The sequence below is a fragment of the Pelmatolapia mariae genome, linkage group LG22 (genome assembly GCF_036321145.2).
Source record: "Pelmatolapia mariae isolate MD_Pm_ZW linkage group LG22, Pm_UMD_F_2, whole genome shotgun sequence".
NCBI lineage: Eukaryota > Metazoa > Chordata > Actinopteri > Cichliformes > Cichlidae > Pelmatolapia > Pelmatolapia mariae.
This window is the reverse complement of record NC_086245.2, coordinates 9,470,896-9,599,450: the sequence shown is the minus strand read 5'-3', so window position 1 is coordinate 9,599,450 and position 128,555 is coordinate 9,470,896. Positions and strand designations below refer to the sequence as shown.

The window sequence follows — 128,555 nt, the reverse complement described above, 5'->3', positions numbered from 1 at the left end:
CACCTTTTTGTGACTTTTATACAAAGTCACAAAAAGTGCCTAATTACCTGAAACACAGCTCACAGTTGTTTTAGATCTTTGCCCACACATTCTTTGCTCAAGGTTACAATCACCTACCGATCGTGATGGAGGTTAAATGAGTTCAAATATGCCCTCTTACTGCTCTGACTCCTTAACATTGTAAACCTGTTTCCCATAATGTTTGGTACAGAGATGAATGGTAAATAAAAGCAGAATGCAATGATTTTCAAAACATGTAAAAGTAAGCTTCCTAGCTCAGGCAACATTGCTGGCAGCTAACACTGAGGGAGCAACAGCTACATTCTTGCTAAAAACAAAAATCTAACCTACATCCCTGAGAGGGTCTATAATAGAGGGTTAATTTGAGGATGGGTACCTAGTAGAGATGAAGTATATCAGGATTAGGTTAAGCCAAGATATGGAGGACCTACCCCAACTCAATTTTGACCCAGTCCTACTAAAAATAAAAACAAATATAGAAAAATGGAGCAAATTAAAAATCTCATTGTGGTGCAAAATAAATATTGTAAAAATGATTATAGCTCCCCAATTCAACTACGTAGTAATCATGTTACCAGTTGTGATACTGCCCATTTTCTTCAAACAGAATGAAAACTTAATTAAGCAGTTTCTGTGGGATGGGAAAAGGGCAAGAATCAAGCTAAGTAAATTATATGGCCCTAGAGAGAAGGGCGGCTTAAGTTTACCCGATCCAAGACTATATTCAATCTCATTTGAGGTGGCAAAATTGGTTAATTACTGGGGAAAAAATCAAGCTGGACAGGAACGGCTGAGTATAGAGTCTGAGATTTATACCCATTTTGACCCTAAATGTATGCTGTCTCAAAGCCGCACTTCAACGAACGCAATTTTGCTTCACTCTAGCCAGGTATGGCTTAATATAGAATTCTTAAAATATCACCTCATGTGCAGTTTTACTCATCTCTTTGGAACAATCCAGCTATTTGTATAAGAAAAAAAATGGTGTTTTGGAAATTGTGGCAGTCTTGTGGCATAAATGTTATTAGTGACTTATTTAAAGATGGGGAATTTATGTCCTATATAGATCTTGTCCAAACATACAAATTGGAAGGGAAGGAAAATCTTTGGAGATATTTGCAAATTAGACACTGTGTGACGTCGAAGTTCAGAAGAGGACATGGAAATCTTGTTCTAAATTTTATAAATATGCCTTGGGAGCGCCACACAGCATAATGCTTTTATAGGTTGGTAAATGATAATAGAAGTGGGGAGTGTTCGAATATTAAAACTTTGTGGCAGAAAGATTTAAATGCACCAATTCCAAACAAAAAATGGATGGGAATCCCAGAAAATGGGATTTATGTTAAGGAGGCGGGGAGCAAATGCATACAATATAAAATTCTGCATAGATATTATCATACTCCAACAAGATTACACAGCATGAAGCTTATGCCTAACAATCTCTGTTGGAAATGCAAAATTGAGGTGTGGACTTTCCTACATTGTTTTTGGGAATGTTCCCTTAAAGCTCCTTTTTGGAAGGAAGTCGTCACACTTTTAAAAGGTTGTTCAGGATCAGAAGTGCCCTTAACTCCTGAATTGTGTTTGTTAGGAGACTGTTCTCATATTCCAAGAATTCATAATAATATTTTTACGGTTGTTATGGTTGGACTGGTAACTGCATCGAGGATTATCCTTAGGCACTGGAAGACTACAGAACGTCCTGAGCTGAAAGACAGGATCAGAGCAATGGCAGAGACTGCTTCCTATGAGTCCATGCTGAATAAACTTAAAAATGATACAAAAGACAAAGATAAAATTTGGGACTACTTTTGGAGCTATCTGAAGCACACAGGAAATCACGACCGTAATACCATAATCTGAAGGATTATTAACTGTGACTACCGGCCCATATGCTACTTTACTGTCATTTTTAGTTGCCCGTTTCTGTGTTTCTTCTTTCAGAACCTACTGTAAGTTAGTTTCTCTTTCCTTTCTTAGACTTTTAAGGAGAGGGATGCACACCAGCAGTTTTCTTGGTTTCTCCCCCCCCCCCCCCTTCTTATACAGGTTTAAGTATATGTTTTCAAAAAACTTGCAAAATCAATAAAACTTAATAATTAAAACTTAAAAATATGAGGATGAGAGAACCATGTTACATTTCCTCAGATTCACAGGTTATTCTGATAAGCTAAGGCGATGCACATTGTGACCTCTGGGTTCAGAATGTGTTTCACTTTTGTTGTCAGTAAAACCTGCCATGCAAGCTTATGTAAAACAATAACACTAGAAAACACAGAGAACAGTACAAAGACCACATATTAAATGTTAATACTGATAGGTCTTATTGTTTTCTATATGGACAATAACTCGGGTATAATTTTTTTTTTTTTTTTAAAGACTGGAAACGTTGACGCAGATAGATAAAGACACAGGCATATCCAAGATGCCAGCATCTACAGTCACAGTGTTTGAATCACACAGTGACTGCTGACTCCTGTTTCTCAGACTTATTGGTGCTCTTGGTGACAATGGTATCCTAGATGCTTATTAAAGTCTAATAGCTGGCTCAACAGGTTTGATCCCAGTGACGTCGCTGCTGATGGTGTAACTGTATCGCCATGTGAGGCAGACAATGGAAACAGGAATTATAAACTGCTCCTGGACATTTTTGTAGTTGATGTGACACATCAAACACACCTCTACGCCCTCACTCCTCAAGGACAATGAGGCAAACGTAGAAAGAGTGGACACACAAAGTCCTTTTTTAATAGAGCTGGTTGGTTGGGTTTAAATCAGTTTTGACTTATTTATAGCACTGATGACTCTGCCATCATTGATCAGCGTTTCCTTCAGAGTATTGCCAGCTGCTGTTGAGCAGCCAGGAAATGGACTGAGGTCTGCACTTGTAGCAGACAAACATCTTTATCTTAACATTAAAGCTGAGAGCAGCTATTTAGCTGACAGAGAGTCCGATTAGAGGACGCAGACAGATAAAGGGGAGAAAAAACTGCAAGAACGAAGCAAATGACTGGCAACAGAGCAATCCGTATGAAGGCTGTGATCCTAAAGTTGCAGTTGCACACACTTGAAAATTTGAAAACCAGAAAAGCCATCAGTGTGTTAAAAACTAAAGTGTTTATTTCACCATTTACTGCTACCAACATAAACATTTAATTTAAATAAATCAAAAGCAAGTTTACTTCCTGTCAACATCTGTGACACCTAATGTTGAAGAAGGCAAGGTAATGCTCAGATTCACTAATCTGAGTTATCACCATGCACCTCATTAAAAAAATGCAAGTGCAAAAACTTCAGAGTGCAGTTTTATTCAACACAGTTGTGAAATAATAACAACATGATAAAACAGTTAATTTACACCTTATAAAGTTACTTTCACGCTGGTACCAGATACTGCTGGTAAATACAAGGTGAAGGCCTTTTTAATGGTAAGTAAACATGTGACAAACTGTAAAAAAACAAACAACAAAAAAAACCAACCAACAACCCAAAACAGATGACACACCTTATCCAAATAACAATAATAATGATAATAATAATAATACTACAGTGCATCTGGAAAGTTATTCCTATACAAGTAAACCATTAATGCCGGTCAGTTTGACGTAGGCATTGTGAAATAAAGTGTTTCTAACTTAGATCATATATGTTTAGACAGCTTTGAATTTTAGGCACAGCAGCTTACCGACTTCAGAAATCTTCCATCAGGTGATAAATTACTACAAGAGCTGGTTATTGTGATTTTCTGAGTTAAATTTCTGTTAGTCTGTGATACTCTGAATGTGCAACAGATTGTAAACATGTAAATCCTGGTAGAAAAATACTTCTTAACTATGTTTTTTGTCGTTATTATTATTAGGATCCTATTAAAGCTGGTTGTAAGAAGTTTTCAGTGGTTCTCTTGAACGCCACTACCTAAAGAAAACGCTGTGCGGGTTTAAAGTGCAGAACGACAAAGCTTCCTCCACTTTGTGCTTGTAATTCCTCCTCATTTGTTTCCGTTTTTCACTTTTCTGTCAGATCTTTCTCTCTCTATTTTTTTTCTTTATTTAGAAGTCCCAAGAATATTGGATCAGTCATCCCGATAAGTTGGCACTCTTAACATCTTTAATTAAATCTCTTCCACAAGATCATGCGGTGGGTTTTCTTGCTCAAAAACCTCCCTTATTCGTGCTATGCAGACTTCTGCAGCCACATCCGTCTCCTTGGAGAGCTGGGGCAGGCTGAGGAAGCCATGTGGGAGGTCCTTCGCCACTGTCAGACTCACAGGTTGGCCCATGTCTCGAAGCTTCTTGGCAAACATCACAGAGTCGTCCAGCAGGGCATCGAGAGCAGAGGCCTGCGTGGGCAAAAGAGTCAATTCAAATTCTGCTGTGAGTAATAGACTGCAGTTCAACTCACACTGGACTTTATATGAGGAGAAATCAAGTAAGCTAAATGTTAAAAGTGCCTTTTGTATCTAGTACATTTTCTAGAACATCTGTCCCATTGAGTCACTGTGTGACTCAGCTACCAATGATCTGTGAGTGCTACATATTGTCTCAAATGACAATCTCGAAGCACCTGTGATTAGACCTCTGCCTGTGGTCAAATTTTCTCCTCATTCCTCTCACAAAACTTTTCTTTTACCCTTTCTAAATGCATCTAAATGTGTTTCATGTGCCTCCCTGTTCTGTAGCCTTTTGAGACAGCCACAGCAATAAAGTTGCTTTAGAAACACTCTCTTGTTATGTCTTTCTACTGGAGTCATAATCAATGTTTTTCTATTCCATCTATTTTTTTCTGTTCAGGCGAACAGTCATCCCAACTGTCATAGGGCAGAGACAGGGTACACAATAGACAGTCTGTCAAAAGACTAACACAATAGCCCTTTTAGAGTGGTACCTACTCAATTCGGCTCAACTCAGTTTTTAGGGTTTTCCATTAAGTGATAGTACTTGGTAACAGGTACTTTTTAAGTACCTGCTCAACCGGGATTCCAAATGAGCAAAGTTGATCTGAAAAGGTGACGTCAATGGACTGCATGCCACTGATTGTCCAATCAATGGCATCACTCAATGAGTCATGAGAGCAACTCCTTCACAAAAAAACAAAACCAGCATTTCGAAGACCAGAAAAAAATGAACATTGTGGTTCATACGTCAGACAAAATGCCATACGCCGAGCAGTAGGTATACCATCGCCTCGATGTCCTCCATTGTCACTTGTTTGTGTCAGACACAGATGACATCACAGGACTTTTGACCGCTTTCCCATAATGCCCCGATGCACATTTATGCGGTGCTTAGTTGTAATGGAAAACAACTAAAACAGAGAGTCAAGTTGAGCCAAGGCGAGCAGAGAAGGCACTAGTGGAAAAGAGGCAACAGACACGCTCATCGACCTAACCCCATGCATGAGGCAACAGTTCTAAGCATTGCACCTTTCATGAGGAATGAATGATTTGGGGAACAGTAACAGTATTGACTTTTTATCCTGCCAGTCAAGAAGGTCACGGCTAGTAAGCAGTGACTGAACTTCAAAATAAAAGTGTGGGGATTGTTGTTATCCACTGGTTAGAGTGATAATTAAATAAAGAAAAAAATTAGTTTCAAATATACTTTGGGCAGCCCTTAGTATACATGGGCATATATATGTATACACCCATGTATACTGGATGTCTATGAGTGTGAAGCCCATGGGCAAAACTGATCAACTAAAGAAAAAGACAGAGGTGTCTATTGTGTGACAACAAATCGAGTTTTATGGCTAGAAATTCCAAAAGTTGCCCAAACCCTAATCTAAACATGAACTCTTTCCATCTCCTTTCTTACCACTATGTGCACAGGTGGCAGGCCTTTCAGCATGCTGTTGGGAGCCAGCAGGGGTGACACGAATGGATTCTTTATAACTGGACAGGATGTTGGGTCAACCATAGCAAGAGACTCAGAGCGCAGAGGCTCAAAGCCTTGTGGGTAACAAAGCTGAGCTCCAGAGTTGGGTACGGAAGCTTGGTTGGACATCTTGTGGGTTTCAGTCTGTCTCTGTGAAGACGAGCGGGAGAGCGAGCGACCTGAAGTCCGCCTTGGGTCCAGAAAGGACTGGATCCAGTTAGAGGCTCCCTGAGTGAGATCACTGAGCAGCATGGCCGTGTCTCTACTCAGAGTGCTCAGAGTGCTGCTCCCCATTGCAGGCTGCACCGTCTGGTAGTCTATACCTGAGAGGATACCAACGTTTGATCAGCAGAGGAAACAACAACCGTGAAGAAAAACAAACAAACAACAAAAAACCCACACACGAGTCTGGCACACACTTGTGAATTATTAGAGAATATCCACTGAACTACAAATCAGTAGATATGCCCAATACCTAAGAGTTTTACAAGTACTTTGTAAGGTACTTTAAAAAGAGGGTGTTCTATTGCTTATACATGAGAAGAATGACTTGTCACATATGAACAGAGGCTGGGGTCTTTCTGTATCCAGCTCAGTCCCACAGTCCAAAAACATGCTATTAGTGATTCTAAAGTTGGCCATGGATGAGAGGTAGATAAAGGGTTTGACCGTGTAACCATACAGAGCACTGTATGGTTATAAGAGGCTTGTATTTCAAAGTCTTTTCAGTGGTTAGTAAGTTGTACTTGAGAAAAACAACTGAAAAAACAGCTTCAGAAGTACTTGGGATTAAATCCATTGAACATCTATTGAATAACTCTTGGATTATCTTTGACAGAGACCTTCTGCTTCAGTCTCAAATATAACTGATGATCGTGAACAGTTGTATCACAACTACTACCCAACTACAACTTTGAGACTTTATTCCAGTAAGTCTTCTCATTTTCACCTTGATTTAAATCTAGATGTACTATAGTCTGTATACCAATAGACTCTTGGGGGATTACAACACTCATTAGTCTCTTTTTGACCCTGAAACACTTCTTGGGTACGGCCGGGTGCAAGAAGACAAACGCAACAAGTGCCATCGTTAAAAAACAACAACTCAGCAACCTAAAAGAAACCAGATGAAGAACAGCAAAACAAATGGAAGACATGTGAAATATGAGCATTAATGGATTGGTGAGGCTGTGCTGGCTTTATTTCTTTACTTATTACGCCAGTAATGAAGTCAGAGAACGAGAGGCAGTGGTGGAGTGAGCCAAAAAATAAACAAAGAGAGGGAGCGGTGTCAGTAAAAACAAAGCGGTGAATCATAAAAATAATGTGTTATTTTCAGACTGTTTTACAGCAGTTACATTCCAGAGCGCTAATAAACACACCCAGATCTCTGCTGCTCGTAACTGACGAGCAGGCTTCATCACGTCTGCTGCGGCTCCTTTGTGTGAGTTTGTGTGTATCAACCGTCACATTGACATCCAGCTCTGAAATGCACTGAGACAGCCGGGATGTAATCTGCTCTATACATTTTTAATAATAGATTCTGTGATTCGCCTCTACGCCAGCTGACTAATTTGACTATATAAGCCTTAAAATTTTAGCCAAAATGATCTTTTTAAAGTTAATTATCTGGAAATTATCAGAAAACAGATCAAACTTCCAGAGTACCAGTGCTGGTTTTTGTTACTCTGCATCACAGACATTAAATTGGTGCAGGGTTGCTAGTATATCCCATGATATTGATGCTTATAGAAAAAAACTGTGCTTTTGGCTTTAGATTGTGACACTTGAATTAACTGTAAAATTGTTTGGTTCCAGTTTTTAACAGAGCTTAAGATTGTTTATTAAGTAGGTATATCCTGAATCTATGCCGGCTACAACTTACATGAGGCTGTAACTTGTAAGTTCCCCAAAACCCCCCCAAATAATACAGAAAAACAGCGAAAACCCCAACAATCACATGACCCCCTATGAGCAAGCGCTTTGGCAACACTGGAAAGGAAAAACTCCCTTTTAACAGGAAGAAACTTCCGGCAGAATGAGGCTCAGGGAGGGGCGGCCATTGTTGAAATTATGTCATTATTTCCCGGTTTAAAAATGGCTGTGGTATGACAGCAAAAGCGGAACCACAGACAAACTGATCTTGTTTTTGTTTCTGTATATACTACAGGTCCACTCAGACAAAGCATGAAACACTTATATTATTAGAATAAAGGTGATAAATACATGTGTCTTTGTTTATTGTTTTTGGTAATCTAACTAAATATGAGTGAAAACTATACATGGTTGTGAACAACAGGTCACATGACTGAAACCTTCCAGTTTTTGCTTTGGCAGTGATACGTGGCTGACAACAGGAACACATCTAGGCGGTGCGATGAACATTAAATCGAAGGTAGGCACAGATTTTGTTTTTAGTACATGCTTAATTAGAAGTTTGACGGGGCAGACAAAACGTAAGTTTTTCCTCCCGCATTTGACGGTTTATACGTAAATCCTCTTGATATTCCGTGTTCGTGTCAGGTGGCGCCTGGATGTACTTGTGTTAAATGATCTGTAAAACAACACACCTGATCACCGTGCAGGCACACACGCCCTGCACACACACATACCTGCATAAGCATTAATGCACTTTGTGAGTACACCTAGAGGCAGCAGCGGGTCAATGAGAGTGAGCAGGCGGGAGGGTGAGGCATCGGTGGTGAGCAAAGTGGCGGGGTAGGCAGCCATAATGCCGTCAGGGATTCGGATGCCGGTGGATATGGCCTTCATGGACACGGTGATGCAGAGGTTCCCTCCAGCGCTGTCGCCTGCCAGACAAACGCGCTCTGCAGTGGAGCCTGACAATAAAAACAAAAATAATTCCCACAATAATTCTTTGGGACCATGGCTGCAGATTCAGATGTGCTGTTGTGATGTTTTTAAACTGTAAAAATACTTCCTGCCATGATCTTGTCAATCTAGTGCTCAATCTACTACTTGCAGTAAATGCAGTCATTTATGTGTGGTGTACTGTTGTGTACTTTTTTTTTTTTACTTAAGCTATCTCAGACTATTTATCATCTGTTTTTAAATTAATCTCTCATGGGAAAAAAAATAGAGAAGAGAAAAGTTTCAAAAATTCTCAGAAAAACTTATAAGAAAGACGAAATTTGAAAAAATAGGTTATTATGGACTGGTTTTACTGGTTTGCCCCACTTTAAATCAAATTAGGCAACATGTGGTCCATGAATTACAATGAGTTTAGCTTTACAGTAATATAACACACACTGACCCAGCAGATGACAGTTATTCAGTGCCCAGCAGTAGGCGTAAAAACATTCCTCTAGAGCTCTGGGAAAGGGTGCTTCAGGTGACAGAGAGTAGTCGACGGAGAGGACCGGGACATTCAGCTCCTTCGACCAGCTGCGAAGATAGTTCTGCAACACGAGTGGGTTAAAAGGCATGCAATTAATTTATTTTCACAGGAATGCAAGATCTAGTGCTACCTGTTACTATTATTATTCATTGGAATTTGAGTAGAATTAATCAGAACAGCTATGACAGATAAAAAAGGCTGTCTTCTGTAGTGTACCTCGTGAGATTTCGAAGTCTGGGCCACAAAGCCCCCTCCATGGAAGTGGATGAGCAGCCAGGGGGAGCGAGGCTGTTTCTGTACCCAGGGCAGATGGGTGGAGATGGGGGGAGGCTTAGTACGGGACAAAACTAGAAGCTCTTCACTGTCCTGTAAAGTGAAAGGATGAGGAATGAGATCATAAAATAAAGGAAACAAAGCAATCAAGTCTTTTAACAGAAGTCACCTTTCAGCACGTGTACAACCACATTTTTGCAGCTCTCTAATGAAAACCTTGAATATTTCCCCTGTGCTCATTTTTCATTGCCCATCCATAAGCAAATTTTAGTGGTTACTAAAATAGCTCCACTAGTTTTATCCAATCTCAAAAACACATAATACAAAAAATACAAAATGTATTTACTGCGCTTATTCTGTAAAAAGTCTGATCCTCACCATATTGGTCAGTCGTGTCAACAACTGTATTTACATATTATAGTCTTTTAAAAGCCTTCTCTACATAAAATGTCTTTTTTCTTCTTCTTCTACTCTACGAGTTGTTGACCTTCACCTGTCCTTCTCGGAGTTCATAGGAGATCAGACGCATGTGGACTGGCCCGGGGCCCCAGTGAGCTATTGGAGGTGACACAGTGACAGACAGCCTGGGGTCGGAGGCCAGAGGAAGGCGTAGAGTGACTGGAGGCACGGTCATGGTGAAGTTTACTTGCACTTGTTTGGAGGCTATTCTGTTGAAGCCCTGAAAAGAGTAAGAAATGGAAGAAAGTTCAAATGCTGAAGATAACTTTAGGTAAAAGACAAGCAAAAGAAGGAGTCTGTGATACTGCCTACTGATAATAGGCCGGACTCTGTGAGGTTCCAGAAGGACTTCCAGAACTGCATGTCCAGATTCTGGGTAATGCGCTCAAACTCAGCGCCCCGGAGCTCTGGATCAATAACATACTTCCCTGATGTGAGGAGAGACAAGGCTGCTGTTCCTAAAGGAGGACAGATACTTATTTTAAAGATGGTTAAAGGTAAAAATGCCCATTCAGAAGAAAGAAATGTAACTTTTGACAACATCCTAAACAAAACCCCTCACCTAAGCCAGACTGTTGTTTACCATAGGTTTCTCCATATGAAACCATACTTATGACAACAGTCTGCAGGAACGGGCGAATGGAAGGGGAGTACTGTGAAACAAAATAAGAAGGGCATTTAATAAATACATTCAAAAGACAGGCATCTTACTTATTTTTACAAGTATTAATTACCACCACAAAACATAAGAGACTTGTGTGAACGACCTAGGGATCGGTTCACCCTGCCTGGGACAGGGTTACCACGGGCTCACCCTGGAACCAGGCCCAGGAGCATCTGGTGGCCGGGCCTTAGTCCATGGGGCCCAGTGTAAACTTGCCTAATCTGCATATAGTAAGTGTAATGAGCCTATATTACAGTACTTAATGATAGTCTGTGAAGTCTTTGCTTTTATTTCTAAATAATAAAAATAAATGTAATTTAGCTGCCAGAAATTAAATCGCAGTTAAAATCCTTGTCATGTTTTTATTAGGGGAAAGGTCTAAACCTACTGCACGGCTGCAGGTGGCAGAATTGACAAATCAAACCAACAAAAAAAATAAAAAAATAATAAAACAATAAAGCTGATTAAAAATATGTCTCCACTGTTGGCTGACCTGAAAGCCCAGACAGCGGCCGTAGAAACACGCTTTGTGCATGGAGGAGTACTCTTGCACAAAGCTGCGGCTCAGGTCCTCGTCCTGCAGGGAGTACAGCTGGCCGCAGTCGTTGTCGTTGATCAGCTGCTGGGCGAGATGGAGAAGGGCTCGGAGCTGGCAAAGGGCGCTGCAGTACGCCTCCATCTCAGACGTGTTGTGGTCAACCCTGAAGAAGGGGTTGCTGTAATTGGAGGCAATGTAACGGGCCTTGTGGATGATGTGCAAAAGGCAAGCCTCCAAGACCTGAAAGAAACAACAGGATGAGAGGTTGGAAGGCAATAATACATGAAATGCACATGTTTATTATGGCTTTTCATGAAATATAGTTAATTTTAAAAAAGGCTCTCATGCAGCCCAATCACACACTGAGATGATGGGCTTTTTATATTTGTAGTGATTATTATAACATTTATGATGTGCTCCAAAACCTATGAAAATTTAAGATTGAACCAAGATTAAAACAATCTTGGTTCAATCTTGGTACCTACTATATAAATTTAAGGAAGAACTACATTTCACAGTAGTGTAACCACCAAACCTTAAACCACACAGGAAGTCAACCATTTTTAAACCATTAAAGAATTTTGTGGTTGTTTTCCAATTTGCAGAGTTTGTACTTTAATTCACTGCAGAGAATTAATCAGACTGATATCATATTTTGTCATAGTTTGTTTGTTAATTATTAATTTGTTTTATTCCTATGCACAATGTCCAATATTTCTCATGCTTTAGGAGTGTCTGTATAACTCAAGGTATCAACAGATTTTTTTAAATTTAAGGTTTACACATAAAAAAGATATCTTGAACTGAATTCATATTTAATTTAACTGATATTTTTATATTGTCGCTGAATTTCTATAAACTTAAAAAAAACAAAAAAACTCAAATGAAAAACCTAAATGGAAAAATATGTTAACTGAGCAAAAACAATAGGGTCCAACCCTCCCATGATCCTGAACTGGATAAGCAGAAGAAAATGGATAAACAGATGAATAAAAATGAGTGAATCGGTACTTGAATCATCTGAAACCCACACTTCTAATATTTGCAGAAATACAAATATTAAAATGTTGTTGTTGTTAAAATGCAATAACCTACAATCTAATAAACCGATTTTTTTCTAATAATTTAAACCAAAGATCTGAAAAACCAAACACACTGTTAGTCACATAACACACACGGTCCAGCCAGCGTCATACCTTGACCAGCGTGCGGTAGCCATTCCCGGGTGTTTGTGCATCAAAGTCATAATGGTGATAGACAGCGGTGAAGCAGGTTACTACAGGCTCCAGGGCTCGACCATGTTCCTGAATCTGTTTCACACAAGTGACCAGACGCTCAACAGCAGTGCCGTGTGGCAAACGAGAAGGCCCGCAAAAAACAGAGATGTTGTCTTGGCATACTTTCTCCAAGGTCGCAAACACAACCTTGTGGTCCATTTCTGGGGCTGTGAAGGAAAGAGAGGGAAAGAAGAAGAGACCACCGAGTGAAACTTGTCATTCATTTGAAGCTCTCTGTGTTGATACAGCAAACCTCTGATGTGCGCTTTATACATCTAAATAAAAGACTTAGGGGAAACCCATAGATCGCAATGATCTCATTGCCAGTGATTACACTGTATTATCTGTTCAAGGGTTGAAGTTCAACTGACCTCATGAGAGCAGCTGACTGTGATGCAATAAAGAGCAATAAAGATAACATCAGTATTTGTTTTTGTAACTTTTTTTTTTCTTTTCAGAGACATTGTAAGGAGAAAACGTGGCAGTCACAAAATAATAAACAAATCTGTGGAAGACTTCTGTAATGGCAAAGATGGCGCATCTCCAAATGAAAATAAAATGAAACACGCCCTTTATTATAATATAACTGGGAACGTATCCAGTAGTGTACTGGCCATTGGGTCTGTGCTGCATCATACTGTCAGCAATTAATCTTGCAAAAAATGTTTAAGTAATATAACAATGTCACGTTGCAACATCTTTGCTATAACAACACCATTTACCTTCCCTAACAACGACACATTGCGTGATGTCTTACATCTGATGATTTAGCTGTGGGTCGGGGAACTCCAGGGCTCAAGGTCCGGTGTCCTGCAGGTTTTAAATGTGTCCTTGATCCAATACAGCCGATTTAAATGGCTAAATTACGTTCACAACATGTCATGTCATGTCACTCTAGAATCAGCAGACTCTGATCAATTAAAGGGAAGTCAAAGTAGATGTTTCTTTACACAAAAATAATTCTTCCCGGTCTCTTCCCACAGTGAGGAATAGTTTTTTAATTCAACACTGGTGTCTAATTGGCACCCTATATTGAATTAAAACTGGAAAAAGTTGAATTAATGCATTCCTAAATATCACACACACACAACACAGGAGAGGACATTCACCCACTAAAGATCATATTGCATATTAGGGGTGGGGGAAAAAATCGATACTGTGTAGTATCGTGATATTTTGTTTGCTAGTAATGTATCGATACAGGGACAGCAGAAATTGATATTTTGTTACAAAAAAAGGTTTTGTGGACTGGAACATGCTCTGACTTCAGAGCATGTTGATCAGCTCCTTTTTCTGAACAAGAATCCTGACATTCCTTCACTGTCCAAATGTGTTTAACTTTTTTATGGCAGCAATAAACATGACAGTTTACTTATTTTAATTTAAGACATGTTTTATTTTAATTAAGTTTAAAACTTTTTTATTTAATGTAAAATTATATTTTGTTTTAATTTACGTTCAAATTCTTCAGTGAAGGGGCTGCATAGTTTTCACAAATTGCATAGTTCAGAATAGCTATAATTGTACCAGATGGTTGCATTCAGTTAAGTTGGACTAGACTGTAATACAAACCGTTCAGATTGTCAACAATAAAACTGACTGAAATGAGAGAAAGACTGAGTGTGAGACTTTGTTATTAGATAAAATGAATATTGATAAAGTTTACCTTTATGTACAGAATCTGAATATCGCAAAATATTTTAAAAAATTGCAATAATATCGTATCGTGCGATAAGTATTGTGATAATATCGTATCGTGGGATGTATGGTGATTCCCACCTCTATTGCATATGATGATTAATAAAAAGAGCAGTCAGTTTAACATGCATCGTCATGCTACATTAAAAGCCATTGTGGAAATGGTCATGGAGACAATGGACCAGTGTGTGTGGTGTGGCTTTACTAAAAAAAGAAAAGTAAAATCTTTCATGTCAGCAGCAGCTGTCAGAGCACAGAGCCTGCAGCGAAGAGTGAAATCGGGACACCGTGCCAAATGTGGAGATGCTCATAAACACTGAAAGCTTTGTCGCAGTTTTGACACATGGTCGATTGTGTTTTTCTATTTCTGGGCAGCACTCCGTGCCTTAGAGAGATGACCTTTAGGCTTCTCACAATATTTTAATGCTATAAGGGCTGCAGTGTGATGCACATCTGCCTGCAAAGCCCACTAAACAGCGGTTAGAAACAAGCTCGCACAGATGACAAGGGCTGCAGCTATAGATTATAGTAATCTACTATTCTATCGCTAATTGAGCAATAATAAATATTCAACAGAGTAAAATGAACTGCTTATTTTTGACATTGCAATGTTTTTATTAGTTTCACTGCATACCACATTTGTCAAAAAAGCCTTACTGCTGTATTTGCGTGCCATATCAAAAACATATTTCTTAAGAAAATATTTTCTTAAATGCAAAATTAAATAATTAAATAATCTGAAGTATGGTGATATTAGATAAAAATAGGTATACATACTTACATTAACAGATGGAAAAATAAGAGTTCTGACATTATTATATCTTCAGGATGAAGTAGATTTGGTGTGTGTTGTCTGTGTGTTTACGTGTGGTAGTGAATAAGTGAGTTTGTAAGCCTATAAATGAGCATGTGCAATGAAGAAAAGCGAGTATATCAGCATTCTCAGAACTGAGGCTTGACCTGTGGTTTGATGTAAAATTTCATGGTGCAGAAAATGGAAGTTCTGATGGTGTAGATGCTGATAATGTTAATAATTGATGTTAATAATAATTCAGTGCCCAGCCTAACAGTGCCAGGTCAGTGGCCCATGCAAAACTTTACTGGTTTGCATTTATTTTTAGATGTTTAAGTAGTTAGTTAACTACTGTGTGTGACTAGCCAAATAGTTGACTAACCGTTGCTACTGTCACTAGTTGGTACCAGATGTAATAGTCATTTAATCTAATTGTTTTATACATTAATTGATACACGATGCCAGTAAATAGTTGTGTCCTAATGTTATGCAACCATCTACTACCAGATGCATATGATGAGAAACGACATTAAATCTGTTAACCTCGGCCTGATTTGTTGTTAACGCTATTATTGCTAGTTCTTTTAAAGGTGAAAAAATTAGATTGCAGATAAACGTATCATGTATGCAGAGGAGTCTAGTCATACATCGAAAGGAGTCAGCTGAGGCCTTCTGGGTAAGGTGTTCCGACCGATGTATGCAGCGGTTGGCCTGGGAACACCTCGACGTTTCTCTTGATAAGCTGGAGGAGGTGGGTGGGGAGAGAGAATTCTCAGCTTCCCTGCTTAGGTTGCTGTCCCCATGACCCAACTTCAGATAAGCAGAAGAAAATGGATGGATGACTTATCGTTTTGTTATTTTAGATTTGAACTTTCATTGAAGCGGTTGCCATAAATTTTCAAACAGCGTGCATAAAACACGGCACAAAATCACCCTTTTTAGTCACGGTTTATTCATTTTTCAGGTTTTAATTTATCATGTTTTTAACAACCCATTAACATTTTTGCAGTAACATGTTTTTATATCATATTTAACATCAATTTAGTGTTTTTCTTCTTCACTGTCTGGACTACAATGTGCAATGTTTATAAAGCACCATGCAAGGTGCTGCACAGTAAAGCAACATGATTCGTTATTGAAGAATGGGATTAAAGGTTTAAATTGTCTCTGTTTAAAAGGCTTTGGACATAAAACAGTTCCCAAATTTGGCTTTATATCTGAGTGTAATTTTTAGTTTTAGCCTAGTTGGTTAGTCTAATTTACTTTCCTTGTTTAGTCGACAAGGAACTTAGTAGCCAGGAATATCCCTAGTTGTAAAACAATTTAATTTATATTTTACTTAGATTTTATAATAAATATGCAAAATAATGTTATCAAAGAGTTGAAATAATGTCACCCTCTTAGATTCCCCCCTGCTTGTTGTACCTACTGTTGTGACAGAAAACAGGACTGCTTTCAACAGCTTTCAGCAAATTGCCCAGTTCAAACATGGTATGATTGGGTTAGGAGTTCATCTGAACTTCTCCAGCTTTAGCTTTGGCTTCACACTCAACTATGACACCATCACTGTCACTACTGCTGTTGTGTTATCAGTCTTTTTGTTTAAAAACTGGGGCCTGGGTGGATTTAATGTTGTAATACTCTGCATTCACAGTGGGGGCTCTTAGATACACTTCTACTACAGGTTTATTTTTAGCCACAAGTGTGGAAGAAACACTTGCCTTTGAATGGTGACAACTAAGTGTTACAGAGTTGTGGATTAAAGAAAGCACCAAAGCAAACAGATTGTGTTGAGGGGTTTTTTGTGTAATCAAGTTACTTGCTGATTCGCTGCAGGCCTACAGATAACAAAAACTCTGTTCACTTCCCTTTTCTGAGATTGTTCCCAATGTAAAGGTCAAAGTGCAATTTCAAAGAATCATTCAGCTCCACTGTTTCTTAGAAACACCAGTGGTAACTAGGACCCCAACCACAAATAAACATCAGTTCTTGGGAACATCATCAGAAAAGTTTATTCCTTACGGCTATACTTTGAAGATCTGTGTAAGTTCATGGAAAAGCCTACAAAAAGAGATCACTTGCACTTCTTTGCATTTTCTTTTTTTCTCCTGTTGAGCTTTTCAGAAGTCTGATCAGATGATTAATTTTATTTTGTGCTTTTAGACACTATTTAGCTGCAGCTCTTGATATTATTTGGCAACCAATGCCTTTCATATGCTGCAGATCCTTTTTCCCCTTCCTTCACAAACTTGAATGAAACTGCTTTCCTGTTAGCCTACTTATCCTCAGCACAGGGCCATCTATCTATGTTTGTCTGCGGAAAAACAACAAAAACTACCTCACAAAAGGGTAGTGCTTGTGGCTCACCATCCATGGCTCCTCACATATGAAACTGCGCAACTACTTTATCTTTTACACATACATATATTTTAATACTTGCTACTGATTTATGTTGTCTAAAGGTAGGATTATTACTGCTCATTACTAAATGATGAATGTTTACATTTTAACAACTGGAGTTTAAAATGTAAACGAATATCACCGGACAACGCAATCAACACTTAGACCGAAACAACACCCTAAATTATAATTTCACTCTGCCGCTGGTCAGATGTGAAACGTGACTCACTGTTCCACCTGCAATGGTCCGGTTTTGTGATAATATTACAGTGATTCCGTGTTTCAGTTTCGAAGTTACATAACCAAAACTAAACTAAATGAGCCATTCGTGGCAGCTTGGTGACATCTGTTTAACGATGAGTCCACGCCTCTTTCGACGTGAGCAAACTTGCTTCCCTGCTAAATCTCTTTATTCATCAAAGTGAAAAGCCTGGCTTGTCACATGGCAACCCCTTTCAAACTAAACAGCTAACAGTAGCAAACACCTGTCAGCAACAGCGGTAGCAGGCTGCTCTGTCCGCTATCAGTTTCCTTCCCGGACATTGGTTTCACATTTACAGTCTGTATCATTCCGCGTTTTAAACAGCAAATCTGATATCTTAAACGCTGAAAACGCGCCCACTGTCGAAGCTAACAACGAGCAATAGTTTGCTACCGGTGACAACTTCGCCCATAACGCGAAGTTTCGGGACTGTAAGCTCTTCCTCCTCCAACACTGCCAAATGCCACCGTTTACAAACAGATACAACCACCTAAAACGTCGCTAACGTTTCTTTAGCTGGATAACACTGTGGAGATGAGCCTAACACGACAGATGTTATGTTATGTGGGCGGTTATGTGACTTCGTTGTGTAGTAAATGCCTTCACTCACCTTCCCGCATCTTCTTCCTTGATCTTCTGACGATCTCTGTGAGCGCGCCCGCAGAATGCTGGGTAACGTCATGTGAGAAAAGCGCGTTCACGCGTCTACCATGACACCAGTTAGCATTATTATTAATCCACAGGTGGGATAAAAACAAGGATTATCAATACTGAGCTGCATATTTTGATGCCATGACAGCCATTCTATTATGTAATCTGATTTAAATCAAAGTTCTGATGACTAGGACATTTATTCACTATATATTAGTGGCAAGACAGTCAGGACAAGCAAGGCAATTGGTGTCTTCCTTGACAAATTACAAAGTAAAGCAATCTCTGTTCTTTCATCTTAGAGGCCTCTACTACTACTACCAAGGTAACTTCAGGATTAACTCTGGGTTGTCTTTACTACAGAGGTGGCTCACTTCTTATCGGGGTCCCAAAAAGTTGATTCTGTTCATTGGGACATATCGTTTTTGTAATAGAGTGAATTGTTGCCCCCCAGTATTCTAACCAAGAATTTCACAACTAGCGACCAGAATTTTTAAATTTTCAGTGTTAAAGAGGGTGTTGAAGGACTGTTAAAACATAAGAAAAAACACGGCTGCAATGGAGCAGACTTTAGCAGTAGCATCGATTAGCTAACATGGCAATGCATGTGGGTCGTGTTGTCGAATATAATGAATCGAAGGAAGATTTTGAGTCATATTTGGAGCAGTTGGAGAAACTGATGTGGGCAAATGATGTTTCTGATGAGAAGAAAGTGTGCACATAAAGGACAGAACAGACAAGAGGGTAATAACAAAATAAAGAGCTGGAAGGGACCTAAAAAGACACAGGAGCAAAGAAACCATGCTATCAATGTGGTGGAAACATTCAGGACATGAGTGCCTTCCCTGTGTTCCACGTTTAGTTTAGTGGAACAAAGGGAAGGCACAGTGACAGAAAACTGAAGACTAGAAACTATAAATATAACATAAGCAGAAAACAACTAAGAACCATGAATAGTACGGAATCACACAGTATGATTAAAACAAGAAATATACAAACACTGGGTTACGATTTTGTTTTTCTGTATTTAGCCAATTCATTGTGGAGACTCCAGGTTGTGCTGTTGCCATTATAATTGTAAATTTTGCTTAAGTAGTAGAAAGTAATCATATTGCTTCGAAGGAGGAATTTAAAGCTGAATCCAGAAGTTGTTTTTTATGATTGTTTATCTACTAATAGTAATTTTGTTTGCAAACATTCAGAATCTCTGAAAACTGCTAATAGTCAAATTTAAGAAGAACGTTTTTGTCATAATAATAATTACAAAACAAAAGAATCAAACAGTCAAACAATCAAAAAACGATTCAGAGACAGGTTGCTTATGTACTACAGTTAAAACATTCACTCCATGGGAGTCTCTAGTGGCCATCAGATTAGTTGCAGCTATCAGGACATCTATAGTGTACAGAATATTTAACAATAATATATATTTCGCAGGAGGCAATGTCATATTTGAGACACTGGAGGGAATAAAAGGCTGTAATGCAATTGCAAGAAAAAGCCTGTAATGTCCAATAATGCAGTTGTACAACTAGTTGATTAAAGTCAAGTAACTACCCAATTTTGTCAAGGTTAGCTCAACTTAGAAAAAGGTTAGCTCAACAATAGAAAAACATAACTAATTATATTTTAAGAACATTTTAAATGATTCGTCTTGGGTAAAGAAATATATATATATATATATATATATATATATATATATATATATAAATCTTAATGTTGAATAAATACTGAATGAAGAATTTGAAAACACCCCACAGATTTATAAAGCCATTTAAATAAAGAATTCTGTGCTTAAATAATGAATTGTACAATAAAATATACATTTGTAAATTCATTTACAAATTCATTTTTTAATTTGTTTATTAATTCAAACATGACTAAAGTATTTTTTATTTAATATTTAAATTTAAAATAAAAACACTATTTTTTAACCAATATTTCAAAATGAATTATTAATCTATTAATAGATACTTCAAATTGAAAATGAATTTCACAAAAAAGACTTAAACTCTCAATCAAAACCTTATTTTAAACATTTTTTAATTCCAAAATAAAAAAAACAGATCTTCAAAATCGTTTTTTAAAACACAATTTAAAAAGAGAAATAAGTATATGGATTCAAAATTCAGAGATTTATTTCTGACATTTAAAATGGTGATTCCACAACTCATTTGAAAATCCACTTCCCTTTCCTGTTAGTTCACAGATTAGCATTTATATTAGCATATTGAGTAGCTCTGGGATTAAACAGGATTATCTCCTGGATTAGCTGCCTGGATTTTTCTACACTGCTGTTTGTGCTCATAACTTTGCGTTGCTAATAAGTGTAAGCACGCACAAAAGCTGAAATTGATTCAGTTTAGTACTTTTCTCTGTACGCTCTGCTTATAATGGCCCTGAATGCTGTGATATATTGAGCAAATGATGTAGAAATAATTTTAACAGAGGTCATAAAGTAATTAAGTCACTGCTGTAATTTTATTTGTTTATATTTTGTTTTTGTGTAAAGGTTTGTTTGATGACAACTTGGACTCCTCTGTGAGATGAGGACACACCCACATCTGTTCCATACCACAGTCATGGAGGATGTTATAGCTCATAGTCTGCTTTGTGGCATCAGACACACACACACAGGAAAACCATCAACTGGACTTCATGCAGGAGAGACTGCCTCAGTGATGATTGTCTCTGCGTCCTCTACTTTACCTCGTAATCATTATCTCCTTTAACACACAATATAAAGTCACACCAAAAGCATTGTGTAACTTTACTAAGAATGACGTCTGTAACTTGTACACATTTGTACTTTTACTTGTTTTATGAGCTCAGTCCACAGGCACACAGTTGGAGGTTCAGCTCTCTGTTTCACTGCAGGGTCCCGTTATTCTTCACATATCCGTGTCGGGCAGAGTGTCAATCCGGAGGCTGAATGGCCCTTGTGCAAGCATACACACTTCTTAGCAGTGCATGCGTATGTCCAACCAATCAGGGAGCTCCTTACACTGTTGCATAGCTAATATGTATTGCTTTGGGATTTCAGAAATCAGATGGCTAATCCAATAATTAATCTGTCAACTAATCCAGGACCTAACCCAGTAGTTAATCTGTTAGCTAAACCACTTTTGAATGAGTTGTGGAATCGCCATTTAAAATGTCAGAAATATATTTGTTGAAAATCTTTGATTTTTTAATCCATTTACTTATTTCTCTTTTTAAAATTGTGTTTTTAAAACAATTTTGAAAATCTGTTTTTTAATTTTGGAATTCCAAAATAATTTTTGAAATGAGGTTTTGATTGAGAGTTTAATTCTTTTTTTGTGAACCTTATTTTTGATTTAAAGTATTTATTAATAGATGAATAATTCATTTTAAAATATTGATTTAAAAACAGTGTTTTTATTTTAAATTAAATTATTAAATAATATTGAATTACTTTAGTAGTGTTTGAATAAATAAAATGAAAAATGAATTTGTAAAGGAATTTACAAATGAATATTTTATTGTACAATTCATTATTAAGCACAGAATTCTTTATTTTGATGCGTGTGGCTCCTCCATATAGGGGCGGTCACCTGTTGTTCAGCACTTATAAGTATCCGATTCAGGGACATAGGTAAGGTCATCACCGTCACAGTGTGTTTATTCAACATTCGGTGCTACTTCCCTGAACTGTCAAACAGGTCACACTCTGCGTCTACTGATATTCATGCAGGTGCTCTTATTTAACATCCTCTCCTCTGCAGTTTCATACCATAAACAGATTTTATAAGACATAAACATGTAATGACTTTGCTTAAACAGATACTTTCAGTAGTGGGAAAAATACAGGTATATTTGATGTCTTCTAAGTTTGAGCTTGTAAATGATCACCTTGACAGGAATGAGGAAAATTCCTTTGAGTTTTTATTTGCTTTGACTCTAGCCATTAATTCTTCCGCTCTACCACTTAGCATTTTCTCCTGCAGACTTTTGCATCACTCTTAAATTATGTTAACATTTTTATCATGTTAACAAAATTGTCAACATGATTTAACACAACCTGTATCTTTGTTACTCTTAATTTAGCAAAGCAGTATACTGTTGAAAAGACTTCTGGTGTGCAGGATAAAATGCGGTGAACCATATTAAACCAAAACACAAGCCACTGTCCAATCTCAGTGTCCTACTGTTCAAAGTAGACCCGCCTAAGAAGTGAACATAACTTTCTATTTAACCTTTGGAGTGGATATAAAATCCAACATTTTATCATGTAAAATTATGACTCAGGGTTGCAAGTGTCCTGGAGCCTATCCAAACTGTCATAGGGTAAGAGGCAGGGTACACCCAGGCAAGGTCACCAGCCTGTTAAAGGGATCAAAGTATAACAAGTATCTTATATATGTGGTAGTCACGACAACTCGGAAAAGTTGTAATCGACAATTTTGAGCTTCAGCTTATGACAGTTGGTCTTGATATTTAGATTAGACCACTACTGTTACTATTTCCAGCACACTTGCTTGATAAATAGTCAATTGGCTACTGAAACTCTAAAATAGATCAAGAGGATTAAAAATCTGTCATAATTACACTAAAATTAACAACAACAACAGTAATGATAATGATACATTTATTTGTATTAGATAGAGCTACATGAATGGTATCTGATACTATCTCTTGGGTTATAATATCTATTGTCTGCAAACTGCAGTGAAACAGATAAAAAAAAAAAAAATCTTTATACCAGAATTTAAAATCGCTCATGCTGGAATGCTTAAACAGTATTTATAGTGTATATTATTATTTTTGATTTATGAAATACTCTGTGCTACCTTGTTCCTCCTGAAAAGACTGTTTCTTAATGGCTTATGGTCGGTTGCAGGATAAAGGACTGTGAAAATGATTCAAACCAGGTTTGCTACAGCTACAGCAGAGTACTATCCACAAAACAAAAACACTATAGTGAACACAACTTTACTTTTTGTCACGATCCGCAAGGCAGAGCATGAGGAGATCACTGGTGAAAGATGTGGACTCAAGAGCAGACACTGACAACCGACTTACTGAGCGTGAACTTTATTCACAGTGGGAGGCAAAATACAAACACAAGCAGAGAATGGCAGAAACTCAAACTAAGAAAAACCTAAACTGACAAAACTAACAAGAAGCATGCAATCTGAGGCAAGGAACTAGAAAAACTTGAAACGCAGATGAAACCTCGGGGATGACAAATAGACGAACCAGCAACAAATAGAGGAAGACACAGGGCTAAAATACACAGGCAGGACAATGAAAGGCTGGGCAATGAGTGGGAAAACAGCTGGGACAAATGAGACATAACAAGACAAAGGAAGCTAAGCAGAATACACTGACATAGGACAAGGACAGCCAAAGTAAAACAGGAAGCACGAGACATTAGCAAAGACGCAGACTTGATACAGAGATGTGGAAACCATGACAGACTCTGTAACATGAAGCACAGACAAAAGTAACTAGATGAGGAACACAGGGAAGACGTAAAGACAGAAAATTAAGACTAAGCATACAACACATGGAGAACAGAATTAAACCTTCACCAAGAACACAGCGAAGTCACAGAAACAGAACAGAAACCTAGAAACCAGGAACTATAAATATAAACAGAAAACCATAATTCAAAGAGTATAACTTAAACCAAAAACACAAACAATGGGTCACCAGACCCAGTGCCGTGACACTTTTAGAGTGCATCTGAAACGACCATAACATTTTATTATGTAACATTACGACTCAGCATGTTTGAAAGTTTTTAGTTTTCATGTTATGCTTAGACTGTTATGAAATACCATACATTTAGGATTTATCTTTTGGGTTGTGATATGTGATTTTCCATATGCTTCCAGACTAAAAGGAAAATAAAGATGTGGGACACACCTGTGGAGGTGATAAAAGAGATAATTATGAGTCTGGGCTTGCGGTGTGTAAATCTGACATTTGAAGAGTAATACACATTTGAGAGCTTAAAAAATTAAATTGGCAGAAATTTGGGAAATATTTTGAGCACTAGTAGTATGGGCCAGCGCGTGACATATACAAATACAGGTCAACACAGGGGTATCCAACTCCAGGCCTCGAGGGCCGGTGTCCTGCAGGTTTTAGATGTGTCCTTGATCCAACACAGCTGATTTAAATGCCTAAATTACCTCCTCAACTTGTCTTGAAGTTCTTCAGAGGCCTGATAATAATTTGATTCAGGTGTGCTGACCCACGGTGATATCTAAAACCTGCAGGACACCGGCCCTTGAAGCCTGGAGTTGGACGCCCCTGGGCCAACACAGGGACAGATAAAACAGATTTCCAGTAAACAGAAAACCATCCCATCCATCTATTGTCTTCGACGTATGCAACGCTTACAGTGGATGCTGGAAGCCAGCTCTCATGAGCGCACAGAAGGTTACACCCTTTGACAGGTTGCCAAGCTATCATGAGGCTCAAAGTATAACTACCATCTTATAGTTCCTGAGAATTATGTAAGAATCAACGTTATAACTGAGAGTGTCAGCTTCTTAGAGTTGGCAATGATATTTACTTCCGAGCACCACTAATCTAAAATTTGTGGTTTTAGGAAATCATTTAAAGCTTTTAGTAGCTTTTAGAAGAATTGTTAGATAATGAAAACTGCTCTCCATGTTCAAATTCATGTTGATTTCTGTTACTCATGAATTCAGATCAGATATTATCATTTTTAGGTCTTTAATTTTTGTGTCAACCTGTTGCTACCATTTTGTTTTTCAAGCAAAAGTTAAAGGCTAAAGCATCACAGAAACCATGTGATAACCAGTAACCTTGGATAAATGTCTCAAACCTATCTTGAGTTAGTCTAACAACTAAGGCAGCTAGTTTACCCATAAACTGTAAGTTGTTGGGCAAACACCTCGGACTTCCATGAAGTTCATGCCGGCCTCAGTAAAGAGAACATAAAACTGACTCAGTATGTTTTTTGTATGTTTTTTGAGGGGTGGGTTAAAGAGAATTAAAATATAGAAATAATTATGCTTTCCTTCAGCTCTTATGTAAAATAATATTAATGGATTATTTTTAATAGGCTGTGTTTTTGGTCCCTGACCTTTCTGGATTTGCTTATGTTCAAACCTTAAGCAATTTTAAAGAAGAACATCATTTTTTTTAGGCATTTTGCCTTTATTTGATTGGAGAGTGAACTTTTTAGAATTGGAGTGTGGGGAGAGAATATAATCCACATGCAGCAAGAGGCCCTGGGTTGAAATCAAGCCCAGATCAATCCATTGAGCCTTGTGGCATATGGCCATCTGCTCAACTATCCGCTCAACTAAAGAGACCTGAACATTACCATGAACATCACCATGGGCATGAATTTCGTGGTAATTTCAGGCTTTAAATTAGTTTTGTGGACTTTTATTTTTCCAGGATTAAATGACTTTGCAGCACATACAACTTTAATGACTTTGTTTGAATATATTTTGGATTTTCTCTAATCCACCAAGGCTCAAAAGTATGCATACACCGCCAGTAATTTATTTGTTAAATGCCCCTTAGCAAGTTGCATCTCGACCAGATACGTTGGTAGCCATCAACGCGTTTCTGGCAATATTTTGGCTGAAAAACTCTACTTTCAGTTGACTTTAGTGGACTTTAGTGCCGAGTAGAGCTTTCTTAACACCATGCTTGCTCATCAGCCAGGGATTCTGATGGAGAACCTGCCAGAGCCTCTTCAGGTTTCAGCTCGAAAAAGTACTTATCTTGCCAATATCACTCAAAAAACCTCACTGAATTTCTCAGTCTGTTTATCTTTGACATACCTAGCACACCCCTGGTACAGAGCCTAAAAATCCATAATGCAGGTATTGACCAGTCTTGGAATACAATAACTGACTAAAGTTCATTCTGTCACCAGTTCTATCTGTCACTGACCTGTCCTCGGTATCCAGGAAATATGATTTGGAGGAGGTGTTTCTAATGAATGTGGCTTTTGCTCTCCCAGCACACCGATTGTATGAATGGGCTGTAGACATTTACACTTTAATTATTGCAGGAAGCTATGGAAATGTACATCATGGGTTCCCTGGCAGTGGGCATCATCAAGGGTGAGAATCTCAAACCATGCATCCACATTTCAATCAAATCTCTGTTAAAAACAAGTATCTGTTGCCTCTGTTGTCTTCCGCATTTGAACTCCTGCAGGGTGCCACCATTTTTTCAAAGTTGTATCTCAGTAACGCTTACCACAGGGTGTGGATAAAAGATACCTTCAAGTATTTTGTGATCCCTTTTATGCATACCAGTGCTCCAGCTGTGCTCCAAGCCATGGGTAACAATGTGCTGACTTCACCTTTGTCTGCTTGGATAATATTTTCATCCTCTCCAAGACCAAGATTTCCATGCATCAAAATCACATCCTGCAGGTACTGGAATGCTTATTGGAAAACGAACTGCATGTCAAAGGACAAGGATTTATATTGCATGTTGATTTTGTGGCACTTTGGGGATTTATTGCTAAGGACAGGTAAAATGACACCCAGCTTAGGTTCAAATGGTGGAGTAGACAGTTTTGGCAATGATGAGAAATCTCCAGCATTTCTTGGGGTTTGTCAACCTTTACCGTCATGTAATTAAAGATGTATGTGAATGTACTGCATCTGCCTATTCTGTCCAAAACAAGTCCTCCAGTTTACTGTTCATGGGACCGCTTAGACCTCTATCTGTTCCTGGATGGCCATGCTCCCACATTTCCCTGAACCTCATCATTGTCAATAATTGACCAGTTTTCCAAAGATGCTCACTTTGTGGCTCTGCAAAAACTGCCCACAACTATAGAAAGTGCTCAGCTTCTAACTCGCCATGTATTTTTGCTTCATCCTACTGGAAACCATTTAGAATCAAGGGCCTCTGTTAGAGTTAGAGGTATCCCTGGTACAACAGCCACTTCTATTCCCATCCAAGAAGATTTGGTGTGCAGCTCCTTCTGAGCAACATCACCTCTCCCACTGTTGTCAGCTTTTGATGGCAGCCCGTGCAGCTCTATTGACGACACAAGAACGAAACAAGCTTCTGGCTTACCTACGCCATGGCACCCATCTACTCTGCAGGTTTGATTATCTTCCAAAAATATCCAGTTATGAAATGTATTTCAGAAACTATTTTAGAATTGCCCTAAGACCTGTCAGGCCTGAGGCAAATGAGAATCAATCTCCCAGTTAAAACTTGTTTAGCCCAGTGCAAAGTTGCATAACCTTTCTGTGACTTACTTGCAGTCACGGTTTTTGATATGGGCCACATGAGCCGTTGCCCAGGGCGGCATCGTGGTGGGAGTCACATCATGGGCATTGGCAAAAAAAAAGTTGCTTGCACCCATGCTTCCCTGACATCATGTTAGCGCATTTTGGGGATTGCATAGGCACCAATTGTTTTCTATTGCCCATTTGCGGGGAGTAAGGGCGCCCTCCATTTACAAGGTACGCCGGCTGCCTGCTGCACAGGGAGGAGAAGGGTGGGACGGTGGAGGATTCTCTGGCTGGCTGAATATGCACTTTCTGCTGTGCATTAAATCATTTCACTGTGTGTCAACCCATTTCAACATATCAGTCATTAAATTAAAGGGGAAATGAGAGGCTTTAATGATCAAATCTGTATTAAATAATTGTTGTTTACATGTGAAGAGATCCTTTTTCAAAGGCTATTTCACTGGATCATCTTTTCTAAAGAATGTAACAGGTTAAAATGATTGTCAGCAGTGACTGAGTCTGCCATCCCTCCTCCCAGACAAGAAGGTTTCTATGAATGTCCACGCAATCAGTCTCACTGTGCTTAGCACTGGATTAAGTTGCTGCTACCATAAACTGAGCAGGCGCGTCAACAAAAAAAACAGACATTTATAGCAATTTTTCCTTTTCACACAGTTAGCTGGTAGATGGCAGGCATCTGACTGTGGGGTAACCTGCTGTATATGTTTTGTTGCCACATCAACATGTGGCCATGCAATGAAAATATTCCTTACCCATATGAGTAAAGGGGCTCTGTAGCTTCATGATTAGTGTGTGTTTGTTCCGGTTTTTCTTACTTCACTTTGATTTGTGCACGGCTGCAGGGGAGGCTGACACAGCGGAGCTCCATCAGTTCATCACGCCTCCACTGCATAAGACGTGCCGGGACCTGAGGTTGTGTTGTTGTGTGTGTGTGTGTGTGTGTTGGGGGGGCGGTGGGCAGAGGGAGTGTTCGCCCAGGGCACCAAACAGGCTAGGACTGCCCCTGCTTGCTTGTAACCAAACCTGTTGAACATTTTATCTCAACTCCCAAGGTGGAGTCCATCCTAGTGTTGACACTTGACAAGAATTCTCCTCAGATCTTCCCGTTCCTTTGACTTTGCCATTGTTCTGAGTATTGGTCAGTCCAATGTCTGTTGTTAAACAAATCCTTTTTACGGTGCCAAAGAGAAACTACTGGTTATAGTCAATCATTATCACTAACATGAAGTTATGGGCTTCAGCCTTGTCAAGTTAAAAGACACTGTAAAACTTTTAACATCACTTGTTTGTTTTATATCACTGGAAGGGCTGCTAATGTACAAAAGATTTAATATTTTAAATAAATACCATGCAATTTGTCCATGTCCCTCTTGGGAAAATACAGTTACAAAAAAACAAAGAAAGGCGTTAACCCCTTCTTCTTCTTTTTTTTTATTTTTTACATTTGTGCTGAAAACGTTTCTAGAAAATTCCTAATTGATTCCTGATCCTGGATATTTGACCAAAGTGACAGAATTAAAGACGTATTCAGATGTTAACGCCAATGAAAATAGGAGCTGATATGGGTGATTTATTGGTTGAAAGGCAAGCCTTTATTAAGAAGTCGGAAAAAGAATCGCCACATCTAAACCACGGTTCATTTATAAACCTCTGTCACCTAAACATGCCTGTATAGTGGCAATGAAGGCTCAACACTACTTTTGTTAAGTATAGGAGAGGGGGGGGGGGTGATGGGAGCACAGGTGATGAGTCAAATCACCTCTCGGCCCTTTTATCACTTGTGTCACAGACACACACACACACACACACACACACACACACACACACGCACGCACGCACGCATAGTTAAAAACAAACAATTCTACAGGAAAGATCTGCTCTGCTTGTGTTCTTTCTGTTAGCCAGGAAAGTCCCCTTTAAATACTGCAATCAAAGATGATGTGATAGAAACTGTATGTAAAGTTAATTCTAGCACAACATATGCCACAAAAGCTTTCATAAAACTTAATGCCAGCTGCTTAGGACACCAGTGCATTGGTTTTGATAAACTTGATCTCTTTTGATCTGTTGGAGAAATGGCATTAAAGTACCTATTATGCTATATATTATGCTTCCCGTTTATTGCACTATAGAGTGCATCACGGTCGCTTTTGTCATTCTCAATATTTTGATGTTAAAGGTCACAAAGCAATGCTTGTTTGTTTTGGAAAATTAATGACTTCACGAATAACTTCATAAGGGGCAGCTCTGTGAAGAAAAAACTAGGAAGATTTACAAGCAATAATGTAAAGAGAAAACAGGTTATTAACATTTATAAATGATTTGAGTTCAGTTTGACAAATTTGATTATTTTGACAATCTAAAAACTCCCCCTGTGTACAAATGTCTAAAAACATTTATTCACTCACTTACAGAAACTTAAAGGCATGTGCACAAATCTCCTGAAATGACAAATTTCACGTTGTCTGCTTCATGTAAATTGACATTCTGTGTTTCTGGGCTTCCTCTGTACTCCTGCATTGTTGTTGTAGACTAATGTCTTTACATTTGACTACAGATGTAATCCAGCTAATGCAGAATAGCACTTAGATGTAAATCTTACTTTTCTCTGATAACAGTAGGCTTCGTTTAGTCTTTGATTCATGGCTAATTCAAAAAATTTTGAACATTCTGAGTTCATCACAAAGCTAACACCTTTCAGCTAACATCAGCTTGAAGAAAACCTGGAGACAAAGGCTCTTAATGGTCCTGATCCTGGTACAAAAATCACATGAAATCAAAAAGATGGCATCATGGTAATGACATACAATATATTTACAGGTGTTTTCTTATCTTATACGTGTAATAAAAACAGTCAAAGCAAGCTAATTCTGAATGGCTGGTAGGTTTAGATTTAGTCAGCTTTAGGATGTGTATTTAGTTTATTCAACAAGCATACAGTAATAAAATCATCTGTCTGCTGTTTTAAATCCTGCTTCTATTTTGACCAGCATTTTTTTTTTATTTTTGTGTTTTTTTTTTATGAACTTGGACTAAACCATGCCAAATCTGACTGTTCCTCATGTTCTTGACAGCATGACCTCCCCCTCCCCCTCCAAGTGCAAACAGTTTAAAATAGTTCAGTAACTTTATTACCTAATAACACTTTATGAAACTATTGCTTTATAATTACAAATTGTGCTGGCTCAAAGTGGAAACAACATTTTTATGGAGGCTCAGTGGTTTGTGCCACTGTAAACCATTAACTGTCCTCCCAGTCTCCCTTCATGGTTCAGACTATCAGTCTCTGCAAACCTGCACAGATATCTATCTTATCAAAAGAATATCTGTGTTTGCTTCCTCTGCGTGCCAACTACTGTTGAATTTTATTTTGCATGAAGTTTCATCACTTTTCTTCTTTTTTCACTGGCTTTATGCTTTTCACATCACAGGAAGAGTGAATGTGTTTCGTACATAAGCTCTTCAACACACAGCTGGATATTTTCAATTGTGAATTTGTATGTAGTAGAGAAATGGTTTTCAGCTCTGTCACAGGACATTGCTCAAAAAGAAGGGTTTAATTGTTCAGTAGTGAAGCTTAATCCATATTCCCCACTATTCTCTGTTATATTTTCTTAGAATAAGTAACAGGGACCAACCAAAGTCTTATGTAAGATTTAAGATAGATATATCAATTAAATCTTCAGCTATTGTCGGCAATACAGAATTTTTATGCTGCATTTTCTAGAAGGCAGTTTAAAGTGTTTACAAGAAACATTAAAAGATATGATTAAGGCAGGTCTTTAGCCCATGGATGACCACATGCTAAATGGCACTATGGCATGTGCCTTCCTGCTTTCCTGTCCAGTGTTTGTTATTGTGCGCAATAAGACAGGTCTTCTCTTTTCCTTCACAGCTTGTCTGCATAGTTGTAATAGTAAAGACACTGTTCAAACACATTCTGAATATCAAAGCTAGCGTTTCTGAACTGTGTTGTTTTAACCTCTTCGTACTGGTTTCCACTATGTTTTACAGTAGATTTATTTCTGTACTGGACATTGCATCAGCCTAATAAGGGGTGTATTTTCAGTTCACTTGTTTGTATTTGGGTCCTCAGCACTCCTACACTCTACATACAGCTCATGACACTTCTTTTAAAAATGATATTTTTATGTTGTGTTTGATTTGCTGCCCTTGTGAGCAGCTTTGCAGGGTGAATTTTAAAAATTGCTCATTGTTGTGATATTTTTAATATATTGTTGCCCTTTTTAATGTTAAACCAAAAAGTTTTTGGTTCAGTCTAAACACAGATTGCCATCATCTAACCTGATGTTAGCTGAGAGCCAAAAGCTTCAGGCTTCAGGAAACACTGTCACAAATATTTTTTAGACATTTGTAGAGAAAGGACGCTTTTTGAAGCAAAAATGATTTGCGAAGCTCAACTTAAAAATGGGTTCAAATTGCTTATTGCTCTGTATTTGTGTGAATTGCAAAAAACATTTGTGAGTCCTCAAAAGTTACACAAATCATTGTACACATTTTTAAATTTTCGCTTATGCTTGTATATCATAATATATGTGTTTGTAACATAGTTTCTCTCCAATCAGCGCAGGACCTTGTCTCCAGTAAAACACTTGAATCCAACTTTAAGTGACATTAAACTGGATCAGTATATACAACAGCTTAGTTATATCTGTAATGTATGGATATATATATTACATTGGATCAAAATTTTCATTGTTTTTTATTTTTTAAAAACATGAATCTTCTCAACTTACGACATAATAAAATCAAAGTACACATACACCTGCTTCAAAAAAGAGCTTCATAAGTATGTAGGAGTTCCTTCCAAAATATTTCCATCAACTCCATCTGAGAAGTAAAAATTTTATGAAAACTTGCTAATACAGACATTCATAGAACTCAAATATACCACTGAGTAACGTGACTAAACTTGCTGGTCTGGGTACAAAAGTGGGTGGAGAAAGACCAGCATCATAATGGGCTGAGCTTCACCTGCTGTAAAAGCTGTATCCTTGACAGAGAGGAGAGCAGAAAGTGGATACCATGCTCTGGTCAGATGAGGATATGGATACATATGTGAAGAGAGTGACAGAGATCTGAGTGAGAAGAAGAAGGCGCAGAAAAAGGAAATGAGACTTTGAGCTGCAGTCTGAGGCTGACTCGAGCATTTTCATCAACAGTCTAGATAGCAGTTTGATAAAAGTTTTAAGATATTTTATCCAACAATGGCAACTCTTTGGCGATTTACACTTTTTCTCTGCATGCTGCTGATGGTATGTGGAGGTTTGAGCCTGGCTAGTGAAGAAGCAGAAACCCGAAACACACAAACAGAAACTGGGACGGCCTCAAGCTCTAACACAACTGGAGAAGGTGGTCATGGAGCGGCGTCCATCACTACACTGCCTATTGTGACCTGGAAGTGGCATCACATCAGCGTACAGTACCTGGTGGCCCTTTGGGTTCTGGTTTGCTGGCTCTGCAAACTCAGTAAGTCATAAAAAGTCCAATTCATGGAAGTGCTCTCCTTTTCTGACATCTATTAAAAATAATCCTCTGCACCCAAGATATTTTTTTTTTAAATAATTTTGAAGTAGCAATAATTTGTCTCTAGTTTAGGGTTACGCACAACATGTATTTTTGTCACTGGTGCAATTATTATTATTATTTTTATTATTTCTCAGGTAAGAGCTCTTAAATGTATAAAAACGTGTGTGCTTATACACTTTAGTGATATTTAAATAGAGCCAAACATATGTCGTCTCAGGGCACTTTGCAATCTGAGATTAACCCTACAACTAGAATTTTAAAAAATCATGCAACTCTGTTTAATTAAAACCCCATCATCTTATATTTCACGACTTTTCCTGAGCTTACTCATCATATAGTGAATTTTTGGATGTGTGACGGACGATATGGACGATTGGACAATATTTGAACCTCATAGAAATCAATGTGAAACATCGGCAACCCGGCATGCCGCGTTGCTTAGCAACACTTATTGTTTAAGCCGACTTTTACTTGATGGCCGTTATAACACGAGCCAAGTCTGCGGAGAGTCTATTTACAAATATAAGTAAAGATATTGGCCGTTAAAAACACATAAAAACATAGGAAATCACCTTTTTTTTTTTTTTTTTTGGCAGACGATCCCTTTTTGGCAGGATACCTGATCAGACAGAAGTCGTGGAGAATCTGCCAAAAAGTGAGCGTCTGCAAAAAAGTGATTTGCAGAGTTTTCGTGTGTAATGTCCTTATGTATATTGTTTAAATAGAGTTTGGTGAACAGGCTTTACAAAGGGGTTATATATAACATGCCCTTTTTTCATCTTTATGACCCCGTGTTATTGCACCTACATTATAACCAATCCAATTATATTTGCCACTTAAAATATCTTTATAGTACTATTGTTATATTTTTAGCAGCTCCTGTAAGCCTCTTGGCCAGATTACCCTTTAAAAAGAAATGTTCAACGTCAATGAGACTTTTTAACTGGATAAATAAAGGCGATGTTAAACTCACTTTTCAAAAAAAAAAAAACTGATTATAACTTTTTCCTTGTGACTGGAATGTTGTTTGGGGCTCCAGATGACTTGACATCATAAGTTTTCGTGTCCCAGGATACGGGGGACATTTGTTTAACATATTATAGGCCAACAAGTTATTTATAGGAGTTTATAAATGGGTAGGCACTTTTTGGCATATACAACTGTTGCACTTTGTCTTCCAAAAAGTGATTTCCAACGTGTGTATTTTTTTTTTTATATATGTAATACCTTTACTTATAAATAGACTAAATAAATAGAGAAAACAGACTTTAGTGAATAGGATTTACAAAGGGGTTATTTATAAACTAAAGAAATGACTTATTTTGCAAGTATTTTAACCACTGGGTTATTTTACCTACAATATAACTAATCCAGTCCTTTTTAGCCAGTTGAAATATCTTTACATAACTATTGTTATACTTCTTGCAATTTCTGCTGCCCTCTTGGCCAGGTCTCTCTCTCTTTTTTAAAAGTAACGTCATTGTCAATTTAACTAGATAAAAGAAGGATATTTAAAAATCACTTTGCCAAAAAATTGTGGCTTCTACCTTGTGACAGGAATGTTGTTTGTAGTTCGAGGATGAGGGATAGTTAGTGGGGGTAGATTAATTGATCAATCTAAATTACCCATAGGTGTGAATGCGGGAGTGAATGTGGTGTACCCTGCCTCTCACCCTTTGACAGCTGGCATAGGCTCCAGCACCCCCCACAACCCTGAAAAGGGTAAGCAGAAGCGAATGCATGGATGGATGGATGGACATGAGGGATACATTTGACATATGTTTCACATATCATAGGCCAACAATTCATTAAAAGTAATTTAAATATGGAAAATCACTTTTTGGCAAATACAAGAAATCACTTTTCGGCACAACACCGTCCTTGCAGTGCGTCCAGAGTGTAGAGAACTATTTCAATCAAATAAAGAGTGAAATTCAGAGCATAGCAGCCAAATCAGACTGGCTTTTTGATCCTGAGGTACAGAGCTGAGGATGTGAAGCTGCAGACTAAGGCAGAGCAGTGTGGATGGTCGAGGAGAGGTTGCAGTACTGGTGATCAGAAGCAGACGTGGACGAGATCATCTTAAAAATAGTTTGTCCAGCTGTCCACATATCCATCCAGCCCTTCTGACTCTCTGACAGCTGGCACAGCTTCCAGCCTGATGAATATGTTGGCTGAGGGCGAGGAGCTTTCTCTAGCCCAACCAACTACTTCATCCAGGAGGAAATGTTGATCTCATCATCCCCGTTCCAACATCGGCCATCCAGGTCCACACTACTGAATACTGATGGATATGTGGACAGCTGGACAAAGCCTCATCACTGCAGCAGCCTCCTCTGCCTGAAGCTCTGCTGATGAGGGTGGGTTAACGAAAACTTTTGGCCAGCTCGTCAATGCCACTGCAGCTAGCCTCCCATAGAAGGACCCTTGATTCTCTGCCGTAGAAATGGTGACCTCAGACTCCCCCAAAGAACTGATATCTAAAACAGAATTTCCAGTTTTGTTATGCTGTTGTGAAATATAGGTTACTGGGGTCACTGGGGACACATTTAAACATTTGTAAAATGTAAAAAGAAAAAAACAAACCAAAAAAATCACTTAGAACTATGACAAATGCAGTTAAATGAAAAAAAAAAAAAGAAAAGGTTTAATTCCATATTTACACAATACAATTTTCTATTGACATTTATACATACATTTTTTCCCACAATCCATGGGATGCATGAAGCTCTCACATTCAAGACCCTTGAGTTAGTACATTAAAACCTTATATCTGTCCACAGACCCTAATTATAGTCTGAATCTGAATTCTCCCAACACCAACAGCATTGTTATTTAGGTTTCTAGTAGTCAGAATGAAACTGTCCAGGTTTTAGCAGGAAGCAGTTTTGCTATAGTTGAAAGGCAGAAAGTGACAAAGTCCAAAGGGGTTATGTCCTGCTAGTTCAGGGCATAACAATTAAAATACAAAGTTGCCAAACAGTCAAATTAAAACTCTGACATGGAGCAATAAAGGAGAAACACACAAGGCAGGGTAAATACACACAATAACAAATAAAAAAGACAAGGACATGGTTATATATGCAGGAAAGTCATGAGGAATGACTGAAACTAACCAAGGAGGTAAAACTAAACACAGTACACAGGAGACCAGAAACTACTGTAAGAAAATGAAACCTCAAGTAACTCAACAGGAAAATACGTTACACAGAGGCAGGAATTTGACAAGAAGATACAAAAAGGCATGGAGAGGCTAAACTGAACCAAAACACAATAAAGTAAATATAAATAACAATGTAAATTCCAAAGTAATAAGAACTGGGGACTAAGAATCGTAACACAGAGGGCGATAGTAAACCTGATCGGAAATGGAGTTAAAAAAACACAAAGGAATTCAAAACCCCTGGACTACTATGGAAGAGACAGGAATCAGGAGAAATTAAACAAACCTAGAATAATTGGAAAAAATAAGATAAAACCATATGAGGTTGTTAATTACAGACTCGATAAGAATTCTACACAACAAAACTCAGTGACCGTGACACCACACCACACACCTGTTGCAACCTTTCCACACATTATACGGTATACGCAGACGGATTTTGGCTCCATCTCATTTACAGTATATGTTTGAATGTATTTCTTCACCATTTAAAGGAAAGCTGGTGAAAATGCTCCTAAACCCACAAATTTAACAGGTATGACCTCTGCGCCATCATTGACTGTGTCACAAACCCCCGTGGACGTGCCCAGAAAATACAAACAAAGCAATAAATTGTCAAAGCAATAACTAAACCAGAAAGTCACACACACTGCAATCTTGCGTATGGTCAGTCGGCCTATAGTCTACTGGTTTTTAATTTAGAGCTGGTCACTAGATAATTGCATGTCTGGCTCTTGGGGCCAGTGTTGCTGGTCTGTTTTGTCATCCTTTTCTTGAGTTAAACCTTTTTAAACGTAAAGCTAATTCCTCAAAATCTCAGCTGATCTACTTCACGAGAGACCGCGCAGATGTGGTTTTATAAGGAGTCAAGTTAGTGATCGAAAGTGAGAGTTTAAAAGTGTAAAAATATAATTTTTTGAGGTTACCTTATTATTTTTTGTTTGTTTATAGATTTCCAGTATTTTTTTTACAAGACAAGGTTAAGTGATTAACCTTTGCATGGTGTGGAGAGAATCTTTAACTTGCTGGAGGTCCTTGAGTGAATATGTTTTAGTAATGGGAGAATATATTCACTTTTACTGTGATATGAGTCTTACACATATATCTATCTATCTATATATATATATATATATATATATATATATATATATATATATATATATATATATATAAATGGAAGCTTTATGATTGTTTTAGCTGCTTTCTATATGTTTGGAGTGACATACACATATTTGTACATTAACTCTAAAACCTAAAAGCAAAAAGACTTGTTCTAATATTTATTTTTCATCCTCACTGAAGTAGATGTTAGCAAAAATATTCATTTTGATTCTGTGCTTGCACAAATGTAAGCTGTATTGGGGACAATAGTTTCTGTAATTTAATCTTCAACTAATTTTAAATACAAATGTGCACAACATAAGTGCAACCCTGTGGGGTAAGAATAGGTGTACACTGTGGTTCAGTAGTTTTTATTGATAAATACATTTTAGTGACACTTTATGAGCTCATTAAACATGTGGTTATCTTTGGTTATGCAGGCAGGTTTCACACATGATCCACCCACCTCACTTGTTGCTCATACCCCCAGATGCTTTTTTTTTAGATGAGCAAAAGTTGATCATTTGCAGAAGTTGCAAATGATCAACTAGAGTTTTATATTTAAGGTTAAGTTAGAGTGAACTGAGCTTTGAACATTTGCCAGCTCCAACCTGACAGGAAGAAGAGCAGCTTAAAATCAAAGGTTGTTACAACTGATTGATGGTTCTTGTCTTTGTCTTGATCTTTTTTCTCTTCTCAGTCATTGAGGCCAACCATAATGTCACCAACTACATACCTGAAAGTGCCCTCCTCATCTGCTCTGGTTTCATTTTGGGTGGCATGATTTGGGGTGCAGACAAGGTGCAGACCTTCTCACTGAGCCCAACAGTCTTCTTCTATTTCCTGTTGCCTCAAATCATTCTGGATTCAGGCTACCACATGCCAAACAAGCTCTTCTTCACTAACCTGGGTGCTATTTTGATCCATGCCGTCATTGGGACCTGCTGGAATGCCGCCAGTTTGGGGCTGTCGCTATGGGGGTGTCACATGGGAGGAGCCATGGGTAAGAGAGGATCTTTAATTTATTCCATTTCAGCACACCTGCTGCTACGACTCACACAGAGGAAGCGATCCATTCTGAGATGTTTAGACTGAGAGCTACTATTTGTGATATCTGTAGTGTTGTTTAACACACTAAAGGATTATAAAAAATGACAATCTAAGTAAAAGAAGGAGACATTTAAAAATATCAGGTAGTTACATCGTTGGAACTAACGATCCACATTTTGAAGCATGACTGATAAGATTTTGGTCACCAACATGTTGGCTATTATAATCCAGAAGGGGCCAAATTTGGAAAAAAGGGTGGATTTCTACATTATCAGCTACTGATAGCAAGCTTGGTTATTAAGCTGTATGCATAAACTGGGGGCTAATTATGCTAATTTTTTTTTTTTAAATACAATACTCACATTTAACTCACAAAAAGTAAAGCACAAACTCTGCATCGTAATAATTGAACTGTGCATAAAACGTGCACAGTAAACCTGGCTGGCTGCACAAAACAGAGAAAAAAAACTTTATTTATATAACAAAAAACAAAAATACAAATTCATGCTTCTTAAAGTGTAGCAGACAAATAGTGAGAAAAAAAGGCAATTAACAATGGAAGAGAGACAGACCATCATAACAAACACACTGTTGTGACACAAATGACACAAACATAAGCACTTCAAACCTGACTTTATATTTTACCCCTGAAGGCTGTGATTGTTCTGGAACAAAGACATGATGCACAAATTATAGTTTTACAGTCACATGACTTAAGCAAGCTGCCTGAAAAGAACTTTCTTTAGTATTACAGTAATCCTTTAATACTTTACTTTTATTCTTTGTTTGAATACATCAAACAAAGGCATCAGTAACTGCTAATTTGTTGTAATTCCCAAACTTTATCAAAATGAGAACTTAATAAATTTGTTTTGTGCTCAGGCCTTATCAACTGCACTGGATGAGACTGGAGAGAGATTTGACATGACTTATTCTATTAATGAATTAGAATGCTTTACCAAATGAAACCATATTTCATGTTGGCATATCTCAGTTTGCACCAAACTGAGAGATTAAGGCTTACTTTGCCATTCTCAGCTACAGAAAATATGAGCTAGGTTTATTGTATTTCCTGCTCTCTGTATCTGTACAGGTGACCTGGACATCGGTCTGCTGCAGTATCTTCTTTTCGGAAGTCTGATGGCTGCTGTGGACCCCGTGGCTGTCTTAGCTGTGTTTGATCAGGTCCACGTTAACGAAGTCCTCTTCATCATAGTGTTTGGAGAGTCACTGCTCAACGACGGTGTGACAGTGGTTAGTATGATAAACTCTGTAAACGCAAGCTTTTCACCAAACCAAAACGTGGAGTCTGTTTACACACCGCAAAGAGCAATGAGGCCAAGACCTTACCGAGACGGGGAGCTCAGGTTTCTAGCATCCAAAACAGCAGCGCCTGTTCCTTTAATGACTATTAAAACATTTACTGTGAAAAAGCAAGCCAGAGTCCTTCAACAGAGCACCTGTTTAACAAATTTTGATATGAAGAAAAGCAAACTTTGTTAGGCTGGACACTGACTCAGGATTAATATTAATGTCTATGCTATCTTAACATCCAAAAACCTGCCTCCTAATAATGTCAGAAAGCCTTCTAACAAGACAGAATACAAATTGCGTATACATCGTACTTCATTTGACCTTTGACTGTACTTGAGATCATTTTTATACTCTTGCATTTAAGAAGTTTTTTCTTTAAAAAATCACATTACATTTAATACATTTAAAGGGTTTAATTGTTTTATTATTATTATTATTATTTTGTTACATATTTTGTGTGCAGGTAAACTTTAAAACATTGCAGTTTCTAAAATGGAAAACACAGGGCAGTTCATTCTGATATTTCTCGGTTTGAATATTTATGATTGCTGGACGATTACGTGATTAATAATCAATAGATTACTTCATTACTGAAATAATCGATAGCTGCAGCCCTAATATGAATCATGAAGTTACACTCTATTCACTGCTTGAAAGCTTGCACACCCTTTTTAAAAACAAGGTTGGAGGCCTCTGATGGAATCACGGGGAGTGTTTAGTTCATTCAAAGCTGAATGTGATAACTGATTTATCATACAGCATTAAATAAACTCAGATTTCAATTTCATTTAATGTATGACACAAGTGTGAGTACAAATTGCAATAAAGCAGGTGTCAGCAACTTTGTTTGGTAACAAGATCCAATTATGTAACTAGAATAGAATAGAATATAATAGAATGGCCCTTCTTGTAATTGTACATGTAAAATGAAATTATGTGTTCTCCACATCAACTGTTCAGGTATAAAATAAAAAACAGTACACAGCAGGAATAAATAACAAACAAGATAAATATATACATAGTGTTTGCTAACAGTCCGAATGGTGAGGGGAAGAAATTGTTTGTGCATCTGGAGCTGTGGGACCTGATTGACCTGAGGCGCCGACAGAGGTCAGGGGGTCAAACAAGTAGTGCGCTGTGATGGTTTTTCTGAGACAGGGGGCTATGGTGATGTCCTCCAGTGGTGGCAGAGTGCAGCCAATGATTTGTTTGGTAAGTTTTAATTACCCTCTGCACAGCCGTCCTGTTCTCAGTATTAGCCCCTGAGTACCAAAACCAGGGCAGTAGGAGAGCACTGCCGAGCCTTCTTTACGAGGGTGTTGGTGTTGTGGGTCCAACATTAACATAAGACCATTGGAGATGCGGGTGCCCAAAAAATTAAAGATTGAGACAGATTCCATCTGTTCTCCTCCTATAAGAGACCCGTCTATGCCTCTTGAAGTCTCTACCTATGTCCTGAAGAAACTGGACCTTTGGTGGTTAGGATGTCTGGGCTTATGGTGTTGAATGAGCTGTAGTCTACGAAGAGCATCCTCATGTAGCTCTTCCTGTTCTCCAGATGACTTAGTGATCAAATTGGGCAAAGGTGTGAGCTCCTCTGCAAGTTTGATGCTGCTGTTGTGGATTGGGGGGCTCTGGCCTTTGTAGTTGGTGAGTGTTTGGATGCCCCTCCACACCTGAGGAAGTGAGGAAGCCCTCTATCATTCACCTGAAAGCCTCCTTGGCCTGTTTGATGCCCCTCATCAAGTTGGCAGGGATGCGGAGCAGAGAAAGCTGGTGTACCAAGTAGTATGGTAGTCTTTGATGATGTTGCAGGCTCTGATGAGCTCTGCAGCAATGTCTTTTCTGAGACACTGGAGCTGCAGAATAAGATGGAGATAGAGCTACTCAGCAAGCTCTCAAGGTGCCTCATTAGAAAGCGGAGCGAATGGGAGGGGGAAGGTGTGCTCTCCTCATCCGGCACAGAAAGTGCAGGTGCTTCCGAGCCCATTTAACTACTGATGCTATACTGATGCTAAGTGACCAGCCCAGGCTATCAGTTATCTGTACTCCCAGAAACTTGATGCTGCCAACTATCTTCACCGCTGCTGTGTCATCTGCATACTTAATGATGTGATTAGAAGCAGGTGCAGCACTGCAGTCATGTGTCAGCATTGTGAACAGCAGTGGGCTCGGGAACGAGGCCTGTTTGCCTGATTGAAATCTCCTACTACAATACAAACGCGCTCTGGCTGTGTGGCTTGAAACTCACTCAGGGTCTATTTTGTGTTTGCACTGGAGGGGATGTTTACAGCCATAATATTCATAGCGGTAAATTCTCTAGGCAGGTCACACAGTCTGCCTTTAACAGTGAGCAGCTCTATTTCAGGAGAACACTGACTTGAGACCGCTGCTGTGTTTTTACTTCATCTGTTGCTTGTGCAAATACATAACCCACCACCACAGAATTCACCACAAAATGTTTAGCTCCTGTCTAGCCACATTGTGATTAACCCCATGCAGGCTAACTACATAATCGGGAACAGGGTTCAGCCATGTCTCCATCAGAACCATGACACAGCAGTCTCTCACCTCCGTTGTGATGTTAGGTCCAGCAGTGAGAATATGATGGAAGTTTATCTCCTGTTGAGTGCTACATACTAGAAAAGACAAGTCTGGAAAACATTCCAGTCTGACTGTCCAAACACTGACAGTTTTTTGTTTGTTTGTTTTTATCTTTTATATCAGCTGATCACTCAATAATTTTTCTTTTTTTTCTCTCTTAGGTGCTTTTTAATGTGTTTGATGCATTTGTATCGCTGGGAGGAGGCCGAATTAATGCAGCAGAAATTGTTAAAGGAATAGGTAAGCTATAACATTTATTAATCTGGTAAAAGAAAATGTATTTGTTCATGCAGTGTAATTGCTCACAGTCAAGTCTGGCAAAACAGACAGTGTAGAGTGTCCCTGCTGCAACACACAAATGTGTTGACCATTTTGATTTGTCGGGTGTGGACACAAAATAAATTAAACACTTTTTATGCTATCACTGCCCTGTAAGGCTAGTAGGCTTTAGAGGGGTGTAAACAATAGCAATAAACAAACAAACAAAAATAGATTTTTACCTGTTTCCTCTCTCTCCACAGTTTCCTTCTTTGTAGTTGCATTTGGTGGTTCCCTTGTGGGCATAGCATTCGGCATACTAATTTCACTTCTGACCAGATGCACAAAAAACATCCAGATCATCGAGCCAGGCTTCATCTTTGTCATGGGATACCTTTCCTACCTGACTGCTGAGATGCTTTCTCTGTCTGCTATCCTTTCGTGAGTATTTCACAACTGAAATATAATGTTTTATTATGTCTGTATCCATTTTCTTTATGTAAAAATGAGGTAAACATATTTAGAGTTTACTTTTGTGGTTCCTTCTGTAGGTGTACCTTCTGCGGTGTGTTATGTCAGAAGTACGTCAGAGCAAACATGGATGAGAGTTCCGTCCAAACTGTCAAATATGCCATGAAGGTTTTCGCCAATGGATCAGAAACCATCATCTTTGTTTTCCTCGGTATCTCGGCCATCGATAAGGTTATCTGGGTCTGGAACACGGGCTTCATCCTCCTCACGCTTCTCTTCGTCTTTGTGTATAGATTCATTGGTGAGATTTTGTTGTTTGGCTATCACTGTTGAGTCAAAGCATCACACACATTGTGGGGTAAAAACTTGATGTGTTATGCAAAGAAATTTTCTGCTGCTGCAGCACAAAGATCAAACAACACACATTTACGAGAATACATGTGTCAAGAACACTGGGCGACCGGACTCAGAGGCAGGATTCACAGTATTCAAGTTTAGTGAGTTTATTTACAGTGAAAACACCAGAGTGATACATACAGGTAGTGATAAGGGAAAATGGGGGCTCCAGGAATCCAGGGGAAGGGGCATCCAAACAAGGTCTTCTCATTTACTCTGCTCAGGCTGTCTCTACAAACACTGTGTGGCAGGGAAAATCCAGGAAAGATCTGTACACAAGAGGGACAACAATGAGATTAGTATGAGGCAAGGAAAACACTAGACTTGAGCGCTGGGCTTTATTAAAAGCGTAGTTCAACAATCCAGCAAAAAGCACCACCGATGTGTGAAGTCTTAAAAAACTGTATGTGTTTGTATGTATATTCCAGGTGTGTTTTTCCTCCAGTGGATCCTTAACAGGTACAGACTGGTCCCAATTGAATTAATAGATATGGTGATCATGAGCTACGGTGGCCTACGAGGAGCTGTTGCGTATGGCCTGGCTGTGTTGCTGGATGAGAAAAAGATAAAGGAGAAAAACCTGATGATCTGCACTACTCTCATTGTGGTGTACTTCACTGTCATCTTGCAGGTAGTGAATTTTTGGAGTTGATAATTAGCTAAAATATGTGTACATTAGTTTGCTTTTTAATTACACAGTCTGTGTTAGAGCTTAATTTTGTTTGCACATTATTGCTTGACATTGTTACAGGGAATAACGATGAAACCTCTGGTCATGTGGCTTAAAGTAAAGAGAGCTGAAATAACTGAGGTCTCACTCCTAGAGAAAATTACAAACAAGGTAAATCTAATAAAACACGTCATGTTTCACCAACAAAAACGTTTCCCGTCCATTTTCTACAAAGTCCTTCTCCTTTCTTTAGATGTTTAATCACACTCTGGTTGCCATAGAAGACATATCAGGACAAATAGGAGATAACTACTTCAGGAGCAAGTATGTACAAGACATACTTGACATGATACAGACATAATTCCAAAATGCCTTTTAATTTTAAAGTAAGCAACAGTGATATTTCTTTTTGTAAAGGTGGAGGCATTTTGAGGAGAAGTGGATGACGCCATTTTTGATGAAGCCATCTGCAAGGAAGAAACAAGATGAAGTTTTTGATGTCTTCCATCAGCTGAACCTCAAGGATGCCATGGAATATGTGACTGAAGTGAGCATCATTTGTGCAAATTCAAGTATATTTTGCTCAAGTACAAATTAAATGACACTGAGAAGATTACTGCTGGCGTCTTCTGTTGCAGGGCGAGCGTAGAGGCTCTCTGGAGTTTGTCCGTAATGACAGCGCCATTCTTGATTTCAAGAAAAAGCTGGAAAGTGAATACACAGAGGTCATGCCTGACATCCCTCCATACACGTTAAATGATCATGGTGCAATGTTCACTATGGGGTGAGCAATCTGGATTTTTATGACAGTGTGAAAATATATACAGAGGGTAAAATAAGTATTAAACACGTCACCGATTTTAAGTGAATATATTTCTAAAGGTGTTGTTGAAATAAAACTCTCACCAGATGTCAGTAACAACCCATCCAATCCACACATGCAAAAAAATCAAACTATTGATGTCCATAAATTAAGTTATGTATAATAATGAGAAATGACACAGGGATAAAGTGCTTACTGAATTTTTTTTAATGCTTTGTAAAAAAGCCTTCGTGGTTTCAAAAAACTAGTCACATGCATTGCCAGGAGCATCTGGTCGTGGGTAGTTTATGCTGAAATGATGTTCCTTCCACTTCTGGTTTGTGGCCCCAACAGTGCTCACTGCAACCTTCACTAATTTCAAAATATCTTCTCTAATCAATGCCATCAGTGTGTTTTGCAACAATTATGCTCTGACGGTGTTGCGAGAGCTCACTGGTTTCACCCATCATGAGATGTTTGTTGTGTGGCACCTTGATAATGAGACACCAGTTTATAACCCATCAATTGGGACTGAACAAGCTGAAGTTAATTTGCACTAAGTGCATCTCCCTTTCTTCATGTGTTCAATGCTTTTTCTTTGTGTCATTTTTCATTTTACACATAAGTTAATTTCTGGACATGCATGGTTTGATTTCTTTGTATGTGTGGATTGGATGGGTTGTTCCAGATATGTTGTGAGAATTTGATATTAATAGCGCCTTTAGAAATATATTTAATCAGAAAATTGGTGTACTGAATTGATGCATTCAATACTTTTTATACCTACTTAATAGACACAACTTACTGCAACTATTCAGTGCCTTCAAACAGCTTCCGTTCACCACCATATTTTAAAATGAAACCAGACTCTTTTGATATTGTTGTATTGCTTTAAGTCACTGACATGATTGGCTTCCTCTGCAGTAGAGACCCTATTCCATCAGTGAGCCTGGAAATGCACGAGCAGACCATGAAGGCTATGAGGGAAGCTGAGGCAGTTGATGCTCACCACCTTCTGGATCAGCATCTCTACAAGAGCAGAAAACAGGTAATGAGCAAATTCAGTCATTACATGAGGGACTTACTAAGGCATCCTAGTGGTGCACGTCCATTTAGTTAGATAAAATAGATGCAGCAAACAGGAATTGCACTTTTCATTTGTGCAATTCTTATTAACCATTAAATTACTGAGGTGTATATGAACTAAAAACAACAAACTGTTATTTATGGCTGGCTATAGACAGATGTATATTTTCTGTATATATGCAAATCCTCAGCTGATTTGCTTGAACTGTGGCTGAGCTTGACTTTGTGTCCTGCCTGAACTATTGCTGGTTTCTGTTTTATAAAGGAGTAACAAACTGACTTCTCATTCTGTTGTTTGTAGTATCGCCACGGGTTCAGTCGCAGTGATTTCAAAATCAACAGAGATGAGAAAGAAGTCCAGGAGATCTTCCAGAGAACCATGAGGAACCGGTTGGAGTCATTCAAGTCTGCAAAGATGGGTGTTTCACCTCCAAAGACAATTGTCAAGCACTCAAAGAAAGAACAGCAGGAGAAGGTAAAGACAAAAAGAGGGAATAAGCACACCCTACCACTGTTTGCAGAGTTGATTATGTCTCTTCTGAAGTCCAGTGAAGAGGAAATACGGTCCTTCCCCAAAGCTTCATTTTTAGTTTTTTTTTTTTCCATTTGACTTCAGTGTAGTACTGAAAATCCTTAGTATAAGGCAGTGGTCTGGAAACTGAAAACCAGCTGCTGGACTTTTGGGAGAGAAATGTTGTCCTTTTCTTTTTTAAATATTGGGTGGCTCAATAGACCTACATAATCTTTTTATGGTTTTCTGTTTTATGATGCTTCAAATGTTTTTAGTTGGTAAAAGTTCTGGACTGCAGGCAGGCTGGTTCAGCGCCCAGACTCTTCTATGAAGTCATGTTGCTGTGATAGCAATACGCAAATTAGCAAAACATGTCATCTGGATGGGAGCATATGTTGACCTTTTTACATACCTTTTAGCACTGATGGTGCCTTTCCAAATATGCAAGCAACCAATTCCATATGCACCTCCATACCATCCAAGATGCAGGCTTTTGAACTGAGTGCTGATAACAATCCAGAGAGTCCCATTCCTCGTTAGTCTTGAGAATGTGGTGTCCATGTATTGCAAAATGCAACTAAAACAAGTAAAATGTGCAGCAATAAAAATATAAAAGAGAAAAAGTAATACAATAAGACAATAAAAACAGCTACCACAACAATGGCCATAAGGGATATTTAGACATGGAGTGAAAACACAAGGAAGCATTAAACAATACTTGGAAGTGCACAGATTTGTGGGTGAATTGCCAAAGGACAATGGGACACTGAGACATTAATACAAATCAAGGAGACCGAGACAAGGGAATTAGATTCAATACAAAGCACAGGTGACAACAAGATGCCAAAGGAAACACAATGGGGCACAAAGGAAAGACTAAGAAAACAATAATCAGCAATAATAAACGATACAAAATAAACCTAAGTCAGACACTTTTCAAAATAATCAGAAACTCAAACAAGGAAATAGGACTTGAGATATGCAGAAACGTGGCAAACAAGAATAAATAATAATTGATTGTTGTTGATAAGTGATTGCAGAGTGCCCTCTGCTAGACAAACTAGGTAACATCGATATTGGTTGGACATGACTGAGGGCATTGATCTTGTCTCTTTTACTTTACCTTCAGTTTTTTAAAACATCATATGTGATTAAATAAATCTCCTTCGTTCTACAGATCCCAAATGGAAAGTCAATGAGCAAGACTAAACTCTGCCATTCTGGTGATGAAGGTTTGTCTGCTTGTGGGTTTTTTTTTGTGTTTTTGTTTTTTTCAGATTTAAAGTCTTAGCTAATTTTCTCATTTTCATTTTTAGACTTTGAGTTCTCAGAGGGAGATAGCGCCTCTGGCTATGACTCATCATACCCTTCTTTCTCCATGAGAGCCACGTACAGACCAGGAGGTAAGATCAATGCACTTTCTACATCCTGTATGAAACTGATACCAAACATATATTTTTGAGAATGATTAAGAGAGTAGCAGATGCCGTTACTATAAACACAGAGATTAGGGAAACATACAACAGAGGGAACTAAATAGACAGTTTGTATGCAATAAAAACCCCCAAAACAGGTGCAATATAAAAGTGTGGTAGAAAGGTCTCCACAGAGCTGCAGATGAGCCAAAAACCACACAACAAAAAGTATGTAAGGGTTATGTAAGGGTGAGCTGCAGGGTAAAGGCACCAGACTGTCATACAACACAAGGACTTTGTACTAGTGGACTGACAGGTTAAAAACCAGCTAATGTTCGATCCGTCTGTGTTGAATATTTCCATTCTTACCTGTTGGGAACAGTTTAGGGCTACAGTGCAAATATGAAAGCAGCTCATTATAATAGAATTTATTTTGAATTTCCTAATTCTGTTCTGAGTCTGCAAGCAAACACATATAAAACACTTTCACAGTTGAGTTGAGTTTATGTACACAGACAAGAAGGACCCAGCACAATGAAAATCTGCAGATATAGAGGGATACAAACTTAGCAGCAGCATCTACAGACCAGAGGTAATCTAATAAAATATAAAGTACTGCTCAGGCGCATTAATGAAAGCAATGATGTAATAACTGTGGTAATCCAGCTTTATGACTGGAACACATTTCAGTTTGGACAATAATAATGAATAAATTAGCATACACCACATTTTGAATATTTCAGTATTTCAACTCTGGAAAGTTAAACTCGTCATTTAACACTAACTTAAGCTTAACTGAAGCTTGGAAGATAAATATGGCTTTAAGCACTTTTGTATTCAGATTGAATTGGTTATTCTTTTTGGAAGGTATAATCAGAATCAGATATAAATGTCAAATAAAAAAAACAACAACAGCGAGTGTATTTAAGTTTAAACTTTTAAGCTGAATTAAAGTGGATAGACCACAAGTGCAAGGGATGAGCAGCCAATAATGGCTTCACTTGTATAAAAATGTAATGCAGAGAACAGCAGTGGCCCTAATATTGAACCCTGAGGTACTGATTCAGTTTTTTCTTTCATCAAGATGGGATTGAGAACCCAGCCTTTGTGCCAGATCTGTACCCCACGGATTTGTTGCAGATCCCTCCTTGGCTAGCAGAGAGTGAGCCCGACAGCAGCATGGTGGCTCCGTCATTGCGAGCCCAGGCGAATCTTCCCAATTCACCTATGGAAATGCGCCGCCTGGGGCTTCTTCGTACCAGCACTCGCTCTACTGATACAAAGCAGATGAACAATGATCAGTTGCCACCTCCACCAACACCTCCTCCTCCTCCTCCCACTGGCCACATGTAACTGTATCCCAATGCAGACACCCTGTTCTGCCTCACTTGAACCTGGAACAAAGACACAAAACAAACCTCAGACTAATTAACCATCTACTCTCATACTGACAAGAAAATGTTTATTTTTCCATGACTGTGGTTAGCTCCTGTGTTTCTACACAAAACATTGTGTAGGAAAAACTGCACTGAAACAAATCCTTTATGTTCAACATTAGATATATGTTGAACACTGTCATATAGTCTGTGGTTTGTAGTAAACATGCTATTGAAAATTATTATTTAAGGTTAATTTTTCAAAACATCTTAATATTATGTAAAAACCTTTCAAATGATGTGTAGATATCAATTATAAAAACAGTGATTTAAAATACTTTCTGAATCTATAATCCATACATTCGTATAGCAGAATACCACAACAACTTTCACCACTTGGGTCACTATTTTGTGTGAAAGATGAAATATCACTAACAAATAAAATGCTACATAGGTCAATGATGCAAACACATTTTAGTGGGATGCATTTAAACATTTGCAGCATATATAATGCAGATTCTTAGTATTATTTAGTGAGGCTCCAGCCTGCTCTGAATGCTCTCTTTTTTTTCTCGACTTTTGACTCTTGCGATGGAAGGGAGAGAGGACATCCCAAATATGGTCATCTCACATGCTCCACCCACCTTCTGTTTCGGATGGTCAAACAATTAGCAAAAAGTTGGTTTAAAGACAGATGATGAACTAAGAGGTATTCATTAAGGGCCAGTAGAAGATAAATGAGGGTATAAATGAGGATTATTATGAACCATGAATAATGCAAAGCTACTCTTTTCTGAGAATCAAAATCTGCAGGTGTAAATGAGTTTGATGTGTCCACTTTAATTTCTGCTATTGTTTTAATTTTCTAATAAATAGAATAGGTGTGATTGTTTCTCTGTCTTTCTGTGTTAGCTCTGGCGACTTTCTTAGGGTGTACCCTCCCCAGCACCCTCCACGACCCTGAATTGGTTAAATGGAAGAAAATGGAGAGATGAATTGATTAAGTGTATTATCGAAAATCACATGAAAAAGAACTTTAAAAGGATGTAAAAAAAAAATGTTTTAATCAACTCCATCTGAGAAGTTTAATATTGGTGAGAAGCTGCTAATAAAGTCATTCACTGGCTTAAATTATACCACTGAGTAAAGTGACCAAACTTGCTGGTCTGGGTACAAAAGTGGGTTGAGCCAGACCAGCATCATAATGGGCTGAGTTTCACCAGCTGTGAAAGGCTGTATCCTTGATATACAGGAGAGCAGAGAGTGGATATGCTCTGGTCAGAAGAAGAGGTGGATGTATGTGGAACATTTGTGTCAACAATCTACACAATAGTTTGCTGATGGTTTATAAGGGATTTTATCCAAGAATGGCAGCTTCTTGGGGATTTACACTTTTTCTCTGTGTGCTGCTGATGGTGTGTAGAGGCTTGAGCCTTGCGGGTGTAGATCCAGATCAAACTTTATCAAGCAGTGGTCAAGTAAAAACCCGTAATCCACAAATAGACAATGCAATGAGCTCAAACCATTGCACTACTGGAGAAGGTGGCCATGCAGTGGAGCCCATCACTACACTGCCTATTGTGTCCTGGAAGTGGCATCATGTCACCACCCCGTACCTGGTGGCCCTGTGGATCCTGGTTTCCTGGCTCTGCAAACTTGGTGAGTCCTGCAAAGTCCTGTTTCTGCAAGGCTCCGCTCTCCCCTCATCAACCAGAAACCCTGGAAAAGCTATTTTTGCACAAAGCTATTAAAACCTATTTTAGCTAGAATTTTACACTCAATTTGAATATCTATTGTGTAGAACACAGATGGAAAAAATAATGAGAATTAAGAAAACTCCAAACAAATTAAAAAAAAAAACAAAAAAACCTATTTGCTGCTATCTGCATTGTTAATTGGTGATTTTGCCTCCACACCTTAGGGGTTAAAGTGGGATTCAGTAGGTGGGATGTTATAGCAGTGCAGAAAAGAAAATAATTGTAGAACATAGAATTAGGTCCCAATAATTTCCAGATTTCTTTGCCTGCAGGCTGTGAGCAGCAGAGCTGTGCTGCTACTCTTTGTAGATTCCATCCATCCATTGTCTTCCACTTATATAAGCAGAACATGAGCTACTGTAACTGATTTCCCACTCCTAGACAGTGTAACGTGGTATTTAGTGAGTGAATAATAAGCTTAAATTGAAACCTCTTAGACTGACCATGAACACTATCGCTGCTCTACACCAACCCAACATTCAGTTAAACTCAATTTACTTTTTTAGCGCCAAATCACAACAGTTGCCTCGGAGCATTTTAGATTATAAGGTAAAGACTGTACGATAATATAGAGAAAATCACAAAAATCTGATTATCTCCTTTGAGGAAGCACTTGTGGACAATGGGAAGGGAAAAAATGGGGAGGAAGACAGGCCAAGAGACACATTGTACAAGAGAGCCAGAGATTAACCCGTTGAACCCCATTGGCCCTGGTGCAGAGAGGGAACATGGTCTGTTATTTAAATATAGACATGTACAGTATCCAAACAAATGTCAGAATCTCGGCTAAAAGCGCACAAAACAATTTCCATGATCACCAAAACCAACTAAAACAACAAGGAATTAAAGAGACACAATTTGCGGATCCCCATGTTCACACAATGGCATCGACGCAAACAAACAATGTCTCTGCTGGAAACACAGATCTCACAGATTCCAAAACTGCAAGATCTGTCATGTTCCAACCAAAATTCAGTGAACCAGCACTGCAATACAACCACTTTTCCTGCATAGCTGCATCTACCATGTGGGCTTCAAGAGCATCTTCCCATCATATATCGCTATTTTCTGCCTTATTTGCTTGCACAGATGCATTATGCACCAGTCTACCACTGTGCACAGTGGTCGTCCACAAATTCTTTTTTTAATATTTTTTTTCTTTTGCAAAAATGACCTCTGACAAGAAAGTTAATTTCTTCTATTCAATATCTAAGAAATTTTAACTTTTACAGATGGTGCCAAATTGTAAAATACTTAGCTATGTCTCTAATAAAACCTCTGTAAATTTGCTCTGTTTCACTTCAGCAGCACAATTCTTTCTACAGTTAATATCTATATGTTGATCAATGCTTTCTTCAGTTTTTGGTCTACCGCAGCACATTTGAGTGGTTATATGCTATAAAAGGCAACAAAAAAACTCTTAAAAAAGGCAGTGATCACTGTTGCCCTCTCTCAGTTTTTATTATCACTGTTCTTTTTAAAGCTCAGTTTTAAAAACCTAACGGTGTAACTAAAGTCCAGCCCATGCAGCAGTATATTAATGACTAACCTCGTATTGTTGATAGATTATCTATCTCAGTTGTTCTCCTGACTTAAGTTTGGTGCGTTTACAGCATCCTGCCATGCAATTGCATTTGTCCCTAACCTAGCAGGAACTCTTAAATGTTATCGAGTGGAAAAAAGTTAGCGTTCATCCTCCAGCTTCACTGTGCTAATATGTTTATATTATAACCATTTATATTCTAACCAATACAATACAATACAATACAATACAAATTTATTTATATAGCACATTTAAAACCAGGGGTACACAAAGTGCTTCACGAAGCATTAGACAATAAATGATTATACTAAGCAATGAAAAATTAAAAACACAGTAAAATGAAGGACAAACAAAATCATTAGTGAGTAGAGATAGGGAGAATACATAATAAGCTAGGGGAAGATGCAGCGATTAAGAAACAGAGAGAATTAACAAGGGAAAAAAGCCAGGTTAAATAGGTAAGTTTTCAAGCGTGCTTTAAAGGATTGAATGGAGTCAGAGGCACGAATGGTAACAGGGAGACTATTCCAGAGGTAAGGTGCTAGAGAGGCAAAGGCACGGTCGCCTCTAGTCTTTAGACGGTGCCTGGGTTGAGCCAGGAGTAACTGTCCAGATGATCGCAATGAACGGCCGGGAGTATAAAGACTGAGGAGGTCAGTAAGATAGTCTGGTGGGAGGTGAATGAGTTTGAGTCCAGAGTAGAGAGACTTACAATAATCAAATCTGGAGGTCACGAAGGCATGGATAATTTTTTCAAGGTCTTTGCGCGGTATTAATCGCTTGACCTTAGAAATTTGGCGCAACTGAAAAAAGCCAGATCTAACCACAGAGGAAACCTGTGGCCAGTGTTGCCAACTCCTCAGTAAGGAAAATCGCTATTGGCTGTCCTAAAAGTCGCTAGAAGTCGCTAAATGACATCATCGCCTAATTTGCATAATTGGTCATTCTAATGTAATTGTAACCTACGTTGTAGGAGAGAAAAATAACATTGTGGAAGAGACATAAAGTGAGTAAAAAACGTCTTAAATGCATTCAGAATTTATTTAAAACAACAAATTAAATTTCTTTTAGCAATTATTGTTTTTTTAATGTCACAATTCCAACCCTACTCCTTTATCCGGGCTTGGACCGGCAAAAGTGACCCGAAATAGGCACTCTGGTGGAGTTACTTTGTGTGTGTGTTTATAAGTAGTTTTAAACCTTGTGATCCACAAAACAACATAACATTAAAAGAAGAAGTGACCGCGTTACAGTCAGTGCGGGAGCTGCAGCTTTGCTCATGCGCGATTCATTTGCAGCTTAGACACATAGGTGTGAATATCTCCTGCCCTGATAGCAGCTGGGGGAGGACTATCCTCCGCCCGTGAGCACTTTGGCACGGGTGAGGTGCCCACCACAGCCAGTGTTGCCAACTTAGCGACTTTGTCGCAATATTTAGCGAGTTTTCAGACCCCCTTAGCGACTTTTTTTCTAAAAAGCGACTAGCGACAAATCTGGCGGCTTTTTCTGGTGTTATTGGAGACTTATTTATGACGACTATTTGACGTGAAAACGCGTATTGCTCTTACTCTCAACAAGCAGCGGTGCTGCCGACCGTGGGCACCTCACCCGTACCAAAGCGCTCACAGGCGGAGGATAGTCCTCCCCCCGCTGCTATCAGGGCAGGAGATGTTCACACCTATGCGTCCAAACTGCAAATGAATCGCGCATGAGCGAAGCAGCTGCTCCCACACTGACTGTAACGCAGTCAGTTCTTCTTTCACTGTTATGCTGTTTTGTGGATCACAAGGTTTAAAACTACTTATAAACACACACTCACACACACAAAGTAACTCCACCAGAGTGGTTCTTGCTTGTTGAGAGCAAGAACGATACGCGCTTTCATGTCAAAAGGTTATCAGAAATAGGTCTCCAATAACACCAGAAAAAGTCGCCAGATTTGTTGCTAGTCGCTTTTTAGAAAAAAAGTCGCTAAGGGGGGGTCTGAAAACTCGCTAAATATAGCGACAGAGTCGCTAAGTTGGCAACACTGCCTGTGGCTAGCTACCATAGCTGTGTAGCTAGCCACCAGGTAGAACATCATTATATACCAGCTAGCCCAACTTCAGCAACCCTACAAATGTCACTACTGTTTAGTTTTCTAGGTTCATTAATGTCTGAAGTGATAGTAGAGCTGTACATTTTCAGAAATCCCTCATTCAGAACATGGTATATTATGTTTAGGTGGAAACTAGCGAGCTAACTCCTTGCTAACTTCGAACTCCGTTAAATTTGATAAATCCTGTTTTCATGGATGCCTGGATGTTAAACTTAATTGTTACACCTGGTAGAGCAGCCATAGTGATCATTTTGTTAAAGATGAAGAATTTAGACAGTTTTTAACTCTAGGTGATCCTACAGTGTTCATTTGACTTAGGGCAAGACACTTCACCCTTTGCCTACTGGTGGTGGTCAGAGGGCCCGGTGGCGCCAGTGTCCAGCCTCGCCTCTGTCAGTGCGCCCCAGGGCAGCTGTGGCTACAATGTAGCTTGCCATCACCAGTGTGTGAATGTGTGTGTGAATGGGTGGATGACTATATATGTAAAGCGCTTTGGGGTCCTTAGGGACTAAGTAAAGCGCTATACAAATACAGGCCGTTTACCATTTACCATTTAGGGACCTGAAGTGGAGTTTGGACCCAGAAACGGCTAATGACGTCAGACTTAATGACTGGATGATTAAGCCCCACAAGTGTTAGTTTTATTTTGATACCAAAATGGTTAACACAGAGTTTGTAACTGTACAGATGAAAAAATACTATTGTAATTTTTCTTTTTTTTAAATTGTCTACCCCGCGCCTGCATTATTTAATCACCAAAACTTAATACACATGTCCTCTCTGTTTCAGTATTGGTCTCAAAGCCAGCAGACTTTATACTCTTTGTTCTAGGGGGCATTTGAGTTACAGCTACCCTAGATGACGATTTTTGAACAAAGCATTTCAGAGAAATTTAATTCACAGTTACTTAGAATCTCACTGCAAAGGCAACTTTAGCTGCTGTTTACGCCAAACAGGAGGAGAAAAGTGGGATCAGTGGCTGAGATTTGACCCATATGAATTAGTTCATTTTATAAGCAGATTAGATCGGTATCTTTATCTGATTAATGGATACATCTGAGCTCTTTTGGTAGTTAAATCTTGTTTCTCTCTAAGAAAAATGGTTAAATCTCACATAAGAGCTCTGCTTGTAATCAAGTACCACACATAAAAAAACACTGTTTTCTCTCCTCTTTCAATTTCCCAGTTTGGACACACAGTAATCAGGCAGCTCTTGTTATAGCTTCCAAGCACATACTACTGGATCACTTCACTCAATTAGAAACCTTCCTATGCAAAGCTGACTGACAGGAAAATTCATGTGTCAAATTTTCAAAATAAAAGACCACCATTAGTTGTACTGTAGGACAATGATGTACACTTTAGCATCAGGCTGTCAAACCAAAGAAAACAAAACAAAACAAAACAAAACAAAACGAATAAACACAAGAACAGGAAACTACCTACATTCAAATGAATGGATTGATTATTTGCTCATACTATTTAAGAATGTACTCACACTAGGCATTGTCTCCTTTGCTTTTATTTTGACTGAGGGTTCTTAGACAAAACTAGGTTTGGGCTTTTGTTCTAACCTGCTTTGGTGACCTACTTTTTAATTGCAGGACCACACAATCTTACTGAGAGCAATTTCCTATAGAAAAGAGGGACACACATTCATGGAAAACCTTTACTAGATCAAGTTATGATCTTGATCTGTTGTTTGGCTTCATTTCAGAAAAATTTGTACAGGAGTATCATCTAACCTAACTGAGATGAGTTACAGATGAGTTTTAGACAAAAGCATTTCAGAGGACTCAGAGAATCGACCCAAAGTTTTGCACAATCACTCCGGCAACTTGAGCTGCTGCTGTCTAGAACTGATAGGGATGGGTGGTGTCACTGGATGAACTTTCATTTTAATGAGTGTTTTCTAACTGATGAATTTGATCATTTGCTCTCAATGATTACTGGGTTTAAGTTTAAGGGAAATGGGCCATGGAACTGTGGACAATGTCAAAACATGAACAGGGGTTGTGTGTGGCAGGCAGGAATGGAGGACCCAATATGAAGACTCCAGGATGCAATAGGTAAACTCAAAACTCAGCTTTACTGCTGGAAAGCAGAAAAACAGAAAACTAACTAAACTGGAAACACTCACGAAGCTAAAAAGGCAGACAGGCAGGACATGACACTGGATGGAAGAAAACAAAGGGGTTAAATACCAGTGTTGGGTGTAATGCGTTACTAAGTAACGCGTTACTGTAATTAAATTACTTTTCCACTGAAAAAGTAGAGTAACTAATTACTGTTCATTTTTAGGTATTTTAATTACAGTTACTTACAATGTACTTGCGTTACATTGTAAAATAATTAAACTCGCTGAATATCATTATTTAATTTCAATAATTTATCTTCTAAACGTAAAAGTAAACTCTGCCGCTTTAACATCGCTGTAGTGTAGCTTCACGTCATTTCGCTCCAGTTTGCTGCATAGTCGTATTCTAAAGCGGAAGATGTCGGACTCGGCTGAAGCGAGTGGCTGTTTTATGAAGTGGACATATTCCCGTCTCTTCACTTTTCTGAAACAAGCAGACAAGAACATTACAGTAATATGTGAGCTATGTCCTGGGGAGAAAAAACTATCGGCCGTTGTTAATAGCACGAGTAATCTACTGAAGCGCCTGACACGAGAGCATAGACGAACACTTCTGAGTGATCCTTGTTCATCATCCATGGATAACACCGCGGCAACTCCTGCTAAGCAGGCAAAACTTGATTTTACTTCAGCAGCACAGAAAGCGTCTGAAGGTGAGCTTAAAAAATGATTGCAGGCTACATTGTGGAAGCGATGCTACCGCTGAGTACTGTAGAGTCTCCGTCTTTAAAAAAAAATTATTTATTATTTAAAGAGTTTAATTTCTATTGTTTGTCCACTCAAGAAGTATTTAGTTAAATTACTTATTGAGTAATTAAGTTACTTTTCTGACACAGTAATTAGATAAGTATTTTAAATACAATATTGACTAAGTAATTAGTAATTAATTACTTTTTTAAAGTAACTTACCCAACACTGTTAAATACACAAGGAATGACGAGTGAACAGGAAATGCGACAAACACAACTGGGGCTAATTACACACAACGAGACAGATAATGCAAAGCTGAATATAACACATGAGACGAGGTACCTTCAAAGCAAGAGAGGCAAAAACAGAACATGGCGCACACAGACTGGAGACAACCAAATTAAAACGGGAAGTAACAGGGACACACCCACACACACAGACCAGACCCAGATAGACACGACACAGACGAGTCCGGGAAAGAACAGACATGAAAACATAACAGACAACGAGACACAAGAACACAGGGAAGGCACTATAACAAAACTAAGAACTACAAATCACATTATACAAAACTAAATAATAGAAAAACTAAATCAAAGAACATAGATAATCAAAACCACAGCCACTGGGTCACCAGACCCAGGTATCCTTACAGATGTCTACGTGTATGTGTGGACATGTGTGCAGTTTTGTGTGCATCTTTGCTGATATAAATGTGGGACTGTGGTTATTTGTTTATAACTAAACAAATGGAATCAGATACAACCTGTACAAATTATTTGTTATTATCATGCAAGCTTTGACTATGCATAATTGGGTGGTGTTTGCACTGACAATCCACCACACTATCAGTAGTTATAAAATGTTATTTGTGTTTTGTGGGTTTGCATTTGGAGTATTGTAAAATAAGAATGCGGCTCTTTAGATTTGGTAGACCTTAAAAAACATTAACAGATATTAAGTTTTAAAAAGAAAATCATAATCTTAAAAAACACAAACAGTATGTGTGCACTATATTATATATCCTCAGTTGCAGGCAATGGCATCATTTTTCTTAAGACCCTATTTCTTCTTTACAGATTAACAGTGCTGTCTTTCTTCCAGCATGCTTGGTACTAACTGAAGTACAATGGACAATAAATGCAGGGTTGTCTATTTGTGCTTTTTCGATAAAAAACTTCTTTATAGCCATCGGAGTATAACACAATCTATTCAGCTAGCAAGCAAAAGACCAGCGTTAGTGGATTTCACCTTCTTTGGTGCAAACGAAAGTGACAACGTGTGCACTGCAGTGGCAACGAGAAGACAACCTCCAACCAGTGCAACTAGGATGTCACTAATCTCACCATGAGTGACAGAGATACTTGCAAAAAGCAAAACTAGAGAAAAAACAATCAGGAAAAAGGGATTTTAAATTTGAGTCTCAGTCACACACAAATTTGTACAAGCACTTTTTATGTCTAAGTACTTTCTCTCTAATTTTTGGAAGTTGTCTTCCTGTTGTCGGTGCATGGGTTATCACTGTTATGTGCACCAAAGCAGGTGAAATGGATCCTGCTTCCTAACTGGACAGACTGATATCTAGGAGGTTTATCTGTATGTTATATTGTGATGATCAGCTCTTCATCCTCATCATTATAGTAACTTATACTTGACTCCTAACATACTTGGTATCTGGTTATGTCTCAGATACCAAGTGATCAACCCAAATCCCTCACCTGCTGAAACAATTAATTTTATGTAAAATAGGGTTCCTTGAAAAAGCTCATGGACCTCAGCATGCAATTTAGAGTCAAAAGTAAAAAAACACAAACAAACAAAAAGTTATGCCCAAAGAACTTATCTCTCTCCCAGACGATAATACCAATAGAAAATGATTATAGCAAGCATAAATATCCATCCATCTGTCATTCATGACAGGTCATTCACAACTGGTCTAAGGAGCTTGGAGAGAAAAGCGTCTGGACTTCTTTAAGTTGCCTGAAGACGTCCCTCTTGGGGGTTTAAATCTGTGACTCTCCACCATTTGACCCTAGAACTGAAGAAGCTTCTCGGATGAGAGGTGAAATGTCTTCAAGCAACTTTAAGAAGTCCAGATGCTTTTCTTTCCAAGCTCCTTAGACTACGATGACCTGGATGACTGAGAACCTTCACAGACATGTCATTCACAACTACAGCCTCTTTAGAAACACCTTTTAATCCAGCATGCATATTTTGGGACTGTGGGAATAAGCCACAGTCTGGAGAAAACCATCCTGGGCATGGAGAAATGTTTACAGTTTATATGGGTGTCATTTAAAATGATATAGAGTGGTCCTGGCAGGGTTACTGAAACATCTCCAATTCAAGGACAACATTTCAGACACTTACTGTCAGTCTAATTTATAATAAAAATCTTAAATCTCTAATATTCTATAATATAATGCATAATGTTGCTAACACTGAAACTTATTTATCTGAAATGTATTAATTTAGTTTATTGTGTTGTTTAACAACATTTAATCCTTAAGCGTTGGGACCACAAATGACAAATTTCGTTGAGCACAGAGGCTGAGATGAAAAATAAAAACACACAACAGTCTTGAAGTGTAGCTACTGTTCCTCCCACACTGAAAATAACCTTCATCTGACCTTCGTCTGAGTGCTTGCTGTGGTGGAGACCTGCGGTCATTTTTAGAATGATTGAAAAGTCAAGTCACTGCTCAGTGACATATATTATCATTTCTTAATAATGGGAGGAGAGTTCACGCTTGACTGTGCAGCTAAATGTTCTTAAAGCACACACACACACACACACACACACACACACACACACACACACACACACACACACACACACACACACACACACACACACACACACACACACACACTAGTAGATAGCAGATAAAGGGTAACTGAGTGGTCATTTTTATTGTATAAAAATACAGTACAGATGTATGACAGAGAAATTTATTTTTTTAGTTTCTTATGCAAGGCTTTCACACTCATCCCCACTCACACCTGTTTGTGTGCCATCAAGTCATCTAACCAATGAGGCTATTGTCCCTATCCTTCACAAACAAGCACATGTTGTTGGGGGGGGAAAAAGATGCAGATATTTTTGTGTTGTCAGCTTTATATGGTTCACTGGTTATTGAAAGGGGTGCTGTAATTATTAGTAAGAGATAATGTAAAGATAAAAAGTACACGTTTTTAGTCTGCCTCTTAATGTGCGTTGTTATATCAGTTTAAAATACTTTTTAAAGCTGACAAGAAGTGTGTGTAGAGAGCTTGAATGCTCCACTCGGCAGAGCAAATGAGTTTGGCACATCAGTACATTCAAATCATGTCTCTGTTTCCGAGTGTAGATGACAGGACAGGTTAAAAAACAAAAACAAACAACAACCTGCCAGTTAGTAGGTGACTTGCTCTGCAGCCATCAGAATCACATTTGGTAATGATAAACACAAATTAAATATAAAAAGAAATAACCATGTTTTCATTTATACATTTATTTTAATATAGGTTTTTTTGCTTTTTGTTTTTTTGCCAAAGCAACAGTGAGCCACTGGTAATGGGTAAAAGAGTCTCAGATTTGAGACGGTGGAGTTAGTAGAACTAAAGTACATTAAAACCAGCCAACTGTTATGAATTAACACTGTTCACCTTCTGTCTGTCCCCAGGAGTCTGTAATTGTAGGCTAAATCATTCTCCCCACACGAGCAGCACTGTGTGTGAAGCTTGCAGCACCTGGAGTTGAGCCAACACCACACTCCTGTTCCAATATTGTCACAGTGTATGCCAATGCAGGTGGATTTTGGCTTCGTCAACTCTCTGTTTCATTTAATTTACATGATATATTTGAATTTACAGTCTCTGACATTGCATTCGCCTTGTAAGTTGGACAAAGTCGTACGTTTTTTTGTTTTGGCACAAAAATCACCCTGCAGCATCACTTAGTAATGTAAAGACAAAACAAATGATTAAGCTTCTTAACTGAGTCAGGAGTGTTTTGTGCCCTTCTGAAGTCACTGCTCCAATATTTAATGATAGGAGTTTATTTAGGGACTGCTTTACGACAGCTTTGTTATTTCTTCTTCGTTAGGGGCAGCTGTGTTTCAGGTGGTAGAGCAGATCATCTACTGATCAGAGGGTACTTGGCCAAGACAGTGAACACTGCATTCGCATGTGTGTGATTGGGAGACTGAGATTAGTAGTAGGAAGCACTTTGAGTGCTTAACAGAGGAGAAAGGTGCTACATAATTTCAAGGGAGTCTTTAACTAAGACTGTGTAAGGTCGGTGTCAATCATTACTAAGGAGTGAAACTGGTGGAAATGTTCCTAAACTAAAGGTATTCATTCAACAACCCTAACAATATCATGACAAACTGGAGTGGACAGGACCGGAAAGTATGAATGCAGCAATGACCGGAGAATGTTTCAAATGTCACTGAATAACCGAATGACATCCTTTGCTCCTTCTTTAACTCTTCAACCACACACTCATACATGACCTTACTCATAGAGGAGTAGTGAACTTATAAAAAGGCTGAGTCCAGTCCTGATACAGACTGTGAGAGGACTGAGGACACAAAGTCGCAGACAGAGTGTTGAATATCGTGAGGGTAGGAAGCCATTGGCAGAGGTGTTTTGTTTATTTTTTACCTCCTGAGGTAATACAGGCACGAGAAGGCTTCTTTTCTTCAGTCAGTTTATTTTTTTCAAATGCTACGCTGTGGATATGCACTCTTCTGGCTGTTGGGGTCAGTGTTGTTGATCTGCATTGTGTCACCAGTGAAGGGTGAAGCTGTGGTAACACATGAGGGGTCCCACCTGAAGCTGTCCGAATCCAGTCACTCGAATGAGTCTCAACATGGCCAAAGCTCCAATACCACAGGAATACCCATCATTAGCTTTAAGTGGCACCACGTGGAGACCCCTTATTTAGTGGCTTTTTGGGTACTGGTGTCATTTTTGGGCAAACTGGGTATGTAATACATATTCTAGAATATAAATATGATAAAAAAAATTTCTATGCTCTGTTTATTACACGAGATGATAAAAGAAAAGAAGATATATATAGTTTGCCTCTTGCAAACAGAGAAGGTAATGTGGAGCAAGCTTTCACTTTTGGTTGCTGAAATCCTGAAATGAATAGCTCAGGCTCATAAAATACAAATATACAGATAAAAACACAGAGGTGAAAATTTGTATATTTGATACAAGTTTCTGTAATTTAATCTTTAATTACATTTAACCTCTTAAAGCCTAAAATATGAAATGATTTCAAAATTGAGAATTTGTTGGGCCAATATAACAAATGTATAAAATTTTAATTTCCATATATGACTTTTGATTTGTATCATATTTGCTACATCTGGCATTTAAAAAATGCTTAAGAATGTATCTTGAATGAAACTTCTTTAGGTTTTTCAGGGGTGAAAAAAATCACACTGGTAAAGGAGAAGTCTCAAAAACTCGTAAAAAAACTGCACATATCAAACATGATACAGTAGGATTTAAGAGGGTAAATATAAACATGCAGAACAGAAGTGTAACCCCGTGAGGTGGAAATTGGTTTAGCGCTGTGGGACAATAGGGTTTATTGTTAAATAAACTTTAATGGCACTTCCTCTGCCCATTAATCATGAGGCTATCTTTAGTTATGCAGTGGGGTTTCATTCATCCGCCACGCTGGTTAATCATGCGCTTTCGTTTCTTTTAGATGACCACTACAGTTAATCATTTGCAAATGTTACAACCTCACAGGCGTTTTACATTTGTGGTTCAGTAAAGTGAACCGAAGGTTTGAATGTTTGCCAGCTCCAACCTGACTACAATCAGATTAATGTAAAATCAAAGATTATTACTATTGATTCATGGTTCTTATCTTTTTTATTTTTTTTAAATCTTGTTTTCTCTTCTCAGTCATTGAGGCCAACCATCATGTCACCAGCATCATACCTGAGAGCGCCCTGCTCATCTGTTTTGGCTTCATTTTGGGTGGCATGATTTGGGCTGCAGACAAGGTGCAAACCTTCAGGCTGACCCCGACAGTCTTCTTCTTCTACCTGCTGCCTCAAGTCATTCTGGATGCAGGCTACCACATGCCAAACAAGCTCTTCTTCACCAACCTGGGCGGAATCTTGGTCCATGCTGTCATTGGGACCTGCTGGAATGCCGCCAGTTTGGGGCTGTCACTGTGGGGGTGCCAAATGGGAGGAGCCATGGGTAAGAGGGGCTTTGTAATTTCTTTGTGAATGCACCAGAGAGAGAGATCTAATATGATTCCTGTACATCACAAAAGGTTGATTCTGTTCATCTGGAAATTCAGTGGGAGAAACACTTTGACACTCATCCAAGTGACTTCTTCAGTCTCAGCTGACTACAGGTTTCCCTAACCCAAACAGTACATTTGCACAATAACTGAAACAATGTTATTTGATTCAGAGATGGTCTTTCCCTTTTCACATAAATGGTCTCCTTGACTCCGCGCTCAAACCAGCGTTCCTCCCTGTCCAGGATGTGTACATCCTCATCATTGAAAGAGTGTCCATTTGCCTGTAGGAGGAAACAGACTTCCTTCTGTGTTGTGCCATCCGCTTCACAAGAGGTTGTTTGGTTTCCTCAATCTATAAATCATGGCAATCCTCCTGGAAATTAGCACACTCTACATTACTCTGTTTGTGTTGGGGGATCTGATCATTGGGGTGGACCAATTTTTGGCGCAGTGTGTTTTGGGGTTTAAAGCCACTGAGATGTTGTGTTTAGAAAAAATGTGACTGTGAATCAAGGGGGGGCTGTGCCTTACAATGCTGTGATTGCAGCCATTCCCCAACTTTCTGTGAATGGTACTCATAGGCATTGATCAGTGGTCTTTGATCAATGGTTGTTGATCAATGGTCATGACAATTTGCATATTAATGATTAAGGAATTGACCTCCCAGCCCATTGTTCATTCAGTTGGCTAGTTTCAGTCATTATGCTGTACTGTTTATAAGATTGGGGATGTACAGATGTACAGAATCAACCTTTTGGGATTTACTTACCTGGATGATTGAGCATGCATCAAGGCATTTCCTGTACAGGTGACCTGGACATCGGTCTGCTGCAGTACCTTCTTTTCGGCAGTCTGATGGCTGCTGTGGACCCCGTGGCCGTCATCGCTGTGTTTGAGCAGGTGCACGTTAACGATGTCCTCTTCATCATGGTGTTTGGAGAGTCGCTGCTCAACGATGGTGTAACAGTGGTTCGTATGCATCATTGCTGTCATTAGCATTACTTAAGTAACATAACAGTTTGTGAGTTTGGGGAGACATCCATCATCGGCATTTCCACTTTGAAGACATGAAGTGTAAAGAAAGCAAACATTCCTGCACTTCAGTGTAAGTGGTTTTACTCTAGCTGATGTCTTGCCACCTTATCTGAGCTTCTCTGGTCAATAAAGGTGTTTCTGAACAGTCTTGAGTTCATTTGATACGAATCACGAAGTTCCACCCCATTCACTGCTGAAACTTGAAACTTTGCACACCTTTTAAAATTACAATGTTAGAAACCTGTGACTTTATCATTAGAAGTGTGACCTTCTCAGAAGCATAAGTGCTATATCATATTGCTCCTTAAAGGAGAGGTGTACAATAAAATTGAATACATGTCTTAGAGAACTGAATTAAGCTTAAAATTGAAAGTAAAATAAAAATTAACTAATTAATTAAATGTGGTCAGAATTTGCGCATCAGAGATAATTCATCTCATAAATCAAGACACAATGCTCTCCCCTATATAAGCTGCCTTTATAGGTTAAAAGTATCATTATCAGTATTGGTATCGGCAATACTGGCAATGTATTTACTGTATTTCTGGCCCTGTATTGTATTGATATAATCTGTAACTAGAGTGAAGCAGAACAAAAGGTTAAAGGTGTCCTTATAAAGGGAGCTAGAGGAGGAGTGAGTGTTCAGCAGCAGTCATCATGTGAGGAACATTTTCCACACAAAATCAGTGTGGGTTTTTTTTTTTTTTTTTTTACCATCTGTGGCGCTGTGTCTTATGTCCAAAGGAAATAATTTCAGAAGTCCTATGGTTCTTTTGTTTGCATCCATAAGCTGTGTTGCCATGTTCTTGTTAGAGAGAAGAAACTTTAATCTGATTGCCCCAACATTACAAAGAGTTCATGAGTGAAGCATATTAAGACAGTAAAGCACCTGGTAACACTTTATTCATACCACCCATAACTAAGGATGTAAGTCCCCTTCAGTTAAATGGAATTTATTGTCATTTCATTTATATGAAATGACAATGTAATTATATTTACCCACAAATACTTGAGCTATACTTAAGGTGAGCACACTATTTTTTACAGGAAACAAAGAAATAATTATACTATAAGTAAATTTAAGTACTATGTAAGTAATTTTAAATAGTAGTTAGTAATTTTTAGTTTTGCATAACTTCATGTGCTTTAAAGGAAAGAAGAAATAATTACACTGCAAGTGTTTTAAGTAGTGTATAAATTATTTTTAATAGATCCTTATTAAGTGGTAATTCGTGGAAAAACAATCAAATATTTCCCAACATCAGGTCTTATTATGGAGGGACTTACCTTGCTTAACTTCCAGGTATTTCACAGGAAAGGAGACATTCTGTTCCAATACACTTGTTATGTTATTAAAAAATTAAGTTAGATGTGGCTCCATCATTATAAGGTCACATAGGCCTACACATTTGGTGGTATTTATTTATTTTTTGTAAGTTGGTACGCTGGAACAGTACTTATCACATCCACAGGGCTTCCATTAATGCACATTAACACAATGACGATTAAATAAAGACGTAAAAAGGCAGTATCAATCTACTCTATAAAACTGCCCATACCCCCAAAAGGACAGTGTAGCTACAGTGTAATACTGTTTGTTTTTGCACAACAAAAACCTGTTACCCCCTTACTCTAGTGTGTAGAACTTGTAGGTAAATATAATTACTTTGCAATTTCAAATAAAATACGTTGAAATTCCATTTAATTACAGGGGAATTACACCCTTTGTCATGGGTCCTTTATTTACTGCTAAATGACCAGACATTAATTTTTCTTCTTCATCTCTTAGGTGCTCTTCAATGTGTTTGATGCATTTGTGTCACTGGGAGGACCTAAAATTGATGCTGCAGAAATGATCAAAGGAATAGGTAAGATATGACATTTATTAAACTGTTAATAGAGGATTTGCCTGTGTATGGGTTATAAACACTTACAGTCACGTCTGGCTAAGCAGAAATTGTTTTTTTGTTTCTTTTTACAGCAACTTTTTGTTCAGTATTATGAGCTTGTTCATCAAAATGCATTGACCATTTCAAGCTACCACAAACATGCCATTGTTCCTTCAGTGGTGCTAGTTTCAGTCGTTATGTAAATGTACTGTTTATAAGATTGGGGAAACCTACAGTCAGCTCAGACTGAAGAAGTCACTTGGATGAGTGACAAAACGTTTCTCCCACTGAAAACGCTACATCCAGATGAACAGAATCAACTTTTGGAGATGCCTTTATTTATTCTTTTTTTTAGCAGCAGACAGTTAGGACAGTAGGGAGTAGAGGGATGTAAACAGATGCAATAAAAACACAAAACAAAACCTAAAAGTAGATTTTTACACATTTCCCCCTTTCTCTACAGTTTCCTTTTTTGTGGTTGCATTTGGTGGTTCCCTTGTGGGCCTTGTTTTTGGCCTACTAATTTCACTTCTGACCAGATGCACAAAAAACATCCAGATCATCGAGCCAGGCTTCATCTTTGTTTTGGGATATCTTTCCTACCTGACTGCTGAGATGCTTTCTCTGTCTGCTATCCTTTCGTGAGTGTTTTACAACTGAATTTGTTTTATTATTTCTGCATCTATTTTGCATATTTTGTAAGCATATTTAGATGAAAGTCTACTTTTGTGTTTCCTTTCTGTAGGATTGTCTTCTGTGGAATGTGCTGTCAGAAGTACATCAACGCAAACATGGATGAAAATTCTGTCCAAACAGTCAGATACGCCATGAAGGCTTTTGCCAACGGATCAGAAACCATCATCTTTGTTTTCCTCGGCATCTCGGCCATCGATAAGGTTATCTGGGTTTGGAACACGGGCTTCATCCTACTCACGCTCCTCTTCGTTTTGGTGTATAGATTCATTGGTGAGATTTTGTCTTTTTGGGCTCAGTTTTGTGTCAAAGCATCACTGTGATGTCAAAAGTTTGTTTGTTATGCAAATAAATTTTTCTACTGCTGCCGGCCTATGATAGACTGAAACACGAGAATGTATGATTTTCCTAAAATGCATTCAAAACTTATGAAGATTCATTTGAAGATATTTTGTGAGTCTTTATATAAGACTGTGTGTTTGTAAGTGTGTTTGTGTTCGTACTGCAGGTGTGTTTTTCCTCACCTGGATTCTCAACAGGTACAGGCTGGTGCCCTTGGAGTTTGTAGATCAGGTGATTATGAGCTACGGTGGCCTACGAGGAGCTGTTGCGTATGGCCTGGCTGTGATGCTGGATGAGAATAAGATAAAAGAGAAAAACCTGATGGTCTGCACTACACTCATTGTGGTGTACTTCACTGTCATCTTGCAGGTGAATTTTTCGCTTTTTCTTAATTAGTTAACTATCTTTTTCAAAGAAAAAGAAAAGGCTTCTGGCAGTAGCTTAGCTGTTCCTGGGACTGCACACCTTTGGACATTTGATGTTGTGTCTGGAATCTGCTGGAGTCACTCTTCAGAGTTTAGGGTCACAGCTCCTAATGCTAATGTAGGTAAGTATAGTGATAATAAGACAGCTGAACCGAAGTCCAGCTTCTGGAGGCTCTATGAGCAATGAAAAGAGGAGCATGCAGCTCAGTTACCTGGATGCTGGCCTCCATGGCAAGATTCTCTGCACCTCTCTGAAAATTATTCCTTGGAATGGCCTCCAAGTAAGCCCACAGAATCAATATTGCTCTCACGCCCTTGTATTAACGCCTCACTTACAGGTCTAACTATAGTGCTCTCACATGAGCCCACATCTTGTCATTTCTCATCTCTGTGTTTACAGTAAAGCCTGTAAAACCTTATCGCTGTTTCTTTTTGTGTCTGCCCTTGGGTCCACTTCCTTGTACTGGCCTCTGGGCCCCTTCTGACATGAAAGTAAAGAAGTACCAATAAAAATCACCAATAAAAGCATTAGGAGCTGTCACTCCCAAACAAATTCCAGGCACAACATCAGAGGTCTCTCTCCAAAACAAAGTAGTCCTAGGAACAGCTAAGATACAGAGAACCTTGTCCTCTACCCGGTCTCTGTTAAAGCACATGAACTTGAGCAACGCTTACCACCCCCGCTAACACTATTTCATTCCTGCTTGACATTGTTGCAGGGAATAACAATGAAACCTCTGGTCATGTGGCTTAAAGTAAAGAGAGCTGCAGTGACTGAGGTTTCACTCCTAGAGAAATTGACAAACAAGGTAAATCTAAAAAGAAAAATCTCTCGTTTCACCTACACAACCATTTTCTATCCAGTTATTGCTGAGTCCTTCTCCTTTCTTTAGATGTTTAATCATACTCTGGTTGCCATAGAAGACATATCAGGACAAATAGGACACAACTACTTGAGGAGCAAGTATGTATAAGACTTGACATGTAATTTGAAAATATCTTATAAGGGCAGGGCTATAAAGGCAGGGATTGCTCAGTAGGTAGAGTGGTTGCCCCATGATCGGAAGGTCGGGGGTTCGATTCCACTGAACGGCTACCCTGAGGTACCCCTGAGCAAGGTACCGTCCCTACACACTGCTCCCCGGGCGCTGCATTGGTGGCTGCCCACTGGGTGAATGGGTTAAATGCAGAGGAATAATTTCCCTACGGGGACTTACACATTATTATCTTCTCATTTTAAAATAAGCATTTCATTTCCTTTTTGCAAAGGTGGAAGTATTTTGAGGAAAACTGGATGTCATGGATTTTGATGAAGCCATCTGCAAGGAAGAAACAAGACCAAGTCTTTGATGTCTTCCATCAGCTGAATCTCAAGGATGCTATGGAATATGTGACTGAAGTGAGCATCATTTGCCAGTTTAAGCATATTTTGCTAAAGTACTCATTAAAGAAAACTGATAAAACTGCCACATGTAAAGAAAGCATGGTCTTCTTCTGTTCCAGGGTGAGCGGAGGGGCTCTCTGGAGTTTGTCCGTAATGAAAATTCCATTATTGACTTCAAGAAAAAGTCTGAAAGTGAATCCTTTGATATCAACAATGCAAATATGTCAAATGATCATGGTGCAATGTCCACTACGAGGTGAGCAATCTAGACTTTTATGACAATAAGAGAAGAGCTAAAAGCAGACTTAAAAGTCAGTATAGGATCATGTTGTGAAATCAAATGCACTGCAACTATTAGTTAGATTAGATTAACAAACGTCTTCTGTGCCTGAAGCTTCAATTTGCTACTGTGCTGTAAAATGGAAACCAGAGTTAATGTACTACTTTAATATTGTTGTATTACTTTACATCGCTGACGTGATTTGGTTTGCTTCTTAGTAGAGATCCCATTCCATCAGTGAGCCTGGAAATGCATGAGCACACCATGAAGGCTGTGAGGGAAGCTGAGGCAATTAACGCTCACCACCTTCTGGATCAGCATCTCTACAAGAGCAGAAAACAGGTAATGAGCACATTGAGTCATTACATGAAGGGCTTACTAAAGCACCTTAGTGCCGCGTTTCTATATAATTAGTACAATTTAACTTGTTATCAAAAGAAGAATATTTCCAGGCATCAGTGAGAACTATGCTTCAGCATACCAAGACATTTTGACCAATTTTAAGCTCTTAACTTTGTGGGAACAGTTTGAGGATGGCCCCTTCCAACATGACCGTGCACCAGTGCAGTGCAGTTTATAAAGACATAGATGAGCAAGTTCAGTGTTGAAGAATTGGCCTGCACAGAGTCCTGATCTCAAAATACCAGAACATCTTTGGGAAGAATTAGACCGGAGACTGCAAGTCAGGACATCCTGCCCAACAGAATAGGATGTCACTCGTTCACATGTGTGAAGGCAGACAACCAAATACTTTTGGCCATATAGTGTAGTATATAAAGGAAGCACTGGGTAGTAGATGCATTGCAAAGTGGCTTGCAGATGTGCAGGAACTGTGAGCAGGAGCTCAACAGATCTTCTAGTCTATTAACACAGAGCTGAACCTAAGCCTAAGCTTGACTTCATGACCTGCTGTTTTTGATTTTGTGAAGGAGTATTAAGCTGTCTTCTCGTCCTCTTGTTTACAGCATCGGCACAGATTCAGTCGCAGCCATTTCGATATCAACAGAGATGAAAAAGAAGTCCAGGAGATCTTCCAGAGAACCATGAGGAACCGACTGGAGTCGTTCACGTCTGCAAAAATGGGCGTCAAACCACCAAAGACGATTGTCAAGCACACACAAAAAGAACAGCAGCAGAAGGTCATAACTTCATTTCTATATTTATTTTCTTCCTGGAGTAAAATACCACTTTTCAAAACTTTTTTTTAACTGTTTTATACTATCTTTATTTCATGTTTAGACATAATTAACATTTTCAGTATTTAGATTTTTTTTATCATGTCTTGCAGCAGCGATCAGATCATTGTATTTATTTATTGTCTTGTATCGATTTTTCCCAAAAATCAATAGAACTGTTGGATACCTATACCAATATTTGATGGTGGTTAACATATTTAATAGACCACCAACCAGTGCAAGATTTATAGCACAGCTGCCCTAAATTAACAGTATTAGCAATTACAGAAATCATTTTTATTTTTCTGTAGTTTATAATCCACCAGTATGCTTACACATTTGGTTTGGATTGAAACCAAATTATGTTTTAATTCTGAAACATAATTATTCTTGTTATCCATGAAATCTCAAATGTTTTACAAAAAGAAGAAAAAATAATAAAGAACATTATGGTTTTTGGCGAAGATGCCAAATTACATTTATTTATTGGCATTTCTCAAGATAAATTTGTTTTAGTGGTTGAATTTTATGCTTCATTAATATCTCAATTCTCAGAAAAGTCCAGTGTTTCGACTCAAATTTGGGTCTCAGATCATTTTTTCTTTCGACACATGAAACATGAACAAATCTCCCAAACAGTTTTTATGTGCATTTATTTAATTGGTTGTTTACGCTCTGCATAACTCTGCTTGGATCAGCTGGTTGTTGTGTTTGTGAGGGTCCAAGCAAGTGTATCGCTAACAGTGAAGTTACAGAGTTCCCTCTGGTGGACAAACTATCATGTTTCTTGTTACTTTATTCATTTTCATTTGTCAGCTGCTATAAATGCCGATACCAATCAGCCATCAAATAGCTAATATATGCCTATAATATTGGCCTACTCATAAAATAGTTTGGGCTTTACTAATCTTTTATCCGAAAATTAAAAATGCTACCAAGTCCTAAACATGAGAACAAATGAATATGACTTAGAATTTCACTTTTTGAACCACAGCTAATAATCGAATGACTCTCCTTCCTGTTACAGATGCCAAATGGAAAGTCAATGGGCAAGGCTAAAACCAGCTATTGTGGTGATGAAGGTTTGTATGATTGTTGGGTGTTTTTTTTTTTTTCAGATTTCAAATAGGTAAGCACTTAGAGAGCCAATGAAAATCTTGTCATGTTCATTTTTAGGCTCAGAGGGAGACAGCGCCTCTGGCTATGACCAATCATACATGAGAGCCACGTACAGAGCAGGAGGTAAAACAAGTCTGTAAATCCTGTATCTAAGAGCAAACATATATTTTTCAAGAGTGACCAAGAGCGTAGCTGGTGTTGTACAACTATAAACACAAATATTACAGAACCATACTTTATATGCAATTAAGGTCAAAATAGAAACAATATGAAACAAACTCCCTTCAGTGCAAAATTTACTTAAGTACCATTTAAAAAATTTAATCTTTAAAATGAAATTCTCAGTTTTCAGTCTTTGTGTGTTTCTGTTTGAGAGAACAAGGGCAGGGGATTTACCACCTTTCTGTGTAGCACACAGCAGGAAATAGTCATCCTCAGGCTCGCACTACTGGAAATACCGTATGTGGCTTATGTAAGGGTGAGCTGCAGGGTAAAAGTACCCGACTGTCATACATCACATGGACTTTGTACTAGTGGACTGGCAGGTTAAAGCCTGGCTAATGTTCGATTCATTTCTTTTGAACGTTTTCCTTCTAACCTGTTGGGAACAGTTTATGGCTGCAGTGCATGTGTGAAGACAGCTCATTATCGTATGATTGCCTAATTCTGCTCCGACTCCACAAACAGTTGTAAAAAATTTTCAGAGAACTGAAGCTGTATTGAATTTAATTTATGTACACAGACGAGAAGCATCAAGCACACAGTGTCAAATCTCATAAATCCATATAGCTCGTAAAAGTACACATTTTACTGTTTTGTGAAAAAGATTATCTTATCCTGAATTTGATGGTAGCAGTAATCATAAAAAGTTAAGACGGTTGGAAATTAGGTGGTACTAAAAAGAGTTAGCTGGAAGAACATTTTTCTAGTTTAACTGGTAACAGAACAGTAACATGACTATGTATAAAAAGATTATCTTTGAGAGGCAGAGTTTATCAGAACAAAACATGGGTAGAAGTTTATCAATCTGCAAAATGTTGTCTACAGATCAAGGAACAATTTTAGAAAAATGTTCCTCAAAATAAAATTCAAACACTGTGATTATCTCATCACAAGACTCAGAAAATCTGGAGAAATCTCTGTGTGCAAAAAACATGGCCAAAGATCCACAACAGATTCCTGTGATCCTTGGATTAAAAACTGCATTAAAAACTGGCATGACACTGTTTAGGAAATCACAGCATGGGCTCAGAAACACCTCCACATGTTGTCTGTGAACAAAGGTAACCACGACATGCAGAAACGCAGCTCACTTGAAATGAACTGGATGGGACACATGGACACTGCACTGTTATTAGCACTCCCTTCAAAAGCTTGCATCTCTGATGGTATGGGGGTATATTAATGCCTATGGAATTAGCAGCTTGCACATCTGGAAAGGAACCATCATGCTGAAAGGTATATACAGGTTTTACAGCAACATATCCATCCAGAAAATACCTTTTTAAGGGAAGGCCTTGGATATTTGTGCAAAACAATGCTAATGCATTCATCACAACAGCATGCTTCATAATAGAAGACTGAGTACTGTTGAGCTGCTAGAATCCTTTATCAGACATGATTTCTCTAACAAAAGTCCAGTAGCTGATCTCCTTAGTTTGCATTTATAGACTATTGTTAAAAGAAAAGTGGAAGGTAGACTGTTGTAAACATTACTCTCTCCAAACTTCTTTCAGACATGTTCCTACGACAATCAGAATCAGAATACTTTATTGATCCCTAGGGGAAATTATTTATTATGAAATTATGAAATGACCGTATTTTTTTCTTTTTGTCATTTTAAACGTGATACGTTCTATTATAAATAATGTTTGCAAATCGTTGAGAACAACAGAAGCCATAATATAGAAACCTGAGGTGCTAATTCAGTTTCTTTTGTTCATCCAGCTGGGATTGAGAACCCAGCCTTCATGCCGGACCTGGACCCCATGGATTTGTTGCAGATTCCGCCTTGGCTTGCGGAGAGTGAGCTCGACAGCAGCATGGTGGCTCTGTCACATCGAGCCCAGGTGGATTTGCCAAGGACCCCAAGCAACCTGCGCCGCCTGGCCCCTCTTCGCGTCAGCACTCGCTCCACTGATTCCTTCACACTGGAGAACATTCTTGACACACAGCAGATGGACAGCAATCAATTGCCGCCGCCCCCTCCTCCTCGTCCTCCCAGAGACGATGGCTACGCGTAGCTGGATCCCAACCCAAACACTCGACTCTGCCTCACTTGAATCTGGCTGCCAAAGAAACGAAACTAAACTCAGAATGTTTAACCGTGTACTCTAAGAATACTGACTAGGAAATATTTTCTTTTCCATTTATGTGATTAACCTTAACTCCTGTGTTTCTACACAAAACACTGACAGTTTCATGACCTGCGCGTTCTTTAGACTGCTCCTGTTTTTGTTTTGGTTCACGCTTCGCTGGGCAAAAGAAAACTGCACTTAGAGCAAGGCATGTTATTCACAGGGCACATAGAGCACTGTTAAATATTGTCCTGTGGCTCAACGTTGACATGCAATTGAAAATCATTACTTAAGGTTGTTTTCCCTTTAATGTGATGCAACAAACTGAAGCAAAAACAAAAAAACCCCAAATACATATTTTTGTTTAGGTCTCAATAATAAAAAATAGGATTTAAAATAATAATGATTGAAAATTGATTCTGAAACAATAACCTGAACACATGCTTGTGTTTTTCCTCAGAATTGCAACTGAGGTTAAATAATAAACTTGAATAGTAGTTGTAGAAATGTCACATATACGATGAGGCAATATATTTATTTGTGAATCTAGTGCATCTCGAATATATTGTACTAGACTGTAATCATTTAAATATGGATTTAAAAAGAGAAATTGTATTTGTTTTGTTTCTGTGGAGTCAGTCAAAAAAAAAAAAATCCAAATTAAAGCAGAAAAAGATGCATCCAGAGATATTTAATCAAGTCTTTCTAAATACAAACTCTAGATAATTAAAATAAGTCATTAACAGGAATAGGACATTTATTTTAGGTCTCAAAACTTTTAGCTTAGTTACTGAATTCACTGTACTACTCGTGGGACTGGGGCGGTCAAAACATAACAAGCTACACTGTTAACACAATTAAATATCACCATAAATTAGTAGAAAAATTACAAAAGTCGTTTTGTTTATAAATAGTCCATTTCTGAGGTTTCCAAATGTTTTGTGATGTAGTCCAAAATTATTTTTTCGTTTTCAGAGTCCTTCAGGTAGAAATGAGATCCGTGGAAGATCTTTATGGTGAAATCTTCTGATGTGATGTCTTTCCAAGCTGTTAATAAAACACACACACACACACATTAATTTCACTTGATCACCTGTAAATCAAAGTCTTTCACGTACTCAGTCACACATTCTTGCTGCCTATGGTTCAGATCCTGTGCTCTCTCTAATAAGAAACAGTTAGCATTAGTTAACACTGGCCAGCAAAAGCTTTACTCAGCCCGAAGGCCGCAGACATCCCTGGACCAGGTGAAGCCATAAACCAGGTAGATCATCATTAATTCCTCCTGACATTTTTTAAAGGCGGTTTTCACCACATAAGAAACATCCTGACAAACGCCATCCACTCACTGTGAAACGGGGCCTTCGGTGTGTACATTTTAATTTGATTATTAACTTGTGTCTAATTATGTAATTATTAATGTATTTATTTAAATTTCTTTACTACTCTGCTTGAGCGCTTTGTGCTACAAAGCTCATTCACCCATTCATACATACAAGAAGTTGTTTCTATGGCTGAGTGCTTTCGATCTAACTTTCACACTCCGATGAACAAACTGCAAGATACTGAAGTCAGAGTTCAGTAGAAGGAGACGGATTGTTAGGGTTACTTATACACTGCTCTGCTCAGGGCAAAACCAAGAAGGGAGAAGCACAAAGTAGCAATTTGCATTTAAGTCAATGTAATAACCATAAGAGTAATGTACAGTTATAATAACACTGGCTCTGTCCACTATGGCGCCCCTCTGGACACCCTTGGCCTGTTAGAGGACTGACCTTGTAAATCATGAGGAATGTCATCCTTCCCGTCAAAACACGTGACCGGGGAGGAGAAAAGCGGGCTGCTCGGCTTGTTACATCTGCAGAGAGGTCAGCAACTCCCATCACTGACAACATCTACGCTTGGTTTTAGAAATGTTAAGAGCAGATTAAGTAACAGACAGCTGTCAGCCCACCTGTAGTTCTCCACTACGTGCAGGTCAGCCTTCAGGGCGGGAAGGAAGAGCTTGAGGACTTCAGGGTTCGCCAGCAGCTCAGGAGGAGTTCCTCCAATCGAAATTAACCACTTAAGAAAATCTTCATCAGACAAGTCGCTTCTCTTTGGGGTTTTAATGCGAGTCTCTGACTTAAAGACAAAAAACAACACAGTACAGTGCTGTTGTCATGTCATATCAACAACACCCAACTCTTTTCTTACGTTAAAGAGGCCAAATTACAAACGTTTAGCTTTTCCAAATGTTATCGCTGATGTTTATTGAATATGAACATCAGGATTCATAGATCAGGGCTTTCATGGCAGTTATATGTTTACAGAGTAAGTCCATTATTCTGTTTAATTATAATTTAAATCGATTTTAAAATACGTGATTAGCTTATAGTGAATATAGTTTCAATGAAAGAATTTTAATCTCTTTGGTGATGTGAGTTTTTGGTAAACACTATGTGGCAGAAGCATAGAAATGTAGAATAAAGCATGAAGTGGTGACATAACTGCACAGAGAGGATTTTCACGTTTGTCACTGCATCACTTATTACTAGATTTGAAGTCCACAGCCCCATGAAGCAGGTTTGTCTTTTTTTGCTTCCTGAACTAATAAATATCACAAGCAATGGAAAAAAAAACTTAAAAAGCGTACTTCCAAACAAAAAAAAGACTTTAAATAGACCTTTGAATAAGTAGTTTTCCAGGTCATCCAGTAGTTTACTTACATAAGGTGCAGAAGCACCAGACAGAAAGATGTGAACTGGCTCCAAGTTGTGAATTTTCTTCAGAGCGTCTGCAACAGCGAAGCTTGTGAAGGCACCGAAACTAAAACAGATTAAACTTTTTTTATGTTGCAGGGATTAAAACCATGCAGTGTTCTGTTTATGACGAGCCTTGTTTTTATTCAGGGATCATTTATTCTCGCCATACCTGTGGCCAAACAGAGCGAATGGCTTCTCCTTTAGCAGCGGCAACAGCACACTAATCACTTCATCCACGATCTGCTGCATGTTTTCAAAGAATGGCTCTTTAGCTCGACTCTCTCTGCCGGGAAGTTTGACAGCCAACACTACAAAAAAAAAAAAAGAAAAACACTGTAAAGACATGAGTTGATGTTTCTTCTGAGTATTTGTCTTCCTTTGATTCAGAGTAAATGAGTGAGTAACCATAAATAATTCAAAGCATAAAAGTCCTCTGAGGCATGTGTAGAAACCTAATTCCGATGATTGATTGTTTTTAAATGCCAGGACTGTTTTTAAGTGACGGACTAGAGCGCGGGCAATTCTGTTCGTAACTGGCATGAGGTTGCAGACACAAGGCGCGGAAATCAGTTTTCTCTGAAGGGTGGCTGGCTTGTCCCTTACAGACAGGGTCAGGAGTTCAGTCATTCGGGACTCAGAGGAGAACTACCACTCCCCAACTACACTACCACTGGAGCTTATCCCAGCTGTCAAAGGCCATGAGGCGTGGTACACGCCAGAGTTGGTCGCCACTCTTTCACAGGATGAACACACACACACACACACACACACACACACACACACACACACACACACACACACACACACACACACACACACACACACGTGCGGGTTTGCTATCCTCGTGGGGACATCCCATTGACATAATGCTTTCCCTAGCCGCTTACCCTAACCATCAAAAATGAATGCCTAACCCTGACCCTTACCCTAAACCTAACCATAACCTAATTGTAACCCTGACACTAAAACCACATTTTGAGTGTGAAAATTGCTTTCTACCCCGTGGGGACCTGGACTTGGGTCCCCGCGGTGCAGAAAGTCCCCACCAGTATAGTAAATGTCAGGTTGTGGTCCCCACCAGGATAGTAGAAACCCGTACACACACACACACACACACACACACACACACACACACACACCTATGTGCAATTTAGAATCACCAATTAACCTAACCCCAATAACTGCAAGTGATTTAACTGTGGGAAGATGCTTGGGTATCTGGATAGAAGCTGCAATGTGCAAGAGCGCATGCTAACAGAAAGGTCCCGGCCAGAGTGGTGAATTCGACCCAGGATCTTCTTGGTGTGAGGCAACAGTGCTAATGCCACCACCGGTTTCAAAAATGTATTCAGTTCAGTTTAATTGAGCTCTCAGGGAGGGGCAGCCATCCACCGTGACTGGTTAGGGGAAAGACACGAGAGCAGAGGGAGCGAGAATAAAAGCAAACTACAGGACAGACAGAGTTTAGTAAAAACTAATGATCAAATGCAAATAGGTGTGTAAACATACAAAGACTGAGAAGACACACTAATCATGGGAAGCCCGCCAGCAGACTAAATGTATTGCAGCATGACTGGGGGACAGTTCAGGGTCACCTGATCCAGCTCTGACTTATAAACTTTATTTAAAAAAGAAAGTTTTAAGACTAATCTTAAACAGCAAAGTCCTCTGCTGAGATATTAAGGTACTATGAAGTCTTTAAGATACGATGGGGCCTGATTACTGATTATTTTGTATGTGAGGAAAAGGATTTTAAATTCAAACTATAAAGTTAAAAGGTAATCTTGATATATATTCATGGCAAAACTTTTTTCTAAGGTGTTTTTTCCCCTCAACTCTTTTGCAGATAACATTTAGTCAAGAGCCAAGGAATTTATTCTATGCTCCAAAAATCTTTTGTCCAGCCTTTCTTTAGTCATAAACACAGACGAGAAGACTAGTTACACCAGACCACCACATTTCTTTTCCAGTTGCTTCCTGGAGCTTTCGTTACAACGTGCAAGCACGTACACGTGAAATGCTTTCTGGGCACCTCACCTTCAACAGAGCTGCTGAGGACATTTCCCCAGCGAGCGTAGTGTATGGACCCTCCACCTGCCCAGGGGAAGCAGATCAGTCTGGCAACAGCATCTGGTCTTTTCTTGAAACAGTTTACCACCTTGTCCATGCTGATTAAGGAGAACAAGAACATTACGACCTGAGATTTGTTTGCACTTGTGTTAAAACAAGAGGTTATTTAAAAAAATCTACCCATTACTTGCTGTCTGCTCCATTAACTTCTTCTAGGAAAATCCTGGGAAGCGTTCAGTGTAACATTTCCTTATTGGCTTCTTCTTCATGGTGAATGCATTGGCGCTTAGCACACGTCGAACTGGTGCAATACCGCCACCAACCGGTGCTCAGTGGGAAAAATCAAACATGCGATCTCGTGGAGAATAACAGTTGATTAATTTCTGCAGTGAATCTTTGCAGATAAGATAGCCGGAAATGCACAGACAGGAATCGACAGCGTCGACACAGAAAATTTAAATCGCCTGTAACAATTCCAGGGAGGTGCAGGTGAAGGCACAGGTTACAGGAAACAGCTGAATGTACCTGATGAATACCAACTAGCAACTTTCTGAGTTCTTTTGAAGTGTATCAGTAACAGCCAGGTTCACTTTCATTTTTCCTTAGGTTTTGGGCCAGCTGCTTTCTCTGATCCTCATATTTCAGTATAAATAAATCATGTTCTGCGGTAACCTCTTTTCCACAATAGCTTTATTTGTATGGAATGCCAGGACTGCCAAAATGAATTAATTAAATACACCATTAAATAATTAATTAAATGTGTCATTAATTAAATAAAATGGGAATTAATTAAATACATATTTATGGCATATTTAATTAATTATTTATTGCCATATTTAATTAATCATTGATACATTTAATTAATTATTTAATGGTGTATTTAATTAATTCATTTTGGCAGTCCTGAACCCTAGGGCCCGGACTGCCAAAATGAAATAAATAAACGAGGAAGTAAAACTGAAGTCGAATCTTAATGTCTTAATGTGCTTCTTCTTTAGCCGCTCCTCTGTTGTCTTGGTGGTATGTTTCGGCCTCGTCCATTGGCCCCACAGTCTGGTGATGTCATCCTTTATACTTAGCAGAAAAACAGCCCCAAATCATAATATTTCCCCTATACTTAACTGTGGGGATGATATTCTACAGCTCGTAGTCTGCATTTCTCTTCATCCCAACACTGCAGGTCAAGCTGATGCCAAAGAGTTTGATTTTGGTTTCATCTTACCACAGCACTTTCTTCCAAGCCTTCTCTGAATCATCTCTGAAGTTCACTGGCAAATTTAAGATGGGCCTGTACTCGTGTCCTCTTGAGCAGGAGGCTGCTGCAAGATTTCAATCAATGATGTAGTGTGTTACCAGTAGTGTTCTAGGTGACTGTGGTCCCAACTGCAACCAACAGTTGCCACCATCTCACCAAGCTTCTTGTTGATGGCCTTGTAGCCCATTCCAGCCTTCTACAGTTCTTTGGTCTTGCCCATACTGTTGGAGAGGCTGGAATCGAAGACAGGTGTGTTTCAGGAACATAACAAGTTGAGTGCAGGAGTATCTGTAGCTGATTGTACTCTGCGTGCCACATGGGTACACAGCCAATCTGTGGAAGCTGGAATTCTGGCTGGATTTTATGGGATCAAATTTTATTTCACTCAATGAGGTGCAAATAAATAGAACTTTTATGTAATGTGTTTGTTTTCTGGATTGTTGGTTGACATTCTATCTCCTTCCTATAAAATGAGTCTCATTTTTACGAAACTACCATAAAAATTAGATTGTTCATTTCTTTAAAAGTGAGCAAACTTACAAATTCACCAGGGATCAAATAATCATTTCATCATCATAAATTCTGTTTCTATCATCCCAGAGCTCTTTATTTCTCTTTTTCTGGGAAGGTTCAAGTATGTCTTCTGTTGAAGAAATCTGTCTGTGACCTTGTAAATGTGCCCAGCAGTTATGTTATTTTTCCAATTTCTGCTTATAATGCTGCTGTCACTGTTGTTTTAATTGAACATGTACAAGTCTTAGAGCCTAGTGTTTGCTAGAATTTAACTAATGCATAACCATTTACTGCAGACTCAAATCCAGTACTTATCCAATTAATTGCTCTGGCCTCCAAACGCCTTCCAAGCTTATGTCTTTTATGTAGTGAGATGTGCTGATTCATGTGCTATGTGCTAGGTGGGTTTTTTTTTTCTGTTCTCAAACTGATCTCCCCGTTGGAGCTCAGTCTGGGGGGAGTTATTTTTTCTCCTCGTCTTTCCTCATGTTGTGCATTTTCCATTGTTATATCTCTCTGACCTGTCTTCCCCATGTCATGTTGTAATGTATGTATGGTCGGAAGGGTAAGATGGCAAGGGTATCATGACCTTATTCCTACATAACATCCATTTTAGGCTGGATATTTAGTCCTTTTACCCCCTCAGATGTGATCACAGGCAAGCCGGGGGGACTTCAATCTCTCTCTCTCTATCCCAACTCTCTTGACACACTCTTCAATCATGTTAAAATGTTTAAAACCCCCCACCCTCACGTTTACTACAGAGCCCTCTCCCTACTCTCCTACCTCCCTTGCTTCCCCCCCTCCCTGACACTATGAGTCCCAGGTCAGGAGACCTTCAACCTCAGCCTGCGACTGGGGAGAGTGCCCGCCCTCTGGAAGACATCCTGCATCGTCCCGGTCCCTAAAAGGAATCGGCCCAATGAGCTGAATGACTTCCGACAGGTGGCACTGACGTCACATCTTATGAAGACTCTAGAGCGGCTTTTCCTCAACCTCCTCTGCCCACAGGTACAACATGCCCAGGACCCACGGCAGTTCCAAGCAAGCACCGAGTGCGCTACCACGTAATGGGAAATTCACAGAGAAACTCGCGGATTCTTCAACTGACCGCTGCGGCTCACCTGCACCAGGGCAAACCTACGCCTACCCCACTCCTGCTTTACAGGTGAAAATAGAGCAACAGGACCACTGAGTCTTTGATTTTATTTATTTTCTGCTGTGTTTTACGTGCATCTATTTGAAAGAGTGAGTGTAAACACAAAAAACTATTTTATTTTATGTTCTGGAATGTGCAGAAAATAGGTTTAAATGTTAAACAAATTTCTTCCAGTCAGAGAATGTTGCATATAATTAAATTTTTGCTTGATGCAGAAAGTTAAAAGATTGAAACTAATAAAACAAGTTTTAAAAAGAGACTTTTTCATTTGATTACATTTTGTATGATGGATTATGCAGAAAAAGTAGAATTGGGCTGAAAGATCTATCGCTTTATCACCTATTCAGGTTGTAAATCATGTTTTTAAAAAGTAACTAAGTAACTAATTACTTTTGAAAATAAGTAATCAGTAAAATAACGGGATTACTTTTTTGGGGAAGTAATCAGTAATTAGTTACTGAATACTTTTTTCAAGTAACTTGACCAACACTGTACAGGAGTCTGATGTTGAACTTTGTCACATGGAGTCACACTAACCACCTGCAACTCAACACCTCAAAGACCAAGGAACTGGTTGTGGACTTCGGGAGGTCCAGACCAGGTCCACTGCCAGTTCAGATAGAGGGAGAGGAGGTGGAGGTGGTCAACACATACAAGTACCTCGGGCTGTGGGTGGACAACAAACTGGACTGGTCATGCAACATGCAGCACCTGTATAAAAAAGGCCAAAGCCGACTGTACTTCCTCAGGAGGCTGAGGTCTTTTAACATCTGCAGGAAGCTCCTGAGGATGTTTTACCAGTCAGTGGTTGCAAGAGTACTTTTCTATGCTGTGGTGTGCTGGGGGAGCAGCACAGCAAAGAAGGACTCATCCAGGCTGGAAAAACTAATCAAGAAGGCTGGCTCTGTGGTCGGCATGATGCTGGACACTCTGGTGACAGTGGCAGAGAAAAGGACATTAAAGAAACTGCTGGACATTATGGACAATACTGGGCATCCTCTGCACACGGTCGTAAACAATCAGAGGAGCCTATTCAGTGACAGGTTGCTTCTCCCAAAGTCAAAAACCAACAGAGTTAAAAACTCCTTTGTCCCACATGCCATCAGACTGTTTAACTCCTCACTGGAGGGGAGAGGGAGGGAAACAGGGGGACAAAGGAGGGCGGGAACAACTGAGCTGTAGTGCTTTTTTACACTGTGCAATATTTGCAATATTTTTTTCTTATATTCGACTGTGCAATAATCACTGTGCAATATACTGACTCAAATGTGCAATCCTATTTATCCATATTATATATTCTGTATTTATATATGTGTATATATGGTATATTTATGCTTATATCCTTACTCTCATTCCCCTTATTGTATCTGTAACATGCAACTTCTGTCAGTGCTGTGCTACTGGAAACTGAATTTCCTGGAGGAACCCACCCGAGGGATTAATAAAGTTTCATCTAATCTAATCTAATCTAATCTAATCTAATCTAATCTAATTTCATCTCATCTCATCTCATCTAATCTAAACATAAATTATGACCTGTATCTTCATTATTCTTAATGTAACAAAGTACTAGCCTGTTCCTTATGTTTCCTTCTGAAAAGACTGTTGGTGTGCAGGATAAAATGCTGTGACCCATATTAAACCAAATCACAAGTCACTGTACAATCTAAGCGTGCTACTGTTCAGAGCAGAACTGCCAAAGAGGTGAAAATAACTTACTGTTTGACCTTTGGAGTGAATATAAAATTGCAACATTTTGTTATGTAAAATTATGGTACAGGGAGTGATTGTGCTAGAGTCTATCCCAGCTGTTATAGGGCAAGAGGCAGGGTACACCCTGGAAAGATTGTTAGCCTGTCACAGGGCTCAAAGTATCACAACTATCTTATATATGTGGTAGTTACGACAACTCAGCAAATAATCTACAACTAATCTAATCAATCTGTCTAGGTATCTAAATTAGAGCACTACTATTACTAACAGCAAACTTGCAGCTTGAATCAAATGAATGGCTTGTTACCAGGCCTTTGCCAAACTTAATGGCATACTGAACAGGTAATTCAACCATTTGATTGAACTGTATTGGAGTAGGGATGCATCTAAAAGCTGCAGGACAGTATTGGATACTATCTAATACAGGGTCTATCTCTTAGGTTATTTTATCTACAGTGTGCAAACTGCAGTGATGCCAAATAGGAAAAAACGTAATTGTAATTGTGACAAAGTTAGCACTTGTAATGTTCTCCACTTGTCCCAAATGTGTTGACCTTTTTTTGCACATTATGCACATTATTCTGTCTCTGTATTTATTTGCTATGATTTGGTATTTGTCAAACTAACATTGCTGCACTAACTATCCTGGGTTTGTTTGTGTAAGCATTCTGTTGCTGGCAAAAAAAAACATTCTGCAAATTAAGGCAAATACTCAGTTACATGTTTCTTTATATTTTATTATGTTACAGATTAAGTCATTTGTTCATACTTACTTTGTTCTTACTTTTCAGCCTTCATGTAGGTCAGGTGTGGGGAAAGGCCAGCCTAGCATTTCCTCATTTTAAAGTGCTGTTGACGCCAGAGGTTTTAGGTCCGTCAGCTCAAGTGAGGGGTGCTGGCCGGACTAATTGAAGGGAAATTGATGGCCCTATATATAGCCAGTCTAATCCAGATTCAGATGAGAGAGGAGAGGTGAGCTGTGTTACCACATCCATGTACATTGAGTTTTGTTTATTAAGTTACTTTGGGGGGGAAGTTTTGTAAGTTTCACGTAGGATGGGGTTCACTGTAAATAAATTGCTCACCTCTGGAAACCTGAAATGTCTGCTGAGTCTGCTTCCCTACCACCTTCCTTGATGTTTGAGTCTGACTACATTACAGTAATGCGTATTTATTATATACAATAAAGAGAAACTCTTGTTTTTTGTATTTGTTTCTGGAAAGACTCATCCTTGATCAGCTCTGACCTATGATCGGGCTACATCTGGCCCCTCTTCAGTACACTTACCAGACCTGCCTCTGAGGATGCCATCATCTATCTGCTCAGTCATGTCTAGACACACCTAAATCAGCTGGCGAGCACTCTGAGGGTCATGTGTTTTTTACTTCTCCAGTGCATTTGATGACAACAGGCCGACCCTCCTGGGTGATAAGCTAACAGTGATGCAGGTGGATGCCTCTCTCATATTATCCTGGATTGTTGATTACCTGATAGGAAGACCACAAAATGTGGATCTTCAGCATTGTGTCTGACACCAGGACATCACAAGGGACCGTTCAATCCTCTTTCTTGTTCACCCTCTATACCACAGAGTTCAGCCACTGCACAGAGACCTGCCCTCTTCAGAAGTTTTCTGATGACTCTGGTGCTTAGAAGCATCACTGAGGGTGATGAGATGGCGTACTCTTCGTCAAATGGTGGGAGCAGAATCATCTGCAGCTTAATGTAACAAAGATAAAGGAATTGATTTTGGACTTTAGAAGATTCAGAAAACCAATGAGCCGTTTCAGTCCAGGGGGTTTATGTGGACATAGTGGGAGACTATAAATACCTCGAAGCACACATGGGCAATAAACTAGACTGGGTTAAAAATTCCACTGTACTCTACAGGAAGGGCCGGAGCCGTCTCTATTTTCTGAGGCGGCTAAGGTCTTTTTAAATCTGTGGGACAATGCACAGGATTTTATTTTATCAAAGCACACTGCAACAGTTGCATACCCTTACTATTTGCACATCCTCGACAGAGAAAATAACAAATCACAGTATGGGAAGAGGGGCACCTCATTGCCAACCTGTGTCAATATGTAATTTGTGCAATATACTGGGAATTAATAAAGTATTCTGATATTCTGATTTGTTTAATAATTCTTTGATTGTTTTCCTAGAAAAGTTGTGTTTTGTTTTACATTTATTTGACCCACTTTTGCTTTGTGGCAATTTGCTGCCTTGTGACCCCATGATAAAACATTATGTACAGGTTAAATGTAGGAGTTAAACATTGACTCAGAGTTATTCTTTTTTCAATTTTTGTTTTGTTTATTTATATCAGTCATTTACTCGGAAACTTAGCATGCCAGTAGGATCAATCCGCTGCTGCACCTCACTACTGCTCTAGCAAGACTTACACTTGCCCTTTTATTTTATGCACATTTCTAAAAATATCTCTTTAACCAACCACAACAAGGACCACAAAAAACAAAAAACAAGAGTCCAGCTTCACCAAACTGACTCTTCACTCTAAACAGCCATTATTTTTGCAAGTTTTGCTGACTGTTAACAACACACCCAGTTCCACATCACACTCACTTGATTGAACCCTCACCCCACAGTCTTGTGCTGCAATTTTGTACCCTGGCTGCATACCAAACAACAATAAAAGAACAACCAAGAGTCCATCTTCACCCTATTTGAGTGAATCGACTCTATCCCAGAAAAAACAAGCAAGGGTCCCTCTTCACTGTGACCATTCTATGGCTGCGCACCTGACGGATGTCTTTCTGACACCACTCCCATCTATTGTATTCATCATTATTGTTTACCCACTCAACCCGAGTCTTGTCACACAAGCACACCTAAAGAAATAACTCCTAAACAGTACTGCAGTTGCCCAACTATTAGGGTTGGCAATTTTGACGTGCAGCAACATCAACCCTCTCAGAGCGACTTTCAATGTCATATTTCCTATTGACGTGTATAATTAACTGAAGCGGCATGTCTTAAAGCCAGTCATGCCAGAGCCAATATGCCACCACAGGCAAAGCCAACATAAAATCTGCTTACCTGTTTGTTATTAGATTGCACGTCAGTGGTTCATGGTGCCAATTTTTAATCATGTGTGTTTATTATATGCAATAAAGAGAGTGAAACGACATATCCTGGTCAAAAATGTATCAAAGATTCCTCACAATATTCCATACAGTGTTATTGGAGCCCAAGGTAATGTCATCCAGAGTAAGCATCTGGTTAGATACCTTATTTCTAAGATTTTTGGGCCAAGTATAATAAAGTCAGTTTTATCTGAATTTAGAAGAAGAAAATTAGTGGTCATCCAGGTCTTTATATCTTTAAGAAAATCCTACAGTTTAACTAATTTGTGTGTGCTATCTCGCTTCATGGATAGATAAAGCTGCGTGTCATTTGCGTATCAGTGAAAATGTATGCTATGCCTTCTAATAATACTGCCTAAAGGAAGCATTTATAATGTAAACAGAATTGGTCCTAGCACTGAACCCTGTGGAACTCCATAATGACCCTAGTGTGTGAAGAAGACACTTACATGAACAAATTGGAGTCTGTCAGATAAACTATTCCTCTGCAGATGATCTGTTAGCCATTGTACAACTACTCTTTAAAGAATGTCTGAGATGAAAGGAAGGTTGGAGATTGGCCTATAATTAGCTAAGACAGCTGGTCAAGAGATGTTTTTTTAAGTAACAGTTTCATTACTGCCACCTTGAAGGGCTGTGGTACCTAGCTGATTAACTGATCATATTTAACATTAAAGTATTAATATCTTTGAGCACTCTTGTAGAAATGGGGTGTAAAAGACATGTTGATGGTTTGGAGGAAGTAAATACTGAAGTTAGCTCAGGAAGACCAATTGGAGAAAAATATTCTAAATAAATATCAGTGGTACTGAAAGTAGCTGCACACAATGTTATGTCTGTGAGATGATTATGAGTAATTTTTTCTCTAATGGTTAAAATTTCATTTGTGGATAAATTCATGAAGTCAGTTAAGCCCCAAAGTTCATTCTGTTCATCTGGATGTAACGGTTTCAGTGGGAAAAAATGCTGATACCCACAAAAAATGCTATGCCCAGATAAACAGATTCAACTTTCAGGATTTCCTTACCTGATTAAGCATACATTAAAAACATTACTACTTAAGGTAGCTCAACAGAGCTCTGACTTTTTTGTCAGCCTGGCTACAATGCTGAAGAGAAACTTAGGGTTGTTATTTTCTTCAATCAATGTTGAATTGTAAGATGTTTAAGCTTTAAGCAGGGCTTTTTTACTGAGCAACAAACTACTTTACAGGCTAAATGATGATCTTCTAAATTTGTGATATGCCCTTTCCTCTCCAGCTTATGAATTATCTGCTTCATGGTGAGTTTTTGAGAGTTGTACCAGGGAGTCGAGTACTTGTGATTTGAAGCTTTCTTTTTCAGAGGAGCTACAGTATCCAGACTCATAACGCGAGGAAGATGTACAATTATTATAACTGTGGGAGTAGAGTTCAGGTTGCTGCTCTGCACTGTGTTGTTACATGGTATTAGAGAAGCTAACAGTGGATGAAACATATCCTTAAACTTAGTTACAGCACTTTCAAAAAGACATCTACCATGATGAAAACTGTAATCCATTATTGTAAATGTAAATGTTATCCGGAAATGATCAGACGAGAGAAGGTTTTCAGGAAACACTGTTAAATGTTCAGTTTCTATGCCATATGTCAGAACAAGATCAGTGTGATTAAAGTGGTGGGTGGGTTCTTTAACATTTTGAGAGAAGCCACAGACACACAGCTTTGCACGATGGATGCCTGTTTATTTGCAAAATGTCTCTTTGCAGCAGCTTTTTGACTCCTCCTGATGAACACCACACACAGAGCTCCCCCGTCAGGTCTCAGCAAGCTACTCAAATAGGGGAAACATGATCACATGATGATGATGGAGGTCAGGTCTTTCTTTCTGGCTTCCCTGACATCACACCCTGAACCCACAGCTCCACACATCCCCTGCAGCCGATCCCCAAACCACACCCTGCAACACGAACATAATCACCCTGCTGTAACCAGTTTAGGTAAGGCAGAGTAAATCAATTTGTTGGTAAATTATTAATTCATGTACTAAGAGGGACTTAGAAAGTGTGTAAGACTTCAACTCTGCTTCCTGGTCCCAACTCTGGATAGTCACGTTTTGGGGGGTTTAATAAATTTGGCCAGATTTCTAAAAATAAAAAAATTAAAAAAAATCTCAAAAGAGCTGCTCTATCCAACATGGGATGGATGCCGTCTCTCCAATCAAGACCAGGCTTTCCCCAGAAAGTTTCCCAATTATACATAAACCCACATCGTTATTATGTACAGGTCCTTCTCAAAAAATTAGCATATTGTGATAAAGTTCATTATTTCCTGTAATGTACTGATAAACATTAGAATTTCATATACTTTAGATTCATTACACACAACTGAAGTAGTTCAAGCCTTTCATTGTTTTAATATTGATGATTTTGGCATACATAACTCATGAAAACCCAAAATTCCTGTCTCAAAAAATTAGCATATCATGAAAAGGTTCTCTAACCGAGCTATTAACCTAACCATCTGAATCAACGAATTAACTCTAAACACCTGCAAAAGATTCCTGAGGCTTTTAAAAACTCCCAGCCTGATTCATTACTCAACACTGCAATCATGGGTAAGACTGCCGACCTGACTGCTGTCCAGAAGGCCATCATTGACGCCCTCAAGCAAGAGGGTAAGACAGAAAGAAATTTCTGAAGGAATAGGCTGTTCCCAGAGTGCTGTATCAAGGCACCTCAGTGGGAAGTCTGTGGGAAGGAAAAAGTGTGGCAGAAAACGCTGCACAACGAGAAGAGGTGACCGGACCCTGAGGAAGATTGTGGAGAAGAACTGATTCCAGACCTTGGGGGACCTGCGGAAGAAGTGGACTGAGTCTGGAGTAGAAACATCCAGAGCCACCGTGTACAGGCATGTGCAGGAAATGGGCTACAGGTGCCGTATTCCCCAGGTCAAGCCACTTTTGAACCAGAAACAGCGGCAGAAGCGCCTGACCTGGGCTACAGAGAAGCAGCACTGGACTGTTGCTCAGTGGTCCAAAGTACTTTTTTCGGATGAAAGCAACTTTTGCATGTCATTCGGAAATCAAGGTGCCAGAGTCTGGAGGAAGACTGGGGAGAGGGAAATGCCAAAATGCCTGAAGTCCAGTGTCAAGTACCCACAGTCAGTGATGGTCTGGGGTGCCATGTCAGCTGCTGGTGTTGGTCTACTGTGTTTTATCAAGGGCAGGGTCAATGCAGCTAGCTATCAGGAGATTTTGGAGCACTTCATGCTTCCATCTGCTGAAAAGCTTCATGGAGATGAAGATTTCATTTTTCAGCACGACCTGGCACCTGCTCACAGTGCCAAAACCACCGGTAAATGGTTTACTGACCATGGTATTACTGTGCTCAATTGGCCTGCCAACTCTCCTGACCTGAACCCCATAGAGAATCTGTGGGATATTGTGAAGAGAAAGTTGAGAGACGCAAGACCCAACACTGTGGATGAGCTTAAGGCCGCTATCGAAGCATCCTGGGCCTCCATAACACCTCAGCAGTGCCACAGGCTGATTGCCTCCATGCCACGCCGCATTGAAGCAGTCATTTCTGCAAAAGGATTCTCGACCAAGTATTGAGTGCATAACTGAACATAATTATTTGAAGGTTGACTTTTTTTGTATTAAAAACACTTTTCTGTTATTGGTCGGATGAAATATGCTAATTTTTTGAGATAGGAATTTTGGGTTTTCATGAGTTATGTACAGTGGCTTGCAAAAGTATTCGGCCCCCTTGAACTTTTCCACATTTTGTCACATTACAACCACAAACATGAATCAATTTTATTGGAATTCCACGTGAAAGACCAATACAAAGTGGTGTACACATGAGAAGTGGAACGAAAATCATACATGATTCCAAACATTTTTTACAAATAAATAACTGCAAAGTGGGGTGTGCGTAATTATTCAGCCCCCTGAGTCAATACTTTGTAGAACCACCTTTTGCTGCAATTACAGCTGCCAGTCTTTTAGGGTATGTCTCTACCAGCTTTGCACATCTAGAGACTGAAATCCTTTCCCATTCTTCTTCGCAAAACAGCTCCAGCTCAGTCAGATTAGATGGACAGCGTTTGTGAACAGCAGTTTTCAGATCTTGCCACAGATTCTCGATTGGATTTAGACAGCAGACAGGTCAAAGATAAAGTTACTGAGAAATTTAAAGCAGGCTTAGGCTACAAAAAGATTTCCTAAGCCTTGAACATCCCACTGAGCACTATTCAAGCGATCATTCAGAAATGGAAGGAGTATGGCACAACTGTAAACCTACCAAGACAAGGCCGTCCACCTAAACTCACAGGCCGAACAAGGAGAGCGCTGATCAGAAATGCAGCCAAGAGGCCCATGGTGACTCTGGACGAGCTGCAGAGATCTACAGCTCAGGTGGGGGAATCTGTCCATAGGACAACTATTAGTCGTGCACTGCACAAAGTTGGCCTTTATGGAAGAGTGGCAAGAAGAAAGCCATTGTTAACAGAAAACCATAAGAAGTCCCGTTTTCAGTTTGCCACAAGCAATGTGGAGGACACAGCAAACATGTGGAAGAAGGTGCTCTGGTCAGATGAGACCAAAATGGAACTTTTTGGCCAAAATGCAAAACGCTATGTGTGGCGGAAAACTAACACTGCACATCACTCTGAACACACCATCCCCACTGTCAAATATGGTGGTGGCAGCATCATGCTCTGGGGGTGCTTCTCTTCAGCAGGGACAGGGAAGCTGGTCAGAGTTGATGGGAAGATGAATGTGAGCCAAATACAGGGCAATCTTGGAAGAAAACCTCTTGGAGTCTGCAAAAGACGTGAGACTGGGGCGGAGGTTCACCTTCCAGCAGCACAACGACCCTAAACATAAAGCCAGGGCAACAATGGAATGGTTTAAAACAAAACATATCCATGTGTTAGAATGGCCCAGTCAAAGTCCAGATCTAAATCCAATCGAGAATCTGTGGCAAGATCTGAAAACTGCTGCTCACAAACGCTGTCCATCTAATCTGACTGAGCTGGAGCTGTTTTGCAAAGAAGAATGGGCAAGGATTTCAGTCTCTAGATGTGCAAAGCTGGTAGAGACATACCCTAAAAGACTGGCAGCTGTAATTGCAGCAAAAGGTGGTTCTACAAAGTATTGACTCAGGGGGCTGAATAATTACGCACACCCCACTTTTCAGGTATTTATTTGTAAAAAATGTTTGGAATCATGTATGATTTTCGTTCCACTTCTCACGTGTACACCACTTTGTATTGGTCTTTCACGTGGAATTCCAATAAAATTGATTCATGTTTGTGGCTGTAATGTGACAAAATGTGGAAAAGTTCAAGGGGGCCGAATACTTTTGCAAGCCACTGTATGCCAAAATCATCAATATTAAAACAATGAAAGGCTTGAACTACTTCAGTTGTGTGTAATGAATCTAAAATATATGAAAGTCTAATGTTTATCAGTACATTACAGGAAATAATAAACTTTATCACAATATGCTAATTTTTTGAGAAGGACCTGTATGTTACTCAGATAAATGCAGTTCTGATATTATCATCATTAGGTATCTAATTTCTGTTTCAGCCTTGTGCTGCTCTGCTTTTATCAAGTAATGGTCAAATGATAAACGGTTACACAAACGCTGACAAAGGTCTCAGACCCAACCGGTCTATCAACTAAGGCAGCTTTGTTACTCATAAACTAACATCATTTGATAGACCCATCAAATGATGGCCTAACTGATGCCAACTTGAAGGCTTGTGGTACATAGCTGATGAATAGAGATAGAGTGATCATATTTAAGATTGAAAAGTTAATTAATGGTAGGACTTCTTTGATCGTGATATGCCATTTCCTCTCCAACTTACGACTTATCTGCTTTAAGGTGCGTTTTTGAGAGTTATTCCAGGGAGTCACGTACTTCTTATTTAAGGCTTTCTCTTTCAGAGGAGTGAACAAGTAAAATTATTAACAAGGTAATCGACCTTTGTGGGAATTGCAATTAGGTCACGGCTCTGCACTGTTTTGGCTCATGATATTAAAGAAGATAACAGTGGATGAATTATATCCTTAACCTTACTTATAGCACTTTCAAAAAGACATTTAACTTTGTGAAATCTATTCCCCATTGCTTTGTAATCCTTTACTGTAAATTTAAATGTTACTAGGTAAAAGTTAAATGTTCAGTTTCTATGCCATATACAGTGGCTTGCAAAAGTATTCGGCCCCCTTGAACTTTTCCACATTTTGTCACATTACAGCCACAAACATGAATCAATTTTATTGGAATTCCACGTGAAAGACCAATACAAAGTGGTGTACACGTGAGAAGTGGAACGAAAATCATACATGATTCCAAACATTTTTTACAAATAAATAACTGAGAAGTGGGGTGTGCGTAACTATTCAGCCCCCTGAGTCAATACTTTGTAGAACCACCTTTTGCTGCAATTCCAGCTGCCAGTCTTTTAGGGTATGTCTCTACCAGCTTTGCACATCTAGAGACTGAAATCCTTGCCCATTCTTCTTTGCAAAACAGCTCCAGCTCAGTCAGATTAGATGGACAGCGTTTGTGAACAGCAGTTTTCAGATCTTGCCACAGATTCTCGATTGGATTTAGAAACCAGACAGGTCAGGGATAAAGTTATTGAGAAATTTAAAGCAGGCTTAGGCTACAAAAAGATTTTCCAAGCCTTCAACATCCCACGGAGCACTGTTCAAGAGATCATTCAGAAATGGAAGGAGTATGGCACAACTGTAAACATACCAAGACAAGGCCGTCCACCTAAACTCACAGGCCGAACAAGGAGAGCGCTGATCAGAAATGCAGCCAAGAGGCCCATGGTGACTCTGGACGAGCTGCAGAGATCTACAGCTCAGGTGGGGGAAGCTGTCCATAGGACAACTATTAGTCGTGCACTGCACAAAGTTGGCCTTTATGGAACAGTGGCAAGAAGAAAGCCATTGTTAACAGAAAACCATAAGAAGTCCTGTTTGCAGTTTGCCACAAGCCATGTGGGGGACACAGCAAACATGTGGAAGAAGGTGCTCTGGTCAGATGAGACCAAAATGGAACTTTTTGGCCAAAATGCAAAACGCTATGTGTGGCGGAAAACTAACACTGCACATCACTCTGAACACACCATCCCCACTGTCAAATATGGTGGTGGCAGCATCATGCTCTGGGGTTGCTTCTCTTCAGCAGGGACAGGGAAGCTGGTCAGAGTTGATGGGAAGATGGATGGAGCCAAATACAGGGCACTCTTGGAAGAAAACCTCTTGGAGTCTGCAAAAGACTTGAGACTGGGGCGGAGGTTCACCTTCCAGCAGGACAACGACCCTAAACATAAAGCCAGGCCAACAATGGAATGGTTTAAAACAAAACACATCCATGTGTTAGAATGGCCCAGTCAAAGTCCAGATCTAAATCCAATCGAGAATCTGTGGCAAGATCTGAAAACTGCTGTTCACAAACGCTGTCCATCTAATCTGACTGAGCTGGAGCTGTTTTGCAAAGAAGAATGGGCAAGGATTTCAGTCTCTAGATGTGCAAAGCTGGTAGAGACATACCCTAAAAGACTGGCAGCTGGAATTGCAGCAAAAGGTGGTTCTACAAAGTATTGGCTCAGGGGGCTGAATAATTACGTACACCCCACTTTTCAGTCATTTATTTGTAAAAAATGTTTGGAATCATGTATGATTTTTTTTCCACTTCTCACGTGTACACCACTTTGTATTGGTCTTTCACGTGGAATTCCAATAAAATTGATTCATGTTTGTGGCTGTAATGTGACAAAATGTGGAAAAGTTCAAGGGGGCCGAATACTTTTGCAAGCCACTGTATATATATATATATATATATATATACATATATATATATGTGTGTGTGTGTGTTCCTTAGCAAGTTGCACCTTGACCAGATACTTTTGGTAGCCATCAAAGTTATATCTCTGCAATTCTTACCACATCATGCAGAAAAAAGAGCGAGATGAACAGATGACAACTTTCAGTACTTACTCATGTTACTTCTTATGATCCCTTTCATGCACATCAATACTCCAGCTGTATTCCAAGGCTTCATCCTTTGCCTTCATCTGCTTGGATAATATTTTGATCTTCTCCAAGACCATTTCCAAGCAGGACCATTTCCCCCAACACACATGGATGAAGTGAAGAATCTGGCATCATGGTGACAGGATAACCACCTCCAGCTGAACATCGGCAAGACCAAGAATGGACTTGTAACACAGAGACTACAAGCCCATTATCATCAAGGGAGCTCCAGTGGAGAAGGTACAGTCCTTCAAGTACCTCGGTGTCCACATCTCCTCAGATCTGACATGGTCTGCCCACATTCAGGTCCAGTCCAAAAGGCTAGGCAGCGCCTGTACCACCTACGACAACTGAGGAAGTTCAGGGTCTCTCCAGGGATCCTCAGGACTTTCTATACAGGCGCTGTGGAGAGCATCCTCACACCGAACATCACGTCCTGATATGGGAACAGCTGTGTCAAGGACAAAAAAGCTCTTCAGAGTGATCCATACATCAGAATGCTGCTGCAGGACTGCTCTCCCCTCCCTGCAGGACATTTACACCAAGAGATGCTGGACCAGAGCAGCTCAGATACTGAAGAATTTTTGTGTTTGTTGTAGGGCTCATCACGATTAACGCGACTAAAATTTTTAACGCAATCAACCCAGCTGGAGCGCAGAATGGACGAACTTTGGACAAACTGCCTGAAATGCATTGACAGAGAGATTTCAGGGATTTTGAGTCTTTCTGCACTCCAGATGGATTAATTGCATTAAAAAAATTTTAATCGCATTAATCGTGATGCCATGATGCCGCCCCCACCACGATGCCGCTCTGGGCAACCGCCCATGTCGCCCATACCAAAAACCGCTACTTCGTCCGCAGTAGGCTGCATACGCAAACAAAGTGTTGTAAAGTCAATTTTAGTTAAACCTGTGCTACAAAGGCTTTCATACAGAAAAACATATCTAAGACGGAGGATTTAAGATCAAAACTTAATTCCAGCCGCTTTGGACACCAGTGCACTGATTATAAGAAACTTAATCTCCTTTGATCTGCTGTTGAATTGACATTAAAAGGTACCTATTATGCCATATATTATGCTTCCTTTTGCTTGGGATGGTAAACCTATAAACCAAAATTTCCATTAAAAGTTTTACAAATGCATGTAATATGATACAAAAGTGTAAACTAAGATTTGCAGATGTGTACAGGGATTTGTGTGTAACTCTTTGAGGACGCACAAATATGAGTTACAGTCTACACACAATTTCAAAGCAATTTAAACAAGTGAAACTATTTAACAAACTCTTATATCCAAACCTGAATAAAATAGTCACCATTTATGTACATTTTTTTTTAGTTAATCTTACCATTCTCTGATAACAGTGAGCAAATTTTGGTGCTAGATTCATGGCAAATTCTGAAATGTTTATCACAAAGTTTACAGCTTTCTGCTAACATCAGCTTAAAGACATCCTGGAGATGATGATTGAGCTGCTAGAAGACATTTTTTAACAGTAGTCTAGTGAAATCTAACAAATATTTCTTTAGTTTCAAGTACTTTAAAATCAGAAAGCTATAAAAGCTTGTTTGTCATCCATAACTCAAAGCTGAAAATTCTTTGGGAAAATAACTCAAAAGTTCGAGTTAATAAGTCGACATTTGAAGTTATTTTCTCTAAATTTTAAGTTAGTAAGTTGAAGCTTTGAGTTAATGCTGCCAATCAAGTCAAGTGGCTTTTATTGTCATTTCAAACATGTACAGTGGTACAGTACAGAGTGAAATGAGACAACGTTCCTCCGAGACACTGGTGCTACATATGACATATAACAGACAAACACAGGACTACGTAAAGTGCAATGTGTAAAAAATATGTGTTGCAAATACACAAGACAAAACAGTGCAACACTAGACAGACCAGGACGATACAGGCACAAGACAGTGCAATGGAAATATGTACAAAACTGAGTATTGTGCAAAAAGTAACTTGGTGTCTGAAGCTGTGCGTGTGTGTGAGTATGTGTGAGAAACTGCAGATAAGTGCTTGGTTGTGACGTGCATGAAGGTGTGTGTGTGTCATTCCAGTCACTGAGTGTTCAGGATTCTGATGGCTTGGGGGAAGAAACTGTTTCACAGTCTGGCAGTGAGGGCCCGGATGCTGCAGTACCTCTTTCCAGAAGGCAGCAGGGTGAAGAGTGTGTGAGGAGTGCGTGGGGGTCCTCCACAATGCTGGTGGCTTTGTGGAAGGAGCGGGTGCTCTAAGTGTCCGTGATGGAGGGAAGAGAGGCTTCAATGATCTTCTCAGCTGCTCTCACTATCCGTTGTAGGGTATTGCAATCTGATACGGTGCAGTTACCACACCAATGCCAATGACGAAGCTCTGAATGGCTTAATTTCCTTGTTACCTGGAAACAGACGGGTGGACACAGACACACTGGTAGTGACACAGGTAGTGATAGCGTCAGTGAGCTAAGAATGTATAATAAACATGTACATAATAAATATGCTGTTTTGCTGGTAATAACACCATGCGATTCAGCTCGTAACACAAGGATTTCATCATCTATGAAACCGTGCTGACCACGCAGTACTCAGTAGTTTACTCATTCATGACCATTAGCTGTAACACTGGTAGCTTATCAGTAGCGTTGATAGCTGATGTTTTCCACATTCTGCTTCTTGGTAACAAGACCATTAAGTACCTTCACCGAGCTTCCAGATTGGCAGAGGTAACTTGAAATTTCAATTTTTTTTCTCGAAATCTCGACTTCTTAACTCAAAATTTGAAACACATATCTTGAAATTTTGAGTTATGGATGGCAAAACAGATTTTTTTTCAGCTTCCACACAACGCTCATAATCGTTGTATAAGTGCTTTAAAATAGATCAGTATCTTTATTACATAATAGCACTTCATATCACACTATCACTTTGCAATTACAACTTATGTGGGCTCATGCAGTACACTGTTTTCTTCTATGTTTGCATATTGTCATTGTTGTCAGATATGCTGAATTTATTTTTTAATTGCTGACCTGTGTGTTTTGCTTATGCAACAATGTGAATATCTTATCTCTGGGACTAATACTTATCTTACTACACAATTTATTTACTGCATTTTCCAGGAAGGCTGTTCAAAGTGGTTTCCAAGAAACATTAAGACATATCATTGAGGCAGATCTTCCAAGTGCCCGTTTAGCCGACAGGGTAAATGGGCAACCACATGCTGCATAGATAAATGCAGCAGCTCAGGTTCAGCTCTGAGGTGCTATGCTACGTGCCTTCCTGCTTTCCTGTCCACTCTTCATTATGGTGTCCAAAAAGACAGATCCTCCTTCTTCCCTGACAGTCTGTCTGCATAGCTGTAATGATAAAGACACTGTTCTTACACATTCTAAAAATCAAAGCTAGTGTTTCTGAACTAGGTTGCTTAAGCCTCCTTGCACTGGTTCCAAGTATGTTTTATTATAGATTTATTGGGTTTTGGGGATTTACTGGACGTTGGATCAGCCTAATAGGAGGTGTGTTTTCAGTTCATTTGTTCATGAATCCTCGGCACACCTACACTACACTCATGACACTTCTTTCAGAACTGATTTTTTTATGCTGTGTTTGATTCACTGCCCTTGTGAATGACTTTGCAGGGCGAATTTTGAAAAGTGCTCAATAAACAATTATCATCATTTTTCTGTTATTGTATGACTATAAAACATTTATAAACATTATAGATTACATATATCTTCTTTTTTCTCTTTAATATTGCACCTAAAATTCTTAAGTTTCTGCAGAAGATAAAATGAGGATTATTAAGACAACGTGAATAATGGAAAGTTAATCCAGTCCAAGAATAACTTCTGTGGCTGTAAATGAGCATAATATGTCAACTTTAATTATGTCTTTGTTTAAACTTTGTAAATAATCGATTGTAATCAGGCAGCACGGTGGTGGAGTGGTTAGCACTGTTGCTTCACAGCAAGAAAATTCTGACTCCACCGGCTGGTTGGCCGTCATTAACAAGACAAATTTGCAGCGATCAGAGAAGTTTGAGACAAGTGTGTGGAGCGCCAGCGAGCCCATATTTACTCGAGTTCCAAACTTTACACTTAATCAGTATCCGGTTCCTTTTGGGGATGTTGACCTTTCAAACAGTATATGTCAAGTAAGCAGTCTAAATGTGGCATAAAGATATGGGCAACTTGTGTTGCCAGGCCAAGTTATAGCTGGAATATACAGGTTTACACGGGGAAACCTGCAGACAGTGTTCCTGAAAAGAATCAAGTGAAGTTTGTGGTTCTGGAGATTGATTGGAGGTCTGAATGGACATAAGATGATAATTTCTTCATCACCTGAAGTCTTAGTCACAAGCTGCGTCAGACACGTGTACTTTGGGGATAATTTCCTCTGTACACAAATAAAAAATTCTCAGTTAAAACAGGTGTTACTTTATATGACTGCATAAAAATTTGAAATTGTCTCAAAACAAATGTTCTTGGTAACTTTGATCCAAAGTGATCTGTGATCAACAGTATGCTATATTTTATCCGATTATTGCTTATTGTCAAAATAATCCTGAAATTATCCCTTTTAGAACCCAAATTCAAGGCATATAAAGTCAGAATATTGACACATACAGGGCATAAATTACAAACACATTTTTAAAAACTATAATGTCCATAACAACTTAAGTTGATAAAAAAGATCAACACAAGAAGTAGTGATAATATAGCTATTATAGTTTTTATGAAGAGTCTTAAAGGAACAGACATTTTTGGGACTCATTGTTGTAAATGTTCCTGTCATAACACCATACTAAGTGTGAACCTAGGAAAGAAAATATGTTTGGTGGCCAAAGTTACAGTATTTTCTTTCTTTGAATGGATAAGTGCACATACACTACACCTGCTTCAAACAAGCTCATATTAACATGTGTTATTTACAATAGGATTAAAAAGAGCTTCATAAGTATGTAAATAAGATGCTTCTTCCAAAAATATTTTAATCAACTCCATCAGAGAAGTTAAATATTAGTGAAAACTTTGTAATAAAGGGATTCACAGACTTTAATTATACCACTGAATGATGTGGCCACACTTACTGGTCTGAGTACACGAGTGGGAGGAGAAAGACCAACATCATAATGGGCTGAGCTTCACCTGCTGTGAAAAGTTGTATCCTTTTCACAGAAAGGAGAGCATAGAGTGGATACTGTGCTCTGAACTGATAAAAGATTGTAGATGTTGGAGGACAATGAGAGTGATCTGAGTGAGAAGAAGGCACAGCAAAGGGAATGAGACTTTGAGCTACAGTCTGAGGCTGACCTGAGCATTTGTATTAACAGTCTAAATAACAGTTTGATTACATTTTTAAGGCATTGTATCCAAGAATGGCAACTTCTTGGGGATTTACACTTTTTCTCTGCATGCTGCTGATTGCGTGTGGAGGCTTGAGCCTGGCTAGTGAAGAAGCAGAACCCCGAAATTCACAAACAGACACTGGGACGGGCTCAAGCTCTAACACAACTGGAGAAGGTGGTCATGGAGCGGGGCCCATCACTACACTGCCTATTGTGACCTGGAAGTGGCATCACATCAGCACACAGTACCTGGTGGCCCTGTGGATCCTGGTTGCCTGGCTCTGCAAACTCAGTAAGTCTTGCAAAGCCAAATTGATGGAAGGCTCTTCTTCCGGCATTATAAACGCCTCTGCAGCCAATAAATTTTTTTATTTTTTAAATATGTATTTTTTAAATATGTGTGTAGTTTAGGGTTATTCTCATCATCTATTTTTGTCACTGGCTCATTTTCTTATTTGTTTTAATTATTTCTCAAGGAAGTGCTCACAAAATGAATAAAAATAGTTATGAAAAAAGTGTGGAAGAGTGTGGAAGTTCCCTTATATTCGAATAGGGCCAAATCATATGTCACAAGGGAGGATTCAGGGTCACCTGATCCAGGTCTAACAGTATGCTTAACAAAACGGAAAGTTTTAAGCCTAATCTTAAAAGCAGAGATGGTTTGCTACAGGCTCTCCCTCCCATTCTATTTTTAAATACTCTAGGAACTACAAGTAAGCCCACTGTCTGCGAGCAGAGTGTTCTAATGGGGTTATATGGTACTATAAAGTTATTAAGATAAGATGGGGCCTGATTATTTAAGACCTTGTATGTGAGGAGCAGGATTTTGAATTCAATTCTGGATTTAACAGGGAGCCAATGAAGAGAAGTCAATACAGGAGAAATATGCTCTCTCTTTCTAGTCCCTGTCAGTACTCTTGCTGCAGCATTTTGGATTAACTGAAGGCTTTTCAGGGAGTTTTTAGGACATCCTGATAATAATGAATTGCAGTAGTCCAGCCTAGAAGTAATAAATGCATGAACTAGTTCTTCAGCATCACTCTGAGACAGGATCTCTCTAATTTTAGATTGTTTAAATGGAAGAAAGCAGTTCTACATATTTGTTTAATATGTGCATGGAAGGACATGTCCTGGTGAAAAATTACTCCAAGGTTGGAAGCCAAGCTTATGTCATCCAGAGTAAGCATCTGGTTAGATACCATATTTCTATGATTTTATGGCCGAGTACAATAACCTCATTTTCCTCTGAATTTAGAAGCAGAAAATTGGAGGTCAGCCAAGTCTTTATCTTTAAGACATTTCTGCAGTTTAACTTATTGGTGTGTGTTACCTGGCTTCATGGATAGATAAAGTTGTGTGTCATCTGCATAGCAGTGACAATGTAAGGTATGCCTTTTAATGATATTGCCTAAAGGAAGCATGTTGATCATATTCAAGATTGAAATATTAATTAATGGTAGGACTTCTTTGAGCAGTCTTATAGGAATGGGGTCTAAAAGACATGTTGATGGTCTGGAGGAAGCAATAAGTTAACTCAGAAAGATTAATTTGAGAAAAAGACTCTAAATGAATATCAGTGGTACAGAAAGTGGTTACATCTGTGAAATGATTATGAGTAAGTTTTCTTTAATGGTTAAAATTTCATTTGTGAAGAAATTCATGAAGTCAGGACCAGTGCTGTCAGCGTTAATCTCGTTAAAACCGCTCTAACGCATTGAAGCTGTGCAACCCCACGCACGGGGCGATCTGCGCTAACTCGCTAATGGAGATTTGCCGCGTTAATGCCGTTTTGGCGTTAACATCATTTTAACTAGATTAACGCTGACAGCACTAGCCAGTACCACCTAACTTTAAATGAATGGTTTGTTCAACAAAGCTCTGACTTTTTGTTCATCTGGAAACAAGGCTGAAGAGAAACCTAGGGTTTTTCTTAATTTCCTCAATCAGTGATGAACATGATTGATGAAGATGTTCCAGCTTCACAAAGGGCTTTTTTTTTTTTTATAAAGTGGCAAACAATTTTTCCAGGCTAAATGATGACCTTCAAAATTAGTGATAGGCCATTTCCTCTCCAGCTTACGAGTAATCTGCATTAAGGCGCATGTTTGACAGTTAGCAAAATGTTATAACTTAACACTGTTGACCTAATGAGACTATTTTTAATAGGTCGTCAGGTGGGACTGAATAAGGTGATATCATATTGCTTTGTAATTACTGATAGATTACAGCTGGTGTCATGACTTTTTGGAACTCACATTCTTCATCTCTTCAATTCTTTTCCCCCCCCCATGTCATTCCTCATTATTACACATGACTTAATTTCTGGACATCTATAGTTTTATTTCTTTGCATATGTGGATTGGATGGGTTGTTACCAAGATCTGGTGAGAATATCATTTCAATAGCACCTTTAGAAATATATTTGCTTACAAACTGGTGACTTATCTTACCTGCTATATATCTGTCCACAGTCCCTAATTATAAATAAATTATTGCACAGTTGCAAATGATCAACTGGAGTTTTATATTTATGGTTTACTTACAGTCCAGTGAAGGTTTGAATGTTTGCCAGCTCCAACCTGACTACAAGCAGACTGGCTTAAAATCAAAGGTTGTTACAAAGGTTGATAGCATTGATTGATGGTTCTTGTCTCTGTCTTGATCTTTTTTTCCCCCCCTCTCAGTCATTGAGTCCAACCACCATGTCACCAACGTCATACCTGAGAGCGCCCTGCTCATCTGCTTCGGTTTCGTTTTGGGTGGCATGATTTGGGGTGCAGACAAGGTGCAGACCTTCATGCTGACCCCGACAGTCTTCTTCTACTTCCTGTTGCCTCAAGTCATTCTGGACGCAGGCTACCACATGCCAAACAAGCTCTTTTTCACCAACCTGGGTGCCATCTTGGTCTATGCTGTCATTGGCACCTGCTGGAATGCTGCCAGTTTGGGGCTGTCGCTGTGGGGGTGTCACATGGGAGGACTCATGGGTAAGAGGATTTTTATTTTGTTTCATTTCAGCAAACCTGCTACCATGGCTCACATAGAGGAAGTGATGTCAAGGCTCAGCGGCCTGAGACGAGAGATGGACTCAAACGCAGATTCAACCTGAGACTCGAGAAAGTGATAAACAAAAGAACTTTATCTAACAATGGTGTGATGCACAAGGTGAACAGAGCTAAGGTTGTGAACTGAGCAGGTACTATGAACATGAACTGTGAGACTTAGAGCTAAGGGAAGGTTGCAAATAACAAACTGTCAGGAGACACTATGCTGGCTGGGTGCGGGATCTTGGCGGGGAAGCAGAGGCAGAGGCTGTAATAGAAGGAGAGGAGGGTCAGGTGGGTCCAAAAGCACAGAGGATAGTTTGTCAAGTTAATTAGCTGATGCCTTACTTGTTCGCAGGAGGAGAAAAGCAGGAGGGAAAGGTTAGCGACCGAGGTTTGGGTGAGTCCAGGATTCCAAGCTGTAGCATAGGGAGGCAGGCAGGTGAGAGTGGCAGAAACTGAGAGGATTTTCCCAGCAGCAGCAGTATGAAGAAGACCAGCGTCCAGGTAAGCAAGGTTATGGTGAGGTTTGCAAAATGGCTTCCGTGAACTGACTAGGAGTCAGGAGAACAAGGTGAGGTGAAGGTTGGTTGAGAACGCCGGTCTTAAATACTAATGCCTTGATTGCCATCAGGTGGGAGCCCCAGGAGGAGCCACGAGGGCTCCACCCAAAGGAGGAGGGCAGAGGAAATTTACTGTGACTCACCCAGACCATGACAAGTGATCCAATTTGGGATGTTGAGACTAAAAGCAATTTTTTGTGATAGTTGTATTATTGTTTGACATACTAAAGGATTATAACGACAATATAGGTGAAAGAAAGAGAAATGTAAAAATAAAGTACACACCTTTAGTGCTGCATCATAACACCTTTAGTGTTATGATGCAGCACAGGGCGGTCTAAAGGTCTCAAGTTTGTATATTCATTTCTGGTTCTTGCCTGAGAAGAGTGAATGTTGATCCAAGGCCCAAGCTGAAAACACAAAGACCGAGAGGTCACACAAGGATGTGTTAGCAGAGTGTGTAACTGTAAAGCTGATGATCTGGCGGAGAGTGTAGGTCAGAGATGGTCTTAAATACTGTGCACTGATTGCTGTCAATGAGCCAGCACGAGTGGAGTCAGCATCTCGGGAGAGAAGTGGAAAACTACTCCAGGAAGACCAAAACTCACTGGATCATGACACTTTTAATGCTCTAAGTGGGGACATGGGAGTCTATAGAGATTAATTTGCCTTTGGAACGAGCATCAAGTGGCCACTAGAGGAACTGCAGTTTGTAGTACTTCAGCCTTGGCTTCATTTTCTTGCCCTGAAGTTTGTTCTGGAAACAAAGACACATCACACGAATGATATTTTTACATCCACAGTGACTTAGGGAAGCTGCCTGAGAAGAGTTTTCTTTAGTATTAAACCAATCGTTTAAAACATTCCTTTTACTCTTTGTTTGGATACGTTAAACACTGACATCACTAACAGCTAATTTGACTTACTTCTAACACTTTATCAAAATGCAGACAAATGAAAGTAAGATTTAAGGGGATTTTTAGTTCATTACAGTCCGGGCTTGTCTGAGACCTTATACCTTTGGCTGAATAATACTGAGTCTGACCACTGCCAAACCAATGCACTGGATGAGACTGGAGAGAGATTTGACATGGACTTATCATACTAATAAATGAGAATGTTTCACCAAATGACACAGCATTTCATTCCAGCATTTCAGTTTGCAGCAAAGTGCCAGATTGATCACAGTTACAGTACATTTGAGCAAAACTGTATTTCCTGCCCTCTGTATCTGTACAGGTGACCTGGACATCGGTCTGCTGCAGTACCTTCTTTTCGGCAGTCTGATGGCTGCTGTGGACCCCGTGGCCGTCATCGCTGTGTTTGAGCAGGTCCACGTTAACGACGTCCTCTTTATCATAGTGTTTGGAGAGTCGCTGCTCAACGACGGCGTAACAGTGGTTTGTATGCTTCATTGCAGTGTTTAGCATTACTTAAGTAACATAGCAGTTTGTGAGTTTGCTGAGACACCCATATGAGCAATGTAGTAAAGAAAGTAAACACTTTGGCACTTTAGTGTAAGAGTTTTACAAATTGCACATTGCGCAATTTGTAAAAGGAAACTATGAAAGGTCAGTTTGGTAACAAAATGCAATTATGTAACTATAGCATGTTGTACTGCATAAGGACAGTGAAACAAAATCTGACCAGCTGAATTCTTTCCTCCTTCCTTCGTCTCTGTAAATGTACAGTCATGGTGAAAAGAAAATAGCTCTTTTACAAAAAAATATCTGGTCCTTAATAGTCTCAGAATTAAGTGAATAAAACCAGAGATGTCATGAGTTTGCGGCGCTTGCAACCCGTTTGGAGTGTTAAGTTGAGGACCAAGATGCAGATATGCAGAAAAAGAAGAAATAAACAGAAAACACACCTTTATTGATTGATAAAAGTCCAACAACAACATAACATTAACAAAAGCAGCTGGAGTAACACTAGGAAACACACTGGGAGAGTAAAGAGACAGTCTGACTGAGGTCTGAGGAATAAGAATAATTTATTTACAGTGGTGTGAAAAAGTGTTTGCCCCCTTCCTGATTTCCAATTTTAACTAACTGATTGGGCCACCCATAACAGCAACAACTGCAATCAAGTGTTTGCAATCAGTGGAGGAATGTCAGTCCAGTAATCTTTGCAGAATTGGTGTAATTCAGCCACACTGGAGCATAAACCGCCTTTTTAAAGTCATGGCACAGCATCTCAATCAGTTCAATTCAGTTTTATTTATACAGTGATAAATCACAACAGCTGCCTTAAGGCGCCTGATATTGTAAGGTAAAGACCCCCAAATAATATCAAAAACAGAGAAAACCCCAACAATCATATGACCCCCTTGGGATGAGGGGAGGAAGACATGCTGTAGAAGAGAGTAAGGGATGAATAATAACTAATGATTAAATGCAGAGAGGTGCATAGACACAGAATGATTGAGAAAGGTGACAGAAGAAGAAAAACTCAAAGCATCATGGGAATTCCCCAGAAGAATAGGTCTACTGCAGGGTAACTAAGGGAGGATTCAGGTACACCTGATCCAGCCCCAACGATATGCTTTTGCCAAAAGAAGCAGCAGGAGTTTTGCCAGTTCCCTTGCAAAACTGAGACAACTCTTCATGTTCCCTGTTGCTCAGCACTGGTTTTTGTATTGGAACTCTGCCATGCAGGCCATTTTTGCCCAGTGTCTAACTTATGATGGAGTCATGAACTCTGACCATGACTGAGACAAATTAGGCCTGCAGTTCTTTGGATGTTGTTCTGGAGTCTTTTGTGACCTCTTGGATGAATTGTTACTGAACTCTTGGAAAAGGAAAATGGAAAAATCAGAATCAGAGAGACTTTATTTATCCCCAAGGGGCAATTAAAATACAACAGAGCAGCATGATGTTAAAAAAAAGGACAGGGCATAAACAGACAATAAGAATGAGATAAAAAAATATTTAAAATATACAGTATATACACAGTTTTAAAATTAAAGTGACTGAATAAGTGAATAAATAACTATAAGTGACTAAAGGTGAATAAACTGTCGGCAGTATAAAAAAGTGTAGAGTAGTTTATGTTTACGGGTTTTGGAAATGGTCTTATCAGCTGGAGTTAAAAAGCAGAGTGGCTTTGGGGACAAAGTTGGCTTTCATCCTCTCAGTCCTGCAGGAAGTGCAGTGGAGGCGCCGCCCAGAGGGGAGCCATTGAAATGCGGGGTGAAGAATGTGAGAGGGGTCATTAATAATTTTGGCTGCCTGTCTAAGGGCCTGTTGGCTGAAAACCTGTGCAAGAGTTCTGACAGGCAGGCCAATGATCTTAGAGCACACTGATGCAGTGTGCTGCAGTCTGTTCCTGTTCTGAAGGCTGAGGGAGAGGAACCAGCAGGTAACGGAGAAGGTCATGATGCTTTCCAGGAAGGCATAGTAAAAAGTCATCATGATGGTTGTGCTGACTCCAAAGGAGTTGAGTTTCGTAAGGAGGTACAGCCATTAGTGGCACCTCCTGAGAATCTCCTCTGTGTTGGCAGAGAGTTTCAGGAGGTAGTCAAAGATGGTTCCCAAGTATTTTTACTCCTCAACTACCTCCACTGGCTTCCTATGGATGGTGGTGGTGACTGAAGCAGCCAGATCCCTCTGCCTACTGGAGAAGGTCACCACCATCTCTTTGGTTTTGCTTACGTTCAGTTCAAGTTTGGAGCTGTCACACCACTCTACAAATTGCTGCATGCTCAGCACCCTCACCTAAATCAAAAGGCGTTGCCATGGTGAGAATGTGATAGAAGTTTATCTCCTGTTGAATGCTACAAACTAGAATGGACAAGTCTGGAAAACATTTTTTACCAGATGACCAGTCATTAATTTTTCTTCCACATCTCTTAGGTGCTCTTCAATGTTTTTGATGGATTTGTGTCACTGGGAGGATCCCAAATTGATGCTACAGAAATCGTTAAAGGAGTAGGTAAGACATGACATTTATTAAGCTGTCAACAGAGAATTTAGCAGTGCATGCAGCTGATTGCACGTTTCCACAACCTTATAAACTAGGGTTGAGTGAAGAAGTCACTTGCATGAGTGAAGAAACATTTCTCCCACTGAAAACGATACGTCCAGATGAATAGAATTTGCTTTTTGGGACTCTCTCTCCACAGTTTCCTTCTTTGTGGTTGCATTTGGTGGTTCCCTTGTGGGCATAGTATTCGGCCTACTAATTTCACTTCTGACCAGATTCACAAAAAACATCCAGATCATTGAGCCAGGCTTCATCTTTGTCATTGGATACCTTTCCTACCTGACTGCTGAGATGCTTTCTCTGTCTGCTATCCTTTCGTGAGTATTTCACAATTGAAATATCATTTGTTTTATTATGTCTTCTCCATTTTCTATATGTAAAAATGTAGTAAACATATTTAGATGGACAAAGTTTACTTCTGTGTTTCCTTCTGTAGGACTGTCTTCTGCGGTGTGTTATGTCAGAAGTACGTCAGAGCAAACATGCATGAGAATTCAGTCCAAACTGTCAAATATGCCATGAAGGTTTTCGCCAATGGATCAGAAACCATCATCTTTGTTTTCCTCGGTATCTCGGCCATCGATAAGATTATCTGGGTTTGGAACACGGGCTTCATCCTCCTCACAGTCTTCTTCGTCTTTGTGTATAGATTCATTGGTGAGATTTGGTCCTTTTGCTATCACACACACATTGTGGTTTAAAAAGTTTGTGTGTTATGCAAAGACATTTTCTGCTGCTGCTGCTCCCAAGATGCACTGACACAAATTTACAAGGATGCATGATTTCCCTAAAATACATCAAAAAGGCACGATGATGTAAAGTCTTTGAATAACTGTGTGTGTTTGTGTGTTTGTACTGCAGGTGTGTTTTTCCTCACCTGGATCCTCAACAGGTACAGGCTGGTCCCGCTGGAATTCATAGATCAGGTGATTATGAGCTACGGTGGCCTACGAGGAGCTGTTGCGTATGGCCTGGCTGTGATGCTGGATGAAAACAAGATAAAAGAGAAAAACCTGATGGTCTGTACTGCTCTCATTGTGGTGTACTGCACTGTCATCTGGCAGGTAGTGAAATTTTGTTTTTTGTTATTAAATGTATACACTAGTTTCTTCCTTCTTACACAGTCTTTAAGGTCGAGCTAAAGGTTTGCACATTACTGCTTCACATTTCTTCAGGGAATGACGATGAAACCTCTGGTCACGTGGCTGAAAGTAAAGAGAGCTGAAGTGAATGAGCTCACACTCCTAGAAAAAATGACAAACAAGGTAAATCTCAAAAAAACATCTCATGTTTCACTTACACAACAATTTTCTGCCCAGTTATTAGAGTCCTTCTGCTTTCTTTAGATGTTTAATCACACTCTGGTTGCCATAGAAGACATATCAGGACAAATAGGACACAACTATCTGAGGAGCAAGTATGTAAAGACTTGATACATAAATTCAAAATGCCTTTTCATTTTAAAATAGGCTACAGTGATCTGTTTTCTTTTTGCTAAGGTGGAAGTATTTTGAGGAGAAGTGGATATCGAGGATTTTGATGAAGCCATCTGCAAGGAAGAAACAAGATGAAGTTTTTAATGTCTTCCATCAGCTGAACCTCAAGGATGCCATGGAATACGTGGCTGAAGTGAGCATCATTTGTACATTTTTAAGTATATTTTGCTGAAATGCTCATTAAAGAAAACTAATAAGATTGTCACATGTAAAGAAAGCTCTGTCTTCTTCTTCTGTTGCAGGGCGAGTGTAGAGGCTCACTGGAATTTATCCGTAAAGAAAGTGTCGCTATTGATTTCAGGAAAAAGTTTGAAAGTGAATACTCAGAGGATATGCCTGACATGAGGGCGAACATGTCAAATGGTCACCGTGCAACGTCCACTACGAGGTGAACAATCTGGATTTTTCTGATAATAAGAGAAGAACTAAAAGCAGACTTACAAGCCAGTATATAATTAGGTGGCGATGATTCAGAAGCCACAAACAATTCTTTTAATTTGAAGAAAAATCTATATAGACATAAGATACTAGGTGCTCTGCAACTATTCAGTGCCTGAAAACAGCTCATTTCACAACCATATTTTAAAATATATTTAAAATAATACTAATATTCTAGTATTATTTTAAATCACTGACACGATTGGCTTCCTCTGTACTAGAGACCCTTTTCCATCAGTGAGTGTGGAAATACACAAGCACACCATGAAGGCTATGACGGAAGCTGAGGCAGTTAACGCTCACCACCTTCTGGATCAGCATCTCTACAAGAGCAGGAATCAGGTAATGAGCACATTCAGTCATTACATGAAGGGCTTACTAAAGCAGCTTAGTGCTGCACTTTCAATTAGTTAAAATAGATCACCAAACAGAAATCATACTTTTCATTTGTTTTTATTAACCATAAAGTGACCAAGGTATTTACCATTATACTTAACAAATTTTGATGAAGTCATCATAGTTCAGGCGTTTCTTTTGCTTTTGTCTTTTTATTCTTTTCTTATTTCCATGCATCTATTTAAGTAAACATTTTGAACATGTTGATTGCAGATGTGTCATATTTAAATGATTTCTTCTGTCATTTTATGCAAAATCAAAATAACACAAAACAAAAAATGCATATATAACACTTTTCTTGTGTCCTGCTCATGCCACTCAGTCAGTTCCAGTGAAAAGATATGAAAAGTTATTCAACTGGTCTCTTTAAAGGTGAAACTAATAAAACTAATAAAAAAAATACATGTCTGTCAGGACCACTGTAGCTTAAAAAGAAAGATATTTCCAGGGATCAGCATCAACAAATGCAAATGATCAAGTCAGGCACAGCAAAGTTACAGATGCAACTGTGAGCAGTTTCATGCACCTCAAAGCTGCCTGAGATTTATATTTGTAGAATTTGTATATTTGTAGATCAGCACTGAGACCAGCTGAATTGCCTGGACTGTGGCTGAGCTTGACTTCATGGTCTTCATGTTTTCTTTTTATGAATGAGTTTTCTTTTCTTGTCTATAGCATCGCCACAGGTTCAGTCGCAGCAAATTCATAATCAACAAAGATGAGAAAGAAGTCCAGGAGATCTTCCAGAGAACCATGAAGAACCGACTGGAGTCTGCAAAGATGGGCGGTTCACCAAAGACAATCGTCAAGCACACAAAGAAGGAACACCAGCGGAAGGTAAAGAGAAAGAGAGGGAATGAGTTTCCCACAAAGAGCAAAGAGCTGATTATATCTTTGTGAGGTTCAATGAAGAAGAAAAGTGTCTTCTGCAAATACGGCCCTTACTGATTCTCTATTTTCAGTTCTGTTTTCTGTTGTACAAAATACAAAAAGTTTTAAACTTCCTTGAAATAATATTCATAAACTCTCCTCCATGTGTGAAAGTGGACAAAAATATTGGATTTTGCTTCTTGAAGTAAAAACTAAAGTCTTTTTTTTTTTTTTAATTTTTCTTTTGTCTGTTTGGTACAGTTTCAATTCCAAAAAAGTTAGGAAGTTGTTTAAATATATTATTATATTATTATATATATAATTAATACAAAAATCCAATGATTTGTACATCTCACAAACCAATATTTGATTCAGAATAGAGCAAAATAGAATCATAAAACATATCGTATGTTTAAACTGAGAAATTAAACTGAGACGATGTAAATTTTTAAGAAAGATATTTATTTGGAATTTGATGGCAGCAATACATCTCAAAAGAGTTGGGACATCTCCATGTTTACCACTGTGTACCAGCACACAGAACAGCCCATAAACTTCCCAGCATTCCCTGAAAAATATGTCGTCTGGTCAGTCCAAAACTCAGGACCATGACACTTTGGCCCAAAGAAGATAGAAGTGTCCGGATCATGTTCACAAATGGCTTCGTCTTTCAATGACAGAGCTCTGACCTGCATTTGTTGATTAACTTGATTAACTTGTTAATGAGCCCATGCAGTGATTTCCATGGCAGAATTGTGTTTTTAATGCAGTGCTGTCTGAGAGCCAGAAAGTCACCTGCATCCAATATAGTTGAAGGGTGTTGGTGTTGTCTCTTTTTTACTTCACCTTCCATTTTTTGAAACATAGCGTGTGATCAAATGACTCTTCCTCCTGTTACAGATGCCAAAAGGAAAGTCAATAAGCCAGACTAAACTCTGCCATTCTGGTGATGAAGGTTTGTATGTCTGCTTTTGTTGTTGTTGTTGTTGTTGTGTTATAGATTTAAAATCTTAGTCAACAAATTTTCTCATTTTCATTTTTAGATTTTGGGTTCTCAGAGGGAGATAGCGCCTCTGGCTATGACTTGCCATACCCTTCTTTCCCCATGAGAGATTCCAAACCAGGAGGTGAAATAATCCACTTTCTACATCCTGTATGAAAATGAGAGAAAACATATTTTTCAGAAATAATTAAGAGAGCAGAAAATGCTTTTACTATAAACACAAACATTACAACACATAACAGAGGGAACTAAATAGACAGTACATATGCAATACATTTAAAAAAGGTGCAGTACATGTGTGAAAACAACGTATTATCATAGGATTATTATAGAATTGCCTAATTCTGTTCTCACTCTGCAAGCGAACACTTATAAAACATTTTGACAGCACTGAGTCGTGTTGAGTTTGATTTATGTACACAGACAAGAAGGACCAAGCACAATGAAAATCTGCAGACATGAAGAGTTATATAGACTTAGCATCTAGAGAACAGGGGTAATCTAATAAAATATGAAGTACTGGTGCATTAATAAAAAGGAGCAGCCAATAATAGTGTCACTTGTATAAAAAAATAATGCAGAGAACAGCAATGTCTCCAATATTGAACCCTGAGGTACTAATTCAGTTTTTTTCTTTCATCAAGGTGGGATTGAGAACTCAGCCTTTGTGTCAGATTTGTACCCCACGGATTCGTTGCAGACCCCTCCTTGGCTGGCAGAGGGTGAGCTCGACAGCAGCATGGTGGCTCCGTCACTGCGAGCCCAGGCAAGCCTGCCCACATCACCGATCGAAATGCGCCACCTGGGGCTTCTTCGTATCAGCACTCGCTCTACAGACACAAAGCAGATGGACATTGATCAATTACCACCTCCACCAACACCTCCTCCTCCTCCTCCCAGTAGCAACATGTAACTGGATCTCAATCCCAACACCCTGTTCTGTCTCACTTGAACCTAGGACAAAGACATAAAACAAACCTCAGACATCTACTCTCATCTTGACCAGGAAATGTTTTCTTTTCCGTGACTGTGTTTAGCTTCTGTGTTTCTACACAGAACATATACAGTTTCATAACCTCTGTGCTCTTCAAGCAACCCCTGCTGTTTTTAGGTTCAGCCTTCACTTGACAAAGAAAAACTGCACTGAAACAAATCCTTTATGTTCAACATAAAAGATATGTTGAACACCCTCATATAATCTGTGGTTTGTAGTAAATCTGCTATTGAAAACCATTATTTAAGGATTTTTAAAAATATCTTAATATGATGCCAAAACTTTTCAAATGATGTGGATTTTCTGTATATATCAATAATAACAACAGGGTTTAAATAGAGTGATTTAAAATAGTTTGTGAATCTATAATCCATAGATTCGTATTGCACAATACAATGAAAACTTTCACCACCAGGGGGCACTATTTTCCCTGTCAATGTGAGACATACTATTACTAGCATAATAAAATCCTGCATAGGTCAATGATGCACATGGATGTTCACACCTGCGTACCTGTTTACGGATGATGAAATCTTCCATTCATCACGCAGGATCTTTGTAAGCCTTCGAGTAGGCGTAAGGATGGCTCCACAGTATGTGGCATCAACTTTCAGACATGGGTGGATCTACAGGGGGGCATGGGGTGGCATGTGCCACCCTAAAATAATCTCTTGCCATCCCTAGTGCTGCCCTAGTTTTGCATGTGATGGTGTTGTTTATAAAAAATAAGCTAGCATTAACACTTTGAGCACAGCTGCAATCAAAATTGAATATAAATTCTAAAACTGAATTTATTGCATAGTGTTACCGCCAAACCCCCCCCCCACACACACACACACACACACACTTCACCATTAAAAAAATGGTTCAGCCCATAGTGGGGCCCAGCTTTAATTCTTGTTGTCAGTAGCAATCAACCTATGATTGTGCCAGAGCACATTTTGAATGAACACCATGGACATTTCAGATTTCATCACAGGTGGTTGATTGTTACACTCTGGAATTGGAATGAAGGTGAGTGTTATTAACCCTCTGGGATTATTGGTTGTTTTTTGTTTTTTTTATTCGGTTGTTAAGTAAGAGGGGAAAGTTTGGGGAATGGCGAGAGATGTGAGAGATTTGTGACGTTTAGCGTGTTTGGAGTGTGTAGTTAGTGCGTTGTCTTGTCTTGTGTCGTCAGTGTAGTGTAGTTGTTGTTTTGTTTTGTGTGTTGTGTGTGGCTTCTTATTCAGACACCTGATTGCTCTGTAATTTTAATTTTAGTAGTATTTTTAAATGGTTGTACAAAAACACCTGAGGCATTGGCTGCATTTTTAGGTACAACTTTATTGTTTAAAAAATTTGCACGAAACATTTTAAAATTTACAGTTTATATTTGCATTTCAAGTTATGAAAATAATTCACTAAAAATGTTTGTGGTTATTACATTAAAAATTATATAAGATTTTCCTACTAGGATTATATGTTTATGTTTTTTTGTGTGATTTCAGATCAACTGTGTTAATACAGTATGCCAATGAAAAAATAACTGTAAATTTCAACATGTGAAATTGTGCTGAAAAGAATGATACCAAGTAATATAGGTAAATATAAAGGTCAAATCAAAAGTAATCAAAAATGGCCAATTAAATCGTGGGCCTTAGAGGGTTAACCAAGTAAAATATGAAAAATTAGGTTTAAAATTTTGGTCAAAATTGTGTTCATGAAAGTGCAGATTTCTGTCATTTTGTTGAAATTTAAGCATGTAACAATTTTAATATTTCTAATAAAAAAAGTTTGAAACTTAAGTTAGAATTGTGTTTGTAAATGAACCATCCCATGTTGAGTAGCTTTCTGGATTTTATACTTATTGGGCTACATACTTATTATATAGGCTATACAGTACATAAAATCAAAATTCACATGTTTTATTTTACTCCATCCATTCGCTTCCCCTTTTCAGGGTCGCAGGAGCCTATCCCAGCTGTCATAGGGGGAGAGGCGGGGTACACCCTGGATAGGTCGCCAGTCTGTCACAGGGCTAACACACAGAGACAGGCAACCATTCGCACTCGATTTTAAAAAAATCGATTTTCCCATTAAAATCGATTTTAGCTTGAATAACGCAATATTTATTCACTTAATCCTGAATCGATTTTTAAATATAAATGTATTTTGTCAGAAATGCCAGAATCTCAGGTAAAAACTCAAAAAACTGTTTCAACAACCACCAAACACTTAAAACAGCAAATGAGAGCAGATAAACGGATTCCGCACAAAGACGTAATCACAAAGCACGGATCATTCACCCGACGTCATGTACGCGGACACGCCATAGGTGCTGAAAGCCGACATCTCACATATTCCGATGCTGCAGGTTTTGTCACCAAAATTCACTGAACCAGCAAGAAGATCAAAACTACACTTCACATTTGATAAACACTGTCATTAAGTCCCTCTAACTTTGGCTGTTTTGCTTCCACCAAGATAAAATCTCACTTCCTGCACAGCACCCCCCCCCCTCTCTCTCTCTTTCTCTGTCTCTTTCAGTGTACTTCAAAAACAGTTTCCCATCTCAAATCTCTGTTTTCTGCATTATCCGTTATTATCTGCTGTGATGCTTACACCTCTGATTAAGTCTCACAAGTGTCAGCTTTGTTTTTATACATAGATATAAAAATATGGATATGTACTGATAAATGAACAGAATTACAATATTTCTGACTGTCAAAATTGAATCGAATCGGGATCTTGTGATTCAGAATCGAATTGTTATAGAAATAAAAAATTTCTAAAAATTTCTCTTTTTTTCTCTTTTTACCTGTTTAGGATTTTTTTTGTGTGTGTCCAAGGCGGGGGTGAACTTCAGAACCTGAAGTAACTGAACTAAAACATAAATAAATTCCCCTCTCGCCACTGCGGGCAGTCTATCCTTCAAGCTCGGGTTCTCTGCCAGAGGCCTGGGAGCTTGAAGGTGCTGCACAGTATCTTTGCTGTTCCCAGGACTGCGCTCTTCTGGACAGAGATCTTGGGTGTTGTTCCTGGGATCTGCTGAAGCCACTCGCCTAGCTTGGGAGTCACTGCATCTAGTGCTCCGATTACCACGGGGGCAGCTCCCATTTTGATCTTGGGACTTCCAATCTATACTTGGCACAGATGTTTCTGTATACTATGCCGGCCACTTGGTTATGGCGTTCCATGTATGCCTTGCCTGCTAGCATCTTGCACCCTGCTGTTATGTGTTATTGTCTCAGGGGCATCTTTACATAGCCTGCACCTGGGGTCTTCCTGGTGTGATAGACCCCAGCCTCTATGGATCTTGTGCTCAGAGCTTGTTTGTGTGCTACCATGATTGGTGCCTCTGTGCTGTCTTTCAGTCTAGCTTTGTCCAGTCTGTGGTACGACTTCTGGATGTCAGCCACTTCTTCTATCTGCCAGTGGTATATACCGTGCAGGGGTCTATCCTTCCATGATGGTTCCTCCTCTCCCTCCTCTTTCTTGGGTTTCTGCTGCCTGAGGTATTCATACCTGAGGTATGCACGCGGTTTGCTGGGGAGTAATTTGTTTATACATTTTTCTAGTCATTGTTAAACTGTTTTTCAAAGATTTGAGAATTGAGGCAGTAAAGAAACAGGCCTGTAGCCTGTGAAATTGTGTTTGTTGCTAGATTTGTATAGCGTTATATCTTTTGCCATTTTTCATTCTGTCTGGAAATACACCAGCTTGAAATGATACAGTGGCTTGCAAAAGTATTCGGGCCCCTTGAAATTTTCCACATTTTGTCACATTACAGCCACAAACATGAATCAATTTTATTGGAATTCCGCGTGAAAGACCAATACAAAGTGGTGTACACGTGAGAAGTGGAACAAAAATCATACATACAGGCAGGTGACTATTCAGCAGTTGCGTGATGGCAGGGTAGACTAGCGTCAGTAAAACCAGAAGAACAACAGGTAAGTTTGAAGGCAGAGGTAACTTGAGGCACAAGAGGTTAACACAAGGAACTGCTAGGAGAGAACCAAACGTGAAGGCCAATTTACCACCATGGGTTAGCAGATTATCTGGCAGAGAGTGTGGAAGTCTGAGCTGGTCTTAAATCCCAATCCACTGATTACTGCTGATAGCTTACACATCTGTGACAGATGCGGGAAGCAGAACTAGAGATATAATGAAAAAATATGCCAAAACACTAGACTCTCAACCCGGACCGTGACAGATCGCCCTTCCTCACCCTAATGTGACGTCCAATCATGTTATTGACATCTATTCACCCGATGTCAACCACCACCTTATCATTGTCTCGCTATCTGACTTCTCCAAATACATGATTTAAAACATGATTTAAAGGCTGGATATTACTTTCGAGCAGCCTTGTACAGAGCTCTGTTGCCTGACCTTAAGACAGCATAGCAGGATTTGAGGAGTGTGCGGACGTGGCTGGTCATCCGGGGTTTTTAGTCTAGGAAAACCCAAATGTTTTTGTTCACGGTCACATTTTCAATACAGAACTTTACATAGTCCAGTGCTGATCCTGTGAGTGTTTCTAGGTCTTGGTGTTCAAATATGCCCCAGTCTGTCTGTGTAAAGATAACATGCTGTGACCTTCTTAAACCAAAACACAAGCTACTGTACAATCTCAGTGTGCTACTGTTCAGAGTAGAACTGCCAAAGAGGTGAAAATAACTTATTGTTTAACCTTTGGAGTGCATATAAAATTGCAACATTTTATTATTTATTTGTGGCACAGGGTTGCAAGGGTGCTGGAGCCTATCCCAACTGTCATGGAGCAAGAGGCAGGGTACACCCTGAAAAAGTCCTTGACCTGTCACAGGGCTCAAAGTATAAGAACTTATATATGTAGCTATGACAACTCAGTAAAGTTATAATTTACAATGATGAATTTAGAGCATCAGCTTGTGACAGTTGACCTTGGTATTGAGATTAGAGCACTATTACTAACAACAAACCTGCTGTTTGATAAATAATCAGTTGGCTAACAAAACCCTTTTTATTTAGAGTTTTTAGCAGTACATTTAAAGCTTTAAGCAGTTTTTTGGAGGAATTACTAGATTTTAGTAGAAAATGTTTACAACTACAATTATTATTATTATTATTATTATTATTATTAATAATAATAATAATAATAATAATAATAATAATAATAATAATAATATCCTTAAATATCCCTTTATTGTCATTGTAAATGTACAATGAAATTATGTTATAATTGTCACATCTGCAAAGCAGATGGCATGGAATGAATGAAGTATGGACCCAAATGCAGGCAATCAGAAATGAAGGGTGATGACAAAAAGAAAGCGAGTCTTTATTGCACTGAACAGAACTACAAACAAAAGCAAAGAACGACTAAAAAAAACCTAAAGACTAGAAATCAAGAAATACTAGAGAACTAGGGAGCTAGAAATCCTGAAACAGAACCCAAGAGACTAGCAGTGAAAGATTATGATGAAATCAAAGATCAATAATAGTACACTGGGTCACCGACCCTGGACTATGACAATAATTATATAAATAAAGATAGTATTGGAAACTATTGATGTAGGTATGTATCTTGGGTAATTATATCCACAGTGTGCAAACTGCATAATGCATAAATAGGAAAAAAAAACAACATAATAATTGTAATCTCTAGTTATTATATACAATAAGAAGAAACTTCCCTGTTTTTGTATTTGTTTCTGGAAAGAATCATCCTCGATCAGCTCCAGCCTATGGCCAGGCTACATGTAGCTCCCTTCAGTTCACTTACCAGACCCTCCGTCATCTGTCTGTTCAGTCATGTCTACGCCCATCTGAACCAGGGTCATGTGTTTTTACTTTTCCAGTGCATTCAATACCATCAGGCAGACCCTCCTGGGTGATAAGCTGACAGTGATGTAGGTGGATGCCTCTATCGTATTATCCTGGATTGTTGATTACCTGACAGGAAAACCCCAAAATGTGCAACTTCACCATTGTGTCTGTCACATCACAAGGGACTTTTCTATCCTCTTTCATGTTCACCCTCTATCACATACCTCAGCCCTAGCAGAGGTATAGTTTAGAAAGACGATAACAGTGAATTAAAACAGAAAAAAGTTAGATAATTAAATACGATTTTAATATGATAAAAAATAATAATCAGGCACACATCTTCACTAAATAGTATCTGGGCCAAAAATGTGAAACATAGGACATTATTACAAGACTTATTTTATTCAGTCAGACTTAAAACAAGAAAAATACTATAAGCTTATAGAGTTATGTGTCATTTGTGTACAAAACTAAAGTATTGTGTACATTTTCTATATTGAAATAGGGTCTTACTTTGGGCAAAATTGTGTGAATGAACATTATATTTCATAACACACTGAAAAGACATCTCTAACAGTGCTTCTTTGACATCCACTTTCACTTCAAGGTGGGAATAAAACCCTTTTTAAATTTTTTGAACTCACGAAATGTGCACATATATCGTCTGGTATGTCCTGTGCTTTTGCGCATCGTATAAGTGATCAAAGTGGGCCACCATGACCATTTTTTGGTTCCAGTCTAGCAGTGCCTCAGCCTTTCAAAGGCCTATTAATATCTCAAAGTCCCACGACACTATCACTCGTACGTGGTTTCCAAGCTTGCGCAACTGGCGTCTTCCTGGCGCCACTCGTTCCCATCCATTGTTTTCATCATTTTTGTTTACCGACTCAACTTGAGTTTTGTCACACAAGCACACCTAAAGGAATAACTCCTAAATAATACTGCAGTTGCCCGACTATCATGGTGGGCAACGTGCAGCAACATCAACCCTCTCAGAGCAACTTTCAGTTTTATATTTCATAATGACGTGTATAATTAACTGAAGCAACGCTTCTTAAAGTCAGCCACGCCAAAGCCAATATGCCACCACAAGCAAAACCGACAGTAAAATCTGCTCTCCCGTTTGTCATTACATTGCACGTCTTTGGTTTGTGTCGCCAATTTTTAATGATGTGTTTATTATATTCAATAAAGACAGAAACTCCCAGTCAGTTTGAGATACCAATACGTATGGTGGCTTTTCTTTTCTCATGCTACAAAAGGAAAACAATCTTAAGACTCTCCTGACTCCTTTTGTACATGAAAAAGTTCCACATGTTTCTCTTAAGACGCTGCCCTGCATGAGGTGAAGGCCCCTTGTTCATTCACAGCAGACATCTCGGCACCTGAATGAACACACAGGCTCCAAAGGTCACAGATCACACGTTTCCTTCAGAGTTGCAGTATTCAGTAGTAATTGTACATGAATGTATGCCTCTCTCTGTATACCAAAACCAGATACATATGTTAGCTCTGACTCTATATCCATAGATGGGAATGTGTTTAGATATGTGTATGTAGGCATGTGGTTGTGTGTCTGTGTGGGAAGAAAAGCCTCCTAACAATAATCAAGAAAGATTAAAGTACCTCAAAACCCTGCAGTAAAATTGTGAGGAGTCCATGACTATCCCCTGTTAAAGAACTGGCAGGCACACTTCAAAGGGAGCCACTGAGCCTTAAAATGTTAGACTTTTATAAACTTTTCATGATCCCTTCAGAAATTCTGAGACTTTTTGTTTGATGCCAGAAGAAAAGGCATTTAAGAAATGACTACTCCGTGCCACTCTGTTTCTCTTGAAAAGACAGTTACTTAACAACTCGTGTGCTGTGTTGCCAGATAAAGGGCTGTGACACTGATTCAGGCCAGGTTTGCTGCAGTGTGTAAATCTGTCATTGTAAAGACTAATTCACATTTGAGAGCTCAAAAATAAAATTGACAGATATGTGGGAAAAAAATATGAGCTCAGATGATCATTCCTTGCATTCCTTTGGGTAGCTTTTAGAGGAACTGCTAGATAATGAGTATAGAAATAGATATTTATTGTGCCTCAGGAGACAGGGATTGTCACGGTCCTTGGTCAGTGACCAGGTTTTGAGTTTTGTTGTGTTTTTTTTTTATCTTTGATTTTTTATCATTGTTATCACTATAGACCCTGTGCACGAGAAAATGCACACTTCCTGTTTTAAGACAGGATGTAGGGTTGTACATTTCCGGTAGCTTTATTTTGCGGTCAATCGCTACGGCGAAGATGGACTCCTAAATTATGTCCAAAATATGAAAGCGGAAAGATCGCGTTAAGTTACAAAGAGCAGAAGGTGGGAACACTCACCATTGCTGTGTCATAAAAAAATCAAATGATCAGTTTTAATGTTTAAAGAGTTTAGATCGATCGGTTGTTTACATCACTCAACACAAGCAGAACTGACACATCGTCCACATTCAGAAGCACATCTCTGTATAGTGACAGCTCTTATGATTTAAACAGGCACATGTTCAGCATTCAAACTACAGGTGAACAATATTCAAAGGTTCCCCCGTTATGTCGATATCAGCTAGTCAAGTACACACCTACACAGCATGTCAACAAACCATGAAAAAAAGACACAAAAAAAATCATTGCTGGTAAGGGTCTCTATATATTAGTATTTACGAAGGGTATGTTGTGACTTACCTTTAAAATTACAGTGGTCTCTCGCTATAGCGCGGTTCACCTTTCGCATAGTGAAATTTTGCATGTTTTTTCCCAGCGCATTGTGTTCTGCGTCCTGATCGGCTGCAGACCATTGTCGATCTCCCCCGTGCCGTCTCTCCTTTACAGTACAGAATCGCTACATCGATCGCTAGCAGCGTGACTCTGAAGAAGATAACCATCGCACAAAAAGTTGGACTCCTGATTCATTGTTTCATTAATGATTCATTGATGTTGAATTCTCTCACAGCTGCTCTATTCCCGTGTTCTGGACCTGAAAACAGGGTTTGATCTTTGGTTTTATTCTATAATACTGGACCTATTTTTCTACAAAGGTTTGAACTTTGAGAGTGTTTAAACAAGAGAGAAAAGTGTGAAAATATTCATGCCTGTCTGAGAAAAGTGTATTAAGTGTATAGTAAGGGGCTTTACAGCCTTAAAACATCTATAATAATTGTAAAAAATAAAGTTGGCTACTTCGCGGATTTCACCCATCGCTGGTTATTTTTAGAACATAACACCCGCGATACACGAGGGACCACTGTATGCAAATACTGAGAAATATAGAATTTAAATCCTTTCTCGCTTTGGCTCTGAAGCGCGTGGTAAAAAATATTGACCAGTCGACGAACATCATCTACAGATATATTCGGTAAATGCCCAAGACATCTTGAGAAATGTAAATCGCCGCTTGATTCATCCATTTGGTTGACTTGTTTTGGAAAACCCGACTGTAAACAAGGAGTGAATATCACACCGGAAACGAAGTGCCATACAGGAGTTTCCCCACCGGAAGTAGCATATGCTAAGGTGCACAGAGTCTATTAGTATTTAGGTTTATTTCTATTTATTTCTATTCCTAGCTCTCTAATTCTTTGTTATGTGACTACTAGTTCCTAGGTTTTGTTATGTGGCTTCCCTGTGTTCTGTGTTGTCTGCTCTATGCCCTCCTGTCCCACGTTTCAGGTTCCTATGTTCTGTCTCCCTGGTCTCTATTAAGTTTACGTATCTTGAGTAAAATCGGTGTGTTTCCTGTTTTACTTTGATGGTCGATGTCTCATGTCAGTGCTTCTAGTTTTGCTTTCCTTGTCTCGTTTAGTTTGATTTCTCCCAGCTGTGTAACCTCCGTATGTTTCTCCCTGCCTGTCTTCCTGTGAGTTTAGGTTTGGGATTCATTTGTTAGATTTTTCCAGTTTAGATTTTGTCTTAGTTTCTGTGTATGTTTTCACCACATAAATAAAGCTCACTCTTCGCTTCTAAACCAGTGCTTGCGTTTCGGTCCTCACTCATCATTTCCACAGGGCTGCAGCAGCAGGGACAGGGATAACTCAGTAGCTAGAGTGTTTGCCCCATGATCGAAAGGTTGGGGGGTTCAAAACCACCAAATGGCTACCCTGACTTACCCATGAGGAAGGTGCTGTCTCTACACACTGATCCCCGGGCGCCGAATTGGTAGCTGCCCACTACTTCACTAAGTGAATGGGTTAAATGCAGAGGACTAAGCAATTTCCTACGGGATTAATAAAATAGCCATTATTATCATTATTACTGGGGAAATTTACGTGTTCCAGCAGCAAAGTGACAGGCAGATGGTGCATGCAGATTCACACATAAGTAAAGATTATAGAGACTGCACAGGGCAAATTTAAAACATAAGAAAATAATTTATAGAGAATTGAAAACTGTGCAAACAACAACAGAGATGTAAACAAGTTATTGTGTTTGTCGGGAGTGGTGATGGTTATAAAGCGTAACAGCTGCTGAGAGGAAGGACCTGCGATAACGTTCCTTTGTGTGACAGGATACAACAGCCTTTCACTGAAGAAGCTCTCCAGTTCTGCAACAGCTTAATGCAGTATTGTCCAAAATTTTTGCCAGAGTTCTTCTGTCTCCTGCATTGGGTTGAAGAAACATCCTTCCTGATGACCTTATCCAACCGCTTCCTTTCAGCTGTAGATAAGCTGATGTTCCAACAGACAACACCAGAGAAGATGGCTGGGACAGCATAGGTGATTGGGACTGGGAGGAGGGGGTTAAGTGTGTGGTCAAACCAGTTGAATGTTAGGTTCAGATCATTCACCAACCCTAAATCCTACATCCTGTGAGGTTTGTTTGTGACCTGAAATTGTTTTCAGCCTCTTTCCAACCCCACTGATGTTGTTTTGCTGCATTCTTTATTGCTGTAATAAAATATTATGGTTCAAATGATGGCCTAATTAATGCCAACTTGAAGGCTTGTGGTACATAGCTGATAAAAAGAGATAGAGTGATCATATTTAAGATTGAAGAGTTAAATTATGGTAGGACTTCTTTGATCATGATATGCCATTTCCTCTCCAACTTATGAGTTATCTGCTTTAAGGTGCGTTTTTGAGAGTTATTCCAGGGAGTCACGTACTTCTTATTTAAGGCTTTCTTTTTCAGAGGAGTGAAGGTGTAAAATTATTAACAAGGTAATCGACCTTTGTGGGAATTGCAATTAGGTCACGGCTCTGCACTGTTTTGGCTCATGATTTTAAAGAAGATAACAGTGGATGAATTATATCCTTAACCTTACTTATAGCGCTTTCAAAAAGACATTTACCTTGGTGAAATCTATTCCCCATTGCTTTGTAAGCCTTTACTGTAAATTTAAATGTTATTAGGCAAAAGTTAAATGTTCAGTTTCTATGCCATATGTCAGAACAAGATCTAGAGTGTGATTAAAGTGGTGGGTGGGTTCTTTTACATTTTGAAAGAAGCCAATTGAGTCTAATAACAGATTAAATGCCATGTCGAGGCTGTAATTTTTATCATCTACATGGATGTTTAAGTCACTCATTATAATTATTTTATCACAGCTGAGCACTAAATCAGATAAAACGTCTGAGAGACAGAAACTCTGAGTAAGGCCCAGGTGGACAATAGATAACAACAAATAAAACTGTTTTTTCAGTTATGACTTGGCAGTGTTGATTGATTTAAACTAACCATGATAAAACAAAGGACCCGACACACAGCTTTGCACGATGGATGCCCGTTTATTTGCTAAATTTCTCTTTACAGCAGCTTTTTAACGGCTCCTCATGCTGCACACCACATACAGCTCCTCTGTCAGATCCTGGCGACCTACTCAAATGGGAAGACGTGATTAGATGATGGAGGTCAGCCTATGTGGGTCAGCCTCCCTTGACACCACACCCTGAACCCACTGCTCCACCCCTCCCGTTTGTAGTTGAGCTACAAACGGTTTTCTGTGAGGCAGAGTGAGTAAATTTGTTGGTAAATTATTAATAATGTACTAATACGGCCTTAGAAAGCTTCCTGCTTCCTGGTCCCAACTCTGGATAGTCACGTTTTGGGGGAGTCGATTAAGTTTGGCCAGATTTCTAAAAATGAGACGTGCTCCATCCAAAGTGGGATGGATACAGTCACTCCTAACAAGACAGGGGTTTCCCTGAAAGTTTCCCAATTATCCCACATTGTTATTGTGTAAGTTACTCACATAAAGGCAGTTCTGGTAATATCAAATTATTAGTTATTTAATTTCTGTCTCAGCCTTGTGCTGGTCTGGTTTTTTTCAAGCAATGGTCAAATGTTAAACTGTTACAGAAACCCTTTGATGACCAGCAACCTTGGATAAATGTCTCAGACCTATCTCGAAAGAGCTTAACAATCAAGGCAGCTAGTTTACTCATAAACGGTAAGTTGTTGGGAAAAAACCTCGGACTTCCCTGAAGTTTATGCCGTCCTCATTAAAGAGAATATAAAACTGACTCATCAGGTTTTTGCAGGTGGGTTAAAGAGAATTAAAATGTAGGCATAATTATGGTGTCCTTTAGAGCTTATCTAAAAAGATATGAATGGATTTGGTAAATAGGCCGAGGTTGTGTTCCCTGACCTTTCTAGATTTGTTTGTATTCAGATATTAACCAATTAAAAAAGCATTATTTTTTGAAACATTTTTGTCTCTATTTGATTGACAGACAGAGAAGATTTTTTAAACTGGGGGAGAGTGGGGAGGGAGAGTATGGGGGAATCCACATATACACATCTTTAATGACTCAAAAAATTGTGTGTTTGATATAAATTCAGAAAATCTGAATTTAGGTTTTGTCTAATGCACTCAAGGTCAAACAGATACATACAGGCTCAAAATACACAAATATACAATATATATACAATATGCAAATATACCCACCTAATATTTTGTTAAATGTCCCTTAGCAAGTTGCACCTAGACAAGATACTTTTAGTAGCCATCAGCAAGTTTCTGGAAAAATTCTGTGTGGATATTTAACCACTCTTCTGGGACTTCTCAGTGCCATAGTGGACTTCAGCACCAAGCAGAGTTTTCTCAATGCCCTGTTTGCCTATCAGCCAGGAATTCTGTTGAAGAGCCTGCCCGAACCTCTTCAGGTTTCAGCTCTAAACAGTGCTTACATCTTGCAAATATCACTCAAAAAGCCTCACCTGTTTCTCTGGTCCTATCATATAATCACTAAGAGTTTCTCAGTCTGTTTATCATTGATGCATCTGGCACACGAGTGGTAAAGGCCACTCATGGCTAAAAATCCATAATGCAGGTATTGACCGGTCTTGGAATACAATAACGGGCTAGAGTTCATTCTGTCACCGGGCTGTCCTCAGTATTCAGGAAATATGACTTGGAGGAGGTGTTTCTAATGGATCTGAGAATTCTAAAAGACAAGAGATTGTCTTTTAGAATTCTGAAAAGAATTCTATGACCAGTCCACCACTGGAAATGTTCACAAAGTGCCCTTCTTAAGGTATGATTTTGGGCAACAGGAGTAGGAGAGTGTGGGTAGATTCATTGCATTCGGATGGGCTAGAGAGAAATTTCTCCTTGAGAAAGTTGCGCCTGCCATTCTGGAACAAGCTGCCTTTGAATATGTGAAGAGTGATATCGTGGAGAATTTCCTTAAGCTCATGCCTGAACCTGAGCATACAGTGTTAGCAATGTGGCAATGTGTGACAATTACAGCTGCAGAAGGTTGCCAACAACCTACGATGCCAAGTCCTATTGGAGCTTGCACACAAAACACTTGTCCAAGAGCCTGCCCATGTTATTGAACAGTGGCCAAAAACATTTAGCACTGCAGGGGAAAGCCTTTGTGATCTGTCTTATGAAGCCCTCTTACCAAATGTGAGAAAGGTTCTCAAATGTCTTACTTTCCCTGAAACAATGACAGCCCACCACTACATATGTGAAGAATGTTGAGAAGCAACATTTTTGTTTGTTCCTCAGGTTTTACACAGGTTCAGATTTATATCTTGGAAAAAACATCATCATTGACTTTAATGAGTTTAAAGGTTTCAAGAGATGACTTTTTGCACACACGTGTATGTGGCCATGTACTTTGCTGATATAACAATGTGGATTTCCCATCTCTGGGACTAATGCAGTCCAGGTTCGACTCTGACCTGAGGCACTATGGCACGTGCCTTCCTGCTTTCCTGTCCGCTCTTCACTATGGTTTTCAATAAAACAGTTCTTCCTTCTTCCTTAACAACCTGTCTGGATAGCTGTAATAATAAAGACACTGTTCTAACAAATTCTGAAAATCAAAGCTAGTGTTTCTGAACTGGGTTGTTTTAGCCTCTGTGCACTGGTTACGAATATGTTTTATAATAGATGTATTGGATTTTGGGATCTACTTTGTGCATTTGGGTCCTCGGCAGTCCTACCCTCCACAATTCATGACACTTCTTTCAGAGCTGATTTTTGATTCACTGCCCTCGTGAACGACTTTGAAGCGTGAATTTTGAAAAGTGCTCAATAAATAATTATCATAATTTTTCTGTTATTTTTATGACTATAAAACATACATTTATAAACATTTTAGATTACATATATCTTCTTTTGTTCCCCTCTTTAATCTTGCACCCAAAATTTTTAAGCTTCTGTTTTAATCTACACACACATTGCCATCATCCAACCTGATGTTAGCTGAGAGCCGAAGACTTCAGGCTTCAGGAAAGACTGTAAGCAAGACAATGATCTGATTTGTGAAGTTGAACTTACAAACTGTGTTCAAACTGCTTATTGCTTTATTTTTGTGTGAATTGGAGCACATATTTGTGAGTCCTCAAAAGTGACACTCAAATCACTGTACACATTTATAAATCTTAGTTTATGCTTGCAGATCACGTTTTCTAATACTTTGGGGCAAATTTCTCTTCATATAAATTAATCAGGAGAGAGTTGGCTTAAAGACAGAGGAACAGCTTGTTTTGAACAGTAGAGGCTGCACCAACCCCCAGTAGAAGAAAAATAGCATAATATTATACGTCCACTTTAATTTCTGTCTTTAACTTTCTAAAAAATAGCTATAACTAGGTAGCACAGTAGTGCAGTGGTTACCACTGTTGCCTCACAGCAGGAAGGTTCTGAATCCACCACCTAGCTGGCCGTCATCAATAAGACAACTCGTCAGTGTGTGGAGCACAAGCAATCTTTATCCTGATGCTCATCTGCAGTGGATGAGCATCTGGTTGCTTTAGTGGACGCTGACCTTTCAAACAGTATATGTCAAGTAAGCAGTCTAACTATGGCATAAAGATATGTGCAACATGTGTTGCCAGGCCAAGATATAGCTGAAATATACAGGTTTATACTGGTAAAACCTGCAGACAGTGTTCCTGAAAAGAAATTTGTGGTTCTGGAGATTGATTGGAGGTCTCAAGGGACATAAGATAATAATTTCAGGAGCTGTGTCAGAACCCAGTGTAGTTTGGGATAATTTCCTCCGTGCACAAATGAAATATTCTCGGTTAAAACAGTTGTTACTTTATATGACTGTGTAAAAATTTTAAATTGTATGAAAACAAATGTTCTTGGTAACTTTGACCCAAAGTGGCCTGTGATCAACAGTATGCTATATTTCATCCGATTATT

General features: G+C 39.1%; 5 protein-coding genes across 6 annotated transcripts; 3 read left to right on the top strand and 2 right to left on the bottom strand.

Annotated features, from left to right (window-relative positions):
* Positions 1-3,201: 3,201 nt before the first annotated feature.
* On the bottom strand, positions 3,202-18,268 carry lipea (lipase, hormone-sensitive a). Its single transcript, XM_065470508.1, has 11 exons — positions 18,230-18,268; positions 12,386-12,633; positions 11,145-11,429; positions 10,550-10,640; positions 10,300-10,445; positions 10,022-10,207; positions 9,472-9,621; positions 9,172-9,316; positions 8,510-8,737; positions 5,838-6,220; positions 3,202-4,363 (listed from the first exon to the last, which is right to left on the bottom strand). The coding sequence occupies exons 1-11, from the start codon at positions 18,237-18,239 to the stop codon at positions 4,136-4,138; spliced, it is 2,100 nt and encodes a 699-aa protein (XP_065326580.1). The 5' UTR covers positions 18,240-18,268; the 3' UTR covers positions 3,202-4,135.
* A 14,469-nt stretch (positions 18,269-32,737) lies between these two features.
* LOC135933644 (sodium/hydrogen exchanger 3-like) lies at positions 32,738-49,253 on the top strand. Its single transcript, XM_065471768.1, has 16 exons — positions 32,738-32,999; positions 38,024-38,326; positions 39,467-39,627; positions 42,453-42,531; positions 42,813-42,990; positions 43,101-43,321; positions 43,845-44,047; positions 44,168-44,257; positions 44,340-44,410; positions 44,504-44,633; positions 44,725-44,870; positions 45,813-45,936; positions 46,276-46,449; positions 47,663-47,717; positions 47,802-47,888; positions 48,985-49,253. Exons 1-16 carry the CDS (start codon positions 32,738-32,740, stop codon positions 49,251-49,253), a joined length of 2,553 nt encoding a protein of 850 aa, XP_065327840.1.
* Positions 49,254-50,643: 1,390 nt separating this feature from the next.
* Positions 50,644-74,690, top strand: LOC135933640 (sodium/hydrogen exchanger 3-like). The gene is made up of 16 exons (XM_065471767.1): positions 50,644-50,935; positions 63,412-63,714; positions 64,572-64,732; positions 66,588-66,666; positions 67,151-67,328; positions 67,433-67,653; positions 67,889-68,091; positions 68,867-68,956; positions 69,041-69,111; positions 69,417-69,546; positions 69,651-69,787; positions 70,030-70,153; positions 70,777-70,950; positions 72,014-72,080; positions 72,163-72,228; positions 74,053-74,690. The coding sequence occupies exons 1-16, from the start codon at positions 50,644-50,646 to the stop codon at positions 74,346-74,348; spliced, it is 2,592 nt and encodes an 863-aa protein (XP_065327839.1). The 3' UTR covers positions 74,349-74,690.
* A 170-nt stretch (positions 74,691-74,860) lies between these two features.
* On the bottom strand, positions 74,861-79,483 carry olah (oleoyl-ACP hydrolase). Of its 2 annotated transcripts, none has more exons than XM_065471762.1 (7): positions 79,397-79,483; positions 79,184-79,314; positions 77,316-77,454; positions 77,111-77,210; positions 76,357-76,526; positions 76,178-76,260; positions 74,861-75,449 (listed from the first exon to the last, which is right to left on the bottom strand). In XM_065471762.1, exons 1-7 carry the CDS (start codon positions 79,417-79,419, stop codon positions 75,307-75,309), a joined length of 789 nt encoding a protein of 262 aa, XP_065327834.1. In that variant the 5' UTR covers positions 79,420-79,483; the 3' UTR covers positions 74,861-75,306. The 2 variants fall into 2 exon arrangements, with proteins under 2 accessions (XP_065327834.1, XP_065327835.1); XM_065471763.1 differs by having other exon boundaries at positions 74,863-75,449; positions 79,404-79,483.
* Positions 79,484-100,374: 20,891 nt separating this feature from the next.
* On the top strand, positions 100,375-113,051 carry LOC135933638 (sodium/hydrogen exchanger 3-like). The gene is made up of 16 exons (XM_065471760.1): positions 100,375-100,636; positions 103,029-103,331; positions 105,191-105,351; positions 107,806-107,884; positions 108,075-108,252; positions 108,372-108,592; positions 108,797-108,999; positions 109,111-109,200; positions 109,282-109,352; positions 109,435-109,564; positions 109,674-109,819; positions 110,091-110,211; positions 110,941-111,102; positions 112,036-112,090; positions 112,179-112,262; positions 112,783-113,051. The coding sequence occupies exons 1-16, from the start codon at positions 100,375-100,377 to the stop codon at positions 113,049-113,051; spliced, it is 2,535 nt and encodes an 844-aa protein (XP_065327832.1).
* Positions 113,052-128,555: the final 15,504 nt, after the last annotated feature.

Excerpts from the sequence above, each read along its gene's own strand:
- lipea (XM_065470508.1), bottom strand. Across the intron at positions 11,430-12,385 it reads GCTACCGCACGCTGGTCAAG|GTCTTGGAGGCTTGCCTTTT; the intron begins GTATGACGCTGG and ends TGTTTCTTTCAG. Across the intron at positions 10,641-11,144 it reads GCCGCTGTCTGGGCTTTCAG|TACTCCCCTTCCATTCGCCC; the intron begins GTCAGCCAACAG and ends TTTGTTTCACAG.
- LOC135933644 (XM_065471768.1), top strand. The coding sequence starts at position 32,738 with ATGGCAACTCTTTGGCGATTTACACTTTTTCTCTGCATGCTGCTGATG. Across the intron at positions 44,634-44,724 it reads CCATGGAATATGTGACTGAA|GGCGAGCGTAGAGGCTCTCT; the intron begins GTGAGCATCATT and ends CTTCTGTTGCAG. Across the intron at positions 44,871-45,812 it reads GGTGCAATGTTCACTATGGG|TAGAGACCCTATTCCATCAG; the intron begins GTGAGCAATCTG and ends CTTCCTCTGCAG.
- LOC135933640 (XM_065471767.1), top strand. The coding sequence starts at position 50,644 with ATGGCAGCTTCTTGGGGATTTACACTTTTTCTCTGTGTGCTGCTGATG. Across the intron at positions 72,081-72,162 it reads TGATGAAGGTTTGTATGATT|GCTCAGAGGGAGACAGCGCC; the intron begins GTTGGGTGTTTT and ends GTTCATTTTTAG. Across the intron at positions 72,229-74,052 it reads AGCCACGTACAGAGCAGGAG|CTGGGATTGAGAACCCAGCC; the intron begins GTAAAACAAGTC and ends TTGTTCATCCAG.
- olah (XM_065471762.1), bottom strand. The coding sequence starts at position 79,419 with ATGGAGCAGACAGCAAGTAATGG. Across the intron at positions 79,315-79,396 it reads GAGCAGACAGCAAGTAATGG|CATGGACAAGGTGGTAAACT; the intron begins GTAGATTTTTTT and ends CTCCTTAATCAG. Across the intron at positions 76,261-76,356 it reads CACGTAGTGGAGAACTACAG|ATGTAACAAGCCGAGCAGCC; the intron begins GTGGGCTGACAG and ends ACCTCTCTGCAG.
- LOC135933638 (XM_065471760.1), top strand. The coding sequence starts at position 100,375 with ATGGCAACTTCTTGGGGATTTACACTTTTTCTCTGCATGCTGCTGATT. Across the intron at positions 105,352-107,805 it reads TCAACGACGGCGTAACAGTG|GTGCTCTTCAATGTTTTTGA; the intron begins GTTTGTATGCTT and ends CACATCTCTTAG. Across the intron at positions 111,103-112,035 it reads AGAAGGAACACCAGCGGAAG|ATGCCAAAAGGAAAGTCAAT; the intron begins GTAAAGAGAAAG and ends CTCCTGTTACAG.